The sequence below is a fragment of the Anser brachyrhynchus genome (assembly GCF_964034855.1).
Source record: "Anser brachyrhynchus genome assembly, chromosome: 5".
Classification (NCBI taxonomy): domain Eukaryota; kingdom Metazoa; phylum Chordata; class Aves; order Anseriformes; family Anatidae; genus Anser; species Anser brachyrhynchus.
Window position 1 is genome coordinate 59518215 of NC_137699.1, and position 144179 is coordinate 59662393.

The window sequence follows — 144179 nt, forward strand, 5'->3', positions numbered from 1 at the left end:
TTACCCAAAAGATCTGGTTTATCAGTAAATATAGAAAATTAATTACAAGGATTGTAAAAACTACAGGAGCAAGCTCCAAGACACATTTGCTGAAATATTTCTTTATGTGGATTTCTACTGTAGATGTGATTGGTAGTCCTTGTCAATCAGCAATTGTATATATGCTTAGAAATAAAAATGGATGGCAATAATTCTACATCTGATTTTGTTGTATTTGTATCCAAAATATGAAAGTAATTTTCCAACAATACTGCAAAATACATACACCTCAAAAGCCTTTATTCTTTATAACCTATAAAGGGTACAGCCATCAATTTTAACACTTATTTGGTACATTACATTTTTGCCATGTTGCTATCATAATCATAAAATGTGATTGATGTACCGCTATTCACTATTTCATTTAGACAGGTTTAAAGACTAAACTACAAATGCTCAAATTCAAAGACTACGTTCTTTTTACAGACAGATATTTTGTTAGCACATGGTTTAAAATGAAAAATCTTTTATAATCTCATTTCTAATCTGAATGTGGCTTTAGAATTAGCCTTCAGACAGAACTTCTATAGCAGTGCATGTGTTGAGTTGTGCTTCAAGCTTGTTTCATACTTACACCTTTTAAGAACCCATCATCTGCAGAGTTTTGTTTTTTTTTTTTTTTTTTTTTTACAGCTGTGCCAAAATTCAGGAATAATCTTTCATAAATTATTTATTCTTCTGTTGGCAAGACAATAGATCATGTACCCAGTTTTTATTGCATATGTAAATATAACTGTATGAGATAATTTGGAGATTCAAAGCAGAACAGCAAATAATTATAATAAAATAACGTTGAGAAAGGAATTTATCAAAGCCAGCTTACTGCTCATGATAACAGCAAGTGATGAGAATTTGGGCTAAAGCAATGCTGCAATTTCTGCTTATGGTAATAATTATGCCCTGGTTTTATGGCCATTCATGTAAATGGCAAGATTTCCATAGACAGCAACTGGGAGAAGAAGTAAACTTGGCTTTTTTTTTTGTGTGACTGCAGTGCCAGACAGAGGAGATGGCGATGAGAAGCACACACGGGCATTTCAGCAAGACTCATGCAGAGGGTGGAAGGAAGAATTCTGCACAGGACAGGAAGCAGGAGATAAAGAAAAAGCAGTACTGTGCAGATTGACAGGAGGAACAGCACTGAACTGCAAGGGGGACTGGAGAAGGGTACTTCTGTGGTGACATGAGACTGGGGTCAAGATGTACAATCCCAAATTCTCTATTTTAAACCACTGGCAAACCCCCTAGACAGCATGAGCCATTCTGGGTGTTATAATTCAGCGGGACTGAATTAATCCTACCGCTGTGCAGAGGGATCAGCTCTCCACCAGAGCAAGCCAGCCTTGCTCCAGGCACCACAGGAGCCTTTTGTTTCACTCTAGCTGGGAATCTGAACCCCAATGCCTATTAGTTTATGCTACATAAAACCAATCTAGCCTGCTGATCAAAGCTTTAGAAGGCTGAGCTCGATTTAAATCTCACCTTTGTATTTTTAGAGGCCAATGAGTGCAATGAGAAGCAGCCAGAGGAGAATTAACCACTGTTTTATTAAATTAGAGAGAATACTCGATACATTTCAGTCTCTCGAGTTAATACTGTGCAGAAGCATGCAGGAAAAGGCCCATCTTTCATTAAAAACACCGCACCAAAGTGGAGCTTGATCTATTATTCAATCAATGCTCTATTGAAGCAAATGGTCATTTTACATCAAACCCTTTTTCTTCTTTGTTTTCTTTTTAATGCCAAGTCTACTGGGATGTGGGGGCACTCACTGCCCTGGACTGTATTCATTCAGCTGCAACAAGAAAGCAGGGAAAGGAAAGAAAAAGTATTTATAAAGCCACAGAAAGCACTGTAGTGGAGCCTTTTGCACTTTCTATGGGTGCAGAGACAGATAAAAGGGCTTTGTTTAAATTCATAAATTTGGATGAGACTGCAAGGAAGTTATTTATCCTTCTAGCCCCACTGGAAGTCCACTGTATTTTAACTGGGGGTGGCCATTTCCTAAAAAAAAACTACAGAACTCTGCCTCTGCTCTCTGCCCACCATTTTTGCTGACAATAGAGGCCTCACGGGTGCATCCACCCGCACCTTTACACAAGAAGAGAAAAGCTGCAGGAAGTGAACAGCCAGAGCCCCTGACAGTACAGATACCGAGCACGGAGAGCCGACAGGACAAATCAATAAGGAGTTTGCAGGTGTCTGCAAGACAAAGGCTGCTGCAAAACAAATCGCTGTTGGAAAGGAAAGGCATGTTGTGCAAGGTTATGTATTAAAGAAATTGGCTGGCGACAACATAAACTGGAAGTCTGTCCTTTGAAATGGAAAGGCAAAGAGCTGCCCGTGATGGTGAGGATGGTGGAGTGGAATTAAAAGCAAAGCAGTTTTATATGGGAGAAAAGCTCCCTGACCACGAAAGGGAGAGATGGCATCAGTGAGAGATTCACGTGAGCAAAGACAGGAAAGCAGAAGACAAAACAGAAGGCAGCTTTTTAAAAATAGCTGCCAGTCAGAGATGATGGGCTGGCAGGAATGCGTGTGCATGCATGCACATGCAGTGGGGGAGCTTTCAGTGACAGCACAGAAGTAGCTTTTGCAGACAAGCTATTCTGGAGGGGGATTAATGTGCATCCCAAGCAGTTCCACCAGCTGCCCCAGTACTGGGGAGATTCAGGGCCTTCCTTTGGAGAGACCAAGAACAGCAGTTTACATCAGATCCTTTGCCACTAGCCAGGAAAGTGCCTCCTCTGTACAATCCACCTCTGCTACCAGCAGAGAACAAAGCTAGATTAGGAACTGAAGCCCTGTCTGCAAAACTCAGTGGGAAGTAACACATTGACTTCTGCTGGTTTTAGATAAGGCCTTCATAAAGGACTAGATGGAACATACTGCTGTGCTGGGAGGTGGGGCTCAGGTGTGCTGGTTAAAGAGCAGATACAAAAAGCCTTTGGCAGAAAATGGTGCTTAACATCATAACCGTGGAAGTTATCTGTGCGTGCTCTGTCTCATGCCACTCCACCTGGCTGGTACCAGTCACATAGAGCAGAATGGCCCTGCCTGGGCTGGGAAGACTTCTGTCCATGGAACGGCTGAGGCTGGAAGGCACAACTGGAGATGGCCAAGTCCAAACCCCTGCTCGAAGCATGGCCAGAGAGAGCAGGTTGGTCAGTGCTGCAGCCTGCTGGGTTTTGAGCAGCTCCAAGTATGGAGACTTCACATCTCCGTGAGAAACCTGTCTCACTCTTTGACCACTTTCATGGTAAAACAAAATGACAAAGTATTTTCACTTGTTTAAATTGAATTTTCTGCCCATTTCTGCCTTTTGTCCTTTCACAGGACACCAATGAGAAGAGGGTAGCTCCATCTCCTACACACCACCCTATAAAGTATTCATATACATCGATAAGTTCCTTTTGAGCCTTCTCTTCTCCAGACTAAGTAGTCTCACCTCTCAAATTCTCCTCATACAAGAGATGCTGTCTACTTTCTACTTTACTTCAACTTTGTATTGCTTGATTTATGTATTCAGATATATTAAATGTGCTTTGGATTTCTAAACCTGAATAAGAAGTTTTTTCTTTGCAGGATAAGAGATGTTGTTTCAAAAACACCACTGAATTTTGCCCCAATACTTCCTGGCCTTTCAAGTGAGCTTTCTTTGTTTCCATATACATTTGGCTTGGGGTCTTGTAGTCAAAGGACTAGCCCATATTTTTTATTTTTTTTTGGGGGGGGAGAGGGGGCTATATGTGGGGAGTTACATTTGCAAAAAGCTGTTATTTCAAAGTTTTCAGGTTTAAGTCCCAACAGAAACCAACTTTCAGTCATTTTTTATGCAAGCCTCCCCCATTTTGCCTTTGTGATTGGGTAAAGGAGACACACTGAAGAAGGAAAAAATTTGCAAAACACTGCTGAAACAATAGTACCAAAGGTCAATCCACCCAATGAATTAGCTGTAGCATTTTCTCACATTCTGTGAAAGCCTCTTACCAGTCTGCTCCAACTTGTTCCAGATAAAAAAGCAAGCTGATAAACAGCTCTTTTTTGATTTTATTCCCCTACCTTTAATAACGCTTTATTAAAGCATTGACAAGCTTGTGCCTAGTAATTATTTAGAAGCTGCCTCATGGTCAGGTTGTATAGCTTATTGTTGCTGTATGTTTTTCAGTTGTCAACAATTGAAAAAGGGCCAATATTAAAATACCTCGTCTAAAGTCTCTTTTCTTATCATGCATTGTGATATAAAAAGAACTGAAAAAAATAAAGATTTCTTTGCATATTTATGCCTTTCAAGTTCTCAGATTATTGAAGTACAGGAATGGATGAATGAAATGGCATCCTCATTGTGCTGCTTCCTTTTATCATCTGGATGTTCAAATCAGACAGTGGGATGCACACATACATCTCTTTTTAATAAATGGCTGCTCATTGTATTTTACCACATTACGTAGTGTCTGCTTTAGAAGACTGGCACTTCTTACCTGTCGCAACATAACTGGGGGCAAGATTTCAGATACAGTTTAGTTCAGGACTGGAACAAAGCAGCATAACAAGAGTCAGAGACTGGAAGCTGATGTTAGAATATATTCAGGAAAAGAGAAAAGAGCAAAGTGTGAGGCATGTTAAATCATAGCCCACGAGGAATTGTGCCAGGTGCTACCCTCTATTTGTTTGAAATATTTCAGTCAAGATCGGGTATCTTTTCTAAAAGATACATTTATCTTTAGAACTCTGGGAGAAAAAATGCAGAGGATTTTTTTCAGTGTGAATCCTAGTCACAATTTCAAAAGCCTTAAACATCCTAGCTGAACTCAAACATTGCAGAGTCCTAGCGTTTTGAGGCCAGAACCCAAAAGGACACAGACATTATATCAAGGTCTGCAGCATGTGAAAACTAGACATTTTGTTCAAAGAGTAAAAATCACACTACTTTGTTACACGTTGCGCAAGAATTCACACTTCAGTATGCTGAATAAGTGACACCCAGAAGTCAACAGGACATGTCTCAAACTGCCACCCTCTTGGACATAGGTCTATGTTCTGGGATTGCAGAAGAGAGCATAAGGGAAATCAAAATTGAGGCTGAAGCCTTCTGAACTTAGTGGCTTGCATACCCGTTCTGATTTCTGTCTTCTGTACAACAGTATGCAGGTTAAAAACTGAAGTCCTCCTGCAGCCAAGAACCTATGAGTTGTAAGGTTAGAAGGACGGCAAAGAGACAAAAGGCTCTGTTGTTCGATAGATACCAGGGAGTTAAAAGACAACAGGAAGATCCACATACCAAGTTCTACCTCCTTGGGGGAATGTTACAGCTCCTCAAAGATATGGCTGACTGAATCATAAGAAACATTTCAATGTTTTTTCTTTTCCTTCAGCATTTTCTCAGAGATCACAAAAAATGTTCTTTTGTAGTCTGTTCTCCCCTGAATCTCTGCTATAAGATGAAAATCTGATGAGTGCCTGACTTTTTGAGCTAACATGAGCCTGCTTATTGGTCACTTTTTACACTTTGACCAATGCCATTTTTCTCCTGTTTGAAGATGTCTTTAACAAAACACCAAGAGAAAAATAAATAAATAAATAAATGCATCACTTGCCTTACCTCCTGACAAGTTCTTAATGTTCTGTGCAAATTTCCTGTTTGCTATTTGCCTGCAATTTTCCCAGCTCGGGACTGCTTTGATGTCTCCCCTCTCTTTTTAGGGTGTTTTTTTAGGTTATTTCTCCCCAGACTTTCTTGCCCTCCAGTTGGAGGGTTCTACTGATGGTTATCCCCCTCATTGCTTTTTCCTTTGTTGGCGTTCATTCTTGATGCTTTCTGGTACTACACCAAGTAACCTGACTAACACTATTGATAGCTTATTTTCATAATTCAAGAAACATCTTATTGTAAAGAAGAACAACAACAAATCCTTGCTGTTGGAATAGAGGGAACGTTAAAGATGAAAACAGTGTTGGCTGCATTATGACTGACAGCAGCTTTCCTTTGAAAGCAACTTTGAAAAGAAACAAGTAACATTACTGCATACCCAAACATGCAATGCTTCAATTGTCCTTCTAAAACACTTTGTCAGCAGTAAGCCATTACCAACTCCGTTCTCCAGGGAGTTAAAAATTATAATCAGTATATTTAACACCTGCACAGCTGTTGTTGCTGCAGCAACCTTTCTCCTCTCCTTTTCCATCCCTTACTTATTTTCATCACAAGTTTTACTACTTAGTACAGGCTTCTCACAGTTATCTCTTGCATAAGAGAGCTTTCACCATAACTCATCACTTCCATCCACCACAGACTTCACCAACCCTGTAGGGTACAGGCCCAAGGAAGATTTGTGAAGTTGACCAAGAATCAATTCTGGGAAGGCAAGCAACTACAGTTCATGGAGGAAAGAAAGGAAGATACACATTCTTTTATTAATATTTGAGATCCCCATGAATGCTCATGGAGGTTTTAATGGCAATGTGGGAGAGCTGGAATGTGGAAAAGTGATAACTTAGGCAGAAAAAAAAATGAAGAATCCCTGTTTATAATCAGGATCTAAAGGCACATTCTTATTCTTGCCTCTCCTTAGCCTGAACTCTACCCACTGCCAAGTCTAGACTGTGTTACTTTGTGTGGTGGTGCCCATGGACCAGGCCACAGACAAGTATTAGAAATCAAAGGTGGTGAAGGAGGACTCCTACTCACTGACTGGGTAGACTCTGTGCCTACCACCATTCCAGTACTTCCCCATTTCAGAACAACACCTTCTGAAAGGGCCAAGAAACAAATTCTTGTCCTACGGATCCTATTTCTTGTAGGTTTTCAAGAGACTGCTTTCACCCCCATCCCAAGCACAGCATACCTGGTTGGATTTGCCTTGCCAAAACAACATGTTGCTGGCAAGAGTCTCCAAAAGGCCCCACAATTTTGTGAGCCTTCCTTCCCCAGCATCATAAATAGGTCCTACACCTGGTCTAAGCACCTGCAGCAATCAAAGCTTATCTTTGCAAGCAGACATTCACGCAAGGCTGGAACTTGATGTTCCTTTGGGGAAGCAAAACTTTGAGAAGTTTTTGCAGTAACACAAATGTGTCAGCGATCTTTCTAACACAGGAGAGCAGATGCTGCTATTTCTGTCTTATAGCCTCAAACAGTAGCCAAGATTTTTCCAAGGTTGGGCAGGGGGTTGGTTTGCCTCCATTTTGGAAGACCTCTCAAAGAAATGCAATCTTAAGAGGATATGGTGGGCACTCCTTTGCAGGAAGGCAACAGCATTTATCCCAATGCACCTGGGAGGGATCCCAGAAATGGGGGTACTTTGTTGTCTATTTTAAATGGCAGTTACAGATGGCAAAATTCAAACATATAATATTTTAATTCAGGGTATGGAAAGATCAAATGCTCTTATAGATCCATCACTTAAAGCATTAGATCTTTAGGAAGTATACTGATATATTCAATACAAAAAGACAATTGCTTCATAATAATTACTGATACTTTATGTGGAATATCCCTTCAGTTACCTTAACTATTCCAGGTATAAGCATAACTGTGAGGAAAATTTACCCAAATGTTAACTGAGAACTTTGTATAGCACATTACTGCATTAAACATCCCTCATGTTTTCCAAACATTTTCAGAGGTATGAAGTCTAACAGAGTACAATTAACTTAATGAGATTTAAATTACACTAATGCAACTCATTAGGAGAAAAAGGTTATAACATCTTCAGCAGTTATTCAAAGGATCATGTTAACAAAGGGAGACAAGTCTTCCAAGATTCCTCTGTAGTCAGTAAAAAGGAGCAGTTTCTCCTAGAGAGCAAGATTCAGTCTAGAAACTTAATTCAGGTGTTATTTAGCCTCAGAGGATCCTGTCTGTCTTCATCAACTCTTAATGAAGCCTAGAGGTCACCATCCCCGAAAGAGAAGATACGTTGCTCTGAACCTGCTGTTGTATTTTAGGATCTTCATTATTATTTGAAAACCTGGTATCTTCAGGTATCTGAAGATATCTGAAATATCTGGTATTATCTTCACTATTATTTGAAAACCTGGTATGGAAAGAGACATTGTGATGAAGTGATGAGATCCATTGACATACAATCATTTTCCATAGAGCAGTAGCGATCAAAACAGTTAGAAATTCCATTTCCCATACTTTATAAGTAGACCGTGAACCTTATGAAATCCAATAACGGAACTTCTTGTAAAACAAAAGACTGAGTCTTGAGCCAAATTGCTTCTTGAATCTACACAGATGAGGCCTACGGTGAGGACATTATACCCAGTCAGTAACAGGATTAGAAAAATAAAGCCACAGAGCAGGAATCACAATACTGAACTCAAAGTCTTGAGTTATTTTAAGAAAGTAAGGATTTTTTTCTTACTATTTTCTCATCTTTACAGCCATTATAGAACACTTCAGAAGCGAGTAGGAAATTACTTCAACGATGGAAGGTTTTGAAAAGCAGTTCTATAATGAGGAATTTCCCACTACACAGAGAGCAGAGCACAACTTAAAGACTGTAAGTGGGCACAGTTTGGTAAGCAAATATCTATCATCATATGACTTTACATCTACCAGCACTTGAAGCTTCCTGAATTCACATGGAACATAGCTCCTTATATTTTAATGGCAGCTGTGAAGGATTAAACATTCTTATGTTTCTTTCTTAATGGCTGCCTTCCACTCCCGTCCTCTGAACTGCACCTAATGACCAGGATCACTCTGTGGATTAGATAACTTGGTGTTACTGTTCTATCCTCCACTTCAACAAGTGACGTTTTTGGACTCATGTCCCACAGTTTTGGAGGGGGGATGGTGGTGGTTGCTTGTGGTTCCTTCCACCCCACCACCTTGGTCTGGCTTATAGTCCACTATCAAAGCAAATAACTCTCAGCACCATGTCACCTCTCATTCAGCAGACATCCAAAAAGCAACAGTGCCTCATTCCTCCATTGAGGAATGCTTCTTCCACACTAGCACTTCTTCTGGCAATTGCATTGCTGGCAAGGACTTGCAAGCTGAATACAAGCAAGTGTTCAACATCCCATTTCAAAGGCTAATATAGTGCCTCCATTTACAAAGGGAAAAAAAAAAAAGGCATTACTTCTTTGGTATTGTTTAGAACTTTCCCACCCAGTTTGCACTTTAATCTCTCATTAACAAAAAAGACCAGGAATCTTCCCATCATCTCCTTTGCTGGTGGTGCTGCCTCTGAAGTTTCCTATGGCACACTCCAACTGATGTCTCCATATTACCTTGGCATACCCACATCCAGTACAAATGCAAATATCTTTCTGCTATTATTCTAGCAGCTCACGTTTACTCAATCACTCTATATTCTCTTCCTTGCCATCTAATACCAGACCTAGGTCCTAAGAATGATGACCTTCAATGGCTTTGTTTTTGAAGGGAGTCATCACAACCCAGAAAAAAAATATATATATGGTTTATATATATAATTTTTAATAACCCACCATTATTCTGTTGGGCTTGGTGTTTAGTATCCCCTCAGTACCTTTATCAGGTTTTATATCATGACACAAGTGTTGCTATAGCAAAGACTGTCTATGGATGAAAGAACAAGGCTCACAGGGTTTTGTTTTGTTTATTATTAGACTAAACAATCTAACTGAAAGAAATAGACAAGCTCTTTGGCATCCTTAGTATCAAAGGACATGATCCTGTCATCTATCTGATTAGTAACTTCTAATTATTTCTTCAGTTTATTAGCTTATTTCTCAGACTGATAACCCTTTGACTGTTAGAAGGGACCAAAGCTGTAATAGAGAAGTGTGTTAACATAAAACCAAACAGACTGAGCTAATCACCACCACAAGAATTTTGTTTAAACTAGGTCCAACCTAATCCACAGTGTGTTAGAAACAAGATTAGTAGCAGGCAAGATGCCACATCATCCTTACAAACAGTCCCAAAAGCCCTTTTTCATTTTTGTGGATTCTTATTAACTATGTATTATGCATATAATCTGACAAATATTGAGTAGTTAATTGGTAAAGATAAGTGCACTAGTTAGCATCACAGTAACATTGCATTATATTTGATGAATTATGGCAATATTCTACAATAAAAACATTTCACAATTATGTGTACATTACCAAGTTCCTCTACCTATTAAAATGGACTACAGTTTAAAAACCACTTGTCCATTGTAAAATTTAATCTGCATTCTAGACCTATCACTTCATAGTCTCTTTTCTTCTATTCCCTAATTAGTAACTCAGACATATATTAACAGACATTAACCATGTCAAGGGTAACGTCCTTTTCCCATGTATTCTATGTCATACCAATACTAGGCCTCTGCTTTGCTTTAGACTGTAAAGATTTGGGGTTAAAGTCAGTAATCCATGGCTAACTTCCTATTTCTCCCCTGTAAGTTATAACAAATACTTACAACTCAATCAAACGCTTTGCCAGTTTTAAATTAGATTTCTCAGCCTCCAGTGGGTAAGGCTAGCCTTCTGAAATTTTCAGAAACAATCCCTTCTTCATGCATTACCCCATGTCAACCTGAAGCTACAACTATAAGCTCAGCCTTTGATTTCCTCTTGATAGGAGAAAAATCTAGATGTTCCCAAATTTCAATTCTATTCTGCCTGAAATACTGCTATGTGATTTTCCCCAGTATTTATAATTTGTACTCATGGAAACAACACAAAGGATAAGCAGAAAGAAAACCAGACAAACAAAAAAGAAACCCCAAAATTACACACACACAGACAACAATACCATGAAAGCATCTCCAGAGTGTAAAAATATCTGGATTGCTCTCTGGAAATAAGGCGCCTATGTCTGTTTTGGATTTTAGAGCAGAGAGTCTAAAATCAGCCCCCCGGGCTTAGACAGGTCATGTTTCAATTAAATTCATTCCCAGTTTCTTATATCTAGTCATGTCTGCATGTTCTGCAGCCAATAGACCTAAAACTTCAACAGAAGGTGAGAAACCTTTGCAACGTTTGCATAACACGTTTGGCAAAGCTGGAGATGGCAATGGGGTATTGCCATGCATACAAAGTCAATTAAAATAGCGTTATGGAAAATGTAGAAGTAAGAAAATAGGAGACAAAAACATAACCTGTACAAGATCCCAAAAGCACCATCTGAAAAGCTTCCAATTTTTCCAGGTTTAAAAAGATTTGTAGAGCAGAACAGCATTTGCAACATAAACAACTAATATGTATATTTTTAACTGAAGAAAAACACAAGTTTCCAAAATGCTATTTCATGCTCAGATCACTACCTTTTTATTGGCAATTCTCTGAAGTTGTACAATGAGGAGAATTTTACTAATGTCAGAAGTTGGAGAAGTGCAGGTAATGAAAAGATCCAGTCCTCTTCAAGCTTGTGGTGCCAGAAATATTTAGTCAAGAGATCCCCTATAAGCAGGGGAAAGAAAAAAAAAAAAAAGCTTTGTGTCCTTTGTGACTCAAAATGATGCATTGCTTCACCTGGAAATTTACCAAGACATGGGCCAACAAGTGAGAAAAATAGAAGACAGATGCAAATTGTCCCAGGGAATCAGCTGTCATATTGCAAATAGATTGGAAAGGAAATTCAAGAATCAGGTATCTGAGAACACAAACATACGAGATTTTATTGTTTCCAGTGCTAACACTAAACCGTCAAACACAGATGCAGACAGCAGTTAACCTGAGAGCCACTGCTGAAGGAATTAACACTTCTACAGCGTATGCAATGCTTCAAGCACACTTTACTACGTAGTTATTTGAAGTATAATTAGTTCCTACTGCAAACCCTGAGAGATGCTTTTTGTCAGTATGGGACCAAGCACAAAGAGGGTCCCAGAAGGACTGAACCCAGCCAAGCTCTGAAGAGCTTCACATTAATAGAGTACTTGTGTACGGGTGACAACTTCCCCACTAGAGGGTTTGCCTGAAGAGGTTGGACAGACATTTGCAGAGAATGGTTTGACCAAGGTTAGTTGTCCAGTGGGTCTTTCCAACTCTACAGTTTTGACTCATCAAGAATGAGGTCAGTGTTACACTGTCATTGCCATCCTGATCACTCTTCCCCAGCGGTCACGCTATTAATTCCTCTGCCTGTCTTTACTTCTCTTTAATAGACTAGAGACCAGGAGGTTTACCTCTAAACCAAAGCCAAGCCTAGGAAGCATTGCAGTGCAAAAGTAGACTCAGAAGTGGCTCTGTGCATGTAGGATCTTGGGGGAGAGTTAAGGCAGCAGACACAAGGTCATCTTCCTATGAGATGAGACCCAAGACAAGGACATTAGACTTCAGCTGACCAGCCTGAGAAAACTCTTCCTTCATGCTTTAGCAGTAAGATGATTTCGTGTACGTTCCAGGAACATGAAGAGTTTGGAGCTAACCAAGATAGCAATCAAATGCAAACATCCAAATTAGAGAGAACAAGTGACAGAGCTGCTAACTGGCAGATCCCCGTAGCTTGTTATGTTAACAGGAGTTCAGCTATTGCTATAACAAGGATAACATTACTGACAGATCCCCCGCACACAGGGTACTGAAATCTTGACCCCTGTGAAGTCAGTGGGTGTCTGTCATTACGTTAAATGGGGATGTGACTCCATCAGAACGTGCTAATGTTTCTTTTTTTACTCCCCACACATGAATATGTACCCCTTCCCCCAGAAATACTAGAGTCTCAACAAAACCATCCTTTTCGGGATCAGTCTTGCATAGATAACTGAGAGCAAGAAACGTCCTTCAGCAACCCACTTTCTATGTAGGGCTTACAGAAATAGGGCAGCCCAGCCCCTTCAGACAGCAGCACATATCCCCAAGGTTTGCTGAAGGGCTTTTCAGGTGGCTGAAGAAAACTACTGAACAAGCACATCACAGCGAACGGAGCTGTGGTCTTGTCTGCCAGCTTGGGCAAACAATATGCACAAAGAGAAGACAGGACTCCAGCACACAGGGGATGACAGGACTGGGTCATCTCACAGGAGAAATCTCTCTGCTGTCTCTGTTCATCTGGAGGTCCCATCCTTTGTGTACTTCTGCCAGTAACATCACCCTTCCTCGCTTCTCAAGCCATGCAGACAGCCCTGAGTGATATCCCAGATCACACAGCCCCAGGTGATGGTAGTCACATGCAATTGCCAAAAGCCATGTGGATTCAAGGCCTGCAGCGCCAGACCATGAATCCACATGACTCAGAGCTAGCACAGGGGAATCCAGCAGATCCAGAAAACCCAAGAGTTAGGTCTCTGGCCTGTCAGGTCTCTTGGGTGCTCCAGAAATTGTTCTCTTTCCCTCCCTTGAATCCACCTATGCTCCCCCTGCCAGGGCCCCGGCCTGCCCCAGGAGCTCCTCCACATCACACCTACCATGTCCTTAGTACCACCAGTATTGATTTTCTCAGGAGATTCTGAGCCGGACCACACCACAGACAATGAGACTTACTACATTTAGACTTACTACATTTAATGAAATATACATATTTCCCTGGTGGTACTATAAGGGCTGCTACCAGGAACCAGTTAGAAACACAAAACTGCCTGCCACCCTAGCAGAGAAGCATGGGTAAGCTTCTGCTCGTTGTACCTGTGCGAGCTGCTCTCTTCTCTTTGTGCCTTTAATCTAAGCCTTGCGTAAGAGCAACAGGCAGAAGAAATGCCTGCTGTTCGGGCTGTGCTGCAGTCAGTAGTTCTAAAGCATTTGAAATCTGTGGGGGGAAACAAAAGGATGTTTAATTTCTGTCATTCCCATATAGAGTGATGCCAGAAAGGCCATTCCAGAAGTGTAGTGAAGTCAAAGTGGACCATAAATTTTAAAAACAACTCTGATCCCAGCACCCCGAAGCTGAGCTGGAGACAGCAGCCTTCTAAAACTACTTTTCAAATACACAAACCATCGTTCATGCCACAGGAAGTTACTACAAAAAGCATGGCATTTTTGTCTGGCAGATTCCAGGAGGAAGCTTTACGTGTGCAGTGGCTGTGTTATTACATGAACCATACAGAGAAGTCCCCAGAACGTTACACAATTCCAGCCCTAAGCTATGGTTGGAAGCTCAGGTCAGATGCCGAGCAGATTTTTGGGAAAAAGAATATACTTAGATTTTGAAAACCGAATTTAAGCTCAGATCCTCCCATGCTCAGGCAAGATAACAGGTGAATTAATACATCTCTCCCCCGCACACCACCCCCAGCTCCCGGAAGGGATCTGTGTGTAGAGTATTATATTAATCACTAAATGCAATCCTCTGCCTTTTGAAGCTAACAGGAAGCTTCCTATTACTTATAGACTCCGTAGCATATTGGTTGTAATAAAGAAGTGCAGAACCAGGCAACTGCACAGCTGATTTTTCTAATCCTGCACTTTTCCAACAGTGTGACACCGACAGCATAGCACTGAAGGTTATTAGTAAATATTAGTAAATTAGCAAATATCAGTAAGTATGCCAGATGGCATGCAGTGGAGGGGGGCACACCTGAACTCTCTGCCTGTGAACAGACCAGGATCACGTGCCATTCCTTCTCCAATCTCAGAGTTTTTGTCATTCCCAAAGCACAGCCTGTAAAGGAGTTCAATTCATCTATGAGACTGGATTAGTTAACACAAGGCAGGGATTCACAAAAAGTGCCATTTTTTCCTCTTGACATGGTCCCAAAGCATATGCTTTTGACAGCAACGTCTTCTGCACTCCAGCAGTGATTTTGATTTTCATATTTCAAATTCAAGCCTTATCATTCAATCCTTTTCTCAGCCTCCACTGCCATTTTTGCCTTCATTTCCAATCAGAACTAAACTTACACAGCAGATGCCACCTGGCAGCATGAATACATACTCTCAAAAACTCTCAAAAACTCTCAAAAAAGCTTTGAACACCTTGGCCAACTTGTCACTGGATTAAGAGGTCTCAAAAGACACTGAGATTCCTACAGTTTCAATCATGACCTGGCTGAATATAGAAGAAAGACCCCAAAACAGTACCGCCTTATTATTAGACACTAGAGAATTGACAGAGACCTCTGAGTTTAGGGAATATCAGGAATATTTCCTAACATATGAAACATTTCACTTGCTTTTTACATTGTTAGCCACCAAAGCAATCCCCATAAGACAGCAGGCTTTAAGGTATAGCCACAGGGGATGGGGAGGGAGCCAGCTAGCTGTCCACTGGAAGTCAATTCCTTCCTTTCCTTACTATTGTGGCTCTTTATCTGTGATATTTTATAGACACCAGAAATTCATCAACACTGAAAAAAGTCACTGCACATCTATTTGAACCATCGGTGTATTTAAAGATCAACACAGGTGAAAGTTCAGCTTCTGGAAAACAAATACAATCATCACTATCTGTGGTTTGACCAGCCGATGGCCAGCTGGGTCAGTCTTGCAGTCCTAAAATCCAGAGCTTCTCCACTGTTAAATCATAGCCAAAATGAAGAGACAACTGTTTGTCTGTCTGCTGTGAACCTCTGACATTTTCTCCATTCTGATGCCACCCAGAAGAGGCCAAGGTGTGCAGGATAGTAACCTATGCAAAATAAAATGCTGGTGCCCAGACTTCTCTCTGAGACCACAGGCTAATGTAGGACTTGGCCAATTGAAATGTAATTCTTCTGCACAGATGGGGACAATTTCACTAGAACCCAGTAAGAAATCTAATTAAAAAAAAGACCTTTAGCTCCATATTTCCCTTCATGGTACTTTGAAGGACCAAGTCTAAACTTCTCTTTCGCAGGAGATGTAAAGAAAGCAAAGGTGAGCACCTCCTGGACACACGTTCCAAACCCTGACCTATTTGAAAAGGTAGGACTGCTTCTATCAACGCATCCACGCATCCAGAAGAAAAGTGCTTTTGTTCTTACTGACCTTCATGCCACATTTGACTTTTTGACTTCTGAACAGAGACTGGTGGTTCTTTGCAACCCAGAGTAAAGCCCCAGCCTTCCCAAGAGCAGTGAAGTGGCAGGAAGCACTAAGGAGGGCAATGTGCTTTGCTTCAGACCACGCAGTCTGCCCAAGCACAAGGAGCACAGAAGGCAAGCACTGCTCACCACCACTCTCAATCCAAGATCCAAAGGGCATCAAAGGGACCTCACCGGCATTAGGCTCGGAGGCAAACAGACAGAAACAGGTCTCAACACAGCTTAAAATTAAGCTGCATAATGCCCTGCCCCTGGAGCTGCAGACATCAGAAGGATGCACGGAGTTCAAAAAGCCACTAGACAGTTTCATGGGAGGGAAATCCATCCTGGGCTGTTAAAGATGAAGACATCACTGATGGCTAAGGGCCAGCCAGCACACAGGGGCCGTTTCTCCTGAGCACTTGCTGCCAGAGGCAGCATGATGTGCCTTTGGTCCAGCACAGCCATTCTTCTGTTCTTTTCTTGGCCTTCACTGTTAATTTTCTGATTCTTTTCCTAAATTGGGTATGGAGCAAATGGGAATAAGAGCTCAGATACCTGCCTCAGCTGCTGATGTTGCTAGGCAACAGGACATCCAAAAGTTAGCCATCACAGCCATGGCCTTGAGCCCTGATGGGGAATTTAGGGCTGGGTTTTAAAGGTTCCCCCCCTACAAGCAATCAGCAGAAATGAAGTGCCCGAATACCTTTCCACACATCGTCCTAAGCACTGATCTTGCTATGTGTTAGTAATCTTTGCAAACCACAGTGAGCTCCTCTGATGTAAGCAAGCAGCTGGGTGGTGCCTTCTGTCAAAGAATGGTATCAGAGGTCCATCTAGGCTCATAATCTGCTCTGCGCTATTCCATCAGCAGCCTGAATAAAAAATAGCATTGCTCCTATCTCCCAGTGGATTAATTGCTACTCTGGCCATAAGTCAGTGAAAGAAAATGTCATAGCTTTAACGTGAAGTTTGCAAAGCTGAAACAGGCAGGCAGGAGCAGGGAAAGGCAGAAAATTTGTCTTGACAAAGCAACAAAAGATCACAGAAACTGCCAGGACAGAGAGGGGCAGGCAGCCTGGCTGTAAGTATCATCACTGGCAGGGCCTGCTGTGACACTGCAGCCATACCCAACTAATTGCAGCACAAACACCAAGACACAGCCAAAACGTTCACTGGAAGGTGCCAGTTCCTGGAGGGTGCTCTGCTACAACATTATTCCAGCTTAGGTTTGATGTACTGACATGGCCGTGCATGCGGCAGAGTCCCCACAGATATTCCTGTTGACTCACGTCCAAGTTTTGACGGGATGCAGGGCGCTTGCTTTGTAGGGCCAGTCTGTTAACGTGAGCTAGGAGGACCCTGAGATGCTCACTGTTCCTGTGTCAGCATGAAGCACTGCTTTGCTTTCTCTGCGATAGCCTCCTGGCTTTTCAATTAAGCAGCCTCCCTCTCTCAGTGGCTGATAATTACTCTGCTAAGACAAAGCCTAACCAGGAAAAAAAAAAAAAAGAAATGTTATTTCAGGTATTTCCTGTCAGTTAGATCCAGACAGTAAAATTCACTTAGCAAACTATCACCTCTCCTCCACACTACCAAGTTCAGCTCTCAAAAGTTTTCCTGTCAGATCACTGGACTGAACAGCCTTGGATGAGGACTGCGTTGCTTATGAGAAGCCCTGTCCTCTGGCTTCCATCTCTCATGGATGCCCATGCCTCCCCAGACCAGAAGACAGGATATGGGAGGGCATCTATAAGGAAGAAATTACCTAATGGATTTCTGTATTCACCTAATGGATTTATGTATTCAAAAGTATGTTTTTGTAATGCAGCTTAACAGAACATCCCAGACTAAATACCACCAGCACTGAGCTTTGCTTGACGCCAGTCCATATTCGCTGGATATGGATCTGTTTTCTTTTTCTAAAAAGCTCCACATCTAAAACAGTGCTCCTTTGCTGTTCTGTTTGATCTTGCTCAAATATTTATAACATTCCTGAGCAAAAATGCATACCAATAGTACATGTTCTTTAGATTTCCACAGTGGCAAGAGAACTTTAGAAGCAGATTTCTTTTGTAGCCAGGGCCTTTTTTTCCCTCATTTAATACAAACACAGTGTCTTCAAGTCCTCTCCCTTAATAAAGCTTGTTTCATGCTGAATGTGAAATAAATAATTGCATTGCGCTCTTTCTTAAATATTATATCTAGATGGCCAAAAACTGAACTAGCTAATAATGCTCTTGGCAGATAAATTTTTATGCTATTATGAAATAAAAGCAAATTGATATAAGATTAAGGTACTAGCCTACATTTCTTTTAAAGTCTGAATTATTACTTCATTGATTTTTTTCTATAATGATATAGAATCATACAATAAAAAAGGCTCCACAAGCAATACACTCCTGGAATCTTCAGCACCAATGAGAAATGCAAGCGTGATGCATGCTCCATTATGCTAAGTGGAAATTAATATACGAGGTCTTTTTGACATTAAACATTTAAAATAAAGGCAGGTAAAAGATGGGCAAGAGAAAAGGATCATCATATCCATTTCATGAGCTAAAGGAATAAGTTTAGAACGAGGTCACCAGCTCTTCTTCTGTGTCTCACCAAACCTTAAGTCCTCCACCATGCTCCTTCCCACACCACTGAAGCTCTGTGTGTGCCAACGAATCGCTCTTTCTCCATGCTCCATCACCTAGACAGGGTCACAGAAGACTGTAGCAAGCACTTACAACCCTGTTTCTCTGTACCCATTCAGTGTCTCAGCTCAGTTCACAGAGATTTTGAGGAAGGAATTGTCTTTTTGCTCCACGTCATAGTAAAGAGTGAGCCGTGCTGTTGTTTGGTGCTTACCCAAGTCTGGTAATGAGCTTTTTTCCCCCCTGACTATGCAGTAAAGCAACACATAGGAAGTTTATACTTGCAGACTAAAGCATTTTCTATAATTTGCAGCATGTTTAGCAAGAGAACACACATATGCTTTGCACAAGTTTTCTTGATACATCAACTGATGACTCAGCCTGTCTGTCCCACAAAATATTTCAAAAGCATCTCAGACAAAGTTACTGCTCCAGCAGACAGCTGTGCACTAGCTTGCAAATTATACTTCTTATGATATAAACTTGACAAAAGTTGTGGCATTTGGGAAACCCCAAGGTGTACATCCACATTCAGGCGAGTCAATATTGGGTTCCTAAGGGGAAAGTGCTGCCTCACCCACCAAATAAAAAGTGGCCCCTAACACCTGCTGTAACTTTGCCCCCCACACGTTTTCCAAGCCTAGCACCTAGTTTTTTTAAACTTCATGTCTTAGAAGAGTAAAGCTCACACAGCTTTCTCATGCAGGATTGGGATGGATTTCAGGGTGACCTAGCATGTAGAGAGGTGTTTTTTTCCTGGTACATCTTTTATCTCAAAAGTATTACATCTTATGTGACTGAAAAGAAGAGGTGCAGAGACTTGGGGATTTGTCTAGAATAAAACAGAAAGTTGAGTCACAAAACAAGATCCATGGGCTGCTACTCTATAAACACACAAAATAGACCTCTGGGTTGGACTTCCAGCTTTTTCCTCACACCTCCTGGATCCAGGTGAACATACAAGAGCTAGATGAGCTCTTTGATACCTTAATTTAGGCAAACAAGTCATTGGCTCCCCCCCATCCTGAAATGCTTGCACTGCTTGAAAATTGCAAGAAGTCCATTTGAGAGACTATCAAATTAAGCATTACATCTCTCTCTGCTGTGTGATTCTGAAGAACATCCATGTCATGCCAAACAGGTCTTTCCCTGGAGCAGTTAGTTTATTCTCTTTCTGGTCACCAGAAGAGTTCCCTGCACATAGCAAGAGCAGCATTCATCACTACTCTTCCAGTACCACAATGCTGCTGGAGGAAAGAGGTGAAATTAGATGCCTCCAGCTGCAAAAAGAAGAGGAAGAGGAAGCATACCCAGGCTGATAGAGAAGAGCTCACAAACAGCCACCAGGAAGGACCTGGGATGGTTTCAAGTAGTGAGGAGCAACAAAAAGCAGAAAGGAACCTTCTCACAGTCTCCATCTCCAAACCTTTAAAACTGGTAACCAGGAAAGGAGTACAAATCAATAAGTAAAACCCAAGTCACCCCAATATTGAAGAAAAAATCCAATACCAGAAAATTATGACCTAATCACATCTCTCTACTTGAAGGATCTGAACCATCTCTCTGTGGGCTGGCACAGCCAGGGCAGACGTCAGACAGCCACAGCATGCAGCCAGTAGCACTTCTCAACACAAGGGCATGGATCATTCATCCCACACATAGAGATGCAAATATCAGGCTCTATAACACTTCTAAGCGCGTTATCAACCGAGCTCCATAATGACTGTCTCCTAACAGATACGGGAACAGCAGAATCACATACAAAATCACATATTTGGTTAAATGTGAAGTCCTGATCTGAATGCCAATGAAGGACTGTTATATGGCACATCCACGGAAGATGTGAGGTTGGCATCGGTCCATTACTGTTTAACCACAGCCCACTGGAGAGAGCTCACAGCAGACACAAAGGTGTGTGAGCTCAGTTCCTGAAGCAGCTTTATTTCTGCCTCCCACATCAGTTTTTGTGAGACTTCTGCCTTCATTTCTGATGATTCCCTGTTTGGCAGTGAGCAGGGGGGCGGTAGAAGGGAGAGGTGGTGGGGAGGGTTATAATTCTGCTAGCTCTCATCTGCACTGGCACCCCGTGATAGCCTCAGGTTTGGAAACACTCCCGTCATTAGGAGATGAACCCTTCATGAAATATTCAAGTGCTTGCTTACTGCATGCACAGTCCTCCCATGCAAAGTAGAAGTGCTTTCACCATTCATATCCCAGCATCTTTCCAAGCAACACATTTAGGGGGAAAAAAGGGAACGTTACTAATGAGCACACACTTTGCATCATTTGCACTACAGAAACTCTTTTCCAGATCCCATCAGTACAAACTGATTTGGGACGGACAGGAATGTTCCGGTCTTCCCTTGTCAAGGAGAGCTGGTCTTGGAGAGAGGGAGCAAATGAATGAAGGGAAGATTCAGAGGATGTAAGCCTGACTGCTGTCAGCTGAGCCTTGCAGAGGGACGAAGGCATTCTCAGCAATCATTCATTCAATGGACACTAATACATTACCTTGGGATGGGCACATCGCTAGTGCTGAGCAGCATTTTGCTAATCCAGCCAGGAAATAAACAGCCCCTTTCCATCACGTCTCTCTCAGCTGTATGTGGCTGCAGGTCAACCTGAGTTGGAAATTACATCAGGCCAAACATCTGAGCAGTCTTTTGTCACCATAAACGCAACCTAAAATTATGCGCTTTTGTTCTTTTGCCCACGCCCAGCAGCAGAGAAGCACAACCACCTCCGAGGCATTGGCTGCAGCTCTCTGCTGCTCTGGGCACACCCTACACACTTTGCTCTCCCCACGGCGAGCAAGTAGCACATGAATGCTGCCAGTGTCACGGATATTCAGAGCAGGAGCCCATTTCCTCACATGGGAACATGTACCCCAGCTATTGGCTTATATTCATATTTACTAGTTTTAGCCCTGAGCATAAGTACGACTGGAAAGACACATGAAGCAAACAGAGCTTAAACAAACAAACACAAACAAAAAACCAACAACAACAATGAAAAAAGAGATGGGGGCTCAGATACCCTCAGAGCTGATGTGGAGACAGCCTTTGGGCATGCAGGTGAGTCCTGCGCTATGGTTGGGTCAACACATTTCCTGCTTCTTCAGCTGTAGCAGAGAACTGACAGCTCTACCTTGGAAAACTAGACCCCAGGTAAGAATAATTAAACAAAAGCCTGACAGCTTTTGTCTAGGAAACTGCAGTCCAGCTCTTTCCCTCTGTGTCTCATGGGAAGTGCATTTTGGATCCTTCATAACCCTCTGACTCAAGATTCTTACATGGACTGGACTCTTCAGATACACACAAAATACAAGCTACAGCCTCTTCTGCCCCGACTCTGCTTATAACTCACTGATATTTCTGCAAGTGCCAGATCACAATCTCTGGGCAAGAAGTTGAATGTGTGGTGGTCTTTGTTTTTTTTTTTTCTTCCTCATTTTGTTAGAATAATAAAGGGGGAAGGACAGCATTCTGTAGAATAACCTTCATTTAATAAAAATTCATTTGCTGTCAAAAACCTTTTAATGGAAAATTTTAAACAAGCTCTAAGGGTAGCATAACCCACCTCTTGCCTGTAACCCTCTACATTCATATTTACAGCAGTGCTCTCCCTGTGCTTGCTCCAATACAGATCACATCTGCAGCTTTCAATCCTTCAGGTTCAAGACTTAAGGCAAAGTGTCCTCTTTCATGCAAACTGCCCACTTTGTGAAGATTCTTGTAGCTTTTTATTTCCTCAGTGGCTAATTTCTAAGTAATATGCACATTTTGTACAAAAATAATGCTGGAGGTTAAGTCAGATTAAAAATAACTTTGTCTTTCCTTTTCTAGAAAGATATTTTTACCTGGACCATTTCTGTAACACAGCATAACTCCAAAAGACCACATTGGCACAACTAAGGGAATGGGAACAAGCAACACAAGAGAGAGACAAGAAAGTCTTAAGTTGGCTCCATCCTCACAGCCAGCATCTTAAGAGCCTCCAGTGATAGTTTTCACCTGAATTTTAGAGCAAAATTATCACCAGCAACTTGAGTCCCCCCAGGAAGAGCCAGACTAGAAAAAGAAAGTGTATTGAACTTCCATAAGCATCCTCCATCTATAAACCCGTTTGACAGAAGAATGGTATTTCTATTCACCACCATTAAAAACCAATTTAATATTAAAGATCACTTCTAAATATTTCCTTGAGCCGCCAGCCAGTTTTTACCTTCATGCACATGCCAAACAACAGGAAGCGCAGATACTTTCCCAGCTCTCAGAAGCCTCACTAGACAGCTAATTCAATTGGCTTCTTCACTGCAATACAGTTAATGTCAGCAAGCTGAAAATCCGAAGATATCATGCCTGTATATAAGTACTAAGATAATCCATCTCAGGATTGTAACTGAGTCATATAATCGATTTCTGCTGAAAGAAGTGCCCAACACAAGACATCTAGCTTCTCCTGGCTACTTCTAAGCATAGCTTGAATAAAGGTCCTGGAGGTATAAGAGATCCATTCAAGGAGAGTAAAACATAAGGAGGAGTACTTTCCTCTTTCAAGCACAGTAAGTACTGTAAAACTGGATGAAATAAAACTAAAGACTAAGAATTGTAATGATGTTGGCACCACGTGGAAACAAGAGACCAATAAAAAACACTGTGGTGTCCAAATACCAGGGCTCATATCGAGACACAAAAAAAGCTTGCCCACCTTATCAAAGGTGGCAGGGAGGACAGAATTTTTTTGGTTTGCTGCAGAAAGCAGCAAGAACAAAGCACCACAGCATCCCATGCTCCAAAGAGTCCTGAAGGCATGACTGAGTTGAAACTTTATTCTAAAGTTCCTATTCTCACTCACAGCTGAGGAAAACCTCCTAATTTTTCAAGGTTTCGCTTGCAATAGGCCTCACTAATGGAGGGAGAAAAAAAAAAACAACACAAAACAGCACCCTGTTTTGTCTTCCCACAAGTCGCTGAGAGCAGAGACTACTCATTTCTCCTACTTGCCCTGTCCTTTGGGTGCTCTAATCTTTCCTTAGGCTTCAAGGCAGGCCTTTAATACAGAATGAGTCATTGATTTTTCACAGGCATGCTAATGTTTATCTAAAATATTGCTAAATTATCAGCTAGTGATACATTCAATTAAACGGACCTTATCACTTCCCCCTCACACCACCACCCATAAGTACTTGACAAAGCTGCAGATACCAGCTCATGTTGTGTGGGTGGTGGGAAACCCATCTCTGGCCTGCAGGTGGCTATTCAATAACCCTGGGCACTGGAGATGGGGAAACACAAGGTGCTTGAAGAAAGAGCTAAATTGAGATCAGAAAGACAAGAGAAATTCACTGAAGGATGTAAAGCTCAATTACTCATCTTGGCAGACGTGTAAGATGTTTTCCCTCTGCACATTCACCCTATTTAATGCAATGAGCATGTAGAATGTTCTCCAGAGAGCTCAGCACGCACAACTCAGTCCATGCACAATTCATTAGTGTGTGGGATCTCTCACTATCTGCCAGAACTGGCTGGAGATTTTTGGATGGAAGAGATTTGCCAGAAAAAAATGCTCCTACAGAAGGATCAAGAGTGTTGCACAGCAAAGCACTGATGCCACTGGTCTTTTGGCAGGCAGCTTCGTCCCGAGCTCCAGCTACCCAGGGCCCTCCTGCAGACACTGCCAGCCCAGGCAGCCCACCCACCCACCATCCTGGGGCTATAGGCAATCCAGTATCTCAGAGTTTCTGAGGGAAGCAAAAGGTTTGAGAAGTGAGCTGGATCTTTGTCTTCTCTGACTTCTTTGGTAAGAAAAGCACACTGTTTGGTGCCAAACACTAAAACTTGCCATGGCTGAGATTTTCCAAAGCTTCTTAAAGTATTTGGACACTTAATTCTCACAGCAATCTCAAAGAGGCTTTCAGGAGCCCAGCTGACCTATGCAAGTATTCACGGGAAAGACCACGTGTCTGTAGAACCAGAAAAGTAAAGGGCAACTGTTTCAGAGCAAGAATCCATAGCCAGTAAGTTTTGTGCCAATAGTGAGGAGGGAGAGTGGCTACCCTACTGCCAGGTGTTAGCATCCTTTGAACCAAAACATTGCTTAGAAAACAGAGAATATAAACTTGGGATCCCAGAGCTGGAATTCAAGCAGACAAAATTTAAGCAGACAAACTAAGTTAGTTGCCTGGACTCATTTCTAACCAATGAAGAAACGGAAACTTCTAAGTATCAGTGCATCTGACTGATTTTGGATAGCTGTCACGGCATGAAATAAATCACCTCTTAAGAAAAGCCATTTCTCTCCATCAACTTTGAAGGGAGTCCAGACAAGATGTCAGATGGGCCGCTTGCAGTGCGGATGTCTACTCATTGAAGAAGATGAATCCCAGCTCAGAATGTCACCCCAGCCCCAGGCACTTCTCTACAGTACTGGAGGTAAAAGCTGTATTAATCAAACTGGGAGAGATGAGGTATTTGTTACGCTTACAGACAAAGGAAGATTCCAGTCAATAGCAGTTGTAAGTTCTAGTAACAAAGCAGGTAAAGCAATCTCACAGCTGGCGGCTTGTTTCCTTGCGAAGCTTAAGAGTTGTGGTTTTGCAGACTGGACATATGGTAAGATGGACTTTTGCTCAGCCTCAGCACTGTTGTTCTTTTGTTCTCATTAAAAAAAAAATCTTTGCTACTACTTCTAGAAGAACACTATGATTACTTTAAGTCCTCTAGAGTGGCAAAATTACTACGTGCTCCAAAGAAAACCCCACACAAGTGAGAAACTATGGCAGGCATGACCAACACAGTAAAACCCAAAAAGGGGCAGCTTCTATTAGTCTGCTGCCAAATCAAGCAAGGGTGTGAGAGACAGTTGAGGGATGACATCCTTATCTGGCCAAACACATCACGTGGTCTAAAACAACAGTGCTCAGAGTGGATGCTCAAGGACGTGCAAGCCTTGAAGACACTGTCTCATGCCTCTTGTCCAGCATAATTCTCAAAGCCCCTCTCATTCCCTACCATACCTCACCCCTTACACACTTTCAATGGAGCCCCAAAGTCCCCTTAGGAAGAGGAGGTGGACCAAGTGCAGGATGCTGTGAGAGAGGAGATGGAGGCATGTTCCCTAGCAAGGAGCCACTCTTGGGAAACCCCACGGATCATGAGTCCCAGAACACAAGCACGCATGCCCCAGCAGTAGTATGGAAACCACTGCCATCAGGGGGTCCAAGTGTAGCCCTCACATGGCCCGCTGAATGGTCATCACACATGCTCACAAACAGGTAAAGCCTAACTTCCCTTCCTGCCCCACACAAAGACTTCAGAAAATCAACAGGTCGCAAGAGATGAATACAAAACCAGCCCATGGAAAGGTCTCCACCTGTTCCACGGACCGCCAGAGAATGAGACAAGGCCCAGGCTGTATTCAGAAAAATCTCTTACAAACCCAGCTCCAGGACAATCAAACATTTTTTTTAGCTCACATATCAATACCAGGTAATTAAAATCAGCTACGCAATAGTTGCTTTGGGATTTTTGTTATGTGATTTTGTTCCTTAACATTACATTTTCAATGCAAAATATGAAAGCTGAAAACCTGCAAGAATTCCCCCAGCAATGGTCTCACTGAAAGAAAGTGATACGCTTAAAACACTATTGATTTAACCTCTGAGGGATCTATACATCAAAGAAAGCTGACACTCCCAGCTCACTGCCAAATTGAAATGAAACTCAGCAAGCCACCTAATGATGGAAGGACAAGGGCAATAAACTCCAGAGGAGTTAGTTAGCCTCTAACAGAGTTGACGCCTCCATAAGGCACCTCCCTGGAGAAGAGAACAAATCCCACATGTTACCCACCCATTAAACCAATAAATATTAATATTTAAACTGAAGACCTGTATATTTGCTTGCTTGATTTTCATTATTGCCCAAAAGATGAAGTGCACATGGGATACAGAACAAAGGTTCTGTTGCTTCAGCAGTTACCTACACGAGATCAAAGACTGAAATACAGTTAATGCTAATCAAAATAAATAAAAGATTTCTGCCTGAATGCGATTTAATGCCATAAAACTGAAGAAATTCACTCACTGCCTGATGTAATTTAAGCTCCACAGGCAAGTGCACCCAGCACTAACACCCTAGACACCACATTCCCAGAAAGATGCAGGTGTACAGATTTCTCCAATGCATTCACTTTTGCACAGTTCTGAAAAAAAAAGATGATTAAAAGAAAAATCTCACTTTCAATTGATATTTACTATGCCCACTATAGTCACTGAACAGATGGTAAGTATACAGTGGCAGTAATAACATTATCTGCAGCAGAAATATAGAAGCAAATACCATCAGCGTTGATACTTCAAGTATCTGTCCAGAAACATACATAGTCGTTCATTTAAATAATATATTGACCATACAGACCCTCAGACGTTCTCAAAAATTTATCTGCTTCAATCCTTTGTCTGATTTTTTTTTCCTAAATCAAAGTTACTATTGGATCTTGAGATGTGCATTCTAATTGCTATAAATAAATCATGAATGATTGGCTCAATGTATTTTTCCATGGCAACTCCTGCGTCACAGGCAGTGTTACACTTTTGAAAGAGAGACGTGTTTTTTGAAAGAGGCAGAGATTCACATTTAGGATAGAACTCAGTCCAGTTTTGCAATTTGTTTGACTAGACATATATTAGTAATGAAATAAAACAGTTTTAGACTAATTTTAGATAGTTTAATTATGCACCAATGCCTATATGGTATCCTTTACCAGTAGAGAGAGCTGCATGATGAATTCAATATAAAATAAGGCTATTTGATTATTTATGCACAGATGCTGTGCAACATCTCCTCAAACATGCAAGAAAAAAAAAAATCACATACCAATAAAACCCTGTTTTGTTTGTCTTGCATTCAAGAAACCTGTCTCCTGAAGCTTCCAGCATGAAGGGGAAAGAAATTATTGTCCTGAGGCCTATGATCTCATCCATAGCAAATGGACCAAGCAAAGCACAAGGACCACCTTGCAACACACAGTTTGACCCTGGTAATGCAAAACAAGCAAAACATGAGCAACAGATAAATTTTGTTTGTTGGTTTGTTTTTTTGTTGTTGTTTTCTTTTTAAAGGAAAAAGGAAAACGCACAAAGTGCACATTTCCAACTATTTCCTGAATTGAACATTCAGTAATTTACAGTGCCAACATCAATTTTTGCTGAAGGCAAGACTTGTACACCGAGTTGAGAGTTTTGCTATCTGAAGTCCAGTAAGCTTCCACTATTCACTAAAAAGAAAAGTTTAATGGAGCCGTTCCCACGAGACTGTAACCAACCGATAGATCATGGGTATGGCTGATATCCCAGGCATCCTTTCCCCTTTCTGAGCTTGATCCAGAGCATCCCAAGCACTTAAGTTTTCAACCTAACTCTAACCAAACCATGGTTTGGCTTTAAACTTACGCAGATACAAGTACTGTTATCTTGGAGAAATATTAAAAGCACACTTAAAACAGAAGGCAGAGAATCCTATTTTGAAAATTAGCTGTCAGGACTCTTAATCAAGAAGTAAAGCCCTTTGTACAGTTTGCCTCTGAGCAGAGGTTTTTACATTGGTTATTTACTCTGCATTTTCTAAGCAGTGTATATTTATGACATCCACTGCCTACATTACAGAGTTTAATTTCCATTTATTCAGCAGCATTCATGTTTACATTCAGTAACCTGCAGGAGACAACACATACCTCTGTTAAACAGCCATTTGTGGAATAAAATTTACAGTGATGTACAAACAGGCCCTGTTATTTCCAGTTCATGGTGAGCATCAGGAGAGCAGAGTGAATTATCCATGCTGGGTAACAATTCTGCCTAAACTTTTTCCTAGCAGGAAGCAGAGTTTTCACTCTTATGAACACTTGTCTGTTTTCCAGAGAAAATGTTGAGCTGTCATTGTATATTTTAGTCAAAACTTTGATGCTTTCATTTTCAAAAGTTTTCGATTTGTTTGAAGAAGAAATCTGCACTTTCAATGCATATGTTTTCATCAACTGTTTCCAAAAGGGAAAAACAAAGATAAATATCTGCCTCTGAAAAATTGCACTGGACAGCATGTTCCTTGATATTATCAGTAAAATAAAAAAAAAGTTTTATTTGACAGGAGGGATTTTTTTTTTCATTATAATAGCCTACGTGGTTTCTAAAGGAACTGAAATTCTCAACTGTTCAGTCTAAACTTAGCCCAACTAACGATGCAGTTCCAGAGGTAAACTTCAGATCTTGCATGGATTATAAAAAGTCTCTTAATAACTACAAGTGATTGTTAACAGCAATAAAGCTATCTGAATAACAACAATCTGGCTAATGGTAATTATTACAGCTATCCTGCTAAGGTACCTTACTGTCTCAGAGCTTCTAGACATAAGGCCAAGTGAGAATGGCTTGTACTTCATCATACCAGTAAATCAAAATCACTTTAATTATTTTCCAGTGGGACTCCAAAGATTTCAAGTCAGCATGGCACGAGCCATATGTTTCTTTCCATTCAGGCAACATTGCTAATTAGCAAAGTTGGGGAAATCCTATCTCAAAGTGATAAACTACAAAGCTCAAAAGCTCAGCATATGTTTACCTGAGAAAGAGAAGTAATTTTAATTACAATGAGTACATTTGCTGCTGTACTAATAAGGAGGCTTCTAGGCTAAAGTATGAAATGACTTGATTACATCCTCAGCTGGTGCAATGTTGTTTCACAAAGCAGCTATGCTGAATTATGCCATGTCAGGCTGTAGCCACTTGTGTTGCTCATCATTAAGTGCATATAATGATGTGAATACCTCAGGCCCAACATTTCTTTCACAGGGGACAGACTGAAGAGGGACTTGCAAGATCATCACTTTTAGAGACTTGATGATGTCTGCTTTCTTTGAGGTGGGGCTTCCCCCTCCCAAAGAGAAAAGGAAACATTTCAGGAATCAGAAGACTCCTGTCATGAAGGGGTCATTCACCACAGCAGACTTTAAGACAAAATTTGTTGACAGTCAGCTTACAAGAGTCTGCTCAAAAAGGGCTAAAAATGAAATTGTTGACACCAAAGTTTCTAACTTGGTACAAGATCAAACAATTTTGGATCTTTCCAGATCCCCTCATCTTGTGATTAGCACAGCTTCAACCAACAAGGACATAAATCCAAACATAGCTTATCTCAGGTGGATTCTTCCAGCCAGTTGCAATACACTGAACTCCTTAATAAACTCAGCTTCAAGATTGTGTTTAGAGAGCACCAAGGGAAAGGCCTAACCTCACTAAAGCAGTGAGGTTGAACGTTAAGACAGCAAATCAGTAACATTGCCGCAGTATTCTGTCATGCTACTGTGCAAAGAGGGCACAAGTAGTAAGACCCATCAGTATGGGTTGGAAATGAACAGAACTGACACTCTCTTGCCTGGTTTTCTTTATTTCAGTGTCATCCTTCAGCTGCCACAATGGGGTATTTGTAGTTCTCTCCCCTTTGTTTCTATTCAAGAACAAAAAGCAGAACAAATGAAAGGAGGACAGGACTTTGCTAATAGCGCTGTTGCTTCAGCAACTTCAGAAAGAAGGGGTAAAATGTTTCAAAGATTTTGAAAGAGCAGAGCTAATTTAGTCAGATGGAGAGGTGTTTTACTTCCAGAAGCACCTCTGAAGAATGCACCTCGTAGAAGAATGTGAATGTTAAGGGAGTTGGGGCTAGGAGGCTGCTCCCGTTACCTCCTCTCTGAGCAACTGCATCCCTGTTCCTCAAACCATCAAGGTTTCATTGAATCAGTATTTTTGCATGAAAAGCTGTTCCAGCAAGGTCATTGTTCAAAAGCCAAAGCATGTTTCCTCCCACACCTTCTGCCTCTAGAGTTGCTAGAGCTATGGATGAATACTTTGTTTTCTCCTTTTTGAGATATGAATGAATACTCTGTTTAAGAAAAAAAAATCTATTAACACCAGATAATTGCTTACTTAACTCAAAGTTTCCAGATACACAACATAACACTTTCTCAAATTGCAGTCATCAGTACCACTTACCAGAGCGACCTCCTTAATTTATCTTTTAGTCAGTTCCACCGTGAATGCATCCAAGTATACACAACTTCCTACAAAGCTGTTATTTCCCTGCCTTATGCTCCTTCTAATGCCTCCCCATAGGTAATTCTTCACCTGTAATCTCTCTTAGGATTTTTCCAAACACGTATCTCATGTCCTGCATCTTCTCCCAAAAGCTGGCTGCAAAATACCCTACTTTTATCAAGCTTGACTTTCAAATGAGTGGAAGGGGAGGAGAAAGTGATTGTAAGGAAAGAAAAAAATATATATCCTTCAGGTTTTTCAGGGCATTAATTGTAAATTAAAATATTATTTAAAGAATAAGTTTATATCTATATTTAGAGCTTGGTACGTCTAAATTATGTAGTTACGAACACGACATTAGCATAATTAACAACCTACACTACAAGTACAGTGAAATTGTATACCAATACACAGCGGATACTATATAGTCACTTTCCCCCCCCCCCCCTCAAAGGAACTTTAAATAGATCTTTCAAAATTATTGATTTGAAATTAGAATGATTTAAGTCTAGAAAATACTAGGTTATTTTGCAAAATTAAGACTGACCCACTTTACAACAGGAAAAATAACTTGTCTCAACAAGGGTGAAGGAAAATTGCTTCCCACTCAGGTACATTCACCAATGCATTTGAAAGGCCAATTTTCCCCACACGTTATATTTGCTTTATTTTTTTTTTAAATAAACACATACACTGACCAATACTATAGTCTGAAATGAGCTGCTCCAGCTGAAGTCTCCATCCTTGGAGATATATAGAAGTGAAAGGGCCCTGTAGACAGGGCTCTACAAGTTTCAATAGTCATTAAAACATGGTTTAAGGTTCTTTCAAAATCTACCCCTACAACTCTCCACCCCAAAATAATATTTGGCTCAAGAACATAATAAAAAACAGGTTTAACAGACTGCAACATTCAATGAGAACACATGCTCCTTACAGCACTTCTGGAGAGGAGCATTACTCTATGGTGAACAAAAATAAAATTGAAGCACTCTTAAAAAACTATATTGTGACAAACATCAAAGTACAAGAAGAAACATTAAAAAATGGTCAAAACAAAAGTGGAGAAAGAGAGAAGATGCTTCATGAGAAGCTACAAAATGTAACCTTACCTTGTTTGTGGGAACTCTGTTGAAGACGTGACGTAAGACCCTTGTAGTAAGCTGGTGTATCTTCAGCACAATATTTTCCATGCACTTCTAAGATGTTATGATGTGAATATATAATCATTTTCCTGGGGTCCTTGCAGTCTACTGCAAGCAAGTAAAAGAAAAATTCATGACTTCCCCATCTCTCTGTTTCAAAGAACCCTGTAGTAAGTATTGTAGCCAACGTATTTTGACCTACATATAAATATTCAGTAACCAGTCTACAAAGCATCACTTTACACCAGTTTTTCAGAATGCTATCAGAAAGGTTTTTAAAAGGATTTTACAGACTGTATACATAACTTTCTCTTTTCCTCACTCTTTTAAGTCACTTTTTTTGTGCCTGCAGTCTATCTTCATATTTAGTAGCCCTCCCAAACCCGTTACAAGCCTTGTTTTCCTTCATAAGTTGCATGCATAATTTATTTACTAGGCACAGTCATTTCAGCCCCTCTAAATATTTATTTCCAGAAAGAACAGGTTCTGCTGAGCCTTTATTAGTTGCAGTCTTACCTTCACTCTAACCTTCCTGCCTCCACCATGACCCCATAGCAACAGCATCCAATTATCTATGCCCATCTTTTCCCTCATTCTGTGGAAACTGAGTCTTTTAAATTCAGAAGCCTAGCTCTTTCCTTCACCTCTACAGCTTAATATACAAGGTCAAATCTAACATTTAAGCAATTTCTGTTCCCAAAAGTCTATGGTCCTTACTACTACTTTTCTCCAGAACCTGCGATCTATAGCATTGCCTATCTAGTTTTCTCTTTTGCAATTTTCATCTGAATTCTAGTATCCCTAATTTATTGAAATCTTCCATTTTTTAGCCAATTATAACCTGATAGGGGAAGGTACTTATTAGTTCTCTTAATTTGTATACTGCTTCCTGCTTGCTTCAAGCAAAGCATGAATTTTTTACCTTGCTTAAAAAGGATGTATTTCAGGATAAGGGATTGGCTTTCTATCTGTGACTCTACAGTAATTCACTGATTAGTTGTATGCTCTCATTTTGATCAAAATAAAGGGCACAAAAATGATGCTGGTCTTCCAAGTTAATCAGCTTCCCTTCAGAGAAATAAGCTGCAGAGTTAACCACAGGTGGAGCCCATCCTTATTCTAATTGTTAACTCCCCACACAAGTTTGTGACAAAGAAGCAGGGATGAGTCTAATGCTTTGGCAGAAGTTACATGATTTGCGACATTTCCTATAATATATAGAATTAGCAGACAATGTGTTTTTCCCAATTTTCTGCAAGCAATATTCTCTCTCTCACATACGTATGCACACGTTTGCAAGAGAAATAATCACCACTTCTCAGCCAGCCAACTCTCCAGATAATGGACCTTGTTCTACCTTCAGACTCTGAACTACCAGAGTCATTGCTGAAAGGTCAGCATTTAGTCACAGCAATGTTATTTAAAGATTCTTTCTAGCACTTGGAAGAGTAATTAATTATTGTAACATGGTTTATTAGCTGCCACCCTTGGAGACCACCTGCTTTACTGCTTTGTCAGCAAAGCTCTGTTGGTAGTAGAATACTCTCCAGCCGGCTGGAGAGTCTCAGACAAACACCACAAGAAGTAACACAGCCTGGCCTGGACTGGCAGGATACCCACCTCCTGTTCCTAGCTCTGTTCTCAATCTCCTCCGTGACTGGAGGGAAGCAGCCTCACTCTGCACCGGTTCTGTCTTGTATCAGGGCACAGACCACAGCCCTGGGAGGTGTCTGTGCAGCACCTACCAAAAACAAGGCTCTAAGTCTCAGTATCCAGAAGAGTGGGTGACAAAACGGTACGGCATCTCAAAGGAAGCATCGGATACCGATGTTTTGTACAGTATAAGAACTTCTACCACTTACTATGAGTGAAAATCATGGTGATCATTTAAAGTCCCATTAAAAAATAAAAAATAAAATAAAATAAAAATAAAGTTTTTTCATGGGGAATTAGCAGTAACAGTATGTTTTCGTACACAGTAGTTATTACAGTTAAAATATAAATAAAAATGGTGTGTAAGAAATGCACATATACATCACCTTATAGATATGAACGAACTGTGAATATACATTTGCTTCCAATGAGGAGCACTATATTCAAATTCTGGATGAATTGCAAGGTGTTTAATGCAGGGATCAAACCCAAACCAAACAAAATACCATGTGTTGATTCTTAGCCTCCAGGAACAATACATTTGAATACCAACCTCAGCATTTTACGGCAAAGAAAGGGAATGGATACATTTTTCTATAGAAATACAAAACTTGAAGAGCTTTACTATTTTTTTGGCATTTATATTCAGTTTGCAATACATCTACATCAATCACCACCCACACGTGCTTTGAAGACTGAAAGTAGATAGTAAGTCTAGCAGAACTTCATGGTGGGAGTTGCGGGTTTTTTCTATTGAGTCTTAAAGAAGGCTTGTATAAGGTAACTTCAAAAATTCTGTTTAAATCCCAAGGCTGTTAAAATTTGGAACTGACTACTTAACTTCCAAGCCCTATAAACAAAATTGCTGGATTCACCATTTTAAGTAATTCTTAACTGAAGACTGTATTATTGTTATTGTTTTAAATAATGGTTTCCTTTACTTCATGTAAGTATTTAGACTGGGAAGCATTATGGTTTTTAATGAAGAGGAAGTCAGAATAAATGGCCAGTAATTAAGCTTTCTGGCCTTGCAGATCTACAAAACCACTGCTGATTTAGAGCAGAGAGAGAGGATGAGAAATTGGTTCTAATTAGACCTTGGATAGAGCTCCATGCAGATAAAGCAAAGACTGACCCTTCAGCCTACTCTAACATCAGCCACCTGGATGACACCCCATGCAAGATCATCCAATCACTCATATGATAACCATCAGGCTTTTATTTGACTCAACACACAGCTTTCGGAAAAAATTACAATCCTGATGGTTCAACTTCAAATGATGGAGAATACAACATATGCAGTTGCTATTTTTGCTCAATTGTACGTAGAAAAAAAAAATAAATAAGAAAGAAAGAAAAGCAAAACAGTAGAATGTGAGCAGCACTTAATTTTGGCTGATCTGAATTTTAGAGCAAGATAAGAATCGGTTCTTTTTTTCTACTTGGACCAGTGCACTAACATCTGATACGAAAGCTTACATGGCTCAAAAACCTTAGATTCTAACTAAATTATCTGTCTTCACACATACACCATTTTGGCAGGCAAAGATCCAAGAGGGACACTCTTGCTGGCATATCTGACCATCCAAGTCTGAAGAGAGGGCTTTTAGCAAGTCATAGCCATCTACTTAGTATCTTCATACTAAGTATCTTCATTTACTTAGTATTTCCATTCAGTAGCGATGCATTAGGCAACACATAGTGCCTTCTTAGAGCAACACTGCACGAAGCCTTCATTCTAGGCTTTGACTTACACAGAATTAAGTAAGGCAGCCAACTCCCTTGAGAGGTAATCCAAGAGAATAAATTCACCCACATTATTGCTGTGAGGCCCCATGACTGCTACAGGCTACAGCAAAAGCTCACACCTGCCGGCAGGTGGTGGATCTTTATGCTTCTCCTTGTGGAGCTCTTCTGCCTGGGGATGCCTTTGAAGAAGATTTTCCATGTTCACAGTCGGTGGCTAGCCATAAAGAACAAGGTCATTCACCCAAGCAAAAATCTTGATGTATCTCAGCGCTGGGTCCTGAAGACAAATGGTCAAAATTCTCCGAGGTCCTCATTCAGATACTGCATACGTGCTCAGAAATAGACAGTTTACTACATATTTGCTAAACAACAACAAAAGAGCCAAGCAAGGCTGCAGTCTCCTCTAATTCAAACCTCATCCTGCCCCTTCCTGCCAGAGAGCAAATAACTCCAATCCCCACAAAGCTGGCCAGTTGGAGGGCCACAGATTTGAGCAATGATATCTTACATCCCAAAACAGTTCTGCAACAGGAATATTTCCCTCCAGCCCATCGGCTCTGGCCTTGTGGCTCCTCTCAGGTGCATTTGAAAGTTGGTTTGCAGATTTGTCTGGAGAGGCTGTTAGGGGCAAAGGGGTCACTGCTAGCCTACTCAGGACCTTACACGCACAAAAGCCTCTGAGATGCTCTAAGTATCCTGAGATCGTCCCCAGCCCTCCCAGAGTGCAACGAGCACCCAGGAGGGAATGCCAAAGGATTTATGACATGGATAGTGTGAGACGTTAGTTTTCAGGACACACAGGCACAAGTGACAGAATGACATAAACACAACCAGCAAGTGCACAGAAAGATGCATGTGCTACTCATGCCATTGCTGCTTTCTCGCAGCTTTGAAAAGCACAGAATACTGTGAGAGGCATGTTTGAATTATTTCTAATAACTCCTTCCCCGAGCACCAAGTGCACCTTGGCAGTGGCAGATACTCAGTGCGCTCTGGGCTCTTGTTTCAGACCCGTTCTTCAGCCCTAATGCGGTGGGGACAACTGCTGGAAGTGGCTGCACTGCCCCATGTCCCCACCAGGCAGGGCTTTGTGCTACAGCCCTGACCAGCACCAGCCTGCAGGGAACTGAGTTTGGGCTCAACAGTTGCCCAGATTTTCAGATTCCAGTTTTAGTTCCTGGCTGTTGTTTTTATTGGGATTTTTGTTTCAAGGTGCTTATATACATACATAAAAACACTGCCAAGGTATTGTCATAATAATCTTATGGGAAATAATGCTTCAGAAGCTGGAAGGTATTCTTCTTACACTCCCACATGCTCTTCTATTAAAAGGCAAAAGAAGAAAGAAACAAGCAAAATACCAGCCACTTTCTCTATTGAGAAGAGATTAGAGAGGACAAGTTACAAACTAATGTGAATAAAATGACTGGTTATAAACTCCTTTTTTTTTTTTTATTGAGGAGTTTATCATTAAAATCTATTATTGAATTCACTTGTTTTGGTTTCGAATAAATGAAATTCATCTAATGTGTTTGAGCTTTTGCTTAGGTTTTACCTGCTTAGGTGCCCCAGTAGATGTGTGAGCCTTCTGTGGGCTTTGCATAGCACAGTAATGCTGTTTTCACTCTCCAATCTCCAATATATTTCTCTGAAAACGTAGACAAACTGAATTATCAGGTTTTCTGTTTATTTGCAGGGACTAATAAAAATATGAAGCACCAGTAACTTTGCAGTGCTTTCCTTGTGTTTTCACTGTTTCCAAACTATACTGTTTTAGTCTACCTCATTGATTCCCGATGGAATTAACAGGTGACATTTCTAGTCCTAAATTGCTTACTGTCTCTAACTATGCCAAACCATTGGGCATGGGAGCAAGCAACACAAGCTGCTTCTCAGCTCAGATATTAGGAGGTGGGGGAACGACTCTGCTCCAACCCCCCCTGAAGTTTTTGTCAGCCTGAGAATGGCTCAATTTCCAGCTCCGAGTGAGGCAGTGCACTGACGAGCTTCAGGACAGCAACAAAAACCGTCAACAACCTTCTGGAGCATATGTGCCATCTAGTAGTGATGCTCACAGAACCAAGATGAAATACTGGTAACGTTTAGTGGAGTCTGGATTAGGTGGGCGCAAGAGGAGGGGTGGGGTGAGGAAATTACACTAAAAAAAATCAAAAACAAACAAAAAAGGGATGTGAATTTCTGGCTTTAAAACCTCTATCTTACAGAATATTTCAAAACGGGAGACAGCTTTTATAGCAGCCATACTACAAGAGGAAAGCCTGCACTCCACACTAAAACCCTAAGAGGTATTAAAAGCTGTGAAGTTTATCCACTGCAGAACAGAAGGACAAAGACAAGGTCATTCACTGTGTGCAAGTGAAAGAACAGGGCTCCAAAATCTCCAAACAAACAGGGGCAGAAAATAATCTCCTTGGCAAAGTTCTGCAGTATTTGAGCATCAGGAGAGAGTCAGAAGAAATCTTATTGACTAACGAAGCTGACATTTGGCTACTGGAGTATTTAATTCTTTTAGTCCCTACTAGACGAAAGGACACCATGTCCATCTCCAAGTGATGGTCTGGCACAGGCAAACAGAGTGCAGACTATCAAATTTTTTTCCTTAGCGGGTTGAGGAAGAGAGGACAGACCTAAAAGTTTCTCAGTTGCACATTGCACTTTATCTTGATTGACAAGTTGACTTTGAGCAACACCTGAGGTCAAGTCCTGCTAACTGGCCATTCCCATCTCCCTGCAGCCTTTCATTCGGTGAGGTGGCTGCAGAGAAGGGCTCCCAGCAGGACATGGGATACGCTGGATATGCTGGATTCCACTACCAGGTCAAGCCACCAGCACTGCACAAGAGGCTGTGATAAGATGGAAGACAAACCCCTTTCTGGGAAAAGGAGCATGCATGGCATAAGGCATTGAGCAGGAGGCTGCAATGCTGGCTGAACACAGCCTACAAGGCTTATCCAACCTCCATCAACTGTTCAAGTCAAACCAGCCCAGTCTGGAAGAAAAGGATCCAACACGTCTCAGTCTCATGGCAGAAGCTGCTAAGAGAACACCAGACAAGTGTGAGCCGCTTACAGAGAGGCAGCACAGATCACTCAGCACCTGATAATCGTGGGATATCTTTGTTGACATGATCAAGGCCCAAAGACTAAGGACTCTAAATAATTATATCAATTTTTTGATAAAGCTCCAGCTGGGTGGCAATTCATTCTTGGCTATCTGTATTTTATTGGCAAAGCTGCAGCAGTCTTTCATAATGTTCAGCCACAGACAACATACTACAGCCCAGTGGATACTTTGTAGTAAACTACTCAAGTCATTCTCCATTCCTCTGCTCTTCTTCTTTGCAAGCTACCTACAAGCAGAATATATATATATATATATTTTTTTTTCATTTTACTCTAGGTGTGTTTGTGAAGATTCCCATGCATAATCTTTGATCTGTGGAGTGCTTCACATAATCTGAAGTTCAAAATTTGATCTGCATCAATTGCTGGCGGGGCAATTTTAGCCCTAGGACTAAAATTGCAACTCTCAAGATTAGATTTATGGTGCAAATATTGAAAAAGTGCAGTAAACATTTAAGAAACAGTAATAACTTTTGAAAATTGTGGCATAAAAGTCCCTGGGTCTACTCCTTGGACTCAGTTATTAAAGATCAGTAACTTACATGAGAGAATTCATTCTAGTTCTCATTTTTTAATTTTTTATTCATTAGCTTTCTGCTCCACCTACCATCTCCCTATTTTAGAAATTAAGGAAATAGATAAACTTGGTCAATTTTCTTATGATTTACGACTTCGTGCCTTCTTGCCCTGTTCTTCTTTCTTAAAACACACTCTCTTCTCAGTGCTAGACAACCTCCCTCCAGGCCACCTCCCCCATGAGAAGCTTCTTTGCCTGTAAGACACACTCATTGCCCAGCACTCATTTCCCTTGGTTGGTCCTTTGCACTGGGCCATATTTCCAAAGGGCACAGCATCTCATTAACGAGCATCGCATTAGCTGTCTTAGTCCATCTGCCTGTGGATGAGCATCTACGTTACAAGCTGTGCTGGCAGTTTCCCAAATGAGCAGCTAGGATGCTGGTGTGACCCTCAGGACCATCCTGTCCTGGAAATGGCTCAGGAGGTGGGGGATAGGACAGGTAGGCAGCAGCCAGCCTTGTCCCCAACAGTCCTCTGTACTCACCGGACTGCAGTCCCTGGGCTGTCAGGCTCAGCACCTGTCAGGAAAACTGAATTTACACCCACATACTGCTCCCCCTCCTCCACCCCCCCAACTCCAGACATTATAAAAAATGCTTCATTCCCTGGTGATTCACCAACACCTGGGAGCAAGTTCTGCTTTCTTCATCTCCAACTAAAATCTTCTCTTCCCCTTGGCAACCAAACGACAAGCCTCCAAGATTTAAAAGAAATGAGAATGAGTGTATAAGTGTACGCTTGTTTCCTTGGAGTGCATGAAAGGCTAATTACAGAAATTAAATGCTAATTTCTCAAGATTAATATAGGCAAGTAAAAGGCTTTTTGCATTGTTTCCATAAGAGGCTACTTCAAAAGCCTTCCTCCTTTTGCTCCTCACCTGTAGTTTCTACCATTCCTCCCTGTGCTAGGTTATTCCAGGTCAGGTTTTTAATTGGTGCTCATTAGCCAAGCTGGGTTTGCTCCTCTCTGGTCAGTCCCTTTGCCCACAGGCAACTGCTGGCTGCATCTCTGCAGGCTAGGAAAAGGAAAGCAGGACCCCCTAGCCCAGCAACAATGGCACTTTGAGCTCTGGCACCAGTGGCTTTCTGGACACCCTGTGGAGAAATTTAAAGGGGAAAAACATATAAAATAAAATAAAATTTATATATATAAAAAATATATAAATATATAAAATATTTTGCAACAGCAAAATTTTGTAGCTCAGCTCCTGTGTCTGCCAAGAAGCCCCCACATTAAAAAAAAAAAAAAAAAAACAGATCACATGAATTCCTGAAGTCCTCATTATTTTATTTATTAGTAAGCCCTGACTTCTACATTTTATTGTCACATTTGAACATGCTCAGTACACCCCAGTTCAACATACCCTTTATACTGCCCCTTAAAGCTTAGCACCACAAATGCCTCTCTAAGTTAGGGCTTTAATACATACATATATATATACACACACATACATATAAATATATATGTTTTGTCATACATGCTTTGTCCAACACCAGAGGTCTTCGCATATTGCACTTTATTTATAGGTCAGACTGATGAACGCATGTAAGTGTAGTTAACTAACATTGTCACCCTCAAACATAAGAAAAATAAAATAAAACTACACTATTCCACTTGATCCTTTAAGCCAGCTTTCAGCAGAACCATGACCCATTGCAAACTACCACCTGACCGTGCTTGAGTAGGGATGATGGCACTACCAAAAGTAGCAAACCCACATCACAGCACAAGCTGTGTATTTGGTTAATGTCCAGGTTATCTTTTTCTCTCTCTCAAACAAGAATAGAGAGGCCCCAAACATATTTGATGGTTGGACCACATGATCTTGGAGGTCTTTTCCAACCTTAATGATTCTATATCAGGAACCCACTCCATTGTGTGCCAATGGGAAAATAGGTAGTAGGATGAATGTAAAATATATGTTGTGCTGTTCCTAAACCACCTTATTTTTTGATGCGCCAATAAGAAAAGTCAGCATTAAGGTTACGTTTACAGTCTTCATCCAGTAAAGGCTATACAAGTACTCACAGGAACCTCATCTGAGACAGAATAACAGAACTGCCCCTACTGAAAAGCTGTAATAAGGGAAATGAAAATGAAGTAATTTGGCATAGCTAGGTGCACATATTAATTAAAGATAACAATAATAATTATACACTTGGGAAAGGCAGACAGGTCCTCAGCAGATCAAGAGGCCTATAAAAGTTCTAGTGAAAGGAACCAAAATCTAAATAAGAAGGGGTGCAATTATTCCCCACCACCCACCTCTGCTGAGGGTGGGAAGGGACAAAACTCACAAGCAAGAGAAAGTAAATGTCACAGACGGGTAACAGGGACAGCAACTGAGAAATTCTCTGTAAGGTCTTCCAATACAGAACAACTGAACTAAGAGGATACAGCAACAGCATTTAATCGCAGGACTCAGGCAAAGTCCAGGGGCGTTTCACACCTCTCCCTCAGCTATAGGAAATGGATAGGCAGCTCCTGACAAATAACTGGAAAGGGTTAAGGTGGGCAAAAACTGGAGTGGATTTTTAGCAGGTTGGTGATGTTTATATTTCACTTATTTCAAGATCAGGACAAGAAAACAGAGAGAATCCCCTATATTCCTCACCCTGTTAATGAGCATAATACATCCTCCCTGCAATATTTCTGCAGCAGATATCATGTTATAGCTAGGCATCAGAACAGGAAAATATCATACAGTAAGAGGATTGCATGCTAACATCTTTTGCCTACAGCATAAATGCATGAAACTAAGTAGACCCTAGCCAATAAGCAACACAGTAGGAATAGTTTTATTGAGCTGATATCCTACACGTGCCTTTCTACATTAATTGTCCAGTAAGTGCAGCTGGCTCCACAGGGATAGTGAGGGAGCCAGCATCAATCAGAAAGGAAAAAGACGCGTATAATCCTCTGAACTAGGCACAGAAACATTTCAGCACTTACTTCAAACCCAACCATATGCATGCACCAAGTTTAATTCATGAATAATATACATTGGTATAAATGTAGAACCACCTCAATTGATGTGAACAGTATATAGCTGCTCAAGACATTTCAGAGATCAAGGAGAGGTGACACAGCCCACTGTAAGTGTCTCAGGGACTCGTTGCAGAGCAGACCCAGTACAACAATATACTCCAGCAGTTCTGAAGCACAATACCTTGAGCTACTGAAGCTGTCATTGAAAGGTGCATCCACTCTTGCACCTCAGGTGTGAGCAAAAGGAAACAAACCCTTAGAATATGAACCTGGGATGTCGAATTGCTCTAATCAAATTTCTAAATAAATTACCTAATTCCTTGGTGACAAACATATACACGAGGAGCTCCAGCATTTTAATTTTCTTGAAATAACAGAGCACAATTTATAACTCATGGTTTAATTGGAGAATAGCCTAAACCAATACAAATTGCCCCCAAATGTTGCAGAGCAATTCTAAATCTAGAATGAAGTTTGCAACAAAACAGCAGCAGCACAAATTTCTGCTGTTAGACAATCTCCAGTTAGTTACCCAGAGATATTCACTGGAACGTTTAGATTACACTGATGAGAAGAACAGGGATAAAAAAGCAAAAGGTTATGGGGCCTCAGCAGGAAAATTACAGGTCAGCTGCAGTTCTGAGTAACTTCTCTGCTCCTGTTTTTAAAACTCATGGGCTAAACTAGTACATCACTAATTATTCTTTTACTTCCCAAGCTTTCTGTTCACATTTTTTCTTGTGTTACTCACTGGGCCTAAGTATGAGTGGGATCGAACGCAGCTCAGCCCATTTGCTGGTGACACCAAGCTGTGGGAAGGGCTGCCATCCAGAGGGGCCTGGGCAGGCCTGAGAGCTGGGCCTGTGCAAACCTCATGAGGTTCAACGAGGCCAAGGGCAAGGTCCTGCAGCTGGGTCAGGGCAATCCCAAACCCAAACACAGGCTGGGCAGAGAATGGACTGAGAGCAGCCCTGAGGAGAAGGACTGGGTGTGGTGGTGGATGAGAAGCTTGACACAAGCCAGCAACATGTGCCTGCAGCCCAGAAAGCCACCCGTGTCCTGGGCTGCACCAAAAGCAGCGTGGACAGCAGGGTGAGGGAGGGGATTGTCCCCCTCTGCTCTGCTCTTGTGAGACCCCACCTGGAGCCCTGCACCCAGCTCTGGGGCCTCCAGCACAAGAAGTACACAGAAGTATTGGAACCACTGCAGAGGAGGGCCACAAAGATGATCAAGGGGCTGGAGCCCCTCTGCTGTGAGGACAGGCTGAGGGAGCTGGGGGTGTTCAGCCTGGAGAAGGGAAGGCTCCGGGGAGACCTCACAGCGGGCTGACAGGGCCTAAAGGGGGCTGCAGGACAACTGGGGAGGGACTCTTTGTCAGGGAGTGTAGTGACAAGACAAGTAATAGTTTTAAATTAAATGAGGGTAGCTTTAGATTAGATATAAGGAAGAAATTCTTTACCTTGAGGCTGGTGAGGCCCTGGCTTAGGCCGCCCATAGGAGCTGTGGCTGCCCCATCCCTGGCAGTGCCCAAGGCCAGGCTGGATGGGGCTGGGGGCAGCCTGGGCTGGGGGCAGGGGTCCCTGCCCATGGCAGGGGCTGGGATTAGATGGGCTGTGAGGTCCCTGCCAACCCAAACCATGCTGTGATTCTATGTTCCATTAAATATTGCAGCAGCGGTTATGAATACAAGTTTGTCAAGTAAGTATCTGGCTGAAGCTATGGCTCAACAGACACTTCACTGAAAGTTGCTGATTAATAATAAACACCCTAAGAACTTTTGGGTGCAGGGCACCATGGTGACATGTTATCCTTTCACACGAGACAGATACTTCCAACCAGCTGAACAATACTTAGGAAACTAGCTTCTGTATTTAAAAATATATGCTGGATATCCTTGGTTTCCATAGGACCTATTTCAAAACAAAAGGAGGAATATGATGCTGATGTTCAATTGCTCAGAGAATGCTACAAACATGAGAGTTCCGGGAAGGATTTTTGCCAGATTACTGAATTGCTCCGCTTTAGATAGTAACTTAGAATCCTTTTTGGCAGTAATTATATGGCATAATGTGCAGATGAGATGTGGCACACATTCTACCATATGGGCTGGAAAAAAGCAGATGTCTAGGGAATATCTTCAACTAAAAATATTGTGTCTTATCTGACTAACAGAATTGTAAATATTTTAAACGATAGTCAGAATATTTAATTGCACTCCTTGGAGTACTGGAATTTACATGCAAAATAAACTGACAATTAAATGCAACACCTTGAAAATGTACTTTCCAGCTCTCTTCTGTGATTGTGTTATGATAAAGATATACTCAATGTGTTAAAAAAAAAAAAAGGAGAACAGAGGCAAAGGGAAATTCTAACTTCTTCCAAGACAAATTTTGGTTGTCTTCAGAAAAGCAGCGGGAAAGGCCTGATGACCCTAAAGGCCTCTCCCCAGTGTTCACAAGTGTCTAAGCTAAAAGTAGTTTCCCTTGAAAGACAGATGCAGAATATTTGAGATTCCATGACTTAATGCTCATCACCCATATGCTAATTTAGCAGACAAGAAAGATCGTCCACGGAGGATATTAGAGTGAGTCACACTGGAAACTAAAAATCACTTTCTACATGATGGTGCCTCACAGAAACTGACTTCTGCCAGCAGAGTGCCTGGGGAGACAAGGCTTGGTGTACATTATACAACTCCAAATTTTTGACATGCCAAGTGATATTTGTGCAAACAAGAGAATTAGGAATCTTAGTCATTATTTGCTCAGGCAATGATCTGATTTGCATGTGAAAGCCAATGCTTGTAGATAAAGACATGGGACCAAAGATATTAGTAGACTTCAAATGAGCAAAAGCAATTGTAAATACTTCTGTTATTTCAACAAACAAGCTGGTTGAGAGGGACATTAAGATACATATCAAAATTCAACACTAACTGAACACAACACCCCCAGATCCCCAATCCTCCTGCCTACAATGCTATTGGAATTGCTTCAACCACAGATAAGTAAAATCATCCCAGCTACCCATCTGCACCAGCCTCCCTTCTCTCTAGGGAACCTCTGCAGGACAAACACATCTATAAATTCTCATTATGATATTATTTTAGCCAGAAGACTTTTTTTTTCCACATGGAAATTCACACCAAACAGCTGAGTATATAATATCTTGTAAAGGCTCGGATTTATCCGAACTGAGAAGAATCTTTCCAGTCACTTTACCTTTTTTCAAGGCAGATTCCTCATGAGGGAATCCCAACTATGAGCTTTATCTTCTTGAGCTCAGAAGTTTCAGAACAGTGAAGTTATTACTACTCCAGCATGTTAAAATAAAGTCTGTAATATGAAATATGAACATATGTTGGCTAAAAGAATTTAACAGCACATGACTGTAGTTTAAGAAATGCTGTAATAAAAGTACAGCAGCAGTGCAAAATACTAAATGAATACCACAGCCTCAGGACAGTAAAAAATGGGATTTAGCATGAAATTCACCGCCTCATTGGAGTGAGAAATTTCTGCATCAGCTATGCTTTCTGCTCATCTTCTGCAATTAATCTGGTTTGTTTGAGTCAGGAAGCAGAGATAAAATTTAATTTCACACTGTGGTTACCTGGCACGCACACCTTCTTGAACTCCAAGAGGTTCACTTGGTCAGCCTTTGGTCAGAACTGAGGACTTTGTGAACAACTTGCTTCCCTCTCCCACCCACCCTCAAACATCATCACCCCACCAGTCAAAAACAAAGTTTTCTGGGGAACCAAACCACATTTTTCTTCCTGCACTTTGTGAAAGGCCTGCAGTTTGCTACCTGAAAGGATGAAGCATAAGGCACAGGAAAAACATTTTAGTCCCTCTCACCTTCTCCTGCATTTCATGATAATGGACTTAATGAACACTCACATTTGCTTCAACAAAATATTCACAAACACATACTTCAATGTTTAGAGATGACTCCACAATTTCATCTTAAAATTCAGAGCAAGTTGGCAAGGCTGTCTGGAGACAGTTCACCCCAGACATTGACGAAGGAATATGTGATTTCATGAATTATTCTAGTTTTCATGGAATCACTTTGATTTCATTTTCCTCCTCATAATTCCTGTTAAGATTTGCCACCTATTTAAGTGATATTTCTGAGATCTTTCTGGGACTGATTTATTATTTTTCAGGTTTCCTGTAGTGTCTGTCTTATGCTACCATTTTATTCTCTATCTTTTTTTTTTCCTCCTGTCCCATTAAACCTGAAGGAAAGGCTCTGTTTCTCAAGAAAAAAGTTCTCACTGAAAAACGTTTTGTTATTTAAAAGTTTGGCTGTTCCCAAGGAGGCTTGTCAGCTCTTCAGAGTAAGACTGGACGTCTCTGTCTCTCTTACACTCTAGTGCATAATGCCAAATTCAAGCAGAATCTTAGACCTGTTTCTGTGCTGCATGATGCAACAAGCAATGTCATTCTGTACGGCAACAAAGGGGAAATTAATCTCTTTCGATTTCCACTGCAGATCACTGAGTCATTACTTCTCTATTAGGTTTTCATGGCACTAAATTAATGCAATTTAAAGTCATTATATATAAAGTCCAAGAAAACATGTCAGTTGCCTATGTCATTTTTTATTGTATTGAAAAATCTCAAAAGGCAACTGTATGAAAGAACAGCTTAGACTGGAGAAAGAAAAAAAAAAGAAAACATCAGATTTCTTGAAGCATTAGTTGCCTGCTTAGCTTCTGAGTTTTCGGTGGCATTTCCATGTTTATGATTGAACAGATGTTTTAATATACTGTGTAAGTCACTTCTTCTGCTGTTACAGAACCACAGGGCCACAGAAGGATGAGGCTGGATGGTTCAGGTACTCTTTGTAATTTCAACAAGTCCCTAACCCCATCTTAAACCAATACAATTACGTTGTTTTTTTGTTTTGTTTTGTTTTTCTTGACAGATTAAGAGTAAGAGACCTTAGCACAGGAAACTCATCACTTGCTATCTCTGCTGGAGATTCAGCCCTGCAGGATTTGATCACTGATCACTGAAATTCTTCCTAACCCCTATGGGACTTCTCTTTCACAAAATCTCTTATGTACTTGGTGTCCAGGAGTACTGCAGAACCAAGCTCCCCCTGTAATGGTAATTGCCCTTGTCACTACATACTACAGGAAGGCAACATGATCTTGGAGTGTTAGTGGTGCTGGCCTTCCTTAACCATAGGAAGCAGAACCTTAGCATCCACAAATTTTCAGCCAGGAGAAAGAACAATATTTCTACTAGGACAACCTGTAATTTTATCTTACTGTTTTGTTTGTTTGTTTGTTTCCAAAACTCTCAATTTCTCTATGTGTGGTAAAATAAGAGGCTCATATTGACTTATTACTTTCATAGTAACTACTGAATTAAAAAAAAAAAAAAGTGCATTAACTCTCTTGGAAGCAGATTAGGGAGACCTTGAACATATTGCTAACACTTTAAGAAACTGTTTACCATTGGTAAGAAGCCAAATACTCTCAGTTAGAAATACCTTTACCCAGACCACTTTTTCCACTAAATGAGAAGCGATACACACCATTAGCTTTCATTTCAATTATTTGGCAAACTGAAAACTTCCTCTAAAATGCACTTGCTGAAGAAGTTCCTGGCAGGAGACCTTCAGCACTGTATCCATACAGTGTCCCTAAAAAAGGAATAACTGAAACTAACAGAGCTGGTGGATAGATCACACAATGCCTGTCCAAGAGCATACTGTACCACTGTATTGCTCCATGTAACCAACACGGCATTTATGTGGTGGCCATCAATGAAGTGAAAAATCACTACAGGTCCTTCCACCACAAGCTATCCAATCTTTTGTAATCACAGATCTGGCTTCTATTCCCAGCATGCTGGCCACATAATTACGCCAAAAATCTGCAGCCAGCTTTGAGATGCTGTGGGTTTTCAAGTCTTTTCAGAGCTGGCAGTCAGCTGCTCCTTCCTATAAAGGAACCATCGGACAAACACAGAAGAGTTAATGTATGTCTATGTTTGAACTCCAAGTACACCCGAAGCTTGAAGGTGTTCAGATCCAAAGCAATGACTTTATTTGCATGTGAACTCTTAGCCTGGCATGCGTGAATATCTGATTGATGGAATAATATGCACACATGCAGCCTCTTTTTGCTATCTACAAGTTCTGACTTACTTACATCACTTTTCCATGCATCACAGATACAGGCATGAATTGTGTTGCCACTGGCCCAGACAGAAACAAAGGGGCTTTAATCCCTTCACCGACAAGTCTTCTTCCACTGGGAGCCTTGTTTCAAAATTTCTGATGGGAATCAGGCAAGGAAAGTTCTGAATCCTTCCCTGTTCCTAAATCATTAATACCCTTAGGCAAGGTATTGAAAGTGTCCTTCTTATCCATGTGGTATGCAAAAGCTGCATTACGTTGCCACAGCTGCTACCTCCTCTACCTCCTCAACACTTTGCTGCCAGCTATACCCTGAAAACCAGGGCAAATTTGGCCCCAGCAACAGTCCCAGCACAGTATTCACTAGGGGTGGGGGTGGGGAAAGAGCTGAGGAGTTCTGCTTTTTCCATTTTTTCCTGCACTTCTCATTGCAGCAAGAAAGGTTATCAAGACCTTTAATCACTACATCTTAAAACACATGAAGTTAGAACTTTTCCGTACTTCCAGACAATAGATTAGTGCAGCTTGGCTGCCAAACGTGATTAATAACTCTGCAAGGGCCTTTGTACTGTATGCACTATTTCCCAAAAATGGCAGAAATCAGAAGAGAGGAGCGTGCACTGCAATGACAGTTATTTCAGATCCAGATGACTGTTTGTGTGATTAAAGAAAAAAAAATTACATGAAGAAAACACCGTGACGTAAGCTCTCCTCTAGTTCCCTCCTCCCCAGACCCTATCACCCCTTCTTCTTTAAAGTGTTGCTTGGCATTCCTGAGATTAATTTCATGGCTATAAAATAAACACTTCCAGAAATAGTAAGAGGAAACAGTAATCTTCCAAAGTGGAGTTTGTTAGCTTATTTTCCAGAAACCAGAAGCCCTGTCTGCTTGAAACCCTTATTGCTCTGCACAGCAAGGCGCAAGAAGATAAAATGACTTTCAGTATCAGCAAAGACCAAATACGCTGCTGTTCTGGTGCAGAGTCTCAGGCTTCAGTATAGGTGGAAAGCAAGAAAGAAACACAGGCTGGAGGGGCTGGGGCAAACCCCAGCACAGCTGGCAAACTCAAGCCTACTAAATTAAGTTCTGCTTGATGACCAGGCTGGCTGTTGCAAAACTAGTCCATTTTTCACTAGAAGTGGTCTCACGGCCACACGTTCCCATCAGCATCGACTTCACCAGAAACATCTCCAAGAAGTACACCCTCATTCCCTACCACATCTGACCATTTAAAGTTAGCACGATCCTAGCACTGCCTGTCACCCCCAACATGAGTTCTTTATGTCTAATTTGGGAAAAGGACTTGGTGTGTGATGCCAATCACTCTGTCCTCCAGGATATTCAGCAATGAGACAGCCACCGCTGTGGCAAATGTGAAGAGTGGTATTGAAGAAAGTATGGCAACACTCCTTGGGAGAAGTGCAGCTTCCTGACACCCATAGCCAGCTGCTGCAGCCACCATCCATCACACAATTCCTTCACTCAGAATAAAGGAAGTAAAAATAGATAGATAGATAGATAGATAGATAGATAGATAGATAGATAGATAGATAGATAGATAGATGAAGAGAAGGAGGAGGAGGAGGAGGAGGAGGAGGATGGAAAAAAAAAAGTGCTACTCTAGGCTGTGATTTCTAAATTGCCATGTTTCTGTCTCAAAGCACACATAGCAGAGCTTCAGATAAGTTGGGATAATACTTGATAAGCATCAGATTCTTTGGGATGGGGGCTTACATTTTTGTCCATAGTCTGAATTAAATAACTGTAGAATTACTTCTTTGTGGCATTTTGAAACAGTAGAGAGGATCTGTTCTGCCAATATAGCATCCCCATCTACTGTTGGAGAGTGGAAAGAGAGCACAAGGAAGCAACACAACAGAAGAAGAATCTGCCACCCCGCAGGATTGCCAGGAGCCCATCTCAAATGTGTGGAGGAGCAAGTGCCAGGTACGAAGACACTTTGCTTCTCAGCACTGCTGTGGCCTTCAGCAGAGCTCTACTCCAGGACCTATCTAGGAAAACCAGTTTTTAGATGTCGTTTTAAAAAAAAAGGAAAATTTTAGACAACAGACTTTCATGCAAGCCAATAAAAAAGCATCGCTTTTCTAATCTTGCAAACAGCCTCAAATAATTGCCTAAGTAAATTTAAAGTCTATAAAGGGGAAAAGCTCACAGTGACATTTTAGCTGCTAAAATCCATTTAGATCTTTCACTGCTGTTGATGAAATAGCCAATAAACCTGCAATAGCCAATAAACTGTAACCAGCTTTTTTTTTTTACAGCACTTGTCAAATTTCAAGTATTTCTGAAAAAAAAAAAAAAAAAAACAAAACCTCTTATTTCTTATTTTCCAAAGGATTTCCAAAATGTATGTAAATTGAGATTAAAGATTTTAACCTTTTCAGGGTTCTGAATTTTATTGAACTCACACTCTTATCTTTGGTCGTCTACTAATTGACAAGGAGAACAGAAAAAAAAAAGATCAGACTAACAACTGCACAGTAAGGCATGGATTTAGCAAGGGGCAATCACAAAGCTAAAATTAAGATATTAACAAGCCTGCCTGTCAAAGAAGATGTGGAATGATTCCAGACTAAAGCCTTCAATACAGCTCTCTAATTACAGATTACTCTTCATAGAGGCATGATGAAAACAATCTTGATAAAGTTACCCATTCATCAGTTACTGTCATTTTCCCATAATAATAATTCTGCTTATAACATAGAAAGCAAGAACTCAAGATCTATCACTGGTACAGAAATGAACAGCCCCATAAACTCAAGGGATGTATTCTGAGAAAGCAAGCTATTCATCACTTTTCTATAACCCCTTTTTGTGTGTGTGTGAAGTAGAAGTGGGCTAAAAATTAATGAGACAAGACTACTCCCATGCTGCAGAAGTTAAGCACCCACTTTAAACAGCTTCCAAAAAAGAAACGGAATTACTTGCACACTTGAAAAAACTTGCTGAATTCAGGATTTTGATGCTGAGGGATGGCTGAAAGCATCCCCAGAAGATGCCATATTTTTATGATTGATTTAATTCAGAAAAGAATCTTTTAGTCTTTAAAGTGATCCACTTTAGTACTGAGCTTGCAATAGCTGTGCATGTGTACACAGACACAGCTTGCAAAGGAATGAGGAGAAATCCAAGCACTATTTTTACTGTACAAGTACCACTTAACTTGTTCCAAGCCTATGTTTGGAGGTTTGTGTTTGGAAAGCATCAACGTTTTCTTTCTCCTGTTTTATCATGCACTCATGCATTCCCCTTTGGAAAAATAATAATAATAATAAATAAAATAAAGTAAAATAAAATAAAATAAAAATAATAAAATGATGGGGAAAAAAAAGAAAAAAGCAGACCTACATATAGTTATCTCAAGGCCAGAAGATGACAGAGACACATGGGCCAGATTTTTCACTCATCGCTCCTCTCTCTCAAGGATGGAGGGCTTAACTCTCTCCAGGTGATCAAGGAATTAGGTTGTCACTCCTATAGTAAACCACAAAACAATTGGCATCTCCTTCTATGTGTAAAATAGGGAAATAAATAACTTTCAGCTTCTCTTTGGACTAGAACGAACAGGAGACCATGTACCCACATCGGGCTCAGACCTCTTTCCTCTTGAATTATTAGTAAGTGTCCAATGGAGGACCACAAGATGCTGAAGGGACTTGAACACCTTTCCTGTGGGGAAAAGCTGAGACATCTAGGACTGGTCAGCCTGGAGAAGAGGAGGCTTGGGGGGATATTATCCATGTCTGAAGGGAGGGTACAAAAAGCTGTGCTCTTATCAGTGGTGCCCAGTGCCAGGACAAGAGGCAATGGGCACAAACTGGAACACAAGAGGTTCCATCTAGCCATCAGGAAGCAGGTCCTTACTGTGTGTGTGATGGAGCACTGGCACAGGTTGCCCAGAGAGGCTGTGGGGTCTCCCCATTAGAGATCTTCAAAAGCCATCTGGGCATGGGCCTGGGCAACCTGCTCTGGGTGGCCCTGCTTGAGAAGGAGCTTGGGCCAGAAAACCATCAGAGGTCCCTGCCAACCTCAACCAGTGTGTGATTGATTCTGTGAACTCAGGGATTCAGTGAAGGGAAGATGAATCCCTGCACATGCTCCAGGGGTCATCCTATGCCAGGGATCAATCCTACTCTCCCTCAGAAGGCAGGAACACCTCTGTTGCACACCACTTCAGGCAAGTATCATGCACTGGGCAGAAAACTCCCACAGCAGATGTCTCACACATTTCTCCTAGTCTGGTAACTTATTGACCGGTAACTCTGGACTACGGGAACACATCACAAAGTCCCACGTTCCCAGGTGGCCACCTAGAAAGCCAAAAGGCCCACCTCTGCTCCTCAGAGACCTCAAGAGAGAGTCTTTTCAGACTTCTGTTCTGTAGCACACTTTAAACAGCTGCAAGGGCTGTACTGCTCTCCACAAAGACTTTACTAGACCTTGTAGTAGAAAGAAATTGCATAAAATGAAGGACACAGCTTCAGAAATCTGGTTAACACTTTGACTCCTCAACTGCTTATGCAGGGACTGTCCCAGTGAAGTCAATTAGTAAAATTAAACACATGCATAAATGCTTGCAGAATTTAGGCCTAAGAGAGAGCAAGTACTCACATAGCCTGGGAGATACATATCCAGCAAAGGATATTTTAGTTTTGAGTCAAAATACATTTCAATAAACTTTCCAATTCCATATAAACATTCTTAAAAGACCATATCCATTTTCTGCTTGAAGGATATAAAAGGAACAAAATAGAATTGAAAATGATTAGTGTATATTTATGCCTTAAAAGTGATTGTTAAGGGCATCCAAGGAGTTGAGAAAATATTAAGCTGTAAGTTTTATTAAACCCTGAGGGAAAATCAGGAGACCAGGAGAGACCAAAACAATACCACTGAGGCAATGACAAATTCCGGGAAATACAGACACTGGAAATCCAAATGAGAAAGTGTTGGGTTAAAATAATCTCTCTCCACTGGCAAATCATGAAGGTTGGGGTAAGGGTGCTGGGGATTTCCAAGGTTTCCTGAAAACTGAAACCTTTTTGTCCACGAATGGTGAAACATCAGAAGCATTTCACTCAGAAAAGGAAAGGGAAAAGAGAAGACCCTGAATCTATAGTGGAGCAAAATTCCCAAGCGATGATAATATAAGCCCCAGAAAGAAGGCTTCAAAACCATGGAGTGTATCTCGGCAAGCTTAGACCAATATAACTTTGACAAGCAGACAATACCAGTTCAGTGAGATACAAACCATAGTGGAAGTGGGGACCAGGGACAGAGAATGGTCCTAGGCATAAGGCTGCATACAGGGATGTTACGAAGGACAGCATTTACACCATGCATCAGATGTTTCCAGCACCATGGGAGGTGCCTTACACAGCATAAAAGTCTCAGCAAGGAGTTGCCTTGTGCACTTATGAACTCTACAGAAAACAAAGTCATCACTCTCAAATGTTAACCACTATCAGATGTGTTTGCTTTGTGCGAGCAAACTGGTAAAGCAGAAAGGAGACATTGTTCTTTGAAGAAAAATACCATACAGACTGCTTAAAACATAAGATATCAGCAAAGAACTCAGAGCAGCTGGAATGCAATTACCTCCAAATAACAGGAGAAAACTGCACGCAGGCAGATGACGATCTCCTTACTGCAGCAGTTTAGCAGATTGCTTAACCAAGAGTGCTATTTCAATAACTTTGCCCATTAATCCAAACCACAAACACTTCCCAAATCTAAACAGTTTTACTAATGAATAATGAATTAATTTTCATCACATTCTGAATATTCTTAGGGGGATTCTTAATAAATCTTTAATTTATTAGATACACACTGTATTTCTTGATGAGGAACACAGTCTCCTAAGGAGAAAAAAAAAAAAAAAAAGGAAAAAAAAACCACAATGGCCCTATTCTCCTTAAGCCTCATTCAGATCATGAACCACCCCCACCCAAGGCCACCCTCATCCCAAGTAATTCCCACATGAAGTTTAGCCTGGCAAACAGGTAACAGAGTTTGCTTCACTCCAGCAGCAGCCTTCTTTGGTAAAATCTACTGTTTTGATGCAAATGATTTCCTCATGGGCAAGGATCCTTTAATACGTAACAAATTCTTGCCATATCTCCTAAAAGGTAGGAATGAGAGTCAGAGCAATTAGAAGCGTGGACGCATCAGTGTGAATTAAGTCACCATTAATAACAGCCCTCATGCTTGTCTTCTTGCACACTTCCACATTGCTTGAAGTATGCTTGTCTCCTAAAGAGCAGAGCTGCCACTACAAAAGGTCCACATATGACAATAACAGCCACAACGGAGCATATTTTTATTTTCAAGAAGAATATTTTTAGGAATGAGAGAAAACTGGACCAAAACTAGAGGATTATTTCTTCCAGCATCCTGTTGTTACTAATGGCAAGTACCAGCTGGTTCAACAGTCAATGCAACAGTGCTAAAGTCTTAGAATAATGAAAGGAAGAAAGGAAGACTTGATATATAAACAAGTTCTATTATATTTTTGCCCTATCCACCGTAATTCTGGTGGTCTCTACAAATGATGTAGCTGTCCAGCATGACTCAGAAAAAGATTAAGACATTATCTTGTCTGCATCCAGGAATATGTGGAGTTTGATATATTAGGTGTGCTGTGTAATATAGCCAATGTTCTCAATAACTACAGTATTGTGTCAAACATGATTTCTCTGTAGGCAATGAAAGCCTTGAAAACCAACAGCTTCAGCAGCAGCACAAGATTATTCTTCTAAACTACCAGAAAGAAAAGGCTTTAGATTGTTACGGATTCTGCAGAGTAATTCAGCTTTAGGGAGCTCTGCTGGGCACGTTAAAATTCACGAATGACACAACCTGTGGCATTACAAACATTAATATTTATTGCTGCAAGAGAGGTAGCAACACTCATATTTAACATAACAATGGTGCCTGCTATGACATCTAACAATTTCCACTGACATTAATGGGAGCTGGGGCTTTTCTTCCCCGCATAGAAACAGGACCCACATAGATCTTGCCACTATTTTCAGGAGAAAATACTTTTATCAGCTATGCCGTAGATGATGGGGAGTGGAAGTTAGAACAGGACATAGACAGGTCCCCACTCATGTTGATGTTAAGTATTCTAATATTAATCTCTACAAACTGAATTTTGAAAGACAGGCAGATTGTGGCTTAAGCTATGTAACTGCAAGGAAGCGGGGGATAGAAATCACTCTTCCCTTTCAACTTGAAATATCTTTTCAAGCAAGCAGGAGAGCTGGAGGAGTGGGGCAGGCTTTGTAAAGCTTTCCGGTCCCCACTGAGACAGACAATAGCAGAAACCATCTGGGGACATGGCATTTAAGCATGAGTCTGGTCATGCTTCATTTTGGTCCTTGTAACCTGGGCTCATGGCAAAAGCATGGCCAGACCCCCACTCTCTGAAGAGCTGGCACTGACATCAGTGCAGAAAAAACGTAATACAAACCAGCAAAAGAACAGCCACAGCAAGTACTGCTGGCAGTGATGCAGATCATTATCAGTTGTGGCTCCCAAAGCACAGGTGTGCCAGTCCTGTCAGGCAGAGAAACACATGCCTGAACCTGCCTTAGGGCAGGGTAAGCCCAGCCCCTTCCAGTCCAGTTTCCTCCCATTTATGAGAAGCTCTGTAGCACATAAACAAAAGCAAAACAACTAAAAGATGCCAGCAAGGCCAAAGACAATAACTGTTCCGGTGCTTTTACTCCCCTTTTCTCTCCAGATAAAGACAGTGTTAATCTGCAAGCCAAAGCAACACCCATTTCTTCCTTCTTGATACAGGCCCGCATATGTGCAACTACTGCTTTCATGGTAAGAGTGCCAATTCTGGTGTAGCTTAATTAAGTTATCCAGAAAGGGACGTGGACTCCTGTCAGCCTCATTACTTTTTTATTTCACACGGCATTCAGTAGCCTTTAGGAGAGTGAATGTGCAATGCTCAGTATCACAGGTTCAGAATACATGGTTTATTTAGTATATTTTCACTGAAGCATCAAAAATAAGCATAGCGTCACCACTTCTAATTAATGTTTTTTCTCTTGCCTGATAAGATCTTCCTTTTTAGAGTATTGCTCCTGAACAGAGAAGGGACAGATGCTTTTTTTTTCCCTTATATATATCTTTCTTTTCCAAGACCATAAATCATCTCCAGTAAGGTTTTCAGGTGTCTGTAGGCATTTTTCAACATAACTATGATTGGTCCAACTTGTACTACTCAGAGGTTTCAAAGCAAAATTCCATTTCTAGAAAAAGCCTTGCATTTGAAGACACACTAACATCAACCTGACATTAGTAACTATTCCTTAAATCCATTGGGGATGATGTCACATCAGCTGAGAAACCAACACACTTCCCTTACAAACCTGACCTCAGAAACAAACTGTTTTTCCACTTCTTCCATTCAGATATCTTAATGCATACTTTAAATCTGCGTTCACTCCAAGTGAGGTATGTTCTGTGTACCAGACCATAGCTCAAACATGCAGTTGAAAGTCCATTTTCAACTGCCGAAACATACCAGCAGCTGTTAGGGGGTAATGTTTAGAACATCCAATATTGTTTCACAGCAAGCTCCCCTCGATAAACTACATCCCTCCAAATCCACATCTGTAGTAGGCAAATCCTCATTGCCTCTTCATCAGGTAGCACTGCATTACGTTGCTTTGTATCTAAATATAGGACGCATTTTTCCTTCACTAGCAGCTTCTAAGAGTCAGTTTCTCATCACTGGTTAAACTCATTTCTTTAAGGGACTTATGGTCACCATCTTTTTAAGTCACGGTCACTCCCTGCCCCTGCTCCCCATGGGGTCCCTCCCACAGGATGCCGTCCTTCCCGAACTGATCCTGCGGGGGCTGCCCACAGGCAGCAGCTCTTCAAGAACTGCTCCAGGTATGTCTCCGTACCACGGGGTCCATCCCCCAGGAGCAAACTGCTCCAGCACGGGTCCCCCACGGGCGGCAGCTCCCCCCAGACCCCCTGCGCCTGCGGGGGCTCCTCTCCACGGGCTGCAGCTCCGGCCCGGGGCCTGCTCCTGCGGGGGCTCTCCATGGGCCGCAGCCTCCTCCAGGCCACATCCACCTGCTCCACCGGGGGCTCCTCCACGGGCTGCAGCGTGGAGATCTGCTCCGTGTGGGACCCATGGGTGCAGGGGGACAGCCTGCTCCACCAGGGGCCTCTCCACAGGCCACCGGAGAACTTCTGCTGCACCCCTTGCCCTCCTTCTGCACTGACCCTGGGGGCTTCAGGGCTCGTTCTCACTCCTCTCTTCCAGCTGCTTTTGCACAGCAGGTTTTTTCCCTTTCTGAAATCTGCTCTCACAGAGGTGCAAACAACATTGGTTATTGGCTCAGTTCTGTCCAGTGGTGGGTCCCTTTAGAGACAACTGAAACTGGCCCTTATCTAACATGGGGCAGCTCCTGGATTCTTCTCACAGAAGCCACCCCTGCAGCACCCTGCTACCAAAACCTTGCCAAGTAAACCAAGGGCCCCAAGAGCATCCAGCACCAGGAGGTTGGCCCCTGCCCTGCCACCATGCTGTTGTGCCAGGCCCCAGTGTTCCCTTCCTCATGGCAGTTGGCCCTGGCAATTTCCACCCCTAAGGCCATACAGGGACGGCCATCATTACAAGCCAATACATGCCGTTATTAAGGCAGACTTTTAAGGCATGTAGTTGTATCAACAGACAACACTGACATTTTGTGAGTATTCATATACATGCAAACATACTTAGCAGACACAGTTGCTTTTAGTGCTCCCTTCTCCCATGTTCTAGATTCTGCTTAGTGTTTTGAGATTTCCATTCACTAATCACTTTTTTTTTTTTTTTTTGCAAAGTAGAACTCCCACAGCTGGCTTTTACTAGCTCAATTTCACAGATTTATTGTCCTGTTCCAACAAATGAAATTGATCATATGCTGTATTAATACCATATGCAGGAACAACTTCTGGACAGATTTTTCCTGTCGTCAAGCAATAAGCACATGTGAATGGTGAATCAACTTGAAAACCTTTCTGAGAAGTTACATGTTGAACCAACAAAAGCATTTTCCATGTATGTGCTCCTCTCAATGGCACTTGAAGCTATATCTTCACTGTAATCTGCAAAAGAAAATAGGGGTAAATTTTGCAGGAATAAGGAGAAAAAGAAAACTTTTTAAATATGCAAGTGCTGAATAAATTGTTTGGTAGGGCAGAGTTTCTGGGCAAGCTTCACATGGAGACTGCCTTACAAGCAGACATGAACTGCCGTTATATAACTGTCCTTCTTTTCATACTTTTTATTTGCCTGGTCTTTGTTTTCTTCGTTTGTTCACAAATCTTTTTCTCACTTCTGGTGTGTGCTGTTGCTGTCTGACATGTTAATTTTGGGCCTAATGCACAGTAACATGTAAACTTTGGAAAAAACTTCAAAGAAAGATTGCATGATCCAAGTAAATGATACATGCCTAATACTTGCACTAAGTCTCTTAAGAGAGCCTGTGAAGAGCACAAGCTGCCACCAGGTCTCTTTAAATTTGACCCTACCTCAAAGATGTAGGAATGAAGAACATATTAAATTAAAGATGGTGTGATAATCAAATACACGTCTTTTACAAACCAATTTCTCAGTGTATTGAGTTATCTGCCTTCCCTGTGTTAAGAATGAAAAGGATGCAAAATTACAATAAAGCTGTATGACTGCACATGCACCCCCATAAAATTCAAGTTTGAAATAGGTCAAAAGTCTCAGTTCTGTTTCTAAGCATTACCACCATATCTAGAAGCCGTGCTGTCATTAGGTGGACTTTTCATCAGATAGTAGTGTTGGCTTATTTCCTTTTGGGCAGATATGAACTAATCAATATAGCTATTAGGTAAATTCCATAACAACAAAGTGTTTTCTTAAATATCAAGTTCAGGTTTTGTTTCGTTATCAGTTCCTGGAAAATTAAGAACACAGACTTTTTTTTCCTGCATTGGTATGTTATTATTTTACTTTCATTGGAGACTGAGAAAACACTCATTTGGTTGTATCTCCAGGAATACTTGATTAACTACCTTTCTCTTCCTCCAACAAGATTAGTTCAGTTCTTGCTGAGAACATAATGAAAGTTTAATTAACTGGAACATCAGACAAGGCCTCATCAACCTCAAACTTTTCACTTTCCGTTTTTTCTTTAGGAAATAAGATTTATTGTGCTCTCTCTTCTATACACACTTCCACTCCTGCAGACATGTCCTTTTCAACACTTTCCACTTGAAATTCTATTTTGGGAGCTGCTCTAGCACTTTTCACATCCATTTTCAGTCCTGAAATTTCTACCTTTGGATCTTTCAGCTTAGCTGCAACAGAGGCATCGTTTTCTAATCCCTGCTACAGATCAGAAGGCTGGAGCACCTCTCCTGTGAAGAAAGGCTGAGAGATCTGGGGATGTTCATCCTGGAGAAGAGAAGGCTCCAGGAAGACTTCATTGCAGCCTTTCAATACTTGGTCTTATAAAAAGAATGGAGAAAGACTCTTTACTTGGGTAGACAATGATAGGACAAGGGGGAATGGTCTTAAACTAAGAGAGGATAGATTTAGATTAGACATTAGGAAGAAATTCTTCACTGTAAGGGTAGCGAGGCACTGGAACAGGCTGCCCAGAGAAGTTGTGAATGTCCCATCCCTGGAGGTGTTCAAGTTGGATGGGGCCTTGGACAACCTGATCTAGTGGGTGGCGTCCCTGCCTAAGGCGGGGGGTGGAACTAGTTGATCTTTAAGGTCCCTTCCAATCCAAGCCATTCTATGATTCTATGATCATTCACACCTAGATCTTTTGAATTGGTGTCCTTGCCCATCTTCTTCCATAATTTTCAACTCACCTATAATCTTTCCTGTTTTAATTGCTGGCTCTTTACTTTGAATGTCTATGTCTTTCTTTGGAAGACTAACATCTATTTTTTAATGCTTTCCACACCCAGTATTCTCATTTGATGATGGTTTAAACTACTCCTGAAGTCTCTAACTCAGTGGTGCTTTCTACTTTGTGGACATCCGTATGCTATGATTTGACTTTGTGCTCTTGAGGAGTCCAAGCAAGTGCAGGGGCCTTATTTGGTAAGCTGTTGTCTGTTAGTTTTTAAAGCACTTATTTCTGTTTTAGGCAATGCTGCTGAAGACACTATATATTCTGAAATATGCATTTTTATCCTTCAGCAACATGTTTAAGTCTACACAGGTTTCATGTCTGGGAAAATTCACCCTACTCCCTGTTCTCTCTGCAGATAATAAAATATCTCCTCCTAAATTTGGCAAGCTAATGTCAGAACTCTTCACACATTCTCCTAACTTTGGAACCCCTCCGTTCTGAATTTCAGTGAAAGTGAAATTTCAGTGGCTGCATATGGCAATGGAAAGGTGTATTCAGGAATATTTTTCCAGTTTATGTTTTGGCAAAAGGAATGCCTACCTGAGGCTTTTCCAGACTTCTTTCAACATCAGAGAGATTCCAAACCTTGGCTTCTGGAATTTAAGCATTTTAATCTTCATCTGAAGACTTTCCAATTTTATTTTTCTTCCTTCCACAAATGAGCACTAGTTTAGGGCTCCTCATTTCAATTGAAGCTTCTCCTTTGGGATATTTAATACCTGTTTTTTTGAATTATATTTTCATTAGTAAAAATTGACTTTTTTCACTAGGAACTTTCTGATTCCACATCGGAATCAAAGTCACTTTCTGACAGTTTTCCTACTACAGCATGAAATTCTAAGTTTTGGTTTTTAGGATTTAGGTATCTAGGTATCTTAACTGTAAATTCCTTGTCACCCACACATATTTCAGGAGCTAGTGTTTTCCTTCTTGGTTTCAGACTTCTTTTCTCCAAAAAAAAATCTTTATCTAAATTTTCAAAATGTGTTGCAGAAAGATTCACTTCAGCAAGAGATTACATTTTGATTCAGATCCTGGAATATTCACTGATATTTAGTAAGACTTTCATATCCTCCTGGCAACCTCTGTGTCCTTGCACCTCCCATTCCGAATTGAGAGATCTCAAGCATCATAATCTTCATTTTCAGGCCCAATGCTTCCAGCTTAGCTCCATCCAAAGAGCCTTTGGCAGAGTGCACCTTCAGAATGCCAGAGGTTGACAGAGCCATCAGCAAAAAACAGCTTCATAACAGATGCTGAGAAACTGACATGAATGGAACTGGGCTTGAGATCTAACTTTTCATGTGGCATTTCAGCACTACAAAGCATGTTGTGTGTAACTTATTTTGGAGGCTTTATATCTTATGTTAAAAAAAAAAAAAAAGGTTAGACACCATAATATTTTCCTTTTGAAACAGTGTTTCCGTCCCTTCATCTTTACCTGGTGTAGTTTCATAGTTATTTTTCTTCCTGCAACACCATGCTCATTCTCAACATTATTTCAATATCAGTTTTGGGAATCACAGTTTATGCTTTCACAGAATCACAGAATTATCTAGGTTGGAAGAGAACTCCAAGAGCATCTAGTCCAACCTCTGACCTAACATTAACAAGTCCTCCACTAAACCACATCACTAAGCTCTACATTGAAATGTTAACCAACCTCTATTGACGATCTCACCCATGCCTTCAATGCAGGTGGAGAAGGGAACACAAATCCCTCCTGCTGGAACAGCCCTGGGGGACCAGCGTAACTCCGACGAGCTGCAAGAACAAACCTCGAGATTCGACCCAGTGGGAGCAGAGGACCTGTCTCTCCTTGCCTCCCACTGCAAGCCCTCCTGTTCCAATGACTGTCTAGGGGTTACTTTTTCAGAACTTAACGTGGAATGGCACACGAGGAGCACAGCCTCCACAGGCTACGTCACCCAAATCTCTTTCTGCAGACGGCCCTGGGGGCTCCCGTGAGCTGTGCAAAGAGAGCCCGGGGGACTCTGTCCAGCCACGTGCCTCTGCACTCGGGTGACACCAGGGCCTGGGCTGCCCAGGGCAACTGGGCATCGCTGTGCCAGGGCGGGGACCGAGGGCGGGGCGGGGGCGCAGGTGACATCAGAGGACGTGTCACAATGGGGGAAGAAGACGTGTCACAATGGGGGAAGAAGACGTGTCACAATGGGGGGCGGCTTTTAAGGCAGCCGCAGGCAGCGCTGCTGCATTTTGGCCTGAGCCATCGGTGAGTGCAGTACCAGGGGGAAGATGGGGCTAGGCCAGGGCTGGGGCACAAATGCTGGCCTCCCAAGGGCTTGCTAAGCCTGCGGCCAGGACTCAGCCGCTCAGGGCAGGGCTCGCGGCTGTCGCCGCCAGCACTGCCCACAGTCCCTGCTGCCTTCCCAGCCCCTTCGCCCCCTCTCCTACCTGACCCTAGGGGTCTGCGGCTCCTGCCGTAGCTCCCACCCAGCCCCACTGACCCGCTTCTCTCTCACCTCTTTCAGACCATGGCTTCGGCACTTTTTTTCGTCCTGACGTTCCTGGGTTTTGGCCCGCAGAAGGTCGGCGATGAATTAGATGCGGATGCAAATGAGCACATACAGCAGCGCGCGGAGATGCTGCAGGAGGGCATGATGCAGCTCCTGTTGGAAATTGAGAAGAGGGACCGGGAGCACGACAGGCGCGATGCCATGCAAGCCGTGCTCTTGTCTGTGTTGCAGCGCTGGCAGTTCTGGTTCGGCATTGGCGTGCTTGTCCTTTTCTTCTGGTACCTGTGGCGGATTCTTAGAAGGATCCGAGAGCCTGACAGCAGCAGTGAGGAGGAGAGCTCCAGCGATGAGGAGGACAGCTCCAGTGGCGAAGAAGAGGAGGAGAGCTCCAGTGGCGAAGAAGAGGAGGAGAGCTCCAGTAGCGAAGAGGAGGAGGAGAGCTCCAGTAGCGAAGAGGAGGAGGAAGAGCAACAAAGGCCACAACCAAACCCCAATGATGCAAACGATCTGGCTGATTATGTAAGTCAGCGCATCTACTGGCCACTTCCAAATCCAACCATCAGATGCTATCAGGTGGCAGAGGTGGTGGAAGACCTCCTGAATGCCTACAGCTCGATCTTTCAAGAGAGTTTCTTTCCGGAGCTGCAGTCAGCCATCGGAGTGGGCAGTGCCTTTGAAGGTTGGAGTCCCCGTGAGAACGACACTGTCTACCGCCTACTTGTGCCCATGACAGCCCCCCGTGGGCACTCCTTCCACCTGGAGCTGGGCAAAGAGGACGATATCCTGGCGAGGAACTCCTCTATCCGTGTCGAGCTGGAGTGCACGTGCGCGAGGGAGCAGGCCTTTGAGGACATGCTGTGCTTCCTCCACCATTCTGAGGATGAGCTGAAAAATCAGGAGCCGAGCCTCCTAGACACCCTCTGCACCGACTCCTACCTAGATGCGGAGAAGACTGCAAGGTGGTTCCAGAACTTTGTGAAAACAGCCTGGGTGGTTATGCCTCAGTCGCACCTTTACAATGTAAAAGTGCTACCTTCCGCCCGCTCCTGCAAGTTCCAGATGACAAATGCTACCAAGAGAAACCTCACCATTGAGATAATCTTTGGGGTTCAGCAAGGCAATTCAGACATCTTCCTGAGCAGCCAGAGGACGGAGGCCATCATCACCCCCAGCACAACGTGGCCACAGAGCTGTGCTGTTGCAGAGAGGAAGTTCTTCCAGCACATAAACGCCGAAGCCTGGTTCTACAGCTTACACCTCAAGTGCATGCAGATCTGCGCCCGTATGCTGGTGGGCACAAGCATTTCCACTTATGTCATCAAGACTGTTGTCATGCACCTCCTGACCTCCGTCCCCTTGGAAACGTGGCACAGGGAGGATTTTCTGCTGCGGCTGGATGATATCATTCGGTACCTGCACTGCTGCCTGGAAGAGAAACGCCTCAACCACTTCTTCTTTGGCAACGAGATGGTGCCCGATGTGATTGCCCTGCCACCAGCCTTCCAACTTTCTGGCCCAGTCAACCTTTTCGAGCACCTGGAGCAGGACACACGTGCCTACACCCACATGCTGGAAGAGTTCCAGGAGCTGCGCAATCGCCTCACAAGACTGATGATCTATGGACACTGAAAGAGGCCTTCGTGCACAGACAGGGCACTCTGCTGACAGCAGGTGATCAACTCTTACCACTCTGTGGGGAGCCAGACCTCACGCAGCTCAAGAGACTGCTTCATGGACGTTTGACGCAGAGACTGCCGATACCAACTGGGCAGGCACTGCCCGTCCCCTTGGAGGCTCCATTCCATTGGGAGCTTTGGCCTCCCTCAGCAATAAACACCTTGCTTGAACAAACGCTTTGTCTGTGATTGTCCTCCTCGAGCAGGGCCACCTAGAGTCAGTTGCCCAGTACCGTGTCAAGATGGCTTTAGAATACTGCCAAGGTGGGAGACTCCACGATCTCTCTGGGCAAACTGTACAACATGCTTTACCTTTTGGTTAGCCCTAAAGTGGTCAGGCAGTTGGACTAGGTGATCTTTAAAGGTCCCTTCCAACTGAACTATTCTAAAAGCTGAAGCTTTTCCCCTGCTTTCCCATCACACTGGTGCTGTTAACACCGACCATTAACTGTGCTCTCACATCCTATGACTAGAGATTGCATTTGCTTTTTTTAATGTGTCATTACATCTTTAGCTACACAAATCATTTGGTTTTGATACGACTGTAAAAATGTAATAACATGGAATTGTTTTGGCATTCACGTACACCGGTTGCAGTCTCCCAAATCACATTTGAGGCACTATATATCATTTTAACTTAGGACACTCATCCAACCCAAATGAATTGGGCTTTAACAAATTTTATAATCTGAATGGACACTTAGCTTTAGTTGAAGCCTTGGTATATAAGTTTACCATGAGCTGTTTGCTTTAAAATCAGATTAAGAATAAAACTTCGAACAAGCATTCTGGAGGTATTGCTAAAAGAAACTAGTACCTCTTGTAAGCAAGGGTGACAGGAAGATCATCAAAAATTTTGTAATCATATAAGTTCAGATGGAAACTTGCATGCTTTGCTCACTCATTTTTATTGTTTGGTAATAACATCAAAGCAACAAGTTATCCCTTTGCTTTACTAGGATTTTGGTGCTTGCTACTTACCGTTTCATAACTCTGATAAGTAACAAGCAGATTTGTTTGTCCAATATCGGTCAGCAGAAATAAAGAGATTTGATTACATAGCCAGGGTAAGTTCTTGTGCCTAGACACGTGAGCAAGGCTGGGATGTCTCTAGACCAGGTGTCCTCTGACAATGCAAAGCACACCCTGGGCACCTAAGGTGATTTGTTCTGTTAATGAGGAAGGATGAGTACTCCAGCCCCAGAAGGTTGCAGCCGTGCGTATGCCTGGCCATGATTTTGTTAATCCTGCACCAACCTCCTGCAGCGGGCTCGTGTCCCAGCCTCAGTCTGTCCCCAGGGAGATGCCTGACACCCAGGGTTGGGGCTGCCCCACTGCCCTGCTCCTGCTGGGGAGGTGGGATGTGTCCTGGCCACGAGGCCCTGACCCACCACCCTTTGGAGCCCCCAGCCCTTGTTGCGCCCTGACAACTTCAGCATTAAATTCCAGCCATCCTTAAACTGCAAGTTAGTTTAAACAACCTGAAGTGGGTTGGGTGAGGCCAAACCTAAGCTGAAGCTCAGTGGTTTGTTTATATTCCACACCAAAACAAAAGTAAACAGAAACAAACCTGTATCATTATCAGCACTTTTCTGCTGTTTGAAAACAACTAAGTTTTCTTTGAAGAAAAAAAGCTCAGGGAAAACCTTATAACCAGCTTTTTTTTTTTTTTTATAATCCAGCTGAGTTCACATAAATGAGAGCTAAACTGAAATAAAAGTTTCCACAATCTTCTACTTTTTTTACAATCCCAGTTTAATTCAAACAAGAGTAACTGCATGCAGACCTGCCCCGAGCAACCTCTATCACATCAAGAATTTAAAATGATGTATAATTACTGGAGTCCTATCATTTACAATTATGTTCACTTCAGACTTCCTTTACTTTGACAACAAATGTAAAATGACCTTTGAAAATCTGCGAATTTATCCCACCGCATCTTGTGCAGTTATGTCACATTTTCAACAGAAATCAGTTAGAGAAGAGCTGTCCTACAATGTCCCAAGTTTTCTTCCAGAAAAAGTCAGCAGAACCAATTATAACAACAACATACAAACAAAAAAACCACCTCGGCATCTCTTTCATTTATAAATTACATCTTTGCCAAGTGCTTCCCTGCTGCATAAAGCAGATTGCTGCTTCTCACTTCAGTTCCTTGTGTTTTGTCCCTCAGCTTGAAAAACATTTTTGCAACTTGTTACAAGATGAGATTTTATCCCTTTAGACAGACAGACTGCCAGATCAAAAGCAGATGTTGAACAAAATCTGAGAGGTTCAACCACTAAGAGAAACCTCGAGTGCTCTTAACCTCTGCAGCACCACACTGGCAGCTGACAGCGCTGCCATTTTGCCTGACTTGCTCAGTACATAAAATTAGGGATAGGAGGGAGGAGGCACTGAGCTACATAGCTTCCTGTTTCTTGCCACTGCCATAGCACCTGAGAGTTTTTCACGTACTAAGAACTAGGTAATCAACCTTCTGTACAATTCATATAGGTCCCCTCTCATTTTTCTTTATTCCTGGTAAAGCTTTCAATGCCTACAAAGGGTGCTTGTAGCTATGTAGTTCAAGCAGATCAGCTTTAAATCAAACAAAGGCATTGCAGCATCTCTCATGGTTATTACATCACTGCCTCGGCCACTCTCTTCTTGAAGTTGGTTCCACAGGCAAAGCTAGGAGTGCTTCAGTCCCTTGTTCTCCTGCTCCTTTTTGAATCCTGTCTCAGAAAGCATCCTTGTCTCACCACAGTCCCACTGAAAACAGATCATTCCCCAAGGAGTTCTCACCTTGAATGTGCCTGCCCTCCACACAGAATCTCACTTCTCTGTTAGCGCCAAGTTTTTTCCCTGTAGCAGGAGAGTTTTCATTTTAGCGTTCTGCTTTAAAAAGGTAAAGTCAGAAGTGTTGTCTTCTAAAAGCGTCTAGAGAAAGGTTCTGGGGATTTGCTTAGTGATGGGGAAGAGACTGAAACAAAGGAGTCACAGGGTGTCGTCATATTCTGAGAAAGAAAAAAGCTGTTCATAGACTTATAGAAATGTCATGGGAATTAATGGATTTGCACAATGACAAACCAACCAAGAAAGGGAATACTTCAGCACTTGTCTGTAGGGGCTCAGACCTTCCAGCTTTGTGTGCTCTCCCCATCTCAGCTTCATCATTGCTCAAGCTTCAGTGCCAGGGAAAATAGATGCTAATGCCATGAACAGACTGACACTACAAATTCAGGATCAGACCAACACTTCTCCAGGCTAAACAGCTCTTCTTATTGCCACTTTCCAAGATAACCCACATATCCCTAGGTAGAATTTTGAATCAAGGATAATGTGTGTGTGTGTTTTGAGAGGTACCTTCTACTTCAGTACTTCAGGATCTGAAAGCTCTTGACACAGTGTGTCCCTGGGTCTGTATTTTTGCCCAGCAGTGGTACTGTGCTAAAAATGGTAGTAATAATAATAACAGAGCATTGCTTGGAGCTTTCAGTCCCTGACAGGGGAATCTACTGACTCTCAGGTGGAAAGGAATAGAATGCCAGAAATTCAAGTATAAACTAGTGTTTTACTGTCAAAAATTACATTGAGCATCTTGAACACAGATTAACAAGACTGACTGTATTGGTCTATGCATAAACTGATAATTCTGTAGCTCCAGCCCAGGGTTCAGCTGCCTGCCCTGTGCTCATATTGCACAGTAGAGCTGTGCAAAAAAAAAAAAACACGACTTTTCCTGGAAAACTGTTGGTGAGCTGCAGGAGTTTGTAAGCTAATATCATACAAGGAAAGGAAAGGGGGGACAGGACAGAAGTAACATTGCTGAGATAACAGGTAGTAACTCAAGGACAAAAAGACACCACATGAGAAGGAAAAAAAAACTAAGGACACACCTGAAGATATAAATCAAGCAAGGTCAGGTATCTGTCGTTCCAACATTCCAAAGAGGATACATCCCCCCCATCAGACAGCCTGGCCAGCTCATCAGGCATCTGCACATCTAGCGTGTCATCATTGCCATGGATGTCCTGCCTGCAGAGTCTGTGATGCCTGACGCCATCATAAACACCAGCAGAGGAAGGTGTGTCCATCAGAGGAGTGCAGGTTTGCACTGCAGATCCCTGCAGTGATGCCATGCCCCATTCAGGGGACAGCGCTTCCCAAAACAAAGTCACTCAACTGCTAACGACTCAAAACCACTTCACTGAAAGACAAGTACACTATACAGTGTGCTGTATGCCTGTGCCTAACAAGCACATCAAGCACCTGTGTGGCATGAATCCTTGGGCTCATGTGAGTGCACCTCTGTGTGTTAGTTCTGTTAGTTCAGTTTGCTCTGTTCAATTTTTCCGAGCTCTTTAACCACATTATTACTGTATTTCATCTGGGAAGTGCTGTCTGGGAGCTTTTGGTATTTGAATGACATTGGCGATCCCAGGTCTTGAAAAAGGAGTATTACTGCCTGTTGCACCAGCACGAAGTTGTCGAGCGTGACTGTGAGTATAAGGGGCTGTACAGAGAAGAAACAGCCCTTGCCGCTATGAAAGTACGTACTCACAGACTCCCTTCTGCTCTTTTTTTTTTTCCTGAAGGATAGGGTTTACTGTGAGCATCCTCCTCAAGCAGGGCCACCTAGAGTCAGTTGCCCAGTACCAAGTCGAAATGGCTTTAGAATACTGCCAAGGTGGGAGACTCCACAATTTCTCTGGAGAAACTGTACAAGTGCTCAGTCATCCTCACATTGGAGAAATGCCTTCTGATGTTCAGACAGAACCTGCTGTGTTGCTTTTTATGCCCAATGCCATGTGTCCTGTCTCTGGGCACCAGCAAAAAGGGTCTGGTTCTTTTCATCTTGAAAATGGCATCAACAGCAGCAGTTGCCACGTGCTGAGAAGAACACAAGGCCTGCAAGGTCCCAGTCGTGCCTGAAGGAGTTTCTGTGCCCCGACGCTCGTGGGCCATGTGAGCCGTGCTGGCGGAGGCACCAGCCGGCAGGCCACTGCTCTCACGAGGGGCTGGGCAAACCACGAGGGGGTGTGGACTGAGCATGCGGCCAGCTTGAACAGCAGGAGGCCACAGGAACGTGCCTGAGGGAGCACCAGCGGCCTGCGCACGCCAGCAGGGAGTGGGTGCAGTGGGAGGCACAACCAGCACACACCCACAGCACGAGAGGGGCTCTGTCAGTGGGCGGCCTGGACAGTTCTGCTCTGCTCGTCTGCTCTGCCTCACCAACAGGCCTGGGCTATAGCCCCAGCAGCCTCCTCAGCCAACGGCAACGCGCATTCCCTCAAGCGTGTGGAAGCAAGAAGGCGCAGCCTTGGGAACCGCTCATCAGAAAGCCATCCCCTCCACCGCTGTTCCTCCAGCACCCAGTCGGACCGACACGGCCATCCAGATGGAACGCCAGTTACCTCACACGACCACCCAGCCCTCAGGCTACAGGATGCACATTGGGCCATTCCCTGAGATGGAGAACCAGGGCAAGCACACCAGTGCAAGCTGAGCCTCCTCTTCTCCAGGCCGAACCACCCCAGCTCCCTCAGCCGCTCCTCGTAAGACTTGTTCTCCAGACCCCTCACCAGCTTCGTTGCCCTTCTCTGGACTCTCTTGAGCACCTCCATGTCCTTCTTGTAGCGAGGGGCCCAAAACTGAACACAGTACTCGAGGTGCGGCCTCACCAGAGCCGAGTACAGGGGGACAATCACTTCCCTAGCCCTGCTGGCCACACTGCTTCTTATGCAAGCCAGGATGCTGTTGGCCTTCTTGGCCACCTGAGCACACTGCTGGCTCATATTCAGCCAACTATCAACCAATACTCCCAGGTCCTTCTCTGCCAGGCAGCTTTCCAGCCACTCATCTCCCAGCCTGTAGCGCTGCTTGGGGTTGTTGTGCCCCAGATGCAGGACCCGGCACTTGGCCTTGTTGAACCTCATACAGCTGGCCTCAGCCCATCGCTCTAGCCTATCCAGATCCTCCTGCAGAGCCTTCCTGCCCTCGAGCAGATCAACACACGCACGTAACTTGGTGTCGTCTGCAATGTTACTGAGGGTGCACTCGATCCCCTCATCCAGATCATCAATAAAGATATTAAAGAGAACTGGTCCCAGTACTGAGCCCAGGGGGACTCCACTAGTGACCGGCCTCCAACTGGATTTAACTCCATTCACCACGACTCTTTGGGCCCGGCTACCCAGCCAGTTTCTAACCCAACGAAGCATACGCCAGTCCAAGCCAAGAGCAGCCAGTTTCTTGAGGAGAATGCTGTGGGAAACTGTGGAGCTATACATTCCATTTTTTTTATTTCATGTAATTACACGTATTACAACACGTGAATGAGTTCCTGCCTGGCTCAATGCAAGAGCTGCTGCCCAGCCATTTGGCAGGACCCATGACAGCCTGGTCTTTGCCCCGCTCCTCTGTGGGCCAGGCCAACTCCCTGATGGGTCCAAACTTCAGCCACTAAAATAAATCACCTTTGAGCTCATCTTGCCCAGGGAAAGCCCTGGTGAAGGACTGGGAGTGAGTGCATGCAAGAAGGCAGGAGGGTTAGCACGACTGCCCATTCTTGTCTGGTGAGCCACCGGATGGCTCCTGTCACACCTACACCTAAAGTGGAGGATGCTCTCCCATCGCTGCCCAAGGCTGACCATCACTCCTCCAGCCTGGAGGCACCGTCAGCAGGGAACATGCCAGCCCCAGTCAAAATCTCACCCATGCCTTCAATGCAGGTGGAGAAGGGAACACAAATCCCTCCTGCTGGAACAGCCCTGGGGGACCAGCGTAACTCCGACGAGCTGCAAGAACAAACCTCGAGATTCGACCCAGTGGGAGCAGAGGACCTGTCTCTCCTTGCCTCCCACTGCAAGCCCTCCTGTTCCAATGACTGTCTAGGGGTTACTTTTTCAGAACTTAACGTGGAATGGCACACGAGGAGCACAGCCTCCACAGGCTACATCACCCAAATCTCTTTCTGCAGACGGCCCTGGGGGCTCCCGTGAGCTGTGCAAAGAGAGCCCGGGGGACTCTGTCCAGCCACGTGCCTCTGCACTCGGGTGACACCAGGGCCTGGGCTGCCCAGGGCAACTGGGCATCGCTGTGCCAGGGCGGGGACCGAGGGCGGGGCGGGGGCGCAGGTGACATCAGAGGACGTGTCACAATGGGGGAAGAAGACGTGTCACAATGGGGGAAGAAGACGTGTCACAATGGGGGGCGGCTTTTAAGGCAGCCGCAGGCAGCGCTGCTGCATTTTGGCCTGAGCCATCGGTGAGTGCAGTACCAGGGGGAAGATGGGGCTAGGCCAGGGCTGGGGCACAAATGCTGGCCTCCCAAGGGCTTGCTAAGCCTGCGGCCAGGACTCAGCCGCTCAGGGCAGGGCTCGCGGCTGTCGCCGCCAGCACTGCCCACAGTCCCTGCTGCCTTCCCAGCCCCTTCGCCCCCTCTCCTACCTGACCCTAGGGGTCTGCGGCTCCTGCCGTAGCTCCCACCCAGCCCCACTGACCCGCTTCTCTCTCACCTCTTTCAGACCATGGCTTCGGCACTTTTTTTCGTCCTGACGTTCCTGGGTTTTGGCCCGCAGAAGGTCGGCGATGAATTAGATGCAGATGCAAATGAGCACATACAGCAGCGTGTGGAGATGCTGCAGGAGCGCATGATGCAGCTCCTGTGGGAAATTGAGAAGAGGGACCGGGAGCACCACAGGCGCGATGCCATGCAAGCCGTGCTCTTGTCTGTGTTGCTGCGCTGGCAGTTCTGGTTCAGCATTGGCGTGCTTGTCCTTTTCTTCTGGTACCTGTGGCGGATTCTTAGAAGGATCCGAGAGCCTGACAGCAGCAGTGAGGAGGAGAGCTCCAGCGATGAGGAGGACAGCTCCAGTGGCGAAGAGGAGGAGGAGAGCTCCAGTAGCGAAGAGGAGGAGGAAGAGCAACAAAGGCCACAACCAAACCCCAATGATGCAAACGATCTGGCTGATTATGTAAGTCAGCGCATCTACTGGCCACTTCCAAATCCAACCATCAGATGCTATCAGGTGGCAGAGGTGGTGGAAGACCTCCTGAATGCCTACAGCTCGATCTTTCAAGAGAGTTTCTTTCCGGAGCTGCAGTCAGCCATCGGAGTGGGCAGTGCCTTTGAAGGTTGGAGTCCCCGTGAGAACGACACTGTCTACCGCCTACTTGTGCCCATGACAGCCCCCCGTGGGCACTCCTTCCACCTGGAGCTGGGCAAAGAGGACGATATCCTGGCGAGGAACTCCTCTATCCGTGTCGAGCTGGAGTGCACGTGCGCGAGGGAGCAGGCCTTTGAGGACATGCTGTGCTTCCTCCACCATTCTGAGGATGAGCTGAAAAATCAGGAGCCGAGCCTCCTAGACACCCTCTGCACCGACTCCTACCTAGATGCGGAGAAGACTGCAAGGTGGTTCCAGAACTTTGTGAAAACAGCCTGGGTGGTTATGCCTCGGTCGCACCTTTACAATGTAAAAGTGCTACCTTCCGCCCGCTCCTGCAAGTTCCAGATGACAAATGCTACCAAGAGAAACCTCACCATTGAGATAATCTTTGGGGTTCAGCAAGGCAATTCAGACATCTTCCTGAGCAGCCAGAGGACGGAGGCCATCATCACCCCCAGCACAACGTGGCCACAGAGCTGTGCGGTTGCAGAGAGGAAGTTCTTCCAGCACATAAACGCCGAAGCCTGGTTCTACAGCTTACACCTCAAGTGCATGCAGATCTGCGCCCGTATGCTGGTGGGCACAAGCATTTCCACTTATGTCATCAAGACTGTTGTCATGCACCTCCTGACCTCCGTCCCCTTGGAAACGTGGCACAGGGAGGATTTTCTGCTGCGGCTGGATGATATCATTCGGTACCTGCACTGCTGCCTGGAAGAGAAACGCCTCAACCACTTCTTCTTTGGCAACGAGATGGTGCCCGATGTGATTGCCCTGCCACCAGCCTTCCAACTTTCTGGCCCAGTCAACCTTTTCGAGCACCTGGAGCAGGACACACGTGCCTACACCCACATGCTGGAAGAGTTCCAGGAGCTGCGCAATCGCCTCACAAGACTGATGATCTATGGACGCTGAAAGAGGCCTTCGTGCACAGACAGGGCACTCTGCTGACAGCAGGTGATCAACTCTTACCACTCTGTGGGGAGCCAGACCTCACGCAGCTCAAGAGACTGCTTCATGGACGTTTGACGCAGAGACTGCCGATACCAACTGGGCAGGCACTGCCCGTCCCCTTGGAGGCTCCATTCCATTGGGAGCTTTGGCCTCCCTCAGCAATAAACACCTTGCTTGAACAAACGCTTTGTCTGTGATTGTCCTCCTCGAGCAGGGCCACCTAGAGTCAGTTGCCCAGTACCGTGTCAAGATGGCTTTAGAATACTGCCAAGGTGGGAGACTCCACGATCTCTCTGGGCAAACTGTACAACATGCTTTACCTTTTGGTTAGCCCTAAAGTGGTCAGGCAGTTGGACTAGGTGATCTTTAAAGGTCCCTTCCAACTGAACTATTCTAAAAGCTGAAGCTTTTCCCCTGCTTTCCCATCACACTGGTGCTGTTAACACCGACCATTAACTGTGCTCTCACATCCTATGACTAGAGATTGCATTTGCTTTTTTTAATGTGTCATTACATCTTTAGCTACACAAATCATTTGGTTTTGATACGACTGTAAAAATGTAATAACATGGAATTGTTTTGGCATTCACGTACACCAGTTGCAGTCTCCCAAATCACATTTGAGGCACTATATATCATTTTAACTTAGGACACTCATCCAACCCAAATGAATTGGGCTTTAACAAATTTTATAATCTGAATGGACACTTAGCTTTAGTTGAAGCCTTGGTATATAAGTTTACCATGAGCTGTTTGCTTTAAAATCAAATTAAGAATAAAACTTCGAACAAGCATTCTGGAGGTATTGCTAAAAGAAACTAGTACCTCTTGTAAGCAAGGGTGACAGGAAGATCATCAAAAATTTTGTAATCATATAAGTTCAGATGGAAACTTGCATGCTTTGCTCACTCATTTTTATTGTTTGGTAATAACATCAAAGCAACAAGTTATCCCTTTGCTTTACTAGGATTTTGGTGCTTGCTACTTACCGTTTCATAACTCTGATAAGTAACAAGCAGATTTGTTTGTCCAATATCGGTCAGCAGAAATAAAGAGATTTGATTACATAGCCAGGGTAAGTTCTTGTGCCTAGACACGTGAGCAAGGCTGGGATGTCTCTAGACCAGGTGTCCTCTGACAATGCAAAGCACACCCTGGGCACCTAAGGTGATTTGTTCTGTTAATGAGGAAGGATGAGTACTCCAGCCCCAGAAGGTTGCAGCCGTGCGTATGCCTGGCCATGATTTTGTTAATCCTGCACCAACCTCCTGCAGCGGGCTCGTGTCCCAGCCTCAGTCTGTCCCCAGGGAGATGCCTGACACCCAGGGTTGGGGCTGCCCCACTGCCCTGCTCCTGCTGGGGAGGTGGGATGTGTCCTGGCCATGAGGCCCTGACCCACCACCCTTTGGAGCCCCCAGCCCTTGTTGCGCCCTGACAACTTCAGCATTAAATTCCAGCCATCCTTAAACTGCAAGTTAGTTTAAACAACCTGAAGTGGGTTGGGTGAGGCCAAACCTAAGCTGAAGCTCAGTGGTTTGTTTATATTCCACACCAAAACAAAAGTAAACAGAAACAAACCTGTATCATTATCAGCACTTTTCTGCTGTTTGAAAACAACTAAGTTTTCTTTGAAGAAAAAAAGCTCAGGGAAAACCTTATAAGCAGCTTTTTTTTTTTTTTTTATAATCCAGCTGAGTTCACATAAATGAGAGCTAAACTGAAATAAAAGTTTCCACAATCTTCTACTTTTTTTACAATCCCAGTTTAATTCAAACAAGAGTAACTGCACGCAGACCTGCCCCGAGCAACCTCTATCACATCAAGAATTTAAAATGATGTATAATTACTGGAGTCCTATCACTTACAATTATGTTCACTTCAGACTTCCTTTACTTTGACAACAAATGTAAAATGACCTTTGAAAATCTGCGAATTTATCCCACCGTATCTTGTGCAGTTATGTCACATTTTCAACAGAAATCAGTTAGAGAAGAGCTGTCCTACAATGTCCCAAGTTTTCTTCCAGAAAAAGTCAGCAGAACCAATTATAACAACAACATACAAACAAAAAAACCACCTCGGCATCTCTTTCATTTATAAATTACATCTTTGCCAAGTGCTTCCCTGCTGCATAAAGCAGATTGCTGCTTCTCACTTCAGTTCCTTGTGTTTTGTCCCTCAGCTTGAAAAACATTTTTGCAACTTGTTACAAGATGAGATTTTATCCCTTTAGACAGACAGACTGCCAGATCAAAAGCAGATGTTGAACAAAATCTGAGAGGTTCAACCACTAAGAGAAACCTCGAGTGCTCTTAACCTCTGCAGCACCACACTGGCAGCTGACAGCGCTGCCATTTTGCCTGACTTGCTCAGTACATAAAATTAGGGATAGGAGGGAGGAGGCACTGAGCTACATAGCTTCCTGTTTCTTGCCACTGCCATAGCACCTGAGAGTTTTTCACGTACTAAGAACTAGGTAATCAACCTTCTGCACAATTCATATAGGTCCCCTCTCATTTTTCTTTATTCCTGGTAAAGCTTTCAATGCCTACAAAGGGTGCTTGTAGCTATGTAGTTCAAGCAGATCAGCTTTAAACCAAACAAAGGCATTGCAGCATCTCTCATGGTTATTACATCACTGCCTCGGCCACTCTCTTCTTGAAGTTGGTTCCACAGGCAAAGCTAGGAGTGCTTCAGTCCCTTGTTCTCCTGCTCCTTTTTGAATCCTGTCTCAGAAAGCATCCTTGTCTCACCACAGTCCCACTGAAAACAGATCATTCCCCAAGTTCTCACCTTGAATGTGCCTGCCCTCCACACAGAATCTCACTTCTCTGTTAGCGCCAAGTTTTTTCCCTGTAGCAGGAGAGTTTTCATTTTAGCGTTCTGCTTTAAAAAGGTGAAGTCAGAAGTGTTGTCTTCTAAAAGTGTCTAGAGAAAGGTTCTTTAGAGGTACCTTCTACTTCAGTACTTCAGGATCTGAAAGCTCTTGACACAGTGTGTCCCTGGGTCTGGATTTTTGCCCAGCAGTGGTACTGTGCTAAAAATGGTAGTAATAATAATAACAGAGCATTGCTTGGAGCTTTCAGTCCCTGACAGGGGAATCTACTGACTCTCAGGTGGAAAGGAATAGAATGCCAGAAATTCAAGTATAAACTAGTGTTTTACTGTCAAAAATTACATTGAGCATCTTGAACACAGATTAACAAGACTGACTGTATTGGTCTATGCATAAGCTGATAATTCTGTAGCTCCAGCCCAGGGTTCGGCTGCCTGCCCTGTGCTCATATTGCACAGTAGAGCTGTGCAAAAAAAAAAAAACACGACTTTTCCTGGAAAACTGTTGGTGAGCTGCAGGAGTTTGTAAGCTAATATCATACAAGGAAAGGAAAGGGGGGACAGGACAGAAGTAACATTGCTGAGATAACAGGTAGTAACTCAAGGACAAAAAGACACCACATGAGAAGGAAAAAAAAACTAAGGACACACCTGAAGATATAAATCAAGCAAGGTCAGGTATCTGTCGTTCCAACATTCCAAAGAGGATACATCCCCCCCATCAGACAGCCTGGCCAGCTCATCAGGCATCTGCACATCTAGCGTGTCATCATTGCCATGGATGTCCTGCCTGCAGAGTCTGTGATGCCTGACGCCATCATAAACACCAGCAGAGGAAGGTGTGTCCATCAGAGGAGTGCAGGTTTGCACTGCAGATCCCTGCAGTGATGCCATGCCCCATTCAGGGGACAGCGCTTCCCAAAACAAAGTCACTCAACTGCTAACGACTCAAAACCACTTCACTGAAAGACAAGTACACTATACAGTGTGCTGTATGCCTGTGCCTAACAAGCACATCAAGCACCTGTGTGGCATGGATCCTTGGGCTCATGTGAGTGCACCTCTGTGTGTTAGTTCTGTTAGTTCAGTTTGCTCTGTTCAATTTTTCCGAGCTCTTTAACCACATTATTACTGTATTTCATCTGGGAAGTGCTGTCTGGGAGCTTTTGGTATTTGAATGACATTGGCGATCCCAGGTCTTGAAAAAGGAGTATTACTGCCTGTTGCACCAGCACGAAGTTGTCGAGCGTGACTGTGAGTATAAGGGGCTGTACAGAGAAGAAATAGCCCTTGCCGCTATGAAAGTACGTACTCACAGACTCCCTTCTGCTCTTTTTTTTTTCCTGAAGGATAGGGTTTACTGTGAGCATCCTCCTCAAGCAGGGCCACCTAGAGTCAGTTGCCCAGTACCAAGTCGAAATGGCTTTAGAATACTGCCAAGGTGGGAGACTCCACAATTTCTCTGGAGAAACTGTACAAGTGCTCAGTCATCCTCACATTGGAGAAATGCCTTCTGATGTTCAGACAGAACCTGCTGTGTTGCTTTTTATGCCCAATGCCATGTGTCCTGTCTCTGGGCACCAGCAAAAAGGGTCTGGTTCTTTTCATCTTGAAAATGGCATCAACAGCAGCAGTTGCCACGTGCTGAGAAGAACACAAGGCCTGCAAGGTCCCAGTCGTGCCTGAAGGAGTTTCTGTGCCCCGACGCTCGTGGGCCATGTGAGCCGTGCTGGCGGAGGCACCAGCCGGCAGGCCACTGCTCTCACGAGGGGCTGGGCAAACCACGAGGGGGTGTGGACTGAGCATGCGGCCAGCTTGAACAGCAGGAGGCCGCAGGAACGTGCCTGAGGGAGCACCAGCGGCCTGCGCACGCCAGCAGGGAGTGGGTGCAGTGGGAGGCACAACCAGCACACACCCACAGCACGAGAGGGGCTCTGTCAGTGGGCGGCCTGGACAGTTCTGCTCTGCTCGTCTGCTCTGCCTCACCAACAGGCCTGGGCTATAGCCCCAGCAGCCTCCTCAGCCAACGGCAACGCGCATTCCCTCAAGCGTGTGGAAGCAAGAAGGCGCAGCCTTGGGAACCGCTCATCAGAAAGCCATCCCCTCCACCGCTGTTCCTCCAGCACCCAGTCGGACCGACACGGCCATCCAGATGGAACGCCAGTTACCTCACACGACCACCCAGCCCTCAGGCTACAGGATGCACATTGGGCCATTCCCTGAGATGGAGAACCAGGGCAAGCACACCAGTGCAAGCTGAGCCTCCTCTTCTCCAGGCCGAACCACCCCAGCTCCCTCAGCCGCTCCTCGTAAGACTTGTTCTCCAGACCCCTCACCAGCTTCGTTGCCCTTCTCTGGACTCTCTTGAGCACCTCCATGTCCTTCTTGTAGCGAGGGGCCCAAAACTGAACACAGTACTCGAGGTGCGGCCTCACCAGAGCCGAGTACAGGGGGACAATCACTTCCCTAGCCCTGCTGGCCACACTGCTTCTTATGCAAGCCAGGATGCTGTTGGACTTCTTGGCCACCTGAGCACACTGCTGGCTCATATTCAGCCAACTATCAACCAATACTCCCAGGTCCTTCTCAGCCAGGCAGCTTTCCAGCCACTCATCTCCCAGCCTGTAGCGCTGCTTGGGGTTGTTGTGCCCCAGATGCAGGACCCGGCACTTGGCCTTGTTGAACCTCATACAGCTGGCCTCAGCCCATCGGTCCAGCCTATCCAGATCCTCCTGCAGAGCCTTCCTGCCCTCGAGCAGATGAACACACGCACGTAACTTGGTGTCGTCTGCAATGTTACTGAGGGTGCACTCGATCCCCTCATCCAGATCATCAATAAAGATATTAAAGAGAACTGGTCCCAGTACTGAGCCCAGGGGGACTCCACTAGTGACCGGCCTCCAACTGGATTTAACTCCATTCACCACGACTCTTTGGGCCCGGCTACCCAGCCAGTTTCTAACCCAACGAAGCATACGCCAGTCCAAGCCAAGAGCAGCCAGTTTCTTGAGGAGAATGCTGTGGGAAACTGTGGAGCTATACATTCCATTTTTTTTATTTCATGTAATTACACGTATTACAACACGTGAATGAGTTCCTGCCTGGCTCAATGCAAGAGCTGCTGCCCAGCCATTTGGCAGGACCCATGACAGCCTGGTCTTTGCCCCGCTCCTCTGTGGGCCAGGCCAACTCCCTGATGGGTCCAAACTTCAGCCACTAAAATAAATCACCTTTGAGCTCATCTTGCCCAGGGAAAGCCCTGGTGAAGGACTGGGAGTGAGTGCATGCAAGAAGGCAGGAGGGTTAGCACGACTGCCCATTCTTGTCTGGTGAGCCACCGGATGGCTCCTGTCACACCTACACCCAAAGTGGAGGATGCTCTCCCATCGCTGCCCAAGGCTGACCATCACTCCTCCAGCCTGGAGGCACCGTCAGCAGGGAACATGCCAGCCCCAGTCAAAATCTCACCCATGCCTTCAATGCAGGTGGAGAAGGGAACACAAATCCCTCCTGCTGGAACAGCCCTGGGGGACCAGTGTAACTCCGACGAGCTGCAAGAACAAACCTCGAGATTCGACCCAGTGGGAGCAGAGGACCTGTCTCTCCTTGCCTCCCACTGCAAGCCCTCCTGTTCCAATGACTGTCTAGGGGTTACTTTTTCAGAACTTAACGTGGAATGGCACACGAGGAGCACAGCCTCCACAGGCTACATCACCCAAATCTCTTTCTGCAGACGGCCCTGGGGGCTCCCGTGAGCTGTGCAAAGAGAGCCCGGGGGACTCTGTCCAGCCACGTGCCTCTGCACTCGGGTGACACCAGGGCCTGGGCTGCCCAGGGCAACTGGGCATCGCTGTGCCAGGGCGGGGACCGAGGGCGGGGCGGGGGCGCAGGTGACATCAGAGGACGTGTCACAATGGGGGAAGAAGACGTGTCACAATGGGGGAAGAAGACGTGTCACAATGGGGGGCGGCTTTTAAGGCAGCCGCAGGCAGCGCTGCTGCATTTTGGCCTGAGCCATCGGTGAGTGCAGTACCAGGGGGAAGATGGGGCTAGGCCAGGGCTGGGGCACAAATGCTGGCCTCCCAAGGGCTTGCTAAGCCTGCGGCCAGGACTCAGCCGCTCAGGGCAGGGCTCGCGGCTGTCGCCGCCAGCACTGCCCACTGTCCCTGCTGCCTTCCCAGCCCCTTCGCCCCCTCTCCTACCTGACCCTAGGGGTCTGCGGCTCCTGCCGTAGCTCCCACCCAGCCCCACTGACCCGCTTCTCTCTCACCTCTTTCAGACCATGGCTTCGGCACTTGTTTTCGTCCTGACGTTCCTGGGTTTTGGCCCGCAGAAGGTCGGCGATGAATTAGATGCAGATGCAAATGAGCACATACAGCAGCGTGTGGAGATGCTGCAGGAGCGCATGATGCAGCTCCTGTGGGAAATTGAGAAGAGGGACCGGGAGCACCACAGGCGCGATGCCATGCAAGCCGTGCTCTTGTCTGTGTTGCTGCGCTGGCAGTTCTGGTTCAGCATTGGCGTGCTTGTCCTTTTCTTCTGGTACCTGTGGCGGATTCTTAGAAGGATCCGAGAGCCTGACAGCAGCAGTGAGGAGGAGAGCTCCAGCGATGAGGAGGACAGCTCCAGTGGCGAAGAAGAGGAGGAGAGCTCCAGTGGCGAAGAAGAGGAGGAGAGCTCCAGTAGCGAAGAGGAGGAGGAAGAGCAACAAAGGCCACAACCAAACCCCAATGATGCAAACGATCTGGCTGATTATGTAAGTCAGCGCATCTACTGGCCACTTCCAAATCCAACCATCAGATGCTATCAGGTGGCAGAGGTGGTGGAAGACCTCCTGAATGCCTACAGCTCGATCTTTCAAGAGAGTTTCTTTCCGGAGCTGCAGTCAGCCATCGGAGTGGGCAGTGCCTTTGAAGGTTGGAGTCCCCGTGAGAACGACACTGTCTACCGCCTACTTGTGCCCATGACAGCCCCCCGTGGGCACTCCTTCCACCTGGAGCTGGGCAAAGAGGACGATATCCTGGCGAGGAACTCCTCTATCCGTGTCGAGCTGGAGTGCACGTGCGCGAGGGAGCAGGCCTTTGAGGACATGCTGTGCTTCCTCCACCATTCTGAGGATGAGCTGAAAAATCAGGAGCCGAGCCTCCTAGACACCCTCTGCACCGACTCCTACCTAGATGCGGAGAAGACTGCAAGGTGGTTCCAGAACTTTGTGAAAACAGCCTGGGTGGTTATGCCTCAGTCGCACCTTTACAATGTAAAAGTGCTACCTTCCGCCCGCTCCTGCAAGTTCCAGATGACAAATGCTACCAAGAGAAACCTCACCATTGAGATAATCTTTGGGGTTCAGCAAGGCAATTCAGACATCTTCCTGAGCAGCCAGAGGACGGAGGCCATCATCACCCCCAGCACAACGTGGCCACAGAGCTGTGCTGTTGCAGAGAGGAAGTTCTTCCAGCACATAAACGCCGAAGCCTGGTTCTACAGCTTACACCTCAAGTGCATGCAGATCTGCGCCCGTATGCTGGTGGGCACAAGCATTTCCACTTATGTCATCAAGACTGTTGTCATGCACCTCCTGACCTCTGTCCCCTTGGAAACGTGGCACAGGGAGGATTTTCTGCTGCGGCTGGATGATATCATTCGGTACCTGCACTGCTGCCTGGAAGAGAAACGCCTCAACCACTTCTTCTTTGGCAACGAGATGGTGCCCGATGTGATTGCCCTGCCACCAGCCTTCCAACTTTCTGGCCCAGTCAACCTTTTCGAGCACCTGGAGCAGGACACACGTGCCTACACCCACATGCTGGAAGAGTTCCAGGAGCTGCGCAATCGCCTCACAAGACTGATGATCTATGGACGCTGAAAGAGGCCTTCGTGCACAGACAGGGCACTCTGCTGACAGCAGGTGATCAACTCTTACCACTCTGTGGGGAGCCAGACCTCACGCAGCTCAAGAGACTGCTTCATGGACGTTTGACGCAGAGACTGCCGATACCAACTGGGCAGGCACTGCCCGTCCCCTTGGAGGCTCCATTCCATTGGGAGCTTTGGCCTCCCTCAGCAATAAACACCTTGCTTGAACAAACGCTTTGTCTGTGAGTGTCCTCCTCGAGCAGGGCCACCTAGAGTCAGTTGCCCAGTACCGTGTCAAGATGGCTTTAGAATACTGCCAAGGTGGGAGACTCCACGATCTCTCTGGGCAAACTGTACAACATGCTTTACCTTTTGGTTAGCCCTAAAGTGGTCAGGCAGTTGGACTAGGTGATCTTTAAAGGTCCCTTCCAACTGAACTATTCTAAAAGCTGAAGCTTTTCCCCTGCTTTCCCATCACACTGGTGCTGTTAACACCGACCATTAACTGTGCTCTCACATCCTATGACTAGAGATTGCATTTGCTTTTTTTAATGTGTCATTACATCTTTAGCTACACAAATCATTTGGTTTTGATACGACTGTAAAAATGTAATAACATGGAATTGTTTTGGCATTCACGTACACCGGTTGCAGTCTCCCAAATCACATTTGAGGCACTATATATCATTTTAACTTAGGACATTCATCCAACCCAAATGAATTGGGCTTTAACAAATTTTATAATCTGAATGGACACTTAGCTTTAGTTGAAGCCTTGGTATATAAGTTTACCATGAGCTGTTTGCTTTAAAATCAAATTAAGAATAAAACTTCGAACAAGCATTCTGGAGGTATTGCTAAAAGAAACTAGTACCTCTTGTAAGCAAGGGTGACAGGAAGATCATCAAAAATTTTGTAATCATATAAGTTCAGATGGAAACTTGCATGCTTTGCTCACTCATTTCTATTGTTTGGTAATAATATCAAGGCAACAAGTTATCCCTTTGCTTTACTAGGATTTTGGTGCTTGCTACTTACCATTTCATAACTCTGATAAGTAACAAGCAGATTTGTTTGTCCAATATCGGTCAGCAGAAATAAAGAGATTTGATTACATAGCCAGGGTAAGTTCTTGTGCCTAGACACGTGAGCAAGGCTGGGATGTCTCTAGACCAGGTGTCCTCTGACAATGCAAAGCACACCCTGGGCACCTAAGGTGATTTGTTCTGTTAATGAGGAAGGATGAGTACTCCAGCCCCAGAAGGTTGCAGCCGTGCGTATGCCTGGCCATGATTTTGTTAATCCTGCACCAACCTCCTGCAGCGGGCTCGTGTCCCAGCCTCAGTCTGTCCCCAGGGAGATGCCTGACACCCAGGGTTGGGGCTGCCCCACTGCCCTGCTCCTGCTGGGGAGGTGGGATGTGTCCTGGCCACGAGGCCCTGACCCACCACCCTTTGGAGCCCCCAGCCCTTGTTGCGCCCTGACAACTTCAGCATTAAATTCCAGCCATCCTTAAACTGCAAGTTAGTTTAAACAACCTGAAGTGGGTTGGGTGAGGCCAAACCTAAGCTGAAGCTCAGTGGTTTGTTTATATTCCACACCAAAACAAAAGTAAACAGAAACAAACCTGTATCATTATCAGCACTTTTCTGCTGTTTGAAAACAACTAAGTTTTCTTTGAAGAAAAAAAGCTCAGGGAAAACCTTATAACCAGCTTTTTTTTTTTTTTTATAATCCAGCTGAGTTCACATAAATGAGAGCTAAACTGAAATAAAAGTTTCCACAATCTTCTACTTTTTTTACAATCCCAGTTTAATTCAAACAAGAGTAACTGCACGCAGACCTGCCCTGAGCAACCTCTATCACATCAAGAATTTAAAATGATGTATAATTACTGAAGTCCTATCACTTACAATTATGTTCACTTCAGACTTCCTTTACTTTGACAACAAATGTAAAATGACCTTTGAAAATCTGCGAATTTATCCCACCGTATCTTGTGCAGTTATGTCACATTTTCAACAGAAATCAGTTAGAGAAGAGCTGTCCTACAATGTCCCAAGTTTTCTTCCAGAAAAAGTCAGCAGAACCAATTATAACAACAACATGCAAACAAAAAAAACACCTCGGCAACTCTTTCATTTATAAATTACATCTTTGCCAAGTGCTTCCCTGCTGCATAAAGCAGATTGCTGCTTCTCACTTCAGTTCCTTGTGTTTTGTCCCTCAGCTTGAAAAACATTTTTGCAACTTGTTACAAGATGAGATTTTATCCCTTTAGACAGACAGACTGCCAGATCAAAAGCAGATGTTGAACAAAATCTGAGAGGTTCAACCACTAAGAGAAACCTCGAGTGCTCTTAACCTCTGCAGCACCACACTGGCAGCTGACAGCGCTGCCATTTTGCCTGACTTGCTCAGTACATAAAATTAGGGATAGGAGGGAGGAGGCACTGAGCTACATAGCTTCCTGTTTCTTGCCACTGCCATAGCACCTGAGAGTTTTTCACGTACTAAGAACTAGGTAATCAACCTTCTGTACAATTCATATAGGTCCCCTCTCATTTTTCTTTATTCCTGGTAAAGCTTTCAATGCCTACAAAGGGTGCTTGTAGCTATGTAGTTCAAGCAGATCAGCTTTAAATCAAACAAAGGCATTGCAGCATCTCTCATGGTTATTACATCACTGCCTCGGCCACTCTCTTCTTGAAGTTGGTTCCACAGGCAAAGCTAGGAGTGCTTCAGTCCCTTGTTCTCCTGCTCCTTATTGAAACCTGTCTCAGAAAGCATCCTTGTCTCACCACAGTCCCACTGAAAACAGATCATTCCCCAAGGAGTTCTCACCTTGAACGTGCCTGCCCTCCACACAGAATCTCACTTCTCTGTTAGCGCCAAGTTTTTTCCCTGTAGCAGGAGAGTTTTCATTTTAGCGTTCTGCTTTAAAAAGGTGAAGTCAGAAGTGTTGTCTTCTAAAAGTGTCTAGAGAAAGGTTCTGGGGATTTGCTTGGTGATGGGGAAGAAACTGAAACAAAGGAGTCACAGGGTGTCGTCATATTCTGAGAAAGAAAAAAGCTGTTCATAGACTTATAGAAATGTCATGGGAATTAATGGATTTGCACAATGACAAACCAACCAAGAAAGGGAATACTTCAGCACTTGTCTGTAGGGGCTCAGACCTTCCAGCTTTGTGTGCTCTCCCCATCTCAGCTTCATCATTGCTCAAGCTTCAGTGCCAGGGAAAATAGATGCTAATGCCATGAACAGACTGACACTACAAATTCAGGATCAGACCAACACTTCTCCAGGCTAAACAGCTCTTCTTATTGCCACTTTCCAAGATAACCCACATATCCCTAGGTAGAATTTTGAATCAAGGATAATGTGTGTGTGTGTTTTGAGAGGTACCTTCTACTTCAGTACTTCAGGATCTGAAAGCTCTTGACACAGTGTGTCCCTGGGTCTGTATTTTTGCCCAGCAGTGGTACTGTGCTAAAAATGGTAGTAATAATAATAACAGAGCATTGCTTGGAGCTTTCAGTCCCTGACAGGGGAATCTACTGACTCTCAGGTGGAAAGGAAAGAATGCCAGAAATTCAAGTATAAATTAGTGTTTTACTGTCAAAAATTACATTGAGCATCTTGAACACAGACTAACAAGACTGACTGTATTGGTCTATGCATAAACTAATAATTCTGTAGCTCCAGCCCAGGGTTCGGCTGCCTGCCCTGTGCTCATATTGCACAGTAGAGCTGTGCAAAAAAAAAAAAAAAAAAAACAAAAAAACGACTTTTCCTGGAAAACTGTTGATGAGCTGCAGGAGTTTGTAAGCTAATATCATGCAAGGAAAGGAAAGGGGGGGACAGGACAGAAGTAACATTGCTGAGATAACAGGTAGTAACTCAAGGACAAAAAGACACCACATGAGAAGGAAAAAAAAACTAAGGACACACCTGAAGATATAAATCAAGCAAGGTCAGGTATCTGTCGTTCCAACATTCCAAAGAGGATACATCCCCCCCATCAGACAGCCTGGCCAGCTCATCAGGCATCTGCACATCTAGCGTGTCGTCATTGCCATGGATGTCCTGCCTGCAGAGTCTGTGATGCCTGACGCCATCATAAACACCAGCAGAGGAAGGTGTGTCCATCAGAGGAGTGCAGGTTTGCACTGCAGATCCCTGCAGTGATGCCATGCCCCATTCAGGGGACAGCGCTTCCCAAAACAAAGTCACTCAACTGCTAACGACTCAAAACCACTTCACTGAAAGACAAGTACACTATACAGTGTGCTGTATGCCTGTGCCTAACAAGCACATCAAGCACCTGTGTGGCATGAATCCTTGGGCTCATGTGAGTGCACCTCTGTGTGTTAGTTCTGTTAGTTCAGTTTGCTCTGTTCAATTTTTCCAAGCTCTTTAACCACATTATTACTGTATTTCATCTGGGAAGTGCTGTCTGGGAGCTTTTGGTATTTGAATGACATTGGCGATCCCAGGTCTTGAAAAAGGAGTATTACTGCCTGTTGCACCAGCACGAAGTTGTCGAGCGTGACTGTGAGTATAAGGGGCTGTACAGAGAAGAAACAGCCCTTGCCGCTATGAAAGTACGTACTCACAGACTCCCTTCTGCTCTTTTTTTTTTCTGAAGGATAGGGTTTACTGACCTCACCTTCATGTTTTAATGCATATTAGAGAGTTACCCAAGATAACATAGGAAGTCTGCAGCAGAATCAAGAATTAGGTTCGTGTGTTCATTAAATTTAAGGTAATCTTTTTTTTTTTTTCCATTTCTTATAAGGAATTTTTAAATACTGGCTGCCAAAATTAAAGGAAGACCCCAAATTTACAGTTTTTCCCTAAATAAATAACCCTTTTCTTCCATTGAAGGCTGTCATTTCAGAGCACAAACCTACCTAAATTAGAGATGATTTGAGCATGTACAAGGTAGCAAAACTGAATTTCACTCTTAAAAAGGAAAGAAAAAACAGATAAACAGCTTGCTTCTGTCCTACAAGCCCCCAGCAAAAAATAAGGTTGGGGAGAAAAAGTTACTCTGCCTAAGCCATCCTCAACTGATTTTTGCTTGAATTATTTAAGGACAGGTTGAATAACAGAGGCTCCACCTTCTATTCCATTTTTTTTTTTTGCTATTCTTAGAGCGAAAATTCTTATGGTAATTTAAACCTCCCTTGTTTTAATTTAAATTCATTATTTCTAATTCTACCCACCATGTACTTGAACAGATTATTCCACTGCTGTTTTAAGCCACTTACACCCCTAACAGAACCTTCTTTAGTTTTCTCTTTTCAGGAGACACCATTCTCGCCATCTTCCCACGTAACAAGTCCTTTTTCCAGCTCCACACTCAGCAGCACGCTTCCCACCGAGGCCGTCTCTCACCGACCACATCCCTCTTGTAGTCCATCCCCAGGCCTCCCAGAGGAGGCCAAGCAGAGTGGAAAGGCTTCAGGTATCCAACAGTTTCATTCGTTCATCCCAAGATGACAAGGTCTATTCTGTGTTAAATCTTATTCCACTTTTGCCCTGCTGCGCCCCGTGCGGCATCGGCACCCTGTTTACACTTGCATTTTTCCCACCATGCCAACACACTTCACTGTTCCTGACAGTTCTGTTGTGTTCTTTTATGAGCCACACCTGAGCATCTCTAGCACTGAGAGTCTTTTACACATTAACTGGGAGTTACAAGCCACGTTCACCACCTCTTTGGTCCCAGTGCCAACTTGGGAGGGTGACATCTCCACAAGTAGACGTGAACATTTCAGGCTCTGGATTGCAGCTTTAGGTAAAACTGGTTTTAATTTCAAGACATTGGCACATTTGGGGGATGGCTGCTAACGCTCTCCAACTGTCAGCTCTTTGGCAGGGGCACCACTCGACTTTTGGTGCCAATCTGTCTTTAGATATCGCAGCCTATAAACCTGCAGATGGAGTTTTGCACAAGCAGAAACTAACATGTCAGTTTGATTGTAGGATCAACTGGCTACGATCCAGCACTGTCTTTCCCTCTCTGTGCCTGTGGGATGTGTGCTGAGTGAACAAGCTAAAGGTACCTCTTTTCAGGGTTCAGGCACAGGCCAGCAATCTCTTGCTTCTGCTCCCCCAGGAGAGTAAATGTAACAGACTCTGACCGGAAAAGCTAAAAACATAGAGGTGTTTGTCAGCATACATTTACTGGTAGCATGGGGAAGCAGCATTAAGATTACACCCTAGCCTTATAGATGCATTCCAGCCTGTTGCTTCACTACACCAGCTAATAAAACCAAGCTTGGCACGTTTGTTGGTATTTAGGGTTTTTTAATCGACTTTATATAAGTTCGACCTAAACACCTTCATTACCAAGTGCTCCACTCTGCCCACATCACGTCCTGCGCACATCTTGTGCTTTTCTGAGGGTGACCAGACTATGTTGTATGAGACCCCTCAGCTCTAAGTCCAGGGATGCACGAAAACAGGGTGCATTAAACACGGAGCCTGCTCCGTAACCCAGAGCTGATACCCAGCAGTGCGCAGACTAAACATTAAACCTGATATGGAAATAAAGGACATACAAGAGTTCAGAATAAAGACTGCCTAGACAAGCCAAGCTATTTTGAGACTCATCCTGAGAACTGCTAGTGGGATAGTGACTGAGAAGCACATTTACTTCTATCCCAAGCTGCCTAGTACTGAAGCCAAGCTTAGTACAGACCAAGCTGTACAAGAGAGGACTGAGGGATATATCAGTGCTTTTCCAGCAAGCCAGAAAATTAATTTAGAAAATGTTTACAAGCTTTCCTTTAGGTGTGTATTATTCATTTGACTTTTGAAAATAATTCAGATCATTTTAAACTACTATATTGCAGCCAGCAAGTAAAAACACCTTTCTAACAAGTATCTCTACAATAATAGCTTTTCAGGACACTCACTAATATCTATTCTTTCTAGTTACCAAATATACACTCATGTCTAAATAGTCAGCAGATAATTTAATGTTTCTGGATGTGACATTACGAACAGTATTCCTCTGAAAGTGGTGGGAATATATTATGACTCACACGTAACATCTATCTTCATCCTAAAAAGTAATTTAAACTGGAGTATTTTATCAGGAGATTATTAATTTTGGAACATAAATTAATGAGCATTAGCCTGAGTGAATATCTAGAAAATATTACAAATGAGTGGGAGGGAAGAAAAGCTACTGCATGACTCAGAAAAGTTTAAAACACCATTTAAGGGGGTATAAGTACAGTAATAAAAAAATGGCAGTTGAAAAATTGAGACAGATTATGTCTGAAGTAAAAGTCTACTAAGGACAACAGCAGTTCCCCCACCACTGCAACAGGTCTTCTACCAAGTCACCATGAAGAAAAAACAGAAAGCACCTGTTTCTTGTAGGAGTATCGCCATGGGCGTCGACAAGCCCTGTGGTTGGTGTTAACATCGGACTCAAAGATGAAGCCATGAGGAATGTAAACAAGTTAGAAGGAACAAAGAAGTGGCGATCCACAAGACACTTTGCTGTCTCAAACCGCTTGTTCTCCAACCATTAAGACATGGAAGTTGCCAAATGTTTGCTGTTGCTGGGCAAAGTTGTTAACCAATGAATAGCTAGTGGGAAAGTACCACTTGTAGAGCTAATGGTATAAGAAGGGAGCCTGTCCTCAATAAGGTTGTTGAAGTTATTGATCCCCAAACTTACCCTGGTGTCTGTGTGGTCATTACAACACAAAATGGCGCCTGAACAGGGACAGGCCAACGGAACAGGGACAGGCCAACGGAACAGGGACAGGCCAACGGAACAGGGACAGGCCAACGGAACACCTCACGAAGATGGGTTCAGCTGAACCCAGCAAGCTGAAAGAGCCAAACCTGGCAAGCTGAAAGAACCAAATCCAGCAAGGTGAAAGGAAGCGCACCCAAGCTGAAAGAAGCGTTGTGCTGAGAGAAGCAGACCCGCACACACAATTACCTCTCACTGGCTGAAGGTAAGCAGTTGCACACCATGGGCAATCGTATGGCCTTAGTAATAAAGAATGTCATGGAACCTTCCAGATTATTCCCTCTATTAAGAATCAGACAGTTTACGATCCTGAAACATGGAACCAAATTGGGGTCAAGCTCTGGGACTCTGCTACTAAAAACGACAAGGTCGTGGCTGGATTGCTCGGCAGCTAGCAAGCAATCTTTGAGGCCTTAAAGAGCCATGTGGGACCACAATCAGAAACATCTTGTTTGGCAGATAGTGAGGGAGCTGCGAGCTCATCCACCGATCCCCCTGCTACGCCTTCGCCCCCCCCACCATCACAGGCCTTTGCTGTTATGCCCCCTGGTTAGCTGGACTATCCTTTTGATCCAGGCCTTATAGACCCTGAAAAGGAGATGAATCTGTTTCCCTTCGATCCAGGCAGGAATAGAACACATAGGGCCCAAAGGCCGAGTTGCTTAACAACTTAAAGCGAGACATATTGTTCCCACGCCTAGCCCCTGAAACTCACCAGTGTTTGTAATCGAGAAAAGAAATGGAAAGTGGAGACTTACATGATTTGAGGAAAAATTAATGAAGTCATGGAGCACTTCAACCAGGACTGCCATCTCCAACTATGCTCCCCCCGTCATGGACATTAATAGTAACAGGCTTAAAGGATTGTTTTTATGTTCACGTTTCAATTGATATGTTTCTGCTTGTATTTTTGCATCTGTTCATGCAGGAGAAAAGGCAAAGGATGTCTGTAAACATCTTCTGTCAGCTTTTGCAACATTAGGAATCCCCAAAACAATCAAAACAGATAATGGCCCAGGATATGTGGCCCACATAACCCACTTTTTTTCAACAGTGGGGCATTCAACATCTGACAGGTATAGCCCATTCTCCCACGGGTCAAGCAATTATTAAATGGGCCCATGGTACCCTAAAAGCTATGCTTCAAAATCAAAAAAGGGGGAGTATGGGTATGACCCCCCAGGAAAGGATAGCTAAAGCATGCTGTTATGTTCTTTTTTTATTATTTTTTTATTATTTTTTTTTAAATCAATGGACAGAGGAAGGTCCTCCAATTCAAAAACATTTTAATCATAATACCTTAAACTCAGTTAAAGAAAAGGCACAAGTCATGGTAAAAAATTTAAGCACCAATCAATGGGAAGGGCCCTACTCTCCAATAACTTGGGGCCAAAGTTATGCTTGTGTTTCAACAGGAACTGGTCCAAGATGGGTGTCAGCACGACGGGTCCAGTCGTCCATCTCATCATCTGCCTTAACATGATCACAGCACTCTCCTCTGCTGTTTGGATTCCAGCTCAACCAAAAAACAACATATGGGAGGGTCCCGCTGGCACATGCAGGACCCACAAACAGGTGCTCCAGGAGCTGCAGGGGCAGCCAGAGCCCCCCGCTGGGCAGCACTCAGTGCCTGCCTCTCCCAGGGATGTGTTACAAAGTTCGTTAAAGATAGGATTAGTATGCCTGGTAGTTTTTTCTTAATTTGTGTTAATCCTACTTTCTCTCAATAAGGTTGTTGAAGTTATTGATCCCTAAACTTACTCTGGTGTCTGTGTGGTCATTACACCACATTTCTCATCCTCCCAGGTTTGTTATGACCTGAATGGGAGATTGCCATGATACAGAATTTTTAAGGACACAATGAGCACTGAGTTTGAGACCATGAGTCAACACAAATTACTTCTTGAGTCTAGAAGACTCCATTTCAAGCTATAAAAGAAATTGGAATGAGTTGTGTCTCACTGCCACTTCCCAAACCATTCGCCAGTGACAAAGCCCAGGCAGCATTTTCCCATCTGTAGCACTACAATACAGTCAGGATGTCACCTGTGTGAAGAGAGGCTAGAAGGTACCAGGGGTGTAGATACAAACATCTAGAAAATGTCTGAAGAAACACAGAAACAGCTTAGTTTTGAAAAGAGAGAAGTCATCTTCACATATGAGGGCAGCTGAAAGGAGAGTGGAAATAAGCCCTTCTCTCCACATCCAGGATGGCGAGGGCAAGGAGTAAGTTTAAATCGTAGCAGGGGAAAATTCAGGCTGGAGTGGCTTTAACATTTCTAAGACTCAGAACAGCAAAGCAACAGATGGGATGGGGAGGAAGTTTTGGGGATCCCCTTGTGGAAGGAGTTCAGCACAACATCGGGGAATTGACATGTCAGGGATGGCAAAAGTAGCATTGCTTATGTCTTGGGGCAGAAGGATGCCCTTGATAGCTATTTGCTAATCATGGGAGATACGGACCTTAAGCAGCCATTTCCTATGATTAGCAAATGGGCAGAGTTGAGTTCCTACTTGTACCAAAACCATTTCATTTGGCAGCACGAAGAGACCTAAAAGAGTGTCTGGGAGAAAAAAAAAAATCAAGCATGCAGCTTGGCAGGTGGTAATAGTCAGAGAGCATTCCCCATAGTCTTTAGAGAATTTATGAAGTACATCATCAGAGGGTGATTGTCTGTGTCACATATGGGAATACAACTACTTAGAAATGTTTAACTTTTCCATTTTGCAGTTGGAATAGCCCACCCAGGGCTCAAAGCATAGGCACCATCTGACAAGCTTTTAATGGGAACCCAGTGAGCCCTCAGTTGTTTGGAAGCATGAATACTAAACTGAATTTCCCCAACTACATTTCTTGTCCTTTATGAAAAAATAATGAATTTTTTCTCTGTGAGTATTTATAGTACTTCATGAATTTGGGATGAGTACTAGCAAATGGTTTAAGAGCTAGCAGAACAATAGTAAATAAATGCATAAAGACTTGGACTTAACCTTTTGATGTGATAGTTTCTCCTCCCTTGATTCTAATTAGCAAGGGGCAACTCACATGCTAGGCCTTGCAATGCGTGGTCTTTTACAGGACACAACCATTAACTTCTTAGGGACTAGATTTAGTCTGACCTTTTGCTTAACACATCTGGCACTGGAAACCCCAAAATACACAGGCTGTGGGGAGTGCGTACTCAGAGACCATTTCTACAGAAATTTCAGGACTACCTCCTCTGTGCCAACCAGTGAGTAATTGTTTCCCATCTTTCCTAACATAATAGCAGATACCAGATGAAGCAGCTCCAGGCAGCCACTTACACAAATTCGTGCATGGAAAGGTCAGTCTCTTTGAGGCAGCGTTACCTCCTACCCAGAGCTTCTTGAGGAAAAACCACTGTGCAGAGAATGTGTATTGTAGGTTTTGTGTGTCTGCCTCTGCGATGCAGAGAAGGAACCACTCTGTGCTGTATTTATCAAGAACCACCAAACACAGAAAGCAAAGTTAGTTCAGGTATCTGGCAAAGAAAATTGTGTTTTAATTTCCCCAGCATTTACATGCTTCTCTTACCCCTCTCAGAAAGATATGGGGGAAGATGCGCCGCCATCTGACGCAAAGAGGGCAGGATACCTTTGTACAAACACTTTGAGGAAGGAAATTCAGGACACTGGGACTCTAAAGTAATTCCTCCAGTGTAGGAACAACACAGGTGGTGCTTACTTTACACTGTCCTCCTGAATACTTCCTTCATTGGCACACACATCAACAGGTTATTTGTTTATTACAAGGTTCATTTGCAATATCAGTGGTGATTCAAAGCTTCCATACAGCCTTGTTTCATTTAGGAAAAAAATATTGTTTAGGTTAAGCTGTATTTTTTCCCCATGAGTCACATATTTGAGGGTCTTCATGAAAAGAGCATGAGCAACAGCAAATCTCTCGTAAACCAGGGAGAGGAGAGCAACTGAAGCATGAGCCTGTTGCAGCAACAAAATTTTGCTATGATGTTTTGTCAAACACAATTCTGGAGTGTTAAGCCTTTCTTAAGAAAACAAGGTCTATGGAAGTGTATTTTTAAAAGTGCCCATATACCTTCATGAAAGAAGCAATAAGCGCACAAAGCAAGAACATGCACAACACATTTTCCTCATGCACTTGCACACAAATGTATCAGAGCTCCGAGGGGGAAACTCTTACCGAGCCAGTGACCTTTCCTCCAAAAACACCCGAAGTTACTTGCATCGTGACCATGCAATGATTACGCTGAGAGGAGGGCAGGCTCCTCCAAAACTACCTGCTATGCAAGGCTGAACACTCAGACTCCATTTTGTAGATCAGCTGACAGCTGAGGGGAGGAGTAACAGACTTCTGAGCCTCAAGTCCTTTCTCCAAAACACGTAGGAAGGAGCTCTGCCTGTATGGGAATCTGCAGTTTTGGACGTTCACCGACCAGCACAACAAAAAGGTACAGGATGTCCATTTCTGTTATAACACAAAGGGATGTTAGCCAGGTCAAAAGTGACAATTATAAGAACAGCAAGAAGCTTTCGCATCCGCATTGTATTTGCAGCTAGCATACCAAAGGAGAAAAGCACAAGTCTGCTCTGTGACATGAGGGGATTAGTAATATCCACAAGATCACTTAATAAGCACTGCTGGTATTTTGCCAGCCTTGCTGCCTGCTCTCCAACCAACAGCCATGTTAACAGCTGCTCTCTGATTTCAAAGCACTGCTGGTGGCAGGAAGGGCAACTGGCAGAGTTTTCCCTGGTTGGAAAGGCTGAGCACTGGCAAAGCTCTAACTCTCCTCTTTGCATACCTCTGGTCAAACACTAACAGATCATTTTCAGCCACCCATTAATATTTTATCTAAAAAGATGTACAGCAGTCTTTTCTTAGTACACAAGCAGGCATTTTACAACTTGCAAAATAGCGGATGACTGAGAAAGTCGGGCTGAGAGCCAAGTGTTACGGAGATCTGGCTGGCCATGCTCTCCTGGCAAGTGCAAGCAGCCTGAGCAACCTTGGGAGGGAACTCTGGAAACCCAGGGGCCAGGACAAGTGCATTTTCAGTGGCTTAGAAACATTGAAAAAAAAATTTGCTCTCAGGTCAGTACGGAGAGAAGAATCTGTAAGTGGCAGGTTCTGGGTCTGGGGACCTACTGTACCATTTCAGATCCTGACTGTATTGACAGAAACACACGAAGCCTTGACACAACAACTCCAGTTTGGGCTCAATATGCAGTATAAGCACACACCCCATTACTAGTTCATCTGGTCATGACTAAGTCCTGGAAACTGGGAAGTCTAAGTAATAGTGGGATTAAAGAAGAAAAAAATGTACTGTCACATAAGAGATTTTCCTCAAACACCACGTGCCACCCGTCCAGCATTTCTGCACAGCCAAGTCCTGTTACCGTGAAGGAGCAGTCCAGAGAAGCCAAGCAAAGCCAAGCCAAGCAAAGCAAATGGAGCTGGCAGCAGTGCTGACAGAGGCAGGTGAATCCCAGCGCTGTCAGCGCAATGCTGAGCTTCAGTCTGTGTTCCAAGAGCAAGTGCTAAGCTTGCACTAATTTTTCCTTTTTCTTTCCCCCCTCATCGCCCGGCCTGATTTGTTAAGCAGTGTCCTGCCCAGAAAGAGAATTAATGAGGTTTCATCTTTTCAGGAGTTCTTTTTTTTCTGAGACAGTCTAAATTGCAAAGCTCAGCTGATCCCCTCCATCCTACCCACGTCTCCCCTTCCACAGCTTAAGCAGCAGAGATGTGTGCCGTCAGCTATTATCCTGTTAAGAGCCTGAGACTACCACTATAAATACCCAGTATTCTAATGCCGGCATCGGGCTCCCAGAGAATAAACTACCTTGGTACCTTGATTGAAGAATAGGCTCATTAAGGTAACAAAGTGACAGTTTTGAGCAAGCTCCCTTTGCAGTTTCTAAATGCATCTGCTCTGATGGGATTAAAGATGTGCTACCAACTGGGAGGAAAGAATATCCTTAATGTCAGATCTGCCTCTGGCTACATCATTAAGCAATAAGACATGACAGGCAGTACGCTTCCAGGAGATTTTTTGCATGCTTAGGTATGCAGTGAGGTATAATGGTCAGAGCAAAACAATTTTAGCCCCCAAGAGCTGTGGTCATTGCACCAGTACATCTTATACTCACACCCCAGCTAGCCAAGCCCTATGCATTTCCAAGGCAATAACACAAGGAAGCAGTCATAGAGCACTTTTTCTTTTTTTTCTACATCCCAAATTAATGGGGGGGGGGGGGGGGGAGCAAAAGATTTGCTCTCCCCCCATTTAAAATATTTCTATTTCTTATATTTGGCTTTGTGCTACAGGTTCCTTCAGCAATGAAATATCAGTTACATGCTGAGATAGATTCTCTTTCATCAAATGGAAATTAGGCTTCCTTGATAGAAATTACAGCCCATCCTGCCATCATCCCTTCTATAAACATGTACCTTTTAGGAACCAGGCAATGGAGAGAACCTGACTCATCCCACAGGCAAACTGCCTTACTCCTCTGAATGTCAGTTTGTTGTTAGATAGGATGAAGTACTCTTTGGGAAGAGGTCATTGACAAAGAGAGCTACGAACGAAGATAGATATGTATTTAGCAATAGCATATGATTGTCCTTAGATGAGAACCCTCTTGTCCAAGGATCTTTGACCATAAGAGGCTGATAAACTTTCAAAGCTTTCCAATTACAGAAGATGAGGGGATTAATACCATCTGAAATACGTCATTTTTAATAGAATATTTACAAAGGCAGAATATATTGACAAGGCAGACAGTGGGAACTTGCAAAGCAAACTTAATTTTGGTTTAGTTTAGCTTTCTTTATAGAGTTACCGATGCTACTTATTTTCCTCTTTGTCTCCTACATTCTTTCTGCCTATCTCATCTCACCCCTTCACTCTGTCTCCTTCCCTGGGGGGCTCTTCTGAACCACCTCGAGTCTGTACAGCACACAGCACAGTGGGGCTCTGTTCTTGATTTGCCCATAGATATTACCAGAAGGAAATAAAATACAGCATCCTTGTTAGCCCAGGATTTATTCCTGGAAGGCTCAGAGATTTTCCCATCAAGCTGGAATTGTTTTAAAGGCTTCAGAAATGTTATTCTGCCAGCTTTTCCCCAACCCAGTAATAACTTCTTAAATGAGACTGCAAATTTACTTTAATCATTGTAAGAAAGAAGAAATGAGGGGAAGGAACAGTTTCAGAGGAGGCATAAATTTGTTTTGCTCCTGTTTAAAGGCTTAACATTGTTTTCTCCTTTCCTGACATCAGAAGTCCAGATAAGAACAACCAGCCTTCTGGAAATCATCTGAGATAAATATAACTCACTTGAGTCTGTAGAGAATAGAGCAGGTACACTGCTTGCATATGATAAGAAATACCCTCTGTGGACAACATACAGGTGAACCTGAACAGTTCCTCTGGCCACAGCTGTCCTCTCCCCTTTACGAAAAGATTACCTAGTAAATCAAAGGGATGCCTTGAAGGCCCTGTGATAGAAAACAAAGGTAGAACACACACACACCAATAACAATCAGTCCTGCTATAGTGTATTCAGATAGGCCACACATCTGTAGAGGGGCACATATGAGGACTAGGAAAACAGTACCTTACAAGAAGAAATACCTGGCATTCTAAGAATATGTGGCAGTTATGAATAGGGCAACAGTTCCGCAAGTCTGTTAAAGTCTTTTTCTCACAGCCCATCTCAGTGCTGTTAAAGACTTCCTGCCAGAATGCAATCTAGGTGTAGCATTTGATGCGAGTGGACATCCAAGCGTACAGCTGCTGGTGACTGTCACTACCATTACATCAGGGAGGCACCAGTCTCCAGATCAGGCTGGAAATTTCAAAAGACAGGACTATTTTGTGGCTTGCAATGCATCTGGACTGTGCTAGGAGACAACCTTCTTCCTTTACTCTCACATGTGCTGGAGGACTTCGATGTAAAGGTCTTGTTACATCTTTGGGTTTCCTGTGCTCAGAAATACAGGCTACGTGCAGCTGGAGCTGGGCTGGAGCTCAGCTGCCTACAGTTAAGCATGGTAGTCAGAAACCACAAAGTTTTGACCAATGCCACCATGCCTGAACACACACACACACATATGCTCATGACTGTATTTCACTAATATAAAACTAATTGTGCATGCATTAATTGGATTGCATTAAAAATAATTCTGGCACATGTCTGAGATTTGTGTACTTCCCATTTCAAGCACATATACAAGGTCTCTTCATCTTATGAAAGATCAGAGAGGTCTCTTTACTCAGACCCAGTCTCCAAGCACAGAACTCTTCTGGGAGTTCAACATGCCCAGGAGCCAAGCTGCCAGGCAACAGAGAAAGGCCTCCAGCTGCTCTGTTGTACTGCCTGATGCCATGCTAAAATGAGGGTAGCAAAGACCAGATAATTATCTCAGAGTTGCTGACCAGGAATCCAGGGACCTAATGAAGTACATGTCCAAAAATATTATATATATGTATATACGCATTGGAATAAATTTAAGCAGTTTGATGTCCTTCCCAATCCTTACTTTTCAGCATGTTTTGCTTATAACTGGTGCGTGTTCTTCCCGTCAATGATTTCTCAACCAAGAAAAGCAACTAAAAATACTAACTCCCACCATGTTGCAGGAGCACAGCACACCCTTGGGCACCAGGAGTTTCCCAAGAACATCCCCTAGCAGATGGCGTACACTCAGTGAACCATGGATGGGAAAGGGAATCCCCAAGAGATGCTGTGACAGCAGAGACGCTGTGAAGGAGATTATTTCCATGTCCTCACAATCCATTTCCATACAGCTCTAGACTTTTCTCCCCATAGCATTCAAGACTTGAGCATCTTTAATGATTCACACTTCTGAGACTGGGAGGAAGAAAAAGCACTTCCTAAGTTTGCAGAGAAATCCCCGAGACACCAAGGGCCTACCCCCAGTCTCTAGGATGTGAGATGAACAGGACTAGTTCCAGAACAACATGTAGGTGCACCAGCACTATTATATGAGCAGCAACAAATAAATGCCTAAGAGACAATTTCCTGCCTCCAGGACCCCGGCTGTTTACTCGCCTAGCTCTGTGCTCTGCAGCATAGATGTACCACCTGTCTCTGAGTCCCCAGGCTCTGCACACCATGTTGCACCAAATAATGGTCATAAAGTACTTTTCAAGTATAAGATCATAAAGCAGAAACACAGCCACTGAAGAAACAAAAAATCTCTAGGCCCAGAAAACAATAGCTGGACCACATCCAACAACCTAGCCATGGTAATACGTTTGCTGCCTCTTTTCTCAGCACCACCTTCTCACACTTCTGTGCACATGAGCACCAGAACCCCCAGGACATGAGATATGTGAGTGACCTGCTGGACAGCAGAACTGGGCTGACTCCAGTGCCTTCCAGGGCTCCCCAGCTCTGCCCAGCTTGGCAATCTGCACAGCACAAACACACACCAAGTTATTTCATAATTTAACAGATACAACAAAGCAGGAGGCAATCTGATAGAAAACAACATAACTTTCAGGATAAAGAAGGGTCTCTCTCAAGTTAGAAATTCCTGTGGTTTGGTTACTAGACCAGCTTTGTCAATTATAACTTTAAGGAGACTTACACTGTAATCAAAAGCTTAGGTGATCCACAGCATCAGTAACCCCATCCGAAGTGAGACTTGGATAAATGAGCAAAAAAGTGCTGACATTAAAAATGATACACTGCAGTGAGTCACTCAATTAGCAACCTCTGTGCAATGTTTGGTTGACAGAGAAGGGCTGTCCTATCTGGTAAGTGACTCACAAAATAAAAGAACGTAATACAGTAGTGATCAATCACAGAGGTGAATAAGCAGCAGCGGTTTTGTCCAGAGGCTGAGTAACATACTCAGCTACACATCAATGATCCATGCTCCTGCTTCTTTCCACTCATTTAACTGAGTGCTACATTGCCTAAGCTCATTGTATCATGCAGCGCCTTATCTAAAGGTTGGAGATCAAAGAGCAGAAGAAGACTTCAGACAGTCCACATAACTCTTCTTGCCAAACCCTTTTGCCTGACTCCAGACAACCCTGCAGAAGATCACAGGAAAGGAATTGTACAAATTCCACCTGAACAGAGGCTGCTGGCAAAGCCAATAAAAAATAATTTTAACCCAAAGTAGTAGCTCCTATCACCTCTTCTAGGATTAATGGACAGAAAAGTCTGTCCTTCCACTTACTTGTGGATGCTCAGCCCTATCCACATCCCAAAGTTCATAATTCCCTCAATTGTGGTGAAATATGGCTGAAGCATTCACTGTGCAAAGTCTTCCTCAGTTCAGAGATCCAGCCAGAGCCCAGCTTCCTCCCATCCCCAGCTGTGCTAGCGAGGGAACAAACTGACGAGCAACAGGGCCAAGTCAGTTCTGCTACCATAGAAAAATCATGTACTCTGTGCTGGGAAGGGAATATGCTTTTACCTATTAAATGCTGTTGCACAGTGGACTGGAAAGATGCTGTCAAAATAGCAGTTACATCAGATAGAATCTAGTAACTGCGGCCATTCACAAGCACAGCAGGTAAGGCACAGTCAAGAAGTCAATGTTGATGGGCATCCTGCAAAGAACCTGTTGTTTCGGTCCCACAAGCCATGCTGCTTGCTGTCCTGGCACCTGCTCTATGAAAGCTCTTCTGAAAGAAAGACATTGAGAAACACCTCATAACTGGAAAGGGGAGAGGTGGCTGGGCAGGCGGGCACTGCTTCGAGAAGATACAAGTTCCTGCAGGTGTTTAATGGCTCCATGCAATATAGGAAGACTCACCCAGGAAAAAGGTGAAATCAAAGATTTTTACCTATTTCTCTGGTCTCTCCTAAAGGAAAACTCACCATTATATACCACATGAAAGCAACATCCAAACACCAAAAAAATAAAAAGAAATTCAGGACCCAGAGCCAAATTCTTTAGCTCTGAAAGGTTGACTCTTCAACCTTAGTAATTTTTTTCCTCCTTTTAAGCCATGCAAATACAGATAAAATATCCTAACAATACTTACAAAACCTTTGCAATGCTTGTGTCTTGGGTGATCACATTATTCATACATTAGCTAGCTGTAAGTTAATAGTGCAGCTCATTCAACTGATTTCTTATTCAACTTTCATACAGCAGTACATAATGGCACAGTGTGTCGTAAACCCTCTAGAATACTATTTTAATGTCTTCCCCAAATATTTCTAACCTAGCATTACAACAGTTTCTTACAACTGTAGAGCTAAATTTCTTGGAATGCATGAACCCAAATGTGCTGAACCCAGAAAAAGTCTGAAGATAACCTAAGAAGCAAGAAAAAGCCTTTTTTCACACTTAAAGACTGCATTCACTTCAGAATTTCCAAGGATAATGATGTTTTCTCCCTTCAGTAGAACACCACAGCTACAGTGATGCTGTAACCCATAACATCTGATGTTGTAGTGGGCTGTTCTGGGGGAGACACCTTGAGGTCTCTTCCATTCCATTTTCCTCCCTCTCCATCCCCTAAATCCATTCTGGTGTGCAGGCGTAGGATAAGGGCTTATTAAGCTTTTTTTTTTTTTTTTTACAGTAACACTACAGAGCAATACCTTAGCTTGGAAGTTAGCCAGTTAGCCCAAGCTCTTCCATTGCACATCAGTGCCTTCAAGCTGTTAAGAAGGCAGAAAAAAAATCCTAACTACTCTCCTGTACCTGGACACACTCTCACTTTGGTAGACACCTGAGCTAACTTTAAAAACAGTTGAAAGAGTTGCACAAAAGGCAGTTCCAAATGAGGTTCCTGTCTATCTCACCAACGTTCACTAGTACATGCTCCAGACAACATCTCAAAGACAGGCAAAAGTCTGAATTCCAAAAGAGCTGCCATGACCCAATTTTATTTCAACCTTCAAGAAACCCCAGCATGCACATTATTTCTGTATTTTGACTTAATTCATAGAAATCCACCCCTTCGTTTCCAACCAAAGTTTATAGGTCAGAGGAGTTTCAGCTTGTGGCCACATCCTTGAGGGTGCTGTGATAATCTCCTTGTCAAGTGATGAGCTGAGTTCAAAATTTTTTGGGCTAAGGGCAGTATTTCCATTACTAGAGTATGGAAGGAATCACATCTATATAACAATACAACCTCTCCTGGGCCTGCATTGCTATAACTCAGATTACATGCAGCCTTTGAAACCAATCAAATTATCTTCTGACTTTTCTCAACGTAATGGAATCAAGTCCCAGAGACTTTCAACAGACCAAGTCTGAAGAACACCTGTGTCATCTTAGGATCTCCAGAGTTTAACTATTCAAACCACATTTTTTCAGCTCTTATGTCGTAGCAGCACATTTGCTCTTCTCCATCACAAAACACAAGCACACCATTCAGTCAATTATGTTAGGATACTGAAGCAGGTTAACAGAAAGTGTGCATCGGCATATCATCTTCAGGTAGAAATTCTATGTTTTTATTCATTTTTTGTTGGCAACTGTCTGCAGAATTAAGCCCCCTTCCCTTCCAATTCTTTCAGCTAAAAAGAAGATCATTTGGATGCTGTACAGCTTTAGTCTGAGCAGCAATAACTGCAAATGAGGTCAAAAATAGCATAATATTCCCAAAAGAAAAGTCAGACCAGTTATGTATCAACTACTCTTTCAGCTAACTAAAAGTAAAGGCTTACTAAAGGTAAGCCTACTGGTCTTTAATGCTTTGGTTATAATAATTCCGCCTTCAAAAGATCATTAAACTACAAGGAAGAGCACAGGATACTTAAGTGTAATGTTGTAGTTGGAATCCTTTCATCTTTTACCTAACACAGGCAACATAATCACTAGAATGCAGTTGCACTCAAAAAAAATGGCTTAAACAAAATCTTTAAAATGTTAGCGACCTCAACACAAGTGTACAAAATTTACAGGAAAAGCTTCAGTTAAAGAAGATTTTGCTTAGCCAACCCCAAAAGATCCCAAATTTACATCCAAATCCACCACCACTTCATCAAAAACTTAGTTCCTTATACCTCAGATCTGAGGATAAATGTTCATAATTGCTTTTAATTTTTTTCAAGAATTTAATAGTGAAAATAAGCATCAAAGTCTGAAGACCGCTCTGAATGTGTTTTAGCAATTTAGTTCACACTAAAGGAAGATAAAATACAAAGAGGAATATGAGTCTGTACATCTCAAAAATAACCTGCCATCATTTACAAACCATCATTACCTTGGTCGCAGACTTCAAAGGGCTTTCGGAGTTTTCACCAGATTCTGAGCTGTTGCTTTATTCTAATTCATTAGATAGGATGATACCTTTGAGTCATATAAAAGGTCAGACAGAAAGAAAAGGTGAGTTTCAGCTCTCTACAGGTCTGATTGTTTAACATTTTCAGCTGGTGGTATTACCTGATAGCCTAAGCCAACTAATTGCTTTGAGTCAATTGAACAGTAATTGGTTTGTTGTCCATAGCTGTGGATCAATGCTGCAGCATTGTATTGCTAATACAATAAAAGTCTATGAAATCCATGGCCTTATTGTGGAGAACGGTACCTCTGAAACAGATACATGCTTCCATTATGAATATATATATATTTTTTTTTCCTTTCTTACATCATTCTAAGTGCATTAAGCTTGCATACTTAGCAAGCTGCAGCAGAGTGAACGAGCAGAAACTAGACAATGGTTCCCTTTCAGGGAGTGATTTTAGAAAATACTTCTTCTAAATTCTATCTACTGAAAAGTTTCAAAGACATTTTAGTTCCTTTGCTTGAAATCTTGTATTTAAGGGATTCCATCACTATTTTTTTTCTACTTTAAGACAACAGCCAAAGTTACAGAGGACAGAACAGCTCTCCACAGATTGTTCACCAAGAAAACAGAGGCTTCTGTAAGCACTCGTATGCAGCCACATCTGAGTCTGAGCTGTACTCTGTGTGGACATTGTCACCAGAAAGCCTTCTGTAGTGAAGGAGGTGAAACTGTCTTTCCCAAATGATGCTAAGTCTTGACTTTGCCACGAGCAGCGGTTACAGACTGTGGTTGCACTGCTGAGTGCTGCCCTCATCAGGGTGTGACAAGCATTTGTCCCTGCTCACACAAGTGAGGGAGGAAAACCCATTGAGGAGATGTGACTCAACTCCAGGAGACATCTTTCACCTTGCATTCAGCAGACAAGCCCAAAGAAAAACCACTTCTGGCCTTAATGCACTTAATACACAGGGTGCATCTCCTCAGCAAGAGGTGAAATTGCACAAAAGTGGGGCTGAAGTGCATTTAGTTCACAACCATACTTTATACTGAAAAGGCAACGTCAAGTCTAGCAGAGTATTTCTCAGATACAGATAACTTGTGTCAGAAGGAGCTTCAGGTACGTATAAGGCTGCAGGGCCATAGCCTTTGCCTTAGAGTTTCATGTAATTTAACCTAGAAGAAGGCTCTGTTGTTTTATGACTCTCAAGAGACAGGGATGTCTGGGCTCCCTTCGTGGCTGACAAGGACTTGCTTCTGAATAAATGCAAACTCCAAACCCTCCTGCATCACCCAAGAGGGAACCCCCTTGTCTCTGCACTCCTCCCGACCCCTGTTAGCTTGCTGCAGGAACTTACACGTGACAAGAAACCAGGATTTATTCCTCCCAGCACCTCCACCCTTTCCGCACAGGACAGCGGCGCAAAGAACACAGAAAGCACTCACGGGGGGTGATCAGTTTTGCATTCCTCGGTGCTGACAAAACACAGTCTGAACACACCCACCTGGAGCTGGCCTCCAAAAGAGAGAGGCTGGAAAGCACTGAGCTATATAATGAAACCTTGGCATATCCTGTTCACACCTGGCACCTGCTCCAAGAGCAAGGACTCAAGGTCTCTAAATCCCCTGCCTGAGGTGATTAATTAGGTGATTATTCACACACAAAGCTTAATCCCCAACCCACGGAGACCTGTGGGAGTTCACTGACTAAGGACCGGCAAGTTGCTACCCAGAGCGTCCCCAGAGATTAATTATATACCAGATCTGCTCAGATTATAGACCTGATTTACAACACTGCTTGGTATTAAGCATGCCTAACACTTTCTATTATACAGTTTAACGTTGAGTGTTTGTGCTGAAGTGTTTACATGGCTGCTTCAGGGGGCACCTTTGGAGAGCATTTGAAGTCAGACATGTTAGTGGCTTACAAGGGGTAGAAAACAAAACAAAAATAAAATAAAATAATTAAATTTATTTAAAAAAAAAAAAACACTACTGAAAATATATTGGTTTGTTCTTTGGTGCCAGATCTGGGGGGTGTGTGTGTAGGGTTAAGCTTTTATTTGAAAACCTCTAGCACACCCATGCTGTGGTATGTCAAGAACTAGAAAGCAGCCAGCTTTCTACAATGGTGTGTTCTTTGCATCACTACAGGAGATCCACATTTGTGATTTTGGGCATTTCATCTGCTACAAAACCCCAAGGACCCTGTGCTCAGGTGGACCTCTTGGTAACTCCCTGCTGGGCCTGGGCATACTGGAGGAAGAGGAAGCACCTCCTCCTTTCAATGAAGAAGTGACATAGAAGTGAAGGGAAAAAGTGCCTCATAGTTCCTTCTTCCAATCTCTCTACTCAGGAGAAGCCTTATTTTGTCAGTTGCCATCCCCTTCCACCTGTGGAAGAATAGTGAAGAAGACACAAGCAGATGGTTCATGCTTGTATCAGTACCCATGCCTCATGTAAGTGCTGTCCTTCTGCCGGCACGGCATGGCAGGAATGAAGCAGAGTTGTCTGTGCAGGCCAAGGCAACCCGTCAGGTCAATGCCACCCACTGTCACACGGATGTGGAAGGCATGAACATCAGGAGATGATCCACAGCAGTAAGCCTCCTCTGCATGAGTTAGCCTCTGGGTTCACAAACCACAGTACGAGCCCTCATTAGACACTCTGGAGGAGTTTCACTTCTTGACTTGCCCAAATCAATACACCAGGAGCAGGATCAAGGCGCTTGCTGGATTGTAACAGAAATTTGGGCATGGCAGAATGGGTCCACACTGCCTGGTGATTCTGTTTCAGGCTGTGCTTGGCTTATGTCCCCATGTCGGTGCATAAAATACTTGCAAAGAGAGAAGAGCCTAAGCTGCTAGCGTGATCCGTTAGGCTGAGACTTGTAAGCAAGTGTTGCCATGAGACTATTCGGAAAGGTAAGATAACATCTGTAGCACAGAGGCTGTTTCACTGATAACGTGGATTACAGACTGCGGTGCAGTCGTCTCTCACTTAGAAGTTACGAGTCTGCAGTAGGGAGCAGTCTGAAAAGCCAGACCTATACGTCAGGGATTTCCCCAATAATAGGATTACTCATCAAAACAGCACAAAGGAGCTGAGCTGAAAATCTTCTCCCAGGCAGGAAAAAAGTGACACAGAGTTAGTGAGCATGCACAGGTGCAAAATTGCAGCTTCGTTAAAGCTGTGCCTTCCAGTTTCCTGGAGATCTGGCTTTCCTCAGGCCTTTGCTGCGCTGTTTAACCACAGCCACCACCTCTGAAGAGCTAAGGGAGGTGAGGGGGACATCCAGGGGACAGAGCAATGTTTGCAAACAAGCCATCATCCCTATGCGGTGCAAGGCAGAGATAAACATCTTTATGTAGAAGACAATTTATTCCATGGAAAGGACTCCTTCAGCCGTATGGGATGGCTGTATTGAATCAACATCCTGACACCAGCCCAAAAAGGTGTCACAAGCCAAAGCATACTCAACTTATTAAATAGAAGAGGCAACGCCGTCCAGATCTATGGTTATACATAGAGTGCACATCAGATGGAGCAGGCAGATATAAGGACCCTACATTTCTTTGATCTTCTAAATTGATCATAAGCTCCTTCAGTCAGGAAGGACGGGTTCCCAGAAATACACTGCAACATCACTCACTCAAGTGTTTTACATCTTCTGGTATTGGTTTTTAGCCTCTGTTGATGGCAGCTCACAGAACTGGGCAGACCACCCTTCTCTTCCAGTAACAGGATCAAGTCAGCAAATTAGAAATTTGATTTTTGGGAAGCTGGCTCTATTGGATTGTCTTGCTGATAGTCTCCCTGGCTTCAAAGCTCACATCTGTCTCGTGAGCTGGGGGACGGTTTCTAACTTTAGTTGACCCAAATTACTCACAGCCTTTCTGTGCAGCACGCAGCAACGCTGAATGTTTGCATTGTGCCTTTGATCATTGCACCACTGAAATAGGCTGACCTGCACGTCTGTGCAAAAAGAGCTTTACAGGCTAACACATTGGTGATTCAGCTGTCCTTAACACAATTATTGTCTGATTTGGAGTGGCAGAGGAGGAAGATGAGCACAATACTAGTTTTGTTTGTTTGTTTGCATGATGCTGAGTTTCTGTGCATTCCTATCACATCTAAGAGCAATTCCTCACCTAAAGGAGGAATGCCATATTCTGGTTTTCCATGATGGTCCTGTAGGTAGCAGAAAGAAGCTTTCCTGAAGTCTTAGTTTATATATATATATATATATATTTATATATATATAAAACACATGTATGAGAAACCCCACAGTCTACCCAAGCCCTTGACTAACTTAACTTCATCAGGGACAGAAGACTGGGCCACTCTTCCTTTGTATCCTAAAATATTTCCTAAAATCTCTCTCTGTCTCTTATTCCCTCAACAAACATGCACACTCTGTACATGCCAAATTAACATTAAGTTACATACAAAAAAGATGGTTAGGATTAGAGAATTTATGCTGGGAGTCAGGATTTTAGTGACTCATTTGAGGGAGTTAACACATTAAGTGTATACTGCAGTTGTATTCTTGCTGGGCAGAGCAAATGTAGCTCTTCTTCAGTACTGGGATGATTTTTGGTCATTATCTATACTTGCAACACCCCTAACTTAGCTGAAATGGTAGGAAGATAACTGTAAAATTCTTGGGAGGACTTGGGACTTTCACTTTTCTTACTGCAAAGAAAAGTGAAACTCAAGCAAAAAAAAATACAGCATCTGAGAAAAGGGTAGGGCCATTTTTAACCACCACGAATTAGCAGAATACGGCACAACTTGAGCTCTTGACTATTCATAGATGTGACCCTTCTAAAAAGCAAGAACAAGGAGAAGAGGTGTTTTGGATTTTTGTTAAAAAAAGGAAAAATTAAAAACCCTTAAACAGCAGGATATTATGTACCTGCTATTAAATTCCATCTGGCACTAACCCTTCAGGCAAGAAACAAGCCAAGACAACCATTTTTGGGAAAAAAAAAAAAAGAAAAAAAAAAAGACTGATCTTAGCAGAAGCTGTAGAAGCAAAATTTGTTTGAACTGTTTCTGCACATCTTTACATCATGCACTTGCAATTTTTAAAACTATTTTAAAACAGGGTGGTAAACGTGTTAAATAGGTCACTCCCTGTGTCCAGCGCAGAGATAAGAGGCTGTTTATATCTCCAACTGCAGAACTTCGGCTCTTGAGCTCAACTGGTAACTGCTTACACGGCAGGTCTCCAGTGCTTGCCCAGAAGGCAAATGTTACAGTCAGAGGAAATAAATAAATCTGACTGCTCTCGTGTTTAATCCTGCTCCAGCACACCAATACTGCTATATATGGCAGCCCTGCAGCTCTGGTACAGGGACCACGGAGGAGCACGTGATGAGTTGGAGAAGCAGTCCAAAAAAGTTAAAGCATCAGACAAAGAGGCAAACTGGGTGGTTTTGCAAGAGTAAGCTGGGAGAAAGAAGGTGACATTTCTGCTGAAGAGGACTTGGGTCCTGCTGCTGCTCACAGATGTGACACACAGTGACACGTTTTGACTCAGCGTGGGGTAGGCACAGCCTTGGGATGCACCAAATAAAATATTCAGGCAGATGCATGTGATCAAGGAGCAGGCAAAAACTGAACAAATGCTGCCCTGAGTCTGCCTTCCCTTGTCCTCCAGGGACCTGGTATCACTGATATCACAGGCTGTGGCATGGTGAAGACTTCAGGTGTCCCAAGGTTACAGGATTTTCTCCACATTATGGTTTTATAACACAGGAGAGTGAGGAAGATGAATCCAAATGTACTCTGACACTGTTTTGCAGGACAAGTGTCCTCCTCCCTTGGGGAGCCACGGGAGTTCATGATGGGAGATGCAGGGAAAATGCTCAAGGGGTTGGGTCTCTACCTGCAGGCTGCAAGGAACAGCTCCAGGGTGGTTTGGTCCCTCCAGGCCTCGGACAGCCTTGGAGGTAAAACAAGGCCCCTCGACAAGCAGGCAGTGTGCCCACCCTGGGTACGTCCTGCCAGTGCCTCTATAATGGCAGTGCCACCAGAGCAGGGACGGCCAGAACTTCAGCACTGCTGAGGTGCCCAAAAGTAGTGCTGGAGCTCCTCCAGTGCTAGTGGTAATTCGGTTCAATTAACCGTAGGTAAACTCCATTTAGGCTGAATTTCCCCCAGAGCAGGGGTTCTGTAAGAGCCAGAGGGAGTGAGGGAGACCTTTCCAAGGTCTGAGGCCTGCCTGCTGAGAAACAGATTTACAGCTCCAGCTTCTGCGGTCTGGAGAGAATAAGAAAAGATGGAAAGAGGGGGAGGGAAGAGCTTTCCAACATGTAAAAGATAATACGAAAATGAAGATTGTAAAACTCTTCTATATACTGGGGATAGGCTAATAGGCTTACAGTGCATTAAGGCCTAATGCAGGCCTCCCTAGGGACAGCTTTCATGTGCTCAGGAAAATGAAAGGACTGGGATACACCACCTGGAGAAGGCAGTGGAGCCTTCACCTTCCGCATGAGCAATGAGTCAAAAGCTGTTGAGCCCAAGATAAGGGATTAGATTAGATTAGATATGTAGAGTCCCGTATACCCTTCCCAAGAGCTGTATTTCATAACAGCCCAGAGCCACATTTCAGCAGTGCTTACTATCCTTTGGAAGTGTTTTTACATCCACTCGGAACTGCTCCTACCTCTAAGCTGTACTAAGAGCTCAGGAAGACTGAACGAGACCAAAGGGATTCTGAGCCCTACAAAGACAGCAGATTGTAAAACAAGCTCTCTTCTTTCTCTTCCCTTGTGCCTCCCAGAGGCACCATTTAAAACCTGAGCCCTAAGCCCAAGCCTGTCCATGAGGGATCCAGAACTCACATGGATTTGGAAACCCCTTAGACTTCACTGGAGCAGCTACCATTTTAGAGAAGAATAGTGTTGCATCAGCCCTTCTGCAAACTCCATTGCATCTCCTTCGCCAGCCAAGAGCTAATTCTTCCGTAGGACGTATTGCGGCAAGGAGTTCAAAACATCTCTCTGACTGCACGGGGGTTGGCTCAACTACTACCTACCCCCTTCACGGGCCAGTTGCATGGAAAGCTATGGTGCACCAAAGCTCTGAAAGCAACAAGGTGTCTGGTCCGGTAACCTCTCTTTTAACTAACAAATGCAGCATGGGCAGAAGCAGCTCCAACATGGAGGCTGAAAGGTTCCAGATGATGGCTGAAATGAGCCTGTGAGATCCTTTTTGGAGAAGCAGGAAACCAAGGATATGGTGACTAAGTAGGAACAAGGAGTTAGATCAATAAATCGTCTCATCACATGCAGCCCTGCCCAGCATAAAAATATTAGCAAAAAAAATAAAATAAATTTAAAAAATGAAGGCCTGTGGGTGGTGAATGCTGTTCTTGGTCTTCACATCTCTTCCGTTCCTCTGCCCTTTTGTTCCTGCTTTTGGGCACAGCAAGAGAAGTGTGGAAACAAATCAAGAAGCAGTCGCGCACAGGAGGAGCGAAACCTCAGACAGCAGCTAGCAGAGAGCAGAACATATGTTTACTGTCATCTTCCTCCTCGCGTTTGAAAAGCCACCTTACTTCCAAGGGGGAGAAAAATCCTTGTGCCAGTCTCTCGGAAGAGAGGAGAGCACCTCCTCAGCCGGGTGCTGGCTCAGCTCACAGCAGGGGGGTCATTTTCCTTCGTCTGTGCAATCCTCCCAGCGCCCTGATGGAGCCTGTGATTAATTCAGCTCTTTGCTCGAGTTCAGTGCTGTTCCTCACTCGTTTTGTGGAAGTTGTTCCTCTCCTGTAGCAGAAAGTGGCATGTTTTGCATGTGCTCCTGTGGGCTGTTGTTTCAGACTGGTGGCTTGTATCCTTGTGTCGCTGGTGCTCACAGGGACATCCCTTCCAAAGTCTGCACCCTGCCACCAGCCAGGGGAAGCGTCAGTCCCCATGACAGAGGGATCAGGGGTCTGTCAGAGGGACAGGGCTGCCCCAGGCTGGTGTTGGGATGCTGGAGCAGCACAGTGCCCTGAACCCAGCCAGAGCATGGCTTGAAAATACAAGCCCCAGGGAGAGAGAGGGAAGCCAAAGGAGGAACGGAGAAGAGAGATGACGACCTTCATTTCTGACACCCCCATTTAAGCACAAAGACAACTATATAATTGCTTTATTCCACCATCAAATCTTCACCAGTAACCCTCAGGTTAGCTCCCAGGGGTGGCTTCTCCTGCCCAAATGCAGGTTCTGCACACAGCTCGTCCAGCTCACTGGGAGACCCTGGGGTTGTTCCTATCTGGAGCTGGACCCAACAGGAACGCATCGCAGGCTGCAGGACAAGGATTAAAATCAGACCACGCACAAGCTACAGGAGAATGACAAATTGCAGTTGTAGGGCTCCTGTGTATAACACAGCACTGGAGACACAACCCAAAGCAAGGAGCACTTTTATGCACTTAATTCCTTCACCAAAAATATAATAAACAGATCTTGCAGGTTTCTACCACTTAATTCTCTGGTTTGTTTCATTCTTCCCAAAAAGTTCACTCGGCCCCAAGCTGAAGTTATCTGTGAATTTATTACCACGGTGGTTCCTCAGATTAGGCAGCAGCACTGAAACAGAAATACAGAGCCGTGAAGTGCTCTGAAAATAGGCGAGAACTAAATCAATTAAAATTAAAAAATCAAGCTTGTAATATTGCTTATTAAGACAAGGGTCACCCTGCTCACCGTCACACACCAGACACCCTGGAGAAGAATTTATCCCCATGAATGACAGGAGCCAAACTTTCCCAAATGCAATCCATCTGTGTTTTCCCCAGCCTACTCCAAAGAGGCTGAAGGTTTCACCTTTGGGACAGGTAGTCTGGGAAGGAGGTCAGAGCAGAACACACAGGGAGTGTTCAGCATCATCAGGGTGAAGCAAACTTTCACACCTGGAAATTTGCCTCCGGTGATGATTTCGGCTGGGGTATGAGCAACCAGCTGATCCTTTCGCTGCCACAGGAAGATTTCATGGCACAGCTTTCTGGCAAAGGTTTTTCTGCTGGCTGAGATTAGACAGGTAGGAAGAAGATTCTCTGAGAAAAGTGGAAAGAGAAAAGTCTCGAGCTGACAAATTAATGAGAATCAGACAGAAAGTAGAAAATAATACTTAATGAGTCGTTAAGGGACATTTTGTTTTGCAAAACAGTCATGGCCACATGCTAACTGTGACATGCAATGGCCAACACATTTGCTTGTTATAAATGTTTGACTGCAGTTGCCCACCAGGAAGCTGCAAGGTACCCTCATTAGAAAAGCTATCGCTAGGAAATCAAAGCTTGCTAATTAATATAACTCACCAAAACAGACAATGAGAAAGAATTGTAGACAGTGATATTTACACACGTATTTCTGAAGTGCTCTCTTCTGTTTCATAATTTGCATCACTTTAATGGTCTCCAGAAAGAAAACTCTCTATTTCATTGACCCTGTCAGAGAGGTGAAGTATGCCTGACTTTATTCTACTAAATTGGTGAGCATATATTCTTCCTTCCCCCTCAAAAAGCCAGACCCAAAGCTTTTCCTTTGGCTTCGTTTATAGTCATCGTATATCTGGGTCTTGTTCTTCAGTCCTAGGCCTCTCTTTAAATTGGAGCTAGAAAAATAAGCTGGCAACATCAGATTGTTGGATGTTTTTTAACTTACAAACAAGAAAAGCTTGAGAGCTTGTATATGTATTTTTTTTTTCAGTGGAAGGCAGGGGAGCTACTAGGCAAAAAGACATTTTGCCTGTTATGTTCTTGATACAGTAATTAATGATCTTGGAGCTTTATTCTTACCATGTCTGATAAAAGATAAACAGGAATATAAGCCAGCAACTAACCGGGATGGGAAAGGAGCTACTGGTAATACGACGGTATGAGATATGCTTCTTTGCACTCTTAGATGCTGTCAAGAGCATAACTAGACACACTGCATGTACCACCGTAATTCTTATTGCACAGGGCAATATTTTGGTTTTACTTCCTCTCTGCAGTTCTCCTTCATCCCCAGGAACGAGTCAGCCAGTAGCAAAGCCGCCTGCACAAACTCACTTGTGTGACAAGTCACCACTCCAACATTTCTGGTCTTAAGTTACTCCTCCGTTCCCAATCCCCATCCCACCACACATACTTTTAAGCCTGCACTGAACCAGCAGAAGTTTGCTTCAAAAGAAGGATCCAACGTGCCTCAGTGGCCACCTGGAAGTCACCTGAATTTTACATGCAGGAGCTCTACAGGTTGGGAATTTTCTAACGCGGGCACGTTCTGGACAGCGTTATTGTAAAGCAGGGTGTTGCAGGGGAGCAGATCCAGCTCCGTAACAGGGATCAGGATGGGTTTTCAGTATCAGTGTGAAAGCAGATCATCTCCTCGTCAGTTACAGCACTATAAATATTAATCTAATCTTGATTTAACAACCATTTCTCCTGTTCTTGCTCTGCAGTGGCAGCTTCTGGCATTGATGATAGAAGGGCTCAGAGTTTTGAAGTTCAGATTACAGGGGCAGGGTAAGATTTCCCAGGCTTAGGATTTCCTGATTAACACTGGTGCCCAACACCTTTCCTGCTTGGAAGAGCCCTGCGCAGGCTGCAAGAACTGAGGCGTTTGGGACTTGCACAAGCCACTGAGCTCCAGTGCTCTCAAGACACAGGGGTGGCTTACATGCAATGGCTTGAGTAGAGCACAAGGTGGGCTATTTCTCCTGTCAATTTTCTTTACAAGGTTGGCCTTTATATATATATATATATATATATATGTGCAGTATTTTTCTGTACCCTTGAGATAGGGGAAAATCAGATATCTTGCCAATGGAGAATTTCATGTCAGAGTACAGGATAGAGTTTTCTTCGCGGAGGTAAGGCAATGAGAATCACTATTATCCCCAGTAGGGAACCAAGATAACCTTCTGTCTAATACCTTCTGCCCTATAGCAATCACACTGGCTTGCAGCAGCCAGACTGAGCACTAGGCTTTCCTGAGTTCAAAGCTGAACTTGCTGCCTCCCCACCCCTGCCAGCAGGCATATCTGTCTTCATCTGTTTTCTCCAGTGTGGCCTGAAATTTGTGAGAACATTTAATATTCTGGTCTTGACAAATGGATCCACAGCCCCAGCCAACACACCTGTCGCCTGGTGTTGTAGGGTGATGGATCCAAAACCAATTTTGCATCTTGGTGTCTAAAACACTGAGACAAACATAAAAAGGCAGGAGTAAAGAAACTGGATAAAGGAGACTTCACTCTGTATTGGCCATGAAATCCTTAATGTCTCATGTCATGCTTTAGAAAATCACTTTAGCCTAAGACTCACTTAGTGATTACAGTCCCATTTCAGCCCCAGATGCCCAAGTGAAGCTCTGATGGAAGGTTTAGAAAAGGCCTTTTAGCCACAGACGGGGAGCTCAATCTGTTTAGTCTCAAAAGGCAGAGACTGGGAGGCAACTTGATTACACTGTCTTCACATGGGGGAGATAACAGGCACTTAAAAGGGATTTTTAATCTAGGAGAAAGGTTTAACAAAATGCCTGTGGCTAGAAGCTGAGTCCAGACCAGTTCCAATTAGAAACGAGACACTTAAAGAGATTTAAAGAAAAAAAAGGCATCCATACCAGTGGTTGTGGCCACTGGGACAGACTCCTTGGGAAAGGCAGAGCCTCCACACCAAGACTGGATGCTTTCTGGGAGGTGTCCTGCATTCCCCCCTTACATGGTGCAAAAGAGGGAAACCCATCAGGAATTTACCAAAAAATCTCACCCAGCAGCTCCTGCTGAGCTTAGCTAAGCCCCCAGAATAATCGCATAAAAAAGATGAAATATACTTTCCTAGCAATCACACCGCTCTGCTATTCCAGTCCAAGTCTACCTGGGCTTCAGTAGTTTGTGCAGTGAACCTGTGTCAAACAGCAAACACTACCGGCCTTCTTCCTACCAGTGTTGGTCATTACTTGGTACAGAGAGACATGCTACCACCAGTAACAGGGCTGGGAAAGCTCTCGATGATCCAGAAGTGGTTCAGGAGAAACCAACAGAGCTGCATGGCTGCTTCTCCTAGCACTTATGTACCCAGCTTCTACATATGCAGAAGAAAATAATACCATGAGTTCCCAGGAAAAAAAAAAAAAAAAGAGGTTTCTTCAAAAATATAAATACCACCAAGACACGAGGCACGTAACATAACTGGTTCCCTTTCTGCCAAGGTTTCAAAGGAAGCGCTGCGTTCGCTGACCAGCAGCAGGTCCCATTAGCGATTCTGAAGTACGGTGCTGTCTGATTTATTTATCAAAGCTGGTATTTTCAAAGGAGCTTAAAGGAAACACAGTCATTTGGGAGGGGCAGGAGAGAGAGAGATGAAGGGCACAGCACAAAAAGCTCTGATCTAAAATGGCCTTTTCCAAAACGTGAAGTTCCATGAAAGATTTCTTTAAGAAGTCCCCGAAAGCTTTTACTGAAACAGTTACACGGCTTCCTACCCGACACCTAGGCAGGGACACCGAAGACGCGGGTGCAGCGGGCTTGCAGGCACTTGCAAACCACTGCTGGAGGCTTTACCGAGGGAGCACTTGCAGGGTTTTAGCCTGCCAGCCCCAGCTTGCTCGCAGCTCTGCCTGCTGCTCGGTCCTTGCTCCGCAGAGCTCTCTTCCCAGCGGCAGCACGCCTCCCCGGCACCTCTGCACCTGCCAAAACCAGTGCGGGATGAAGGCTGCTTCCTTCCGAGCAACTTGCTGCCCTCTGTAGTCCCAGCAGAGCTCTCCTTAAGTCAGTCTTAAGAATTAAGAGCTGAAATAGAAACCTGCAAAGTATGTGTGAAGCTGAAATAAAAAGCAAAGCAGCCTCAACAGGGACCCCGGAGAGGCCCAGCTGTTTAGCATGCCCTAAAGCATCTGCAGATATGACATTTCCTTTGCCAAGCTGGAGCTGCTCGCCCGCCGTGTTTCCCTCTGGTGAGTTAACCAGCAAAGCAGCTGATGGAAACCTCCTGAGCCCCCGGGGGGCAAGGAGGGACGAGGCTCGGGGACCCAGCAAACAGCACGGGCACAGCACGTAAATACGGGTCTGTCTCAGGAGAGCCAGGACCTCTGCCTTTGATGGCACATGGGCCCGGGATTACGTATGACAGAGGGAGCACAGCCCAAAACAAACCAAAGCTCCTATTTTCACAGCCCCACTGTCCTGAAGCAATTTCTCTCCTTCCCCCCCAACCCACCACCTTTCTGAAGACTAACCCCAAAGCTTCCAGCAGGAGAGGAGCTCTTTCGCTGCAACACGACAAAGGTCACAGCCGGGTTGTTCCCTGAAGAAAGCAGTTCCCTGCTTTTCGGCCCTCCCCAGTTACATTTGTACAAAGCATTTCGGAGCGTGACGGGTGCCCTGGGTTTGATGTAACCCACTTAAAGCCTGCAGGTAGATGCAGCCCTCCAGTGGTGAAAATATACACAAGCAGCTATGCTTTTTATTTTTTTCCTTCCCCCTCCCCCCTTTTTTTTTTCCTTTTTTTTTTTATTTATTTTTAATCTGAGACAGAATTGTCCTAATGGGCAATGATTGCTGCTTCTTCTCCCTGCCGATGGCGTTTGGGAGTGCAAATGCACAAATGTCACTAAATCCAGTGGGCACACGGGGTCATCCCAGGAGGGCCACGACCCTTGAAGTGTAACCACAAAGCTGTGAGCACACGAGCCTTTCAGGGGAGCAAAGCTTCTCCACGTGCAGCCCCACGGGACCCAGCAGGGGGTTCAGCCCAGGAGCCCCTCCACCCAGATGGGGTGTGCAGGACCCTGGCGGTCGGGGCACCCTCCTGGCCTTGTTCAGGCCCGGCCCCACCTCCCGGCACCCAGCTCACATCCACACCACCGAGCGTGGGTTGGACGTCGCCTCGGAGCATGTCCCCGCTCAGTCCCCATCCCAGACCTAGGATATCATGGCCAGCAAGGGGCTTTTTCCCCCTGAAAAGGCCAATTCCTTTCTGCACAGCACAGGGATTATTTTCTGCTGCTTCAGGTCCTTCAAGAAGAAATAGGAGGAGGAGGGTGGGGGCAGGACACGGGCACAGGACAGCCAGCTTCATTCAGTCCCTATGGCTCTGGCCACAAATGTTTTAAACCGTGTGAATGCCTGGGCAGAGCCTCAAGATGTCCCTGGGGCATGTTCCCGTCCACCCTTTTACTGCTAGCACATGAAGGTGTGGATAAATTGAAGCAGCTCCTTGCATGTTTTTATGGTGTTTAGCATCACCTATTCAGCACACCTTCATAAGAAATCAAGGAGAAAGAGCTTGCAAAGAAATAGCAAGGTTTGGGCACTGGGTCCAAAAGCTAGGGAAATAGAAAGAGCTTGGTCCAAAAGCAGTCTGGGTTTGGGGCTGCCTGCCCATGGGTTTGGGGGTCCTTCAAGCCGAGGCAGACAGTCCCGGTGGTCGCCCCCACACCGGGGCAGGAGCCCCCCAGTCCAGCTCTGTCTTGGCACAGAGAGGTTACAGCTGCTTTCCTGCCATCCTTCGATGCAGCAGTGCCATCTTCAGGCAAAAAGCCTGAAATTAAAATTGAAAATAAGCAAACGGTATCGCTCTCTGGCCTGGCCACGCAGGACTTGCACCGACGCACACCGTGCTGTGCAGGACACCTAAGTCATCGTGGCACTGTCACAGCAGTTGTGCTCGCACCTTCATCCCATGGCTCGGGCTACCAGATCCCGAGGTTTCCCTGGACGTCATCCCATACTTCCTAGCCTCCTCCATCCCAACCGAGCTGTCCCAGGATGGAGGCAGTACGGGATCACGTCTGGCCAGCACCATGCCCAGGTGGGCACAGCCCCAGCAGAGGGCTTCCCCAAGCCCCCAAATCCAGAGCCAGGCATTTCCCTCACCTCTGCCCAGGCAGGAGCTGATGTCCACGGCCTGGCTGTGGCTGGAACATCTCCCTCGGAGGTCTCAGCATCGACACGAGCACGATACAGCTTTCCTCTGAAATTACATGTCTTTCCACCTGTGCCTGGACCACGCAGAGGCTCTGGGGGAAGGCCGTGGAGCTGAGGCCACTCTGGCCCCATTATCAACAGGGGGCTGCAGCCCCTCTCTGTGCTGCTGAGCTTTGGGAAGGACCCCATCCACGTGGGGCATGGTGCAGCTTCCTTTGGGAATGCTCTCTGGGTACAGTACCGGTGACCCCAGCAGTGTCCGGGGACATGCTAAAAAACCCCATGGCTCCCACCAGCATCACAAAAAGGTGAGAGTGAGGGAGGGGGAAAGCAGCCCTCCTGCTGGGGAGCTGGCACCTTATAGGACCTTCTCCTGCCCCCTCTTCCCCGCCAGCAGATGTTACACGCAGCCCTTCTTGCTGCGAAATGGCAACCATTTCCACCAAGCAGCTTGTTTCGGCACGGTCTCCCCGCCCTGCTAGGAGCTGCGATTTGGCACCACTCAGCCCAGCTGGGGGTAATCGGCCATCAGCAGCACAGCAGCCCGCAGGCAGCACAGACTGTCCCACCGTGCCCCAAAAGCCAGGAGGATGCCCTGGAGCAGGCGTCAGCCAGGAGCTCAAAGCATCACCTAGCCTGAGGAACGGGGCTGCTTAGCTTAGGGCCTGAATTAATGAAGCCCTGAAATGCACGGAGCCCGGGATGTAATTAATGGTGATAAAGAACATCCCGTGTTCTGGGTGGTCGCCGCTTCCCCCTGGTAGCATCCAGCTCAAACAAGGTACGCAGGGGACTCGCCACGGGTGGTTTCAGGGCAGTCCCCAGGCTGACAACACGCAGCTGTAGCTGCTCGCTCCTCAGGCAGCACAGCTGGAGCAGGAGGATGATTTACAGCTGTGCCTAAGGCCGGTGGTTGCAATGCTTAGGTCCCGAAAAAATGCCAGCCCTCGACTGTACCCAAGCCCTGGCTGAAGCAGCCGGCCCTGCAGCTGCTTCAAGAGGCTCCTCACAGGCTCCCATCCTGCACAGGAGGGAAGTTCATCCTTTTATAAACATTTCTCCTTATCAATAACACTAAAATAGTTTCAGAATTTTGTTTCAGCTTCTTCAGGGGAAAAAAAAATCCCGAAGAAAAGCTGGGAGGACAAGGGAAAGGGGATCTTTCCATTATAATCAGGATTTTTAGTTAAAAAATCCCTTATTCCTGAGCTGCTCCAATAGCTGCCTATTTTATCTTTGACCCTTCTTCAGCATCTGGAAGATGTCCTGCAGAACATTATTAGAAAAATGGTTCCCAGCTCTGCACGTCAGACGTGTCAGCTGGGTGCAGGTTCACCCCGGGATGCAGGTCCCTCAAGGAATATGTAGGTTTAAAAACTTTCAGGGTGTTCATGGTGTTAGAATGGTGTTAGTTCTTTAGTAATTTTGCATGTTTTCCTGTAAACCAAAGAGCATATATTCAATGAGAGCCCATCTGATTCAATAGAAATAGATCTTTATTAATAACATGCACATTATATGTATATTTAAAATACATTTACATTTTTCTACTATTCACTTTAGAAAACAATTTCATAAAAACCTTTAATCAGGTCCCAAGTAATTTTAAACATTAAAAAGCCATTTTTTATCATAGAACCAGTAGGTATTATTCCAATTAAGTGGTGTATAATCACCATGTATTTACCATAATGCAGGCTCATGCATTTCAGCAGAAATAGGTGTTCCCTTTTCTGCTTTGTTAACCATGTCAAATATACGATGATATACTTGACAACATTATTATCTGCATTTGTGATTCCCTGCTGAGAGAGCGCTGTACAGATGGCATTGAAAAGCTGGAGACAACTTTTTTTTACAACTTTTTGAGTTCGCGGGAGGGGCGCTGGCATTGCAGGTAACGCAGAACCCGGTTATGGCAGAAACTGGAAAAGGAGAATTTTGTGAACCACGAGGAGGAATGCAGTCTAAAAAAAGACGAGAAGAGGGAATTGCCAAACGCCCTCTGTGTTCATGGCAAACTTTGGGGTCAGGGTCGTGCTTCCCAAGGCCCTGCTGAGCACGGAACCAGATCTGCGTGGAGTGCACAGAGTTATCAGCTAAACACGGGCTGCGGTTTTTACAGGACATGTACAAAGGCTTGTATGAGGATGGGACTTTAAGGCACGATAGTCCGTATGTATACTCAACACATTCATCGAAAACAAAAGTTCCATTTACAGTGCAATATAAACGTATCCAAGAACTCAAGCGGCAGCTCTATAATCACTTTTCACTGATAATTAGGCAACTGAGGAGCACGTCTGTGGTGCAGGGCAGCCCCAGCCCCGCTCGCCCGTACACATGCTGAGCGTTGAGCACACGAGGAGCCTCCCTGGCTGCAGCCGGAGGATGCGCGCCGAGACACTCGGGCAAGACCCGAAGTGTTTGCAGGATCAGGGCCCTAATCTTGCGGGATGTCTGCACCAAAGCTGATTTCCTGCTGGGCCGGGCTGCCTCCTGCCACAGCCGCTGCTGCTCCGGGCGGCACCGGCGCTGCTCAGGTCCAGCATTCCCAGCCAGGTTGGGGAAAGCGGCACAGAGAAAACGAAACTCTTTGAAACGCTACTTACAGCCAGGTGTGCTGCTATTCTGAGATGACAATGGATTGTCCTAAGCCAGTCCTTTGCAAAGTTACCAGCTATCTGTCGCCAGCTCTGTCCGTGTCGCCCCGCATCGTCTCTGATGAACGCACTATCTCCAAGGCAACTGAGTCGAAGGGAAGGAAGGACTTTCTTTACATCCAGTGCAAACATAGCCCGTGTGTGGGAGCTCCTACCGCAGTCATAGTAGAATATATATATATATATATCTATCACCGAAATTTGACCACCTACAGACAGATTCACACATCAGAAGCTAGAAGAGCTGAATTGCAGCTACAAACCCCAGAACAGGAAAATCACTGTAGGAAGCTGTATTAAAAACGCCGGTACCTGGTAGCTTGGCAACTAAATGATAAAATCAGCACATAATTCAAAAAAGTGTCAAATTAAATATTTCGGGAGCAACTTGCAATGTTACTGCACCTTTCTACTTCTTTATCACTCTGAAAATCATGTTTCTTAAGCACTGAAGTTGAATGTTTCAGACCCACTTTTCAACAGCACAAATCCCTGGGTGAAGCAGAAGGCAACAAAAACTTGTGTAGACTCAAAATAAGTTCGAACTGTGGACCTTTAACTCAATTTCATATCAAAAAGTCAACCAGAGTTTTCTAGAAATAAAATTCTCTCTTTTAACAGCTCATAGAGCAAATAGAAATACATAAAATTAAAGATTAGACAACGTATTTTGTTCAAGAAAACAACACATGAGAAAAACACGAGTAAAATATTACTCTCTTTCATGGGTAGCCCAAGCAGTTTTGTTATCTGATCCAGATCTGCATCTGTTGTACCTGTTCAGCAGACAGCGAGTTATCAGAGAAGCTTTCAATAGGCAAGAAAGTACCTGCCCCTTTCAGCAGGCAAGGAATTCAGTGTTCAGAGCTGAATCTGACAGGGGCACTGCTTTTTCTTCAGGTGAGGTTAAAGCCTTCCATCCTACTGAGCTTTTTCACTCCATTGCAACAATTTTTATCTTATGTAAAAAGTTTTGTTTTGCAGGCCAGGACCATTGTATGAATGTAATAAAGCAGGGCAGAGGAAAAACAGAAGCGTTTTAGCATTTCACGTAGTAGCTAGATCATTATGAGTTCAGGCAGAAACACACAAAGAACAAAGAAGCATATAAATTGGATCACTTCAGAGCAGCAAATTACATATTTTGAAACACCAGACAAGAGGAACAGTTTCCCTGTAACACCCAGCAGCCTCCTGAGGCCTGGCCCCTGTGTCCCCAGGAGGATCCCAGGGGCCAGCAGGGGCCGGGAGCTCCCCGGGGGCTCACAGCACCTCTCGTGGCGCCCATCAGCCATCAGCCCCCTCCTGTGCAGCACGGGGTTGGCTTCCAGCTTCTGCTTAACGTACGAGGGCTGCTGCGCCCAGCTGGAAATGAGCAATTAGCCAGCCTCTCTCAGCTGGCCCCTGTCGAGCTGGGCACAGACCCTCGTAGTTGGAGACTCCCCAAACAGGGCCCAGCACGAGTTTTTTGGGAGGGAGGCAAAGCCCCCTGTGTTGCACGGCAAGGGGCTGATGACACCTTTTTGAAGAGGCAAAGAGGCATGCCCCGCCTCAGCACAAAACCAAAAGCTGCTTCTCACAGCCTGAACATTCATAACAACCAACAGGGCCCCCCAAACACAGCGCTGCCCTGTCCTTCCAGCCTCGCTGCAATACCTGTGCTGTTCGTGTTCCCCAGTTTGCAGGCTATCCTTGTTTTGAAATCAGCTGCTGCATTTTTTTTCTCATTAAAAAGTTGTATTTAACTGCTCCGTTCTATCCCCCAAACCTGTCCTGCTTCCAACTGCTGATATAGGAGTTGACTTTGCTCTTCACACCTTCTGCTCTTGCCTTTCTATCTTTTTTCCTGCGCTATGAACACGTGCCTGACAGCTGCGATGGTATGTGCAACACACGCAACTAAGATGCTCCGGGCAGGGTTACAGGAGGAATCCTACGCTAAACACATCTCTGTCAAGCAATGGTATTTGTTCGTACTCCATAATGCTTCAGAAATAGCATCGGCCAGACCCGCATGAGAAAACCCTTTCAAAATAAAAAAAAAAATCATGTTCTTAGATACATATCTGCCTCCAGCTGAGTGTGCTGTTACTTACTTTGCTTTAAAGCTGCGGGGGTGATAGCCAGGCAGGCAAAGCCAATTTCTTCACTGGAAGCCAACAGCCCTATAGGACAGGCTTTGGACCATTTTGCGTATTTGTTCAGTGATTCTGGGTTGCGAGCCACCCTCCGGAGAACAGCAGGTGTATCAGTAACTGATAATTTACAGGCTCATCAATCACATTTCCACAGGTTATAGTGCAATCTTTGCTTTTGACCCCATTGCTGGAGCATCTTCTTTTCCCTTATATTACTCTTTGGTATTTTCATGATATAGCTTTGGCAGCTATAAAACTTTCCACTTGTAGTCATCGATTTGCTGAACATCTCTCATGTCATTTCATAGCTTGCGAAATATATATTTACATATTCTAAGGTTAATTCCCAGATTGAAATTAGACATTTCACTTGACCTGAAACACTATTACGAATGCTGAGTAGCTTCATCAGGAGAATCTTTGAGGCCTTACTAGCATCTGTCACGTACATTCATTCTCTATCGATAGGAGTTATGGTTGTTTTTCTGCCTTGTTTATTCCACATAAAAATAAATGACTGTCTGTTCCCTAGCACCAATGTGAACCTCCGGCCAAACAGCAAATTAGCATGCAGAAAAGTATCAGGGAAACAACTAGGGGAAGAATCAAATGAAGCTAAGGAAACACTGATGGCGGGCTGAAGAAACAATTTTTCCTGTGAGTCATTCTGTTCTGTATTAAAATAGCAAAATAGATACCAGCTAAGAGATAATAATATGTAAAAAGGTGAATGCAATTATTCTAAAAAAAAAAAATAATAACCTTGTAAGTCTCAGTATAGAGTGTATCGTTAAGTAGCAAGCGAGTTAGTCTCTGAAAATCCTAAGCAAAAGGCTGTTTCCTTTGGCACTGACTCCTTCATATTCCAAACATTTCCTCAAAGAAACTTTCTATCTATGCCTTTACGTAAATAACTTGCTTTTTACTCCTCACCGTTAGACTACTCTGCTACTCTGGGGGCTCCCCTTCTGCCAGGAATGGCAGAATTTAACTGCAAAGTGATTTTCAATGTCTGTATCTACACACAGAGAACTTAAATGCGGCTTTGCTTCTACACAACACACTGCACACAGCCTCGGTGGGTAAGGACCTGTGTATTGCACCAGCTCTGTGTGTGTGCCAAGGTACTTCATAGCCACGGGGTTAGCACCGGGGCTGTGGAGCGTATTTCAAAGTGCCATCCGCTCAGTTCCTACCGCACCCGGCTTGATCATTAAGTATCTCTGCAATTACTGCCTCATCTTAACACCTCAATAAGCAGTTCAAGCATTCAGAAACAAACATAGGTGGGTCTAACAGCTACTTTAATTCATTTTATAAATAAGCAATTGAGAATTTTGCTCCAAGTGGCTGCTTGTGTAGCCCATTCCGTAAACGGCGTTCTCTGCAGAATAAGGCACGATACGATACGAATGCAGCTCTTCATAATAGAGCGACTGGGAACAGCACTCGTGTACCATAAACTTCAGCCGTTTTCGTGCGTCAGAGTAAGCAGTCCTATAACACGGAGCCTCCTTAAAGTATTCATAGCTCTCCCTCTCTGTCTCTAGGTGAATCTTCCTCAACAGATTGTTAATTAATACAGACCTACGGAGGTAGGCTTCGGGGTCTTCCAGGAATCGGAGTTTCTGGAGAGAAAGTTTTAGAATACAAGTCCGGTCCTCGGGTAGTATCAGGTGCTGGGGAGCAAAGAGCATCAAAGGGGTCTTTAGTACGGAGGAATGAAACCGAGGGAGGATGGGAGCTGGAATGAGAAAGCTACTCACTTTTGGACAATACTCATGGCAATCTTGATGTAAATGTTCTTCTTCTGCATATTTCCTCTTAAAGTAGGCTACTTTCGACGTCGTTAATGTGTTTGGTAGGCCCCGATGAGATCAGCTCTGCGCAAAACAAGAAGGAGAAGAGGCTCGGTAACGCTGCCGCCGTGCCCGCAGCAGCACAGCCTGGGCCGTGCAGGGGGTCCGGAGGTGGGACCACGCTCCCCCCGACCCCACTGCCTCCTCTCCACCCCCCAAGGGCAAAACCTGAGGGGGGGTCTCCAAGCCCGCAGCCCTCCGGCACCTCAGGCCCTGCCCTGGCAGCGCTGCCCCCGCGGCCTGACGGGCGTAGGCGGGGGGGCTCGGGGGGCCGCAGGAGGGTCCCCCCGCTGCAGAGAGGGGTCCGTGGGGGGGCAGAGGCCGGCTGGGGGGCCACCATTACCCGGGCAGCTCCTGGCGCCCCCCTGTCGCAGCACGGCCCCGCTAGGGGGTGGTGTTGGCCCGGAGGAGCGGCCGGTCGCAGCCGGTGGCGCTGCGGCAGTTAACCCGTGTGAAGGGTTCCGGGCCCCGTGCTCAGCGTCCCCCTCGGGGCCGGGGCTCCCTGCACGTCCTGCCCCCAGCCCGCCGTGCTGCTCCGAGGGGAGATGTGGGGCTAAAGCGCCTCGTCGAGGCCATAACTGTGGTGCTGGGCAGCTCAGGACCCTCCGGGAGAAGCGGGGCCCCGTTGTGGTTCCCAGTTCGTGACAGGATACCGGGAGGCAGGTGCCTGTGGGGCGGCATCACCGCCGCCAAAACCCGCTCCGTTTGCCGTGGTTTGCTTTTAAATGGGCACATTTCTGAGGTCTTACCGTGGTGAATTTTAAAGGCAGTCCCTAAAAGTTAGTATCTGGATTCACTCAGGTCTTACGGCCCAAAATTTCTTTCCCAGGCTGAGATCCTTTACAGGGGCACGTAAAGCCCGGCTTTCCGAGGAAATAAAGGGCTTGGTTCTGGGCTGCATCTGTACCCCAGCAGCAGAGCCAAATACATTGTGCAGCCAAACCAGACCTCATCTTGCAGGGTGGGCTTGGGGAGCTCCTGGAGTCCTCGCTGCAGATGGGAGGGAAAGGATGTTGGTGCAGGTCTATCGGGGAGGAGGTGATGTGCTCTGCCATCCTCCCTCTGCACCAAAACCCCAAGGAGGTGGCTGCAGAGCACAGACCCTCACGGGAGATTCTTCTTGTGTTTTCTCCCTGAATTTCAAGTCGGTGAGGATGGAGGTTTGCCATAAACGAATGCTACAAACCGGGGCGGAAAACCCTTGACTGGTGGATTAACACCTGATTTAGAGCCAAGTCCCCCAGCCCTGGGACTGGCCTGACGTGGGTCCCACAAAGCAGCACCGTTCCCATCACGGAGGTATCAGAAAGGGACTGCCACTCTTGCGACAGGACAACACTGTGTTTTAGTCACGCTGGACCACTGCACACAGCAGAGATGCTCCCTGCACTGACCCCAGCTCTCGGGACCAGGGGCACGGCTGCAGTAAGCCCTGGGCAGCCACAAACACTGGTTCAAACACACGTGCTGCAGCCTTCAGTGCTGGCAGGTTTTGTCCTAGTATTTGAATTATGCTGGAGACCAGACACCCTGGGCACTTAACTACTCTGATATTCGGTTCTCCTAGGTTAAAGCCCCTCTGCTGTGTTTTCTGAGCGCAATCCCAAAGCATTTACCCTCCCTGCACTGTGGGGAAGGAGAACATTACGGTTTTCCTCAGACTGCTCTGAGGACAGAGGTATGAAACACAAAGTGGTGTTCCCGTGGCCTCCCGGGCCATCAGGGATGGGAAAGGAGCCAAACTCAGCGTACAGGCTGATGAGCCAACCAGGGGCTCGTTGTTCTCCTTCAAACCAGGCTTCTAAATGCTAAAACTCGCTCCCTAGTGGTTTTCAGTGAAAAGGCAGAAGCACAGACCCAGCACTGCCTGTGTGCTCTGCAAGCAGAAAATGAGCAGAGGCAGGATAGACAAGCACAGCGTGCAGAGAATCGCTGCTGCTATGTGCCGAGCCCTCCAGCTCCTCCAGCTCCAAGCAAACCTCTCCTTTGCTGCCGCTGGCAGCAGGAATGCCTCCCCCCTGGAGATGGAGGGTGACAGTGGGACAGTCATTGCCCCTCGCATGCATGGTCCTGAAGAAAAACCAGCAAATAGCTTGGAGTGGCCATGCAAGATGCAGTTCCCTGGGACCCAGACCCCCTCCAGACATGATTGTCTTGCATGAGGGTGAGCCACGGCGCAGGAGAGCCTGCAGCTGTCCCCACCACACTGCCCTGTACCCACTGGGCCCCGGGGTGCTCTCAGAGGGAGAGGATTGTGTCCTGAGAGGGACACGAAGCACCATCCTGGCAGCGGGTCGGGCGAGCATCCAGCTGGCACCAGCCCTCTGCCTGCCAAGTCTGCAGGGTACGGACAGCACCAGCTTGGGACGTAGCCCTCGGGTGCGAACCGTAGTCAGTTCCCGAAGACCTCACAACATCAGGCAAAGCAGTGGAGTTATCACAACCCCCAGCACTTTCTTTAGGAGCAAGGAGGGGCAGCAGCCAACGGCTGAACACCAAACGCACCTCTGGGCTGCGAGGCTGATGTTAAGAGGACGTGTTCCCACTTGAAAGTGCAAAGCCACTCAAAAGACACAGAGAGCAAAGCAGACACAAGCTGCTCAACGCGATGCTAGCTGCTGGCAAAGCCCAGAAACTCCAGGGCAGGAGGCTCGCGAGCTGCCAGCCTTGCTCTAATCCTTCTCTGAAAGTCAGAGCGGACGGCCTCTGTGCGTGCCTCGGGGCTGCTTGGCCGGGGCTGCAGGCACGCACGGCGGTAGTAATGCCGCAGTGAATCAGACCCTCAGCGTTTTGTTTAAATATAAACATATTGAATCAGTGCTTTTTGTGTAGAAGGCTATTCTCGCCAGCCAAGTGTTTTGACAGTTACAGCAAGGTGGTATGAGTCACTGCCTCCGCCTCACTCAAGCTCGGAGACAGATACGTCTTAATCACATTACATTTCTTCAGCGCCACACCACAACGCAAGGCACGGGGCCAAGTTTCCCCTCCAGGGGCTAACCGGTGGGTCCTGAGCCTGATATTTGTCCTCCCAGCCTGGAACAGACCTCAGGAAGCGCGTTGAGCCCCCCGCCGCCCGCCCGCCGCCGCTGCCTGCTCGGCATGCGCGGCACACAGGAGCGCGGCGGCTCCGGCTGCCATTAGCACTAATGGAAGTTCGGAGCATAAATCCCACGCGCGGCAGCGAGGGAATAGACGCCTCCGTCTCCCCAGCCTGCATCTCTCAAACGCAGCTTCGCGAGGTCTTTAATTGCGCTTTCAAAAAGAGCAAAATCTGCCCCTTCCTATTCATTTCTCTGGGAATAATTGCAGCGCTGCGTGGACCCGCAGAGTTATTAGGCGTGTTTGGGCAGAGGGCTATCTTATCTAAATTGAAATGGAAATCGATTTATAACACGGCAACTTCGCGGTCTAGCTGCAAATTGCAAGAAATTGTCTTCATCTGGCCCCGGGCTCCCCCATCACCCAGCGACAGGAGCCCCTCTGCGGCATGAATTAGTGCCGGCTGATTTCAAGAGGGCTGCAAGTCAGCCCGGAGAGGGGGCAAAGTGGGGCTTAATGAATGATCAGACAGCCAGGAGAAAGCAAAGCTCATGCTTTCCCACCTGGGGCAAGGGAGAGGGACCTGCCAGCCCCAGCTCTGCCCCGGACATCATACGTGAGAGCAGGGGAGCGCCCCTACACTTGGTGTCTCCTCCTTTTCTCGGGGGAAAACCTGTCCCTGCCTCACTGTGCTGCAGTGTCGGGGCCGTAGGAGCTGCTGCTGTCGGCACGTTGATGCAGATGTCTGCAGGGGGCAAGCAGAGGGGCTCGCTGGCCGAGCCAGAGCTGCCGACACTGCACGTGGAAGGCGGTTGGTAAAATGTGCCCGTGCCCTGTGGGGTTTCCTAACACGGGAGAAGGTGATCAGTGTGCGAGGTGGAAACCGTTTCTGAGCATCTCTCGCATGCACAAATAGAAAACCCGAGGGAGGCTTCTAAGCACGCAGAACTGGGCATTTATTACCAGCAGGAGCTGTGACTTTGACATGGCTGGAAACATCGTAACGTCCTTGCAACCGCTGTCAAACGGCAGTGATAAATTCCCCTGTCTCTAACCTTACCAGCGCTCGCAATTAAGGAGTGCTCGGCTGAAAGCCCGCTCTGATTTCGCATGCCTTGCTGCTGCATTTCTCCTCTGCCACTGGCAGGACAAGCAGCTGGTCCCACCGGGGGCTTTCCGGTTGATAACGCGAAGCTACCAAGCCACAGGCAGGCAAACATGTGGATCGAAAACACACACCAGCCCCAGGATTTCACACAGACTGCCAGTCCATTGCAGCTCTTCCAGAGGGTAGGGACAGATTTCCTACTCCTCGCTCAGGCGGAGAAAGCCCCCTTTAATTCACCTGTGGGCAGGTAAAAGCCTTGCTGCTGTCTGCTGGCGGGAGCTGCTGGCTTTGCACTTTAAACCTGCCTTCCTTTTAGTTTGCTAATTGCTTTGCAGATCTCCCTAATTCATTTCTGGGCACGGCACAAGCATCCGAATAGCTCTCACGAGCACATGAAAACCGGGTGACTTCTCCTCTCCCCGTCCCTGCAGTCCCACTGCCTGCACCCCTCTGACTAAGGGGATGGCTAGAGCTCGGGCCACACGCAGCAGAGAAAGAGAATAAAATCCCATCCCCAGCTCGATCCCCTTTTAGCACTCATCCAAGCAATTCCCCTCACCCCGAAGGCAAGCCCGACCGGCTGGAGTCTGCAAACTTGGTAGTTACCTGAGGACGTGCAGTCAGTCTGCAGAGGGTCTTCCTGGGGTAACGCCAGCAGTTCCGGTGAGATTTTCTCCTCGCACGGGCTCAGCGAGCATTTCTGGCAGCACAGCACTGCTGAACGGCACCTGCCACGGGGGATCAAGGAGAAACACACATGGCTCAGGTGGCAAAGCCGGGACGTACGCGGCACATAGCTGGGCTGCAAGAGAGGGGAGCGCTATCTCAGGAGCCCCGCGGGGCTCGCTAGCAGGGAAAGCAGAGCTCTGGTGTCACATCCAGCGCTCTGACTCTGACCTCGCTTCCTAGACACCCTCCCGAGCATCAGGAAAGTGAAATCAAACATTAAGAAAATTTGCTTCGGTCTCTCGGTGGTATAGCTGCTATCCTCCCAGAACAAACGCTGCAAAAATACAGCTTGCTCCCTGAATATCCGGAAGTTTCCTCAGCTAGAACGTGATTGCTGCCTTGATCACTGCCCTTTAAAACTGCACGTTATTTCCTCTGTTAGTTCTTGTCAGCCTGGGAGGAAAGCTGAAGGGAGACTATTAAAACCACAGCATCGTTTCGAGTAGTAGCGCTAATTTCCTATCCCATACGCGCGCACACCCACACTCCTGCAGAGTCGCACAGCTCGGGGGAAGGCAGATCGCTGGCTTTATTTAACAGAACGATTGCAGCGTGCACGTTTCAGGGTTTGCCTTGTGCACCGGCCAGTTCCTGGGCTGCAAGCAGACGCAGCAGCACCCAGCCGATGCCTCGCCTCCTGGGGGGAGCGTTTAGCGTGGGGCAGCGAGAACACCTCCCGCTCCAGGTGGGGAGCACAAACGGCTCTGTGCGTGCATCCCCCAGCTCTGCACGTGCACGTGTGTGTGCAGGCACTCACACTTGTTATATGTGCGTGTGTGTGAACGAAGAACAAACAGCTCTAAACCCTGCGAAAGAGAGAGAAAGAAAAGCAGAGCGTGTGCGTGCATGCGTGCCTGTCTCGCAGCTGTAAGACATCTATATTTGGATGGTTGTCTCATCCCAGGAGATGACACTCAGCTAACAGGCACCAAGCGAGCAGCTACGGATACTTCTCGGAGTCCTGCTTTGGCTACACCGAGGTGCCTCGGATGCCAGCAACCTTCCCTCGGAGCCCGACGCAGCCCGGCCGAGCCACAGACACCTCTGCAGGACCACCAGCCGAGCCTCCCGCTGGGCTCCTCACCCCCTGCCGAGGCGCGGCGAAGCCCGGGTCTCGCCCCCACAAAACTCCTCCGTGCCCGCATCCCCCTGCCAGCCCCACCGGGGAAGCAGAACCAGCAAAAACCCCCACGCCGCCCCCTCCACCGCACGCAGCCCCGCGGCCACTCACCCGCCCGGCTGCAGCAGGAGGGCCGCTCCCCGTCCTCCCCTGTCCCCTGCGAGCCGCCGGCTGCTCCCGCTGGCGGTGCTGGCGGTGGTGGCAGCTCCCGGGTCCCCGCAGCACTGAGCCCAGCATCACCCCCGGCCGCCGCACCGAGACGGGGCCCAGATGCGGCCCGCGCCGATTGGTCCAGCGGGAGCAGGTGCGGGGCCGTCGCTAGGGGCGTTGCTAGGGGCGTTGCTAGGGGCGTCGCTAGGGGCGTTGCTAGGGGCGTTGCTAGGGGCGTTGCTAGGGGCGTCGCTAGGAGACCGTGACGCTCTGCCCATCACTGGCGGGACGCGGGGGTGCGGGGAGGGAGGGGTGAGCTGGGATGGGACGGGGTAGGGTGGGAAGCACACGAGGGTGAAGCCAGAGGATGGAGCAGGTGGCAGAGCTCAGAGGTGGAAAAAGGGGTGAGAAGCTGCCAGGGACGTCGTGGCGGGGCAGAGGATGGGGATGAGGAATGCCAGGGGTAGGAGGGGACAGCTCCGCTCCAGGCTTCGAGGGTGGAAAGGCAGAAAGTGTCCCGTCTGGGCAGGATGGAGGATTTACGGAGCAGAGAGGACGCTGCAGGGGAAAAGGAGAAGGGTGCCGGGTGTCTGCCCCAGGGCAGGGAGAGGGCAAAACGGGGAGAAATGTAAGCCAGTGCCTGGAAGGACCTGAGGAAGTGAAGGGTCCAACCTGGGGCTGCTGGCACTATGAACTGGGACCCGAGCTCTGCTGCTCTCCTTCTGGGTCACGCTCCTCTTTCCTCCTCCGTGCCCATCACCCCTTCTGGGCACACTGGCCTTTGGGATGCCCTATCACAGCACCCTGCCTGTGGCACGTATGCTAGTGACCCCAAAGAGTTCCCCCCCAGCACCCTGAAATCCCAAGGGCAGAAATAGGGATTGCAGCAGGAACAGACACCACACAGAAAGACAGCCCAAACCTCCTCTTAGATCAGCCCAGCACCCTGGGATCTGCTCAGCACCCTTCCCAAGGAGAAAACCCTCCCAGCTGTGTCTGTGCCTACAGAACACAACTATCATGGATCCACCATGGATCCACCACGCCTCCTGAGAGCTTTGTGCTCATGCCACCACCAGCCCCGTATTCGCGGCAGGCCCAAGTCCCAGTTAAGAGCAGCCTCAAACCAGCCACTGCCTTGTCTTTGGGCATCTGGTTGCACCGACACGCGGTGCGTGCACACACCTCCTCTGGTCCTTGCAGCTCAAGAAAAGATCAGTCACAGCCACATACTTACTGCAAATTATCTCTGAAGTTCTGCTCCTTCTACTGAAAAGTCAAACGAACTCAAACTAATTTCAAATTTGATTTTTCCAGGACAATAGGAAGGCACTGGAATTTAATTGATTTTGATTACCTGCCTTATTATTATGCTGCCAGTAGCGATAGTTCAGGTTGGTGTAATTTTAAATTTACTGTGAGATGAATTTGACATTTCTCTGCTGCTGAATAGAGGACTTGAGCGATGCTTCAGCTCTTCACAAAGATGTCATAATTAATTCAGTAATATCACTTCTGGATACGGAGATAGAAAAGGAAGACACGGCAGCACCTACTCTGCATCTAGGAGCCGAGCGAATGACAGTGCGCGTTACTCCAGTGTTCCCGAAATTGATTGTGAATTTTTTTAACATTCAACACAATTTCTGCTGCAAAGACACGTCTTCCCCTCTCCTGTCAGCAAACAAGTGGGACTTATTAGCCGGCAATAACTCACAGCTGAGAGGTCAGCTCATCTTCCCCCAGCTGGCTCCAAGAAGAGTTGCCATCCCCTGAGCAGCCCAGAGCAAATTCTTCTGAAATCCAAACCTCGCTGCTTTATTTTGCCCCCTTTCTGGCGGGGGGCAGAGAGTGCAGGGAAACAGATTGCCTGCTAAGACAAACCAGTGGTCACACGATCTGAAGGGAGATGCACAGCAGGTGCTCCATCCCCTCCCATCCCATCCCATCCCCTCCCCTCCCGTCCCATCCCATCCCATCCCATCCCATCCCATCCCATCCCATCCCATCCCATCCCATCCCATCCATCCCATCCCATCCCATCCCATCCCATCCCATCCCATCCCATCCCATCCCATCCCATCCCACCCCCATGTCCCACCCCACCCCACCTCCTCCCATCCCCTGTATCACCATGGGACGTGAGCCGCCCTCCCCTCCCAGGGGAAGGAGCTTTCCCCTCTCTGCCAGGGATGCCCGCTCAGGAGTCGCTGCCCAGCTCAAGCACACGTTGTTTTCGTGCAGTGGAAATTAAACAGACCCGTGAACTGGGACCAAAGTCTCTATTGACAGTGATATTATTTGAAAAGATAAGACTTCAAATGTGTACTGCACGAGATAAAACCCGGACAAGCAGACAATAGAAGAGTAGCTTTTTTTTTTTTTTTTAATTCTTTGGAAAGCAAGATTGCCTAGCACAGTCAGTGCTATAATAAAATAATAAACATATTTTAAAATGTTTTAGGGCAATTGGGAACATAAAAAAAAAAAAGAAAAAACAAGCAAAACCATTAGCATTCACTTTACTCTAACTGCCTCTCAGAATTGGAAAAAATCAGTTCCTTCATCTCAGAAGAGCTACATCTCCTCCAGCCAGCTGTTGAGGACCAGTGCATGAAATGAACGTGCCTTCTGAACTGAAGCACCAAACACCCAAAAGACGGGTGCAGGAGCAGCAGCCCACACGCCGTGTGTCTGAACACAGCCCGAGCCCCGCTGGCACAAAGCTTTACGCATGCAGAAAGTATTTTAAAAAGACAAAATGTACCTGAAATGCTTAGCATCCGCACCCGAGAAACCGAGCGGTTTCAGGCGTGCCCTGCTCCGGTTTCTCCCCCTGGCCTGGCCGTCCGGCTGCCCCAGCCCACAAAAATCCCCCAAATCCTCCCCTCGTCCCGGCACATCTGGACGTGCAGATCCAGCTGCCGGAGCCCTGCAGGTGCTGGCCCACCAGGGAGGGTCCGAGCAGCCTGAGGGTCAGCCCTGCCTGCAGCCTGCAAGGCCAGCTCCTTTTGGCTTTTCCAGTCTTAGAGCTCTGCCTTCCTGCCCTTTTCCGTCGGCATTTTAGAATCTGCTGGGGGTCTGTTTTGTTTCGTTGCCCTGTTTACATTTAAAAAATCAATAGTGAGATAACAGAAGCCAGCTGGGGAGCGGCAGAGCAAATGAACTCCTTTCTTATGCCCGGTTCCACTCTTTCCCCATCAGCCTCCCACCAAATCCCACCGCAGCCCCTTGGCCACCTCCAGCCCCACCAGGGGCAGCACGCGGAGCGGGGCCGGGGCTGCACCCCATGGCTGTGTGCTTGCCAACCAACCCCGGGCTGCCAAATCTGCTCCTTTCTGCTTCTCTGCAAGAGCCCCTCTGCCAGGTAACGCAAGTCGTAGACACGTAATCGGCTTCGAGACGTTCACCCTTCTCTCAGATGTGCTTGAAATTGGCCAAACCGTTCAGAAACGGTGACGGTGGGGGAGAGACTGGCGAGGAGACAGATGGCAGACAGCTCAGCTTCCCCAGCCCAAACTGAGCTGATGGAGACGTGGGAATGCTTTCACCCTCTCATGAAAAATGATATCACTCTTTCGTTGAAATTCAAAACTTAGCTTCCCGACATTAAAAATGTGACTTCTCCACCTGGCCAAAGTGGGGATGACATCAGGGATATCTTGGCAAAACAGTACTTGGGGCTTTGCCAAGGAACGAAGCAGCTCCGAGCAGTGGATTAACATGCAGCTGGAGGACGAGCAGAATAATGGGAACAAAACAAAACAAAACAGAGCGTGGCGTTTGCAGGGGAATCAAGGATGGGAGACGGGCAGCGTGAATTGTAAATGCGTTTCAGAAAAATGCATGCGGAAAAGCTGTGCTATCAGCCAGCCCAGATTTGCACCGGCAGGGTGAGTTTTTCTGGGCTGGGTTTGCTGCACACCCAGGCTGGGCTCGTGCAGCCACTGCTGGGGCTTCTGGAGAGCGAAGCCACCAAGAGCCACCAGGAGAAGGAGCTGTTTCTGGGCCGGCCCTGGAGAGCCAGCCCCGCGGGTGCCAGCAAGGATTCAGAAATCCTGGTTCCTCCTAATAAATCGCCGCTCTCGGTGCTCTCCTTCAAAATCACCCCCAGTTCAGAATTGTTTATTCTGAATTATTATTTAACTTCCGTCTTTTCCTAGCTTAACATGGCCGTGGATTACAACTGCTACCTGATGGAACTGTACCGCATGCAAGCAAAGCACGATCAAAGGTACCTGCAGGCCAAGTGGCCACCAGACAGGGACAAGTCCCTCACCCCCGCGGTGCCGTGCCCGGCCTCGTGTCAGCCCAACCGCTGCGGTCCAGCCCAAGGGACACAGCAGATTTGGAAGACACGGCTAACCAGGAGCAGCCCTCATGGGAAAGACGACTTTTGAGCTCTTGGCTCCATTTCCGAAGCAAGACGCACCCTCCCCTTGGACACCCCAGCCACGGGGCACCCAGAGCCCCCTGTCCCCCTGTCTGTCCGTGCAGACAGACAGGGGGACGGACGGGGGCACATTCCCATTCCTCCCAGCCATGCATTATGCACCGGCCACCTGCATCTTTGTTCTGAACACAACGCGTGCGCCTCTCCTAGATGCATATTCACTCGGTTCTGCCACAATAAGAACGACCCGCTGGTTTTTGCATGTCTACATGAGCCATCTGCCTCTAGTTTATTGATAAAAACCTGGAACAGCATTGCTCACCGAAACAAAATAAGAGTGCGTGTAAGGTGTGGATGGTTGTGTGTGCGTGTGGGTAATTTCAGCCCAGAATTCTGCAGAAGCTGGGTTTAATGCTTTTTTTTGTTTTTTTTTTTTTTTTCCCCAGTCAGATATCATCTAGACATTAGTATTCCTAACACAGCATATAATTAGCGAGAGGCAATATATTGTATGATCATGCACGTTAACACTTAAGTAGAATAAAAATGTTTCATTGTCAAGTACATGAAAAGCTAAGAATAAACCCATATCACTCTTCCTGTTGAATATCCAAACATCTTTTCATCGTATTTTTCATCTTCTTTTTTTTTTATCACAGTTTTGCACTTCAGCTTATCTCTTTCAGTCCCACACGTAGCAAGTGAAACGATGCTCATACCATTCCCGTGGCCTCACCAGTCAGCACCAGTCATCCACTAGCTAGAAAGAAGGTACAATTTTCAGTGCTGTCTTTGAACTTTATGAAAGTGAAAAGGGTACATGAATTTGTTCCGTGTAACCTTCAGAGCAGAGCAGTTCTCCTTTTATAGACATATTTATAAATCGGCAATAAATTCAAGCTCTACAAGACCTGCTTTTATAGATACAGGAGTTAGGGAGCTGGCATTTTTATTAATTTGTCCATATTGATGCGATGTTAAGTGATCGATTTATAGAGGATACACCGCGTTTCCTGGGAAAGGAGAGCTGAGACCCGTGTTACTCCTGACGCATCCTCAGCCACAGGTCGCTCCGCATTTCTCAGCGTACCAACCAGCCCGAGGACATGACGGCAGGGAAGGAAGAAAAATCTCCCAGGGGATTATTCCAAGCATCAGAGGCATCAGAAGGAGGTGCAGGGAGCGAGCTCGCCGTGCTGCCTGGTGCCAAGGCACCCCAAAAGCTCTGGCATCCACCCACCAAGCAGCTGGAGATGAAACGCTATCACATCCCAGGGCACGTGCGAGAGGGGCTACATGCAACTTGGCCAGAGAATCCACCATGTCCAGCAGTAAATGCAGCCGAGGGGCTACCAAGACCCATCCCTGCCAGAAAAGTGCATTGTTCCAATAGAGAAAGAAGCCAATATGCACTAAAAATGACTTATTATGTACAGTGTGCTTAAATCAACAGTCGAACGTACGTTGAAATGTGCTTCCTGCAAATGCCCGGGGGCACTCTACCATAAAAAACGTTTTTATATACACATGTATAAATGCCACACAATATTTAAATGCTAAGTCTACCAAATGATTACTCCACTTACTCTTCATGACAGGCAGGAGGCAAAACTCTCTGCTGGGAAAAAGTCGATGGAGTTACAACAGGGAATAGAGCCCAGCATGACAAAAAATACAGCCGCGCCAGCAGAGGCCAACAGGAGGGATGTGGGACTAGCTTAATTGGAAACCTTGTGCTTGAGATGCCACATAGTGACAGCAAGAGATCGGAGAACAGGTTTTATCCTGAGCACCATGAATATAAAATATTGCTGCCAGGCACGGCCCTGACTTGGAGCAGATCTCTACTGATATTAACAAAAGGCTGGGAGATGGCATGGTGGAGGTGGTGTGAAGGAAAAGCACCTGGAAAGTGTTAACAAGACACAACAGGGATGAGGAAAACTGGCAAAATTCTATGATTTTTCCCAGCTGCTAATGAGAAGTTTGCAATGTTCTCGCAAGCCTGAGAAATGAAGGGAGAGGGAATCATTTGGCACGATAAAATGCCTTCCCTGGAGGTGAAAGGTAATTAATGGTTGCGGGACTCAGCAAAGAATTCAGCTTGTGTCCGAATCCTGAATCCTTCTTGTTCTTCACCCATGGCCAGAACAGCTTTTGGTCTCGGTCCTCAAGTTGAGATCCACCCACGATGGGTAGGAAGTTACAGGGATGCCTCTGGAGCATTTGGTACCTCCATGGTGCTGGTCTGCCACGGCCAGCAGGGGCCAGGAGGCCACGTCCCCACCTCCTCACACCTGCAGCTCCCTTGGGAGCTGAGATTTCTGTTAAACCACAATTTTGGTGAGCACAGCCCGAGACTCTGCCCTCAAATTTTCTAAAGAGATGAGCATCGATGAATCTTCATGGCTCCCGTCTGGCTCTCAGGTCTCCTTTTGAATTTTTTCCAGCTTCAGCTGCCCACTGCTCCGTGCTGGTGACAGGGGGAGATGTGGCTGTGTGCTGTGCGAGGCATCCCTGAGCACCACAACCACCTGCATCGCTCACTCTGGCCCCAACTGCAGCCCCTCACCAGGCCCACGCTGGTTATGTCCCCAAAAAATGATCAAACACATCTCAACAGTGGCCTTTTACCCGCTGTATCCAAGCACTGGGTTTTCCCTGCTTTTCCTTCCCTTGAGAATTGGGGGAGCAGAGGGAAGCAACCTGGCTTTCAGCCATCTGATGTGGGGAGCAGAGGGTGCACAGCCTGCAGCTCTCCTGCTGCACCCCCTTCCGTACGGGTGGTTTGCGTGGAGAAGAGAGGGATTGTAACGCTACAAGAGATGAATTGTAACTCTAGAAGAGATGAATGGTAGCTACCAAGTTCGTTATCCAGGCTATCCAGTATTGACCTATATCTGCTTCATAAAGGTGAAAAAACATGGATAGCTGCGTGGGTTGAGCAGGAACATCTTCCTGCTGCCAGCTGGCAAACAGCTTGGGGATTACAGCATGAGGATTAATAGCCTTTGTCATTTGTAAGTGCAGATGCTAACCTTACTCACATGACGGACTGATCTTCTTTGGATTCTGTGCCTGTTTGCTGTTCCAGAAAGATGACCTTGAGCTGCTGTGAGAGACAAAATATTTACACTTTCATTTCTTAAGGCCTACAGTGCAGGCTGCGGGAAGACACGCGCTCACTCTGCTTAGGAGGAGGAGGGGGAAAAAAAAAAAAGCTGTATGCCTCGTGTATGCCTTCAGCAGCTCTGGGGCTAAGGAATTGTGACAAACAGCAAACCCACAGGTCCGCAGCAGTGCGAGCACCCAGCCTTCCCTCCCCCCGTCCCGGCCACTGCTGGGGGTTTTCACTTCTTGCACAACTTCTTGCACGTCGTGCCTGCTAAATCTGCACCAGATCCCAAATAAACACTCAAATCAGCTACACTGAGTTCCAAGCTCTAAGACCTGCCAGCGTCTGGCTGTGTTTATCGCTGAAGAAGACCAGCCGGACAGCAGCGGCCTACCTCCAGCCCGGCCCCTCAGGTGGGAGCTGGCCCCGCCGCCACGTCCCGCGGCAGGCCGTAGGCTTCGCTCGGCCTCCACATCCACCTTTGTGGCGAGGGCAGGAGGCAGCTGAGAGGCCGAGAGACGAAGTGCAGTGATCACACAGATTAAAGATGATGATAAACATGGGAGCGGAAGGAAAGCTCTGCAGGCACGCTAGCTGCAAGGTCAGCACCAGCTGAAGGAGAAAGCGAACCGCCACCAGAGGAAACGCCCGCTCCTCTGCCAGGCTGCTGCCGTCGGCTTTGTGCTGGAGAAATGATCAATAGCAGCTGGCAGCCCCTGGTTCTGCGAGTCCAAGAACATCTGAAGACATTCACAACTGAAGATCAGTCGATTATGTAAAGCACACGGTAACTCCTCGGGATCTGCAGCCGCTAAAAATACCCGCACGCATTGTCCGCGCGCCCCAGGAACCGCGCACCCCGCATCACCCCGCGAGGGAAACGCAGGCAAGCCGGAGCGAGCAGGACACAGCAGGGCCCAAGTAATTAAAGACAGCGGTAGAAAGGAAACCCAGGCTCATCAAACCGCGCAGCAGACAGCCCAGAGGAAGGCTTTACAAAGGGGCACTTCAGTTAGCTGTCGCTGCAGCGCCGCGGGCTAAAAGAGGTTCTCGTTTCTGTGGGCATCAGTTGAAAGTCAGCATTACTGCAGAGAATACAAACGCGGTGAGATCATTCTGTTCTGCTGTCGATACACATTAAAAACAAAACAAAAAAATAAAATAACAGCAGAGTGCCGAGCAGGACAGGGGCGTGCTGGCTGGAGAGAGACCAAGGAGGGAGCAGACTGCAGCTAGCTGAACGATGCTGCCTGAGGTACAGAGATGTACCCAGAGCACTTGCCCACAGCACTCTGGGCTTATGCCAGTGTTGTTAGCTCCTTCCCACACGATGGTTTTGTGGGTTTGGGGGCTTTTTTTTTCCACCACTCCCCAAGAGAAGAAAATTCAAACAAACTCTTAGGGGATTCCAGACAAGAGAATCAAAAGGAGATGAATTACCTTAGAAAACGTGTTAGGAAACCTGCACAGGGAGGATGTGCAAGTGCCCAAGCACTCCCAGAACCAGGTCAGCCTCTGGTTGCCCCACGGCCTCCCTCCTCTCCAGGAGCCCCACAGAAGCAGAGACTGGGCGTCAGCATCCACGTGCATGGAGGCTGCCAGAGCACCGGGCTCCAGGTCTAGTGGCTGCCACCAACAGAGGGCTAAGTCCACGGCCAGATTCCCAAGGAATGGAAGTACTTCTGCAAATTCAGTCTTCTCAGCCACTTCTAAAGGAAACAAGGGGTTAAGACAGTGACTGAAAGGGCAGTGGTATTTACATGAGAAAGACCAGGAGCACAAGGCCAGCCTGTATCAATATTAGCAATGACTAATTCAATCTGTCAATAGGAAGAATTACGGGAGCTCTGGTATAAAGGGGAGCTGCTGCAAAGCTTTCTTCATTTCACAGATACTCAATACTGCAAAGAGAAATAAACCAAAAAAAGCAACAAAACCCCCAAACTAGAGCTCGTAAGCATGAGCTCCAACACTGTTCATCCCAAGATTCCTAAATCCCCCTGTGCTTCAGTAGGAATTTAATGAACCTCACAAATGTACTGCTCAAGGCATGGATGTGCCAGCGGGTTTAGCAGCAGCTCCAAAATAATAAAAATAAAAAAATCAGTGCTTCCCTTGCCTCATCCCTTTTTCCTTCCCTCCAAATTCTTCTTGTAAAACATCAGGCCAAAATGCCGTTGCAATGATGCAGGAAGCTACTGCATCTGAGAGCAAAGTTTTAACATGCTCAGATATTAGCTGACTCCAAGTATCCTGCCTCCCACTATTCTACAGTGGAAATATATCTTAAAATTCAATTTCCCTTATGCTGTATCTTCAGAGAAGATGTAGACATGAAAATAGCACGGAAGTCCAAAAACAGTTTACTTCATTGCTTTTTAAAATGGTCTTTTCCAAGATTTCTTTTTAATCAGACAATTAAAAACCTGGGTTATCTCCAGTTCACTTCTGAAACATACTATCAAGTTATGCTTTTCCCTTAGCTAATCATTATATTAAGCATAAGCAATACTTTGCAGGTTCAAGAAGTAACGAAGAGAATCTCAGTAAGTTTATTATACATACACATTTCAGATAATAAAATTGCTTATAAACACTTGTATATACATTTTGTGCAGTTCAGGAAAAACAGATGCAGAGATTGGAAAACATCTGAAATCAGCAAATGCACCTTTTGAATTGGGCTGTTTCCTGTACCTTTTTTCCAGAAGAAAAGTACACAGTAAAAGAAACACAGACCTGTTCTGCTCATTACCACTCACATGCTATTTTCTCTCCTATTGGTAATACAGCAGCATTAACAGTGCAGTCAAAAACGTAGTTCTGTTTGGGTTAGATCCTGCTTTGTGACACAAAGCTCCAGTAGTGCAAAGCAGATATTATGCCAGCTTATCTAGGCAGTGGAGGACAACCCTCCTGCATAGGACACCCACCAGTCTCACTGGAAACGGTGCTCAGACAGGTAAGTGTAAGAATATCTATAACCATGACCTGTAGGATAATTTATCTCACCTATACCTGCAGTCCTGCTCCCTACAGATTATTCTTTCTTGTTGGACTGCCCCGCAAGGGCAGACAAAGCCTGCGTGCATCACACCAAGTGATAACCCAAGTCTAGCACTTCACTGGGTGTGAGGCAAACCAGCACCCAGGCTCAATTTTGGTTAAAAAGCCAGTGCCCAAACTTGCACTGGTTAGATCTGCACAGCACCATCGAAGGGAAGGAGACAACTGTGGTGCAGGAGGCAGAGTTTGGTGCCAGGTCTCAGTAAACAATAAAAACAAAACATGAGGTGATTCAGGACTCAGAAACCTTTTCAGCAGAATATTTCCTGTATCACTACCATCAGCAGGAATGAAGAAACGCCAGTCCTCTTCTAAAGAGAGCAGGGAATCGAAATCAGGCCGATGATGGCATTTGAATGTCTTGACACCTTACTGTCTACGTACCATCACCGCACGAGAGGATGAACATCCTTTGCTGTGTCACACGCAGCTTTGCAACAGCTAACGACTGCTAAACGTTCAATAGTGAGACAGCAGACGAAGACGTGTTCCCTATTCATTGACTCCAATTTTTTTTGATTTTTTGACTTTAATTCACAGAGACGGGAAAAAAGATTAAAATGGAAAATGACAAAAAAAGAGTCCGAAGAGTAACTACATAAAAGTGTCATCACCTCATCCAGCAAGCCTGCTCCTTGCACTGGTTTCAGTCAGAGGCAGGAAACGTAATACTTTTCTCCAGTGTGGTTCGTCAGAGCCAGCACCCCCTCTAGGAGGGGTCCCCTGGATCCTATTTCTTGCCTGTAGGAGAGCTTGCCCCAAAGATGAGGTGATGTGGTCTGGCATTCCCTACTGCTCAGCGTGCCAAAAATGGTCCCTTTTCAGATCCCCAGAAGACATTACAGGATAGAACATTTGAACAAGAGCCCTCAGAGAACTTGAATTGTGCTTAACTGAATGAGAGAAACCACGGCCAGAAGGCCTTTCTGTGCGCTGCTCACAGAACGCTTTTCTGAATGAACCTCACTTTTACAGAGCAAAGTAACACATGGCCAAAACGATGCAGAAAAGTGTGATTCAGGCACAAAGGTGGATGTGCAGCTTGTTCTGGTCTTTTTTTTTTTTTTTTGGTATCCATGATGACAGAAGCCATGAACTTCAAGTAAGCATCTAAACATGCGTTGTATAACTGCAATATAAACCCGATGCTAGTTACCTCTCATGCACGCCTATGGCAATACAGGCTAACAAGTGCACAGGGTGCCTCATTAAAAATATTGGTAGTATTAAGTCCTAATGAATAATATCAATTGTTAGTACAGGAGACAGTAGTTAATGCCTAGGCACTTAAAAGTTGACAGAGAATTCAACAGTGCTTTCCCATGCTGCCTGAAAAATCCAGTCCATAGTGGTACCAAATGCTTATTTCTAGGACTCAAAAACATGATAATGAGAGAGAGAACGTGATCCGCATGCAGCTTAGCCTATCTGTGAGCTATCTGCGTGTCAAGAATGTTTGCAAACTTCATTAATATAAATAAGGGAAAGGAAGGAAGGGAGAATTTACCCCAGAAGAAAACAGCATCAAAATCAGACTGCGATGGTTAGGCCTATGATAAAATGAGCAAGACAAGGCCCAAAGAGGGGATGTTGTAGGTTTGCCCATTGCTTTTCCCTTGGGATAATTATTTGGATATGGAAAATGCAGGGAAACCTGCAAAGACAAGAAGTAAACTTGCTTCTCAGGCCTTGCCACTTCCAGTGCTCATGACAGATGACACTAACAGTCAGGTTAAAGTGTACAAGACCTGGCAGAGCACAGTGCTTGCCATGGGATAGCTGCTTCCTGCTGACTCGGAACACAGCCCACAGTCCCAGGACCTGCAGGCTGCCCCTGTAACCATTAGGACTCGAGCAGCGTGTGCCACCTGCAGACCTGCGTTCCCTTCGATTCCTTCATTTCCTGCCAGTGACTCTGCTCTTCCTGCCCGCTGCTGTTCTGCCCCATGGAAATCCAGCCGACCATCTCCTTGCGCTTCATGCTGCGCTTGTTGTATATGGAGATCATGAGCGTGACATCGGAGAGCTGGAAGAGGGCAACCTGGAAGATGAAAGTTTCCTTGTAGACGGGGTTGGGCTGTCCTCGGCGGACGGAGGTCTTGCAGCGAGACATCTCCTGGCCCATGGAGTTGAGCAGGCAGAGCTTTCCATAGGTGTCTAGGACAAAACAGAGGAAAGAAAATGTTTGGAATGGTTAACAGACTAAATGAAAGCCCCAAGTCATCAAAAAACAGCCGAAAAACTTGAAGCAGAGCAGCTTTGTCTGCACTGCAAAACGGATGCGGGCTGGGCTGATCTCCTTAGTAAAATCCATGGGATGAGAAGCAGATGACAGCACCTCTTGGTGCACCTCATATTCAGCTGGGGAGAAGAAAGGAAGGAAGCAGCCCTACTGAAGAAGAAAGGAAAGAAACAGTGCTTCAGCCCTACTCTTGGAAAAAGCAGGAAAGTTGGTTCCCAAGCCTAGGAAACCTGTCTAAGACTAACTGAAACTATGAGCATCTCTGCGGATTCTCCACATCAAATGGTGCATCTGCACCTTACCCTCCTCTCCCTCACAACAAAGCTTCTTTGGAGCTGTCCTGCCAGGGCCTCCCTTGGCTGCACTTTTTCATCTGAGAGAAAAAAAAAAAAAAAGAAAAAAAAAAGCCTCTACAACCTATTAATTGAAACAGCAAATGAAAAGGGTGCTGAAAAAGAAGGAAAAGAAACCTGGGTGCACAGTGAAAAGCCTGTTCCAAATTTTTGTCTTATTTTTTTGGTGGCCTCAAAGTCAATTTTATTCACTATTTAAGTCAATGTAAGGAGTAAAAATGATCAGTCAATAAAGGGAAGGGATTCTAATTATATATTCCTATAAATCTACCCTTAAAACTCTTGCTGCCTCCTGTATTAACTATTTCACCTCGGTACGTGGTGGT

The 144179-nt window shown here is 45.1% G+C and overlaps 4 protein-coding genes and 1 long non-coding RNA gene across 7 annotated transcripts in view; 3 read left to right on the plus strand and 2 right to left on the minus strand.

Moving 5' to 3' along the window:
• Positions 1-641: 641 nt before the first annotated feature.
• LOC308196794 lies at positions 642-103048 on the minus strand. 2 transcript variants are annotated; one of them, XR_013952404.1, is made up of 4 exons: positions 102945-103048; positions 93914-94198; positions 31748-31888; positions 642-8075 (listed from the first exon to the last, which is right to left on the minus strand). It is a non-coding gene; the product is annotated as an uncharacterized lncRNA (long non-coding RNA). The 2 variants fall into 2 exon arrangements; XR_013952405.1 differs by lacking the exons at positions 93914-94198; positions 102945-103048 and adding an exon at positions 32297-32680.
• On the plus strand, positions 60738-67804 carry LOC308196790 (inositol 1,4,5-trisphosphate receptor-interacting protein-like 1). The gene has a single exon (XM_080596370.1). It carries the CDS (start codon positions 62490-62492, stop codon positions 64098-64100), a length of 1611 nt encoding a protein of 536 aa, XP_080452496.1. The 5' UTR covers positions 60738-62489; the 3' UTR covers positions 64101-67804.
• LOC308196792 (inositol 1,4,5-trisphosphate receptor-interacting protein-like 1) lies at positions 70925-73825 on the plus strand. Its single transcript, XM_080596372.1, has one exon. It carries the CDS (start codon positions 71661-71663, stop codon positions 73215-73217), a length of 1557 nt encoding a protein of 518 aa, XP_080452498.1. The 5' UTR covers positions 70925-71660; the 3' UTR covers positions 73218-73825.
• LOC308196791 (inositol 1,4,5-trisphosphate receptor-interacting protein-like 1) lies at positions 80340-82975 on the plus strand. Its single transcript, XM_080596371.1, has one exon. The coding sequence runs from the start codon at positions 80374-80376 to the stop codon at positions 81955-81957; it is 1584 nt and encodes a 527-aa protein (XP_080452497.1). The 5' UTR covers positions 80340-80373; the 3' UTR covers positions 81958-82975.
• Positions 103049-119353: 16305 nt separating the features above from the next.
• Positions 119354-144179, minus strand: part of SYT16 (synaptotagmin 16) — a 98763-nt gene continuing 73937 nt past the window's right edge. Inside the window, exons 17-21 of one of the 2 annotated variants that reach the window (XM_080596368.1) lie at positions 132818-143415; positions 132042-132557; positions 129292-129413; positions 124443-124559; positions 119354-124355 (exon numbers count right to left, since the gene is read on the minus strand). In XM_080596368.1, the coding sequence (XP_080452494.1) occupies positions 143102-143415 (314 nt within the window). In that variant the 3' untranslated portion in view covers positions 119354-124355; positions 124443-124559; positions 129292-129413; positions 132042-132557; positions 132818-143101. Of the gene's footprint in view, positions 124356-124442; positions 124560-129291; positions 129414-132041; positions 132558-132817; positions 143416-144179 lie in introns of those variants that run through there. The other variant, XM_080596369.1, reaches the window with a different exon arrangement.

What these genes read in the sequence shown, in the direction of transcription:
- LOC308196792 (XM_080596372.1), top strand. Translation starts at nt 71,661, where the DNA reads ATGGCTTCGGCACTTTTTTTCGTCCTGACGTTCCTGGGTTTTGGCCCG.
- LOC308196791 (XM_080596371.1), top strand. Translation starts at nt 80,374, where the DNA reads ATGGCTTCGGCACTTGTTTTCGTCCTGACGTTCCTGGGTTTTGGCCCG.
- LOC308196790 (XM_080596370.1), top strand. Translation starts at nt 62,490, where the DNA reads ATGGCTTCGGCACTTTTTTTCGTCCTGACGTTCCTGGGTTTTGGCCCG.